Source organism: Eptesicus fuscus, chromosome 11 (genome assembly GCF_027574615.1).
Source record: "Eptesicus fuscus isolate TK198812 chromosome 11, DD_ASM_mEF_20220401, whole genome shotgun sequence".
Classification (NCBI taxonomy): Eukaryota; Metazoa; Chordata; class Mammalia; order Chiroptera; family Vespertilionidae; genus Eptesicus; species Eptesicus fuscus.
Genome location: NC_072483.1, coordinates 75,480,062 through 75,624,240, shown reverse-complemented (window position 1 = coordinate 75,624,240; position 144,179 = coordinate 75,480,062). Strand labels below are relative to the sequence as shown.

At 38.9% G+C, this 144,179-nt stretch overlaps 1 protein-coding gene across 1 annotated transcript; it reads right to left on the bottom strand.

The window, feature by feature from the left end:
• Positions 1-59,189: 59,189 nt before the first annotated feature.
• Positions 59,190-125,888, bottom strand: BARD1 (BRCA1 associated RING domain 1). Its single transcript, XM_028151075.2, has 11 exons — positions 125,640-125,888; positions 115,160-115,216; positions 111,877-112,025; positions 103,896-104,836; positions 96,508-96,588; positions 94,024-94,196; positions 79,675-79,783; positions 74,702-74,834; positions 74,086-74,178; positions 63,025-63,122; positions 59,190-61,725 (listed from the first exon to the last, which is right to left on the bottom strand). Exons 1-11 carry the CDS (start codon positions 125,780-125,782, stop codon positions 61,393-61,395), a joined length of 2,310 nt encoding a protein of 769 aa, XP_028006876.2. The 5' UTR covers positions 125,783-125,888; the 3' UTR covers positions 59,190-61,392.
• Between the last annotated feature and the right edge of the window lie 18,291 nt (positions 125,889-144,179).

The following is a 144,179-nucleotide window of genomic DNA, read 5'->3' as shown; positions in this document are numbered from 1 at the left end:
GCTATCATTCAGAATTGAAGGTCAGATAAAGAGCTTCACAGATAAGAAAAAGCTAAAGGAGTTCATCACCACCAAACCAGTATTATATGAAATGCTGAAAAATATTCTTTAAGAAGAGGAAGAAGAAGAAAAAGGTAAAGATAAAACTTATGAACAACAAATACATGTCTATCAACAAGTGAATCTAAAAATCAAGTGAATGAAAAATCTGAACAACAGAATAAACTGGTGAATATAATAGAATCAGGGGCATAGAGAGGGAGTGGACTGACAATTCTTGGGGGGAAATGGGTGTGGGAGGTGCGGGAAGAGACTGGACAAAAAGCGTACACCTATGGATGAGAACAGTGAGGGGGGGTGGGTAAGGGGAGAGGGTGGGGTGGGAACCGGGTGGAGGGGAGCTATGGGGGTAAAATGAGGAGCAATTGTAATAACCTGAACAATAAAGATTTATTAAATTTTAAAAAAAGAATCTACTTGGTATCAGGTACTGTGGTGTGGAGCATAGAATTAAGTGGAAAAAGGAAAAAGTAAAGAAACATTTGTCTAAGGGATTTTATCACAAAAGAACAAAGTAATGGCCAAAGGACATGGCTTATTTATTTTTATAATGTTTATATTTACTGACTGAGAAATGAATTGTGGTTTATTTCTTGCCTGTCCTTTTTCTATATGTAAATATGCATTTTCTTGTAAAACAGAATATATTTCCTGCTCTGTTCTGTAGTCTCCTGAGCAATCCCCATATCATTAACTATTATTTTAAAAAATAAATCTTACTAACTCTCTGGATGTAATTTTAATGGGCACATTTTCACATATGGTGGAGCTATAAAATATTTTAATTACTCCCCAATTGTTCAATGTTTATGCTGTTAACTTTTTTCTATTATAAAACAATATATTTAATAAACCTTAGGAAGGTCCTAGAGCAGAAATAAAATGATTCAACTTTTCAAGACAAGAGGATGAAATTTATTCAAGTGATTCTCTGATACTTAGAATCCCAAATTCATCTCCTAAATAGTGTTCTCTCTACTTTTTTTCCTTGTATGAACTGACAATTTTATTTTCTTCTTTAATCCCTTCTCTGATCAATGTATTGTTTTCTCCATTTCTTTCCTGTTTTCTTTTTTTCTTTTCTGTTTTCTTGGTTATTTTTTCTGTGTGAGGGTCACCTTTGACACCAATTAGAGAATATTTAAATTTCTGGGGAAAGCAACTCTTATTCTTTCTCATTATTTTACTGTCTCCTGTTTGCCCATAAACACAGGAAGGTTCATACAGCACCAATCTGTATCCAGTTGCCCAGTCTGAGAGTTCACCATTATCACTAAATGAACACTTGAGCTTTGGTTTAGAAAACTCAAGCACTTCTAGCTGAGGTCCAATTCATCTATGCGATATTAATGTCTTTGGTTGTGTTCTCTCCCTTACCCAAGGGAAATAGTTCAGTGGCTTAATTTTTTTTTTGCTTTCATGAATTTAAAAATAAGTGAATAAAATAACCCAAAGGCAATAAATTATTCATCATGATGTTTAGTCTTAATTCCCAGGTTACTTTTTTTCTATTATGTCCACATATATTCTTTCCTGTCCCATAATACTTCAGATACCAGTTAATAAATACATGCCCTTGCATGTTGATCACTGGGTTTAATCACATAAATGCTTATAAAATCCAAGGGACTAATTATTTTAAGCTTTCTACTGCATCGAGGAGCATTTTGCTGGGAGTTGAATATTAAAAATGCAAAAGATCTCTCTCTAATGTAAAATGTAAACTGTTTTATTCTCATGAGGAAAGATAGTATAAGCTAAAAGAAAATTGCCCCCCCCCAAAAAAAAACACCAAATATATTCTAATTGGCTTCCTTGAATCCATTTTGATTTTACTTCTTAATGAAGAGTTGGAGGAGAAGCCATTAAGTTTGCACAAAAGGACTAGAAACCAATCATCATACATGGTACTAAAAATGTCTCTATAATTCCATATACTAAATTTTGAGGTTAGTCATTATAGCTATAACCATTTTGGTAAAGAAGTGGTATCCAATGTTTAAATATTGAGGATGACCTCTTATATATTAAAATGCATCTCTCATGGGTCAGTTAATGCAGGACATCAGCCCCAAGGCTTTACCAATGTGAATACAAAACTAACAATAGGACAAATACTGGCTTTTATAGTTTTGTTAAATGCATCAGGTATCTAAAGGCTGCAAAATTGATTCAAAGAGGATGGATGAAAGCAGTCAGAAGTTGATGGAATATTTGTATTTAACATGGGACCATTTTTGAGAATACCTATATGCACTTTTGCTATTAGTACTGGGAATAGGTCTAGGAGACCATTTTGTCTGGTGATTTTTAAATTGTGTTTCACTGAGCCTTTGGAAACTTCCACAGAAGTTGAATCAATGGCATAGAGAAAGAAAGGAAGGCTAAGAAGATTTCCTCTACCTTTTAATCAAAGTTGCTCAGCCCTTATGTCTCACAAATTGGATAAAAAAACCTACAATTTCATTTTAAAAATGAGAACTAAAATTATTTGGTCCACTCCTTCATATTACAGGTGAAAAAACTGAATGCCAAATAGGTTCTTTACCCACTCTGCAATTACCTGGTGGTAAATCGGATGTACTATCCAACCCTTTTACATGACCCAGCAGCTTTTAAAAAAAATGGTACTACTTTCATATTCTCAAAAGTCTAGTGTGAATTGAAATTTCACATTATTTTTTAATACTGTAACCAAAGCCAAGGTTTAGCTGCCTGCCTCCACAAAAACCCAACTTGTTAGGCAGGTGCTAGTGAAAAAGGAAAGAGGTTTATTCAAGTGTCAGCCACCTGAGAAGATGGAGGACTCTTGTTGCAAAGCCCATCTCAAAATCTCAATGCAGGCAGAGGTTTTCATAAGGAGGGAGAGAAAAAGCAGAACAAAGAGATTAAGGGGAGAGAGTTGAAAAGTTCTCTATATTCAGGCCAGCACAGTCCATTTTGATAAGGATCTTGAAAATGGTCAATTGATGATCTGGTGTATGTCATCCTGGTTTTACGTTTGAATGTTAGCAATTCTCCCAGAACTGGGACGACTGAAGTTTTGAGTCTGTACCTTATGAAGTTAGTTCCTAGAATTGTTATACAAACGTGCTATTTATCTATAAGCTACATATTAGTCAGAATGAACATTTACAGAAACAATGTCAAAAGAATGGTGGGGTGGGTTACAATTCCCCCACTGTTACAATATGACTGTAAAGTTAAACTTGGAGAGAATTATCAAAAGGGAAAGATTTTATTTCTGTGACCTTTCCCTTTTGATGATCCAAGAATCTCTACTTGGTTTATAACTCTAAGTTATTAAGCTTTGTTTTGCCTTAATGTTTTCATTTTTTAAATGATTATAATGTCATAACATTAAACAGCAATGAGATGGCATTTCACATAAAAATCCAATGATATCAGGTGTTGAAAAAATGGGGAGCTTGCACTCCAGTACTGCTCATAAGAGTGGAATTCAGTTCAATCTTTGAATACAGTTTGGTAAACTCTAATAGAGTTGACAACATGATATTTTATAAGCCAGAGGTACTACTTCTAGTTTTATGTACCTAAGCATCATATAGGAGACCTACCGGAGGATGCTGATTCTTAAAATGGAAAATTGAAAACCAAAGTCCACCAACGGAGGACTAGGAAGGGTGGGTTTCCAGTTTCCCACCTGAGGAACATAGAAGGCACTATTGTATCCAAACAAGTAAAAAGCTGAACACACTGAAAAATCCACAACTTTTCCTGGATGCATAAGCGAGGGGAAGACCCAACAAACCGCAGCCCCCAGTAGGAGACGAACAGGCACCTATAGGGAGTTGCGGCTTTTCAGAGCAGAGGTGTTCAATGAGGGGAGCCGCCGGGGAGAGGAGGCAAGCTTCCAGAAGAAAACCTTGAACTGCAATTGATGAATTGCTGGAGGCTCAGTGCAGACAAGTCATGGGGAAACCCAATCATAGGGGGCCTCCCATAACATTGTGAGATCGACCTCAAGGAGTTTGAGCCAATTTTCACAGTGAAGATGCAGTAAATATGGGAGAAAAATCCCCTCAGCTTCCAGCAAGGGAAGAGGACTAGAAACTATTTTGAAATCCAGCTGAACATTGGGGTCTTCTCAATAAAACCTGCCCTCGGGAGAAGCTGGTTGACCAAAGCCTAACCTCCTAGAGTATTAATAGAGCTCCATTGACTTGGGGGAGGGAAATACCCAACTCCACCGTGGTGCCAGGGTACATGGTGCTAAATGTAAGCGAATTTCCTTTGTTTCCATGGAAAATATTTCATCTGCTTTACAATGAACTGTAATTTATGACAAATATTCAAACATTAGAAAATGTCAGTGATCATAGTATTGGGCAGGATTCAAATAATGCAATGGTTGCATCTCCTGGCAAGGTTAAAGCACAGACTCGAGTGCCAAAATTGCCAATTAAAGCACTGATTCTGCTTCCAAAACTTGTTATTTCTTGGAACACCACTCTTAAGATTTGTCTAAAGTATACTATGCATATAAAGTATACTATGCATATGTAAATATTTCTTTTACTTGAAGAATGACTCACCCTTAGCAGCAGACAGAACCAGGAGCACACACTTATAATATGACTACAGTCCCAAGAAAGACTCTGGTTAAACAGTGATCATGTCTCTCCTACACACTCCTTTCCCGGTTCCTCAGGGACCGATAGACGTAAACTTCAACTCCACCTGCCAGTGTTTTCTGCCTTCAACTTGATGTGAACTGATTCCTCCCAACCAGTAACATCACTGTTCTAATCACTAAAACTTTCATTCCTGCAAGATAACTCAATTCTCCCATTTTTCTGATTTTTTTCAAGATTTGTGATTTTAAAAAAATCTTTAAATTTTCCAAGAAATGCTAAGAAGAAATTCCCACATGGAAAATACAATCTACACGATAACACAGACTCCAGTAATATTCACCATATTCCTGACTGTGATTACAGCTAAGAAGGGACAGAGGATGGGTATAGAAAGAGATATAAAAGGAGCTTAAATTGTATCTGCAATGTGGTCTTTTATGAAAACTTCAAAACAAAAATGATAAAATTACGTCTGCTAGTTCTAACAGAGAGTATATATGTGTGTTTGGTAAATTACTTTTCTGGGTTTTTTAAATCTTACCAAAGAAATTGGTAATGCTGGCTCCTGGGTCTCACTGCCAGAGGTCCTAATTTTGTGGGTCTTGGGGGAAAACTAGGAATCTTCATTTTTGTTAATGCTGCAAAGGATGATGGGGGTAGAAGGCACTCATTAAACTTGGATGAGCGTTGGCCATACTCAGGGAAACCCAGATGCAAACAGGAGGTACCAGCAAAGAATCTTAAATCAATCGTGGCCAAGCAGGATTTGCAAATCACATCCAAAGAATAATCCCAGCAGCAGGAGGAGCCTGGTGCCTTTGCCCAGGGTGTGTGGTGGCAGGAAAGGCCCCTGATGCGCTTGCCATGGCATTGTGTCGATGCCTCTCACACCGCAGGTACACGTGCTGCTCCGACTGCTGGCTGCCACCCTGCCCACCGTTGTTCACTGGTTTCAATAACATGGCTGGTGGGGAGTGGAGGAGGCAACAAAGCTCTAGATTGAAGAAGTTCTTTAAGAGTTTCCAAAGTTCTTCCTTTATTAAAAGGAAAATTCCAAGCCACACCCATAGATTTGCCTTCTTTATGATGTACTTAAAAGGCACTGTCTGACCTCATTGTGTTACTTCTAAAGCCTTTTCACAGCAGTTTATGCTTTCTGATTGCTTTACAATCTTGAAGCTGTTAATGATTAAATTACTGGTTTCAAACCCTCATTATAAAGCAATAATGTCAAAACCCGTTTCTCTTGATTACTTGATTTAAAAAGTCTTAACTCAGTACCATTAGTTAGTCCATATGCTAATATTTGAGAAATATTTATGCCAAGAGAAATTATCTATGTTTTATGACACTAACGAGTGCAGCAAGAAGCAAGTTTTAGGGCTTATGATGATTAAGAGAAAGTAAATCCAGACTCCTGAATTCTAAAAGTAATGTGCATTTTTTTCTTCATTCTCTTTGGTGTAGAAAAATGGGGTTTTGTGGTGTGTGTTTTTTTTTTTATTTTTTAAGAAAAAAAGAGGCATCACTCCCAGGAGTTCTTTGATGAGTTCTCAGAAAAATCCCAATTTCTGCGTTAATCCTTTGACTTCCACCAGCAAAGCCACCGAAAGCCTGGTGAACTTGATCTGAGCTTCTGACTTCTGAGCGAACCTTTCTCCCTCTCCTCTATGTCTCCTTCTGGCTTTTGCTATCTGATGCCAAACTGAAAGGGAACTTCCCCTCCTAGATGCAACTGACAAGGCTCATTGTCATCCGATCAAAGCTACACCATGTGGAAATTATTTGGATATTTTTCCAAATGCCATGGAGTAAGTGGAATGCCATCTGTACAGGGAGTTTCACAGGCTGCTGCTCTGACTTTGGCTTTTAAACAGGACTCTGAGCTGCCATTGTGACATAATGGGCTACACCAGCTAATCCCCAAACTTTCAATCATAAAAAAAAATGAAAACTTTCTAATTGTCCTCCATAACGTCCAGTTGACAAAGACAGCTGCCTAGCAACACCTGAGATAGACTCTTCCCAATTTCCACTGAAACTCAGTGTTCACAGGTAACACTTACAATTAAGACTGTTGGATGGCCGTCTGCCAGGATCTGGGTGGTCCCTGCCCTAACTGAGGCGGATGGACTGAGATACCGATGACGATGTTGGACTGAGGGAAACCAATTCAAGCTTTGCCTCATGAAACTAAGGCAGTGTGAATTAAGGCAAAAAGGCATTGTCAATTTCCTTTGCTGTCTGTTCCCTGACCTTCGAGTCCTACAGTTGGTGATAACCAAAACCCTGAGCAACTAGCCTTCAACTGCATGGGCCTAACATTCTTCAATACAAATGAACCGCCTTGCTCATGAATCTGTCCTCACGCCCATCTTTTACTGACAGATAGATATTGCACAATGCAGCCAGACAGCGACAAATGTGATAGTAAAAGAGAAATGAGCAGAGCCATGGAAATAGCCTCTGCCCCTATTTACAAGGAAAGTGCTCTACGTAGAGATGGAGAAAGGAAGACCACTGCTAGCAATTCTTTTGAAAAATATTGTTTTTTTAACACATTGGTGAAGAGTATTTGAAAAATAGTGAGTTGTAGAAAAAGATAACTCCACATAAAACAGAATTAAATTCAATAAAAGCATTTTGCATATATAATTGCATTATGCTCATCACAGCCACATGAGTTGAACAGTGTGGGCAGGGAAAATTCATTCTCTTCTCTAGTACAGTAGGCTCCAGTCCCCAAACACTTCGGAATCCATTCATTAATGTGGCATGCATTTATGGCATGCCAACAAAGGCATGGCTCTGTAGCAAGTACCAAGTGTGATCAGAGACAGATGGTGTGCCTGTCACTCCATGCTGACTCCTGGAAATCACAAATAACCAAAACAAGACTGACAAAAATTTAAGTGACCAAAGCGTATGATTGATAAATTGTTAATTGTTACAAGCATGCAGAGGAAGGAAAAAGAGACAAACGGAAGGGAATTAAGAACACTGAGCTTCCTAGAAGTTGTGTGTGTGTGTGTGTGTGTGTGTGTGTGTGTGTGTGTGTGTATGTATGTGTGTGTGTGTTTTCACCACTCAAGTTCAGTCTCTTCCATCATCATTTATCCCCCCTTTATCCTCTTCTACCTCCTCCATTCCCCAGCCCCTTTGGTAATCACCATACTGTTGAAGAGTATGCCAAGCCAAGGCAATAACAAGAGCCAAGGTAGAGCAAGAAGGGAATAAAGACTAAGTTTGAAGAGGTAGAATGGGAACATAGACATGGGAAGTCTTGAAGATTCAGCTAAGGGGCTACAGATTTAAACCAAAATGGTGATTCTTGAACAATAGAGTTAAAACATTAGTGCTGTAGAGTCAATAGAACATAGATTGCAAATTGTATTGGAAGGGAGGGTTGAAGGAGAGTAGGGGAAAAAGTCTGTTGAAATGGTTTGAGTGAGATTTACAGAATGCCTGAAATAGTTTGTGTCAATTATGATATATTTTATAGATGAGGAAATGAAAACACCCAGAACTGAATGTGTTTAAAGTCACACGATTGACAGTGGCAGTCCTGATCCAAGCCTGGAATCCAGTTGCAGAGTCCATGCTCTTCACCATCTGCTGCTGAATGTCCTATCCCAATGCTGAGGGCACAGCCATGATATGACATTAATAAAGAAATACTTAAGGTATAAATAAAGAATAAAAATGTGAGCAATCTAAAATTTCTATAATACTCAATAATGCAGCCCGGCCAGTATGCTCAGCAGTTGAGCTTCCACACAGGAACCAAGAGGTCAAGGTTCGATTCCTGGTTAGGGGACATGCCCAGGTTTCAGGCTCCATACCCATTAGGGACATGCAGGAGGCAGCCAATCAATAATGTTTCTCTCTCATCAATGTTTCTATCTCTCTATCCCTCTCCCTTCCTTTCTCTTTAAAAATCAATAAAAAGCATATATTAAAAACTACAGGCATCAATTATGAAACATATATACCATGAGCATGAAAATAATGTTTGAAAGAGTATTTAATTGTATAGGAATAGTTCAATGATTTGCTAAGTGAAAAAAAAAATGAGATTATCATCCTATATCCACATCTATATGTGTGTAGAATAAACATGGGAAAGTTTTATACAAAAAATATTTATTTACAGTTTATATTTATCTTGAGGGGAGGATTTGGAGCAATTTTATTATCTTTGTTTTTCTACATTTTATGATTTTCCTGCTTGACTTCTGTAATAAAGCTGCATAATTTTCTAGTGCAAAATAGCCAATTTGCTCAGCATTGTCACCTCTCATACATATTTCTTATGTAGACAGAACCTCACAGCTTCATGTTTAGTTTCTTTCATGTATTTGAGCACTAAGCAGGTACCAGACCCTCTGCTAAGCACTGGAGTTGCAACTGTGAATAAGACAAATAGAACCATGAACCTTGCAGCCTAGTGGAGAACAAGATATTGAACAAATAAATTAAAATGTGATAGCTGTTTCCAGAGGGAAATTATGGGATGCTGTGAGAGTACCCACAAGTATAAAGAAGGACTGGCTAAGGAAGGAGGTAAAGATGAAAAGCAGACATGAAGGAAAGTGAGGGGTGAGAGTATTCCAGGATGAGCAAAGAGCATGCATGATGTCCTTAGGAGAGGAGATGTGGAAGAGAAGAAAAGGACAAGGATTCTGGAAAGACAATGGAGATCCCAGCTTATATGAAAGGTGAAGAGTCTTAGAGAGATGTAAATGTCCTTGACCTTTGTCCCAAAGGGAATGGAGAGCCTCTGTTGTCCTGTGTGGACTCATCTGGAGAAGAAAAAAAGACGTAGCAGGGAAACAAGTTTTTCTAGAAAGGATGGTAACTTGTGCCAGGAGAGTGGCAATTTTTAAGGACAAAAAGCAGATGAGTCAAGAGTATTTAAGAGGTAGAGTAGTAGGACTTGATTAGATGTGGTTGTTAGGGATAAGAAAACTGCCAGGCTCTCTGATGTCTGACTTGAATAGATGGATGTAACTTACTGAGCTAGAAGGCACTAGAGGTGAAGGAGGCTAGCAAAGAATGAAACAGAACCTTCACCTCTAAAATCCAAACTAGTCTAAGAAACTTCTTAAGTGATGTCTATACTTCCTCATGAAAAGTTAAACTGTCGGGGACTCTTCCCCCACCCCACGTGGGAGTCAGTTCTGTGGGACTCTTTTTCCCCTCCCCATGTGGGAGTCCATTCTGTGGCACCCTTCTCTCTCCCCATGTGGGAGTCTATACTTGTTCTTCAATAAATCTCCACCTTTGCTTTAAAAAAAAAAAAAAGAAAGAAAGAAAGAAAAGTTAAACTGTCAGAATAAGCAGCTAATCGCGATGTAATTCTCAGGGACCTGGGATTGAGGGATTAGCATTCGCTAAATCCTTATGAAGATAAATGGTCCTCCTGACAGCTGGAATTTGAAAAGAAATACAGAATTTCAACTACTTAAATAAGCAATGACTTAAGTAGAGCTTAGCATCATTTGTCATCCAGACAAACAGGCAGGTGCCTCTTTCTGCATGGGTTCTAACGAGAATCTGGAGGTCACATCTTAGCTCGATTACAGCCGAGTGGGAAGCCTCTTGCTTTCAGAGCTTGCCAACAGTGTTCCAGCTGCAAATGGAGTCTGCCTTGGTTTTATTAGTAAGGGGCTTTAAAGATGCTTATTGTTTTCAAATCCTTGTCTGATTCTTCTTTCAAAATAAACTCGTTTGTGATGACATTGCCTTAAGAGTTCTCAAGCAGGACCATACAGGGATGGCAATGATTAATTAGATATCTGGAATGCCATCTTATAATTAGCAAACAGGCAGTCAAGAAGACCATATGGATAAAAGCAGGGCTTGGAAAATTAAAATGTTTATAGGGGCAAAGCAAGCTATTTGAATAATTGTAATCCACTGTGTATGGAAAAGAATGCAAGCAATGTCAAGTGATAAACAACATATTGCCACAGAGTTGGTAACTCATTAGGGAATGGTGGAGACTGTAGCATTATGGAGTGTGCATGCCCTATCCAAAAGTGAAATAGCTACTCAGCTGTTTGGTGCCATGCAGGAATATGGGCCTTGTATTCCTAGCTCTGTTTCTTTTCTTTTATCTTAAACTAGAGGCCCGATGCACGAAGATTCATGCAAGAATGGGCCTTCCTTCCCCTGGATGCCAGAGCCGCCTTTCTGTCTTCCCACGCTGCCTAGAGGCCCGGAGTGGCTGGGGTGGTGCAGAAGTCTGCGTCATCGCCACCGTGACTACACAAGCGTACTGACCCACCCCCGGCCGCTCGGCGCCTGCATATGCAAATTAACCCTCCATCTTTGTTGGGTTAATTTGCATATTCATCCCTAATTGGCTGGTGGGCATCACGAAGGTACAGTCAATTTGCATCTTACTCTTTTATTAGTGTAGATTTGTCTCCTGATGTGTACATTTTGTCAGTTAATTCAACTTTTTTTATATAGTTAGAAATACATAGGAAATGTGCAAGATTTTTTTGAACAGTGTATTTAAAAATCTGCATAACTAAAGTGCTATTTCATATTTCTCAATGTGAAGACTCAACATTGTAAAGATGTTGACAAGTGGGTTCTCAATTACATATGAAAGAACAGCAAGTTCACTTAAAAAAAAAGAGAGAGAATAATAATGAGATTTGACTTACTAAAGCCAGAATATAATATAAAGGAATTTAAACAGCATATTTTGGTACAGGAATAGACAAACACATCAATAAAAAAAAAATAGAATGAAAAGTCAGATATACAAAAATGTAGTTATATAGTAAATGTGTCATCTCTATTAAAAGGGTTCAAGATTTCTCAGTAAATTGCATTTATGACAATTGGTTCTTCTTTTGGGGAAAAATAAATTTATTTTAAAAAAGATAAATATGACTTTTTTGAAAATTAATACAAACTGTGATGATAATGGTGATAATAATATAATTAAGTCAAATGACATCCCAATATTTTTACTATTTTCCTGTAAATTTAATATTTGAAGCAATTTTTATGAAATATGCACAAATTTCCCTTTTACTATCTCATGGTTTAATTTTTATTACTGGTTACCGCCATCCTATGTTTATATTCAGTTTTTCCATTGGTGGTTTGCTTGAACTATTTCCAGTTCTGCTTCTAACACTGTTTTAGAGCCAGGTAGCCTTTAGTTTCAGCCTCTTCCAACACATGTGGTCTTTACCTCAATTGCTTTTATCAAAGAGAAGATAACACTCAGCTATTAAGTTCAATTTCTTATCTAGTTCATAAAAAGAAGGGAACCCCATTTATGGCTTCCTACATACTGGCTAAACTTATGACTTCTTTCTTTATTTGTGTTACTCTTCATTTCTTTACTTGTGATATTTTTCATTTTCCTCAGCTTTACTGAAAGGTGTTCCAAAATGTTCACAACTTGGGTTTTTCTATATAAACTGCTTCTATTGAAGCTATTCTTTTAAAAAGCCTACCCTTTTGTATTCCAATCTAAAGTCTTAAAATATATTTTTACCTGACAGAAGAAAGTGCTTTCATGTAAAAAAATAAATAAATAAAAATAAATGTGGAAACCAAATAAAACAAGCTTATCTGATAGAAAAAAAGAAGCGACTTTGCCAATATTTCTCAGTAACACCTCAGTTGAAAGGGGTGATCCCTTCTGATTATGAATATTTTTAATATCTGGCATCCCATTTACAAAGTGTCATGAATTCTTTGCCCACATGCCCCTGATAGGAGGAGATGCCGGAAAATTTAACTCTTTGGAGCATCCTATCTTTGCAAGACACAAGGCTGAAACACACTTGTGTGGCATTGTCAGTCTTTGTAGATGAATCCTAACTAAGTGCATCTAATCCATTTTTTAATTATTTTTTCAGTGTTCGTTAGGCAATAGCATAAGACAAGACCAAGTGGAAAAGGTGGCCCCTGCCCAAGGGGCATGAAGTCCTCACAAGGAAAACAAAACAGCCCAGAAATAAAAACACCAGCTGGGGGAACGCCATAATTAATGAAATAGTGCCAACATGATTGTCGTGCTGCAATCACCAGGTGTTTCTGACACTTCAACGGAGACTGATGACTCGCGGAGAAGCGGACAGCCCAGGGACTCCCATACTCCGAGTTGTACACAGGACTGAAATGGAGTGTGAAGCGCTTATATGCTGCCGTGCCTCCCTCCTATCAACAATGCAGCAGACAAAACTCACTGGCTTGCAAAGCCCTGTAATAGTCCTTAGTGACAGTCATTCTAAGTTACACCACTGCCCTGACCTTTGCAGAAAATTAATAGCTTTTCATGGCCTTACCTCATCCACGTTCAACCCAATTTATTTTTTAGAGGGTATTGCTATTATTGACTGAGGTTTTTAAAGGTTTTGGTAAAACATTAGGAAAAGTAGGTGGGAAACATACACTGTAACCAATATAATATGATCCCAATTTTGTTTTTACAGAATGTATGTATGCAAAGAAAAAAAGACTACAAAGAAAGAAACCAGCATGCACTGGTTTCTGTGAGTGGTTGTTATCTCCAGTAATTGTTGTTGTAATAGCAAGCAGAAACCAACCATGCTTTTTTCAGTATTTCTTCCACAAATCCACTCTATGATTTTGCCCCTGGAATGAAATCTCACAGACTTCTCAAATTTTTTTCTGGTGACTCAAGTAATAAAGGGATAGCCTCTCCAGATAATAAAAAGTCCATTTTGGTCTAAGAATCATACATCTCCGGTCAGGTGTCATATTGAGACTCCAAATTCTTAGCCAATGTATATCTTTGCCCATATGAGCAGTAATGCTTGTTTAGACCAAGACTGCACAGTAGAAAAGGGATGACAGCTCAAATTCTCCCCTTGCATCCTCCACAACTTGCTAAGTGAAATAATTTAGCCTCTGTGGACTTGGCTGAAGGTGGAAGGTGATGAGAGGTAAAGGGGCAGGGAAGCTTTTTCTTGAATGACTCACCTGTAATCTGCTGTTAGTGCCCTCAGGAAATGGCCCTTGGGAAATGTCTTTGGAAATGACTGTTTCTCTCATGGGGATCTTTTGCAAAGTCCTCAGAGATCCTCCACTGGGCATCTCTGACTATAGTTTCCTCTCACACCCTCAATGCCTATCCTCTAACATACTTCTAACATTCATTCCCTCAGCCCCTGGACTGTCAACGCTCCACATCCAGGTTGGGATCATATTGTCCCTTCATATGATATTCTGACAAAGACCATTTTCATATAATCCCAGGCTGCTACTGTCAATGGGGTCAACATCTAGTCCATGAGAAACACTTTGCCCTCCCTGCATCCCTGGTCATTCTCTGACCTTAGGATTTCTCCTGGAAGGCATTCAACCTTAGTTCTGAGTTCACCAAACTCCAGGGGACAAATGGCAAGTCCTCTAAGTAGATCTTCTGATATCCCATGTCTCCCTTGGCCAAGGTGAAGAAGAAGCAACTCAATCCCCTTCTCCCTTCTCGTGGGAGCTCATCCTGGGTTAACACTGCTAACAGATTTACCCATCTCATGATGCATCCCGCTTAAGTGGACCATGTCTATGTAGACTGAGGGGTATATGAAACCTATTGCACCATTCTTAAGAGTTTCCAGTTTCTACTGAAACTTGGTGATAAGAGAAATAACACTAATATATTGCTGAATTTTCTTTTGTATGTTTTTCTCTTTATTTTCTGATTTTCTTACATTTACATGAATTCTTTGACTGTATATCCAGTGTTAATTTTGTGAAAGCAATTTGAAAGTAGTTGCATATATTTGTTCCATAAAAATTTAAAATATTGTTTTTCTAAAATAATCATAGGATAATTCCCTTAAAATTTGTAATTATAAAAATATTTACAAGTATATCTTAGAAATTTGCCACATGTATAACCACAGCAAACCACCTCTATACCATGTCACCATGCCCACATCAATGCTCTTCTCGCCTCTTTCATTAACATTTCCTATTGTAACTTTTTTTTAGGCTTTTAAAGTAACATTTATTTTTTTTAAGTTAACATGTGCATATATAGGAAACTGAAAAACACAAGCAAAGAACAAAGCCATCCATAATCACAAGCAGTTTACAGTTGGACCTGTCCTTCTAAGTCCTGTGTATCTATACAACTAAGCTTTCATTTGTATGTAATTAAGATGTATCATGTACAGTTATGTATCATGCTTTCTCACACATCCTATTATAATTTAAAGAGCCATGGTGATAAGATCAAAGGCTTATTAAGAAAAGACTAACAGGCTATGCAGAAAAGGTATTCAAGACAGTCCAACCCCAGAGGGAATGCAGGAGAGGGTGGGTGGGTAGGAAGAGATCAACCAAAGAACTTGTATGCCTATATGCATAACACATGGACACTAACAATAGGGAGGTAAAGGCCTGGGGCAGGGGGTAGGGGTGGGCTAGCACATCTCTGGTGAAGTCACCATTATCCAGAGACTTAATTATAGCTCTTCAGCCTATAAATTCAATTTGATTAGGGTCACCAGAATTTAACAGACTCGGGATAACAAAAAAAAAATCCTATCTAATAAAAGGGTAATATGCAAATTAACCATCACTCCGTCACAAATATGGCAGTGCCCATAGCCACATGATGGCAGCACCCAGTCCTCTCAGCCCTACCAGAGTCCCCCAGTCCCAAGGGGGCAGCCGCTGAGAGCGGGCAGGGTGAATGGCCTGGCAGAATGCTTGCTTCGTCGACACAGTGACGAGGCAAGTGTTCCGCGCCCAGCCGCAGATGGACTTCCGGGCCACGGAGAGCCTCTGGGCAGCAGAGAGCCTCTGGGCAGAGGGCGTGGAACAGCCAGGCCCCACAGAGAGCTACTGGCACATGGATTTGTGTGCAGGGCTACTAGTAATAATAATAATATTGTAAGAGTGAATATGTCACACAATATGTAATGGGTCCAAATCTCAGATTATAAACCTAACTTGAGTTCAAGAAATGTTACTTTCTATGTTTCCAATTTGAATTTTTCTTCTATTTTGAAACTTCATGCTGCTGAGTAAAGAAATTTAATATTAGTCATTTCATGGTCATCTTTGGGTTTTCTCCATGGACTCAGGGTATATATACAGGGTGCGGGTGAATGGCTTACATTACTTTGGGAGAGCAATCTGGTCTTCCACTAGTCGATAAAACACCTCTTCCTCAGGAAAAAAAAAAAAAAAATTATGCCTCCCCTGCCTTTTTTTTCACAAAGTTCCACCCAGCTCCTCAGGCATTCACAGTTGTAGTTAATAGAAGTTGGCAGCTACCTCAACGGGATCACTCTAAAAAATAGCCTAGAGCCAACTTCTATGAGAAAGAAAAGTCTAAACAAATAAATAAGAGGGACAAAAGACAAAGCAGAAAAAATGGGCCAAATGGGATAAGAAGTTTAAAATTTATCCATTGCCTGCAATTTCAAAAGCCATGATAAACTACTTTACCATTTTCTGGTTCCAGGGACATCCATGTGGATTTAGGGACTAGTCTCAAGAAAGAACTCACAATCTCCCCAAAAGACAGTGAAGAGTTAAATATGGGCAACTCATCATCAAGAAAATAACAGTCTGGTAGAGGACCAGTTAATAAATTGTAGCCCTTGTGCATTAAATCCTGTGGCCTGGAAAAGTTAATTTTCCCCCAAAAAAGCTCCATAGGCATCCACCATTCTAGCTACCCTGGTGGGATCTACCCCGGAAACAATGTTGGATCCAATTCTTCAATAATACATTTATTACAAGCCTACAATGGAAAACACCAAGGCGAATCAGAGACAGGGAGTGTTTATGGTTGGGCTCCAGAGAGCACACATAACCACACACACAGTGGAAGGTAGGAAGGGCCCAAGAGAAGAAACGATGGAGTGTTAGGTGAGCTGAGAGGAAGGCATAAGTTTTTCAGGGAAGGGAATTGGGACGGCTTTCTGGGGGTTTAAGCTGAGTCCCACATGACAAGGATACGGATGAGTGGAGGTGATGGAGAAGGGCAGGCCAAGGAACTGGCCTGAGTGGAGGTAAAGAGCAGGAAGGGAGGGACTGTGAAAGGAAGATAGAATAGGCTGGAAAGGTGGGTTGGGGCACAGACAAGCAAGGCCTTGAAAATCTACCTCAAGAATTTGGAAGATTTTTCAGTTTTTTTTTGTGTTTTTTTTCCCCCTAAACTAGGGATGAACTTGTGATTATTGAGCAAGAGAGTGCAAATCAGAGCTGTGCTTCAGAACACAATGGGGAGGAGATTGCAAAGTGGATTAGGGGCAGGGCTGGAGACAGTGAGAAACAAGAGTCTATTGAAATAGCAGAAAGCCTCATCTGGGCTGTCACCCTCTACCCACCACTACACGTGCAAAACAGGATGGGGTCAAATGATAGCTGAGTAAAGATGAGGGAGAGTGAATGCGTTAAGTTCTTCATCTAGTAAAAAATTGGAAAATATAACTTGAGTAAGACAAATGAGTTTTTAGAGAAGGATAACATTGATTTCTAAAGATAAATCTAAACCTAAGTGAGAAGGTTAAGGTCACCTGACACATGAGACCTTAAGGTCATGAATGACTGAAAGGATCTTGGACCTCTCTCACTAGCATTCTCTCTCTCTCTCTCTCTCTCTCTCTCTCTCTCTCTCTCTCTCTCTTCCTCTCTCTCTCTCTCTCTCTCTCTCTCTCTCTCTCTTCCTCTCTCTCTCTCTCTCTCTCTCTCTCTCTCTCTCTCTCTCAGGAAGAATAATTTAACAGGTATATTCTGTAGCCTTAGAATATATGCAACAATTTTCATTAAAACATAAATTAAATTTTTTTTTTTTTTTTTTTGCTAGATATAAATATATCACCTGCCCACTAAAGGTAAATAGTTTAATTTAATTGAAAAATTGGAAAATTCAGAAAATAACTTGTAATTCTATCCCCAGAGATAAGCACATTTAATTTGTCTAAACCTTTCTAAATATATGCAGATATGTGGACCATAAGACACCTGATTGGTAGATTTACAGGTAAGAGTAATATATATTGGTAGGTAAACTTTTTATTTGGAGCAGTCATATAACCTCTTCATTATGTGAACTAAATCCCTGTGCTCTTTTGTTATCTTAAAATTTTGTCATTGTTGCTTTTACATCTCACAGAGTCAACTCAAGATTAAAATCTACACCGAAATTAAAGAACCCCTGTTTAGCTATCTCTTGGAGCACATTACTGTCGTTACTTTAATTACTTATAATATGTATATAGAACATTTGCTGTGAGCGAGCTGGCAGGCCTCCTCAAACTCCAGAAAGTAAATAGCAACTACTTTTCATCTCGGTGCTCATATTCATAAAAGGAGAAATCCAGCAGTTCATAATGAGCTCAAGGTCACGTGGTCCTGGAAATCAAAGCCAGGATTCTGCTGACTAAAACGTTTACCTAAGATGGAAATGTCTTCAAAGCATGTTCAGGCCCGAAGCTCTGGACCTGAGAAAGAGTCTTTTCCAGCTCTTCTCTCTACCAAGAAGGAAGCAAAGGTGCTGAGAGGTTTGATAGCCTGCCTGGGTCATGTGAATGATTGATCTAGATTGTTCTTTTCATTGCTGTAAAGCCAGACAGTGTACAGAATTTGACTACTTTTGGAGAAAAGATATTAATTAAGAAAGTTGCTTTTCAATATTTAAAAAAAAGTTAATTAAAAACAGATCTTGAGTAGAAAATTAGAGTTCATGAAAAATGAAGATAAGATCTTGACTATTTTTGACTTGATGAAAGCGATTTAAAAGTTAATTTCAATTTTTTAAACTCAGTATCTGCTACTTCAATGAGTTTTTAAATTAAGTTATTAAGTCAATACATATTTTATGATTTTTAATTAACCTTACTCTTTAAACATTGCATAAAGTGCTGCTACACATTTAAAACAGATTTTGTCGATGTGTGATATAATCTATTCTTTTAATAAGGGGGGGCAGTGATTGGGTGTGTAGGTGTTGGAAATGTCATACATCAAAATATTAACATTGGATGGTGAGATAATTTTTATTTACTTTTTCTTATCTGTGCTTGCTTATTTCTCATTTCTTATTATATATACATATATATGTACATGTATATACTAGTATACATATGTACTAGTACATATATACACACACACATATGTAAAATTAATGATTTTCCAAGCCTTCATGGGAAAATAGCCATCGATTGTATTTGAAAAGTAACGTGCAATGGCTCCTTGTGGCAGATACTGTGTGTGGCTTGCCTGCTTGATATCTACTGTATTCCAGCCTCCTTCCAGGACATCTCTCTGTCCTGCAGTGTTTGGAAAACTGAGGATGATAAACTCCTTTGCAGCTAGGGTTTCAGATGAGACTTGTGTTCTGCCAATCAGAAACCCTCATGCCCAGCTAGAATTTGAAAGGAAGACAGGCTGTGGGGTGCAGATCATAGCAGCAGCCCTATGGTTCTGCCGTTCCCATTCCCCAGCTTACTGATTCTGCGGATTCTGGCAACATGGTGGCAACATCATGATCACAAAAGAGGCAGTGGATTCTGGGGCCAGGCATGGCTTATGGAAATTCTACCGACCACCTGCTTCTTCTGCTTTTCCGATGATATCATAAGCCATCTTCTTTTTTAAAAAAATTATCTTTATTGTTGAAGGTATTACAGAAGTCCCCTTTTTTCCTCCATTGACCCCCTCCTGCCCACTCCTGCCCCATCTCCAGGCCTTCCCTGCATGATGGTTTGTCCATGGGCTATGTATATATGCATACAAGTGCATTGGTTAATCTCTTCCCTCACCGCACCCCCATCCCTTCCTTCCCTCTGAAATACTTCAGTCTGTTACATGCTTCAATGTCTCTGGGTCTTTTTAGTTTATCAGTTTGTTTTGTTCATTAGATCCCACATATAAGTGAGATCATGTGATACTTGTCTTTTCTCTGACTGGCTTCATAAGCCATCTTACACATAGTAAAATCCCATTCTGCTTAAAACTAGCAATGCCAATTCTATTTCTTGTTCAAAATGTTCCTGTACACCCTTCCTCCAGTCCTTAAGCACTACCATTACCTTTTTTTCTTTTGTAGTTAAAACAATAATACCAGCCTATTGTAAAAAATAATAATAATAAAATTAGCCCATATAAAAGTTATACACTAAAAAATAAAAATCCGTCTTCATGGTCCCCACCCCTCATCCTATATTCCAAAGGAATCCACTGTTACTAGTTTGTTGTTTCATGTCCTCCAATATTTTTCATGCCTGTAGAAAGTATGAAAACACAGAGAAGGATTTTTTGCATTTTTACAAAAATTACATGACACTACATATATATAAATCTGGCAACTTGATTTTTTAAAATCTTTTTATATTTGTATGTTCTGAGATATCTTTTGAATTGCTGTATATTATTCAATACCCTGGAGAAACTAAAATATTCTCCTATGGATGGACATGTTTTAACATTTATAAACAATGTTGTAATAATCATCTTTTATCATAGATCTTTGTGTGTACATTTGAATATTTCTTGAGATAGATTCTAAAATCTAAATGCAAAAAAATGAAAGGTTAGCAGATTGTATTTAGCAGTGTTTCTAAAGGATAATGTCTGATTTGCTTATTACTGTATCACTGGTGCTCAGAACAGCATCTGCCGTGTAGAAGGCACTAAATAAATGTGTGTGATGTGAATGCCAAATGAATGATTGAAAATAGATTGGGAAATGCATTAATGCAATCCACCACATGAACGGATTAAAACAAGAAAAAAAATATAATATATATAAAAATATATATCCGTTATGATGGATGTCCCACACATCAGGTAAAACTCCACATTCATTCCTAATTTTTCAGAAACATTATTCACCAAGAAATAGAAGAAATACGATTAACCCGATAAGAGGACTTATCAGAGATCAACAGCAAAATATATTTCTAAATATTTATAAAAGAAATAACAATTACCTCCTTCAAGAACTCAGCAATGAATAAAAATAAACTCCTAGGCCTGAGATAGGAAAGAAGGCAAAAATATTAAAATAAGATATAAAATATTAAAGACCTAGACACTTCCACAAAGAAATGCAAAGCAGATCTAATCAGAAAGCAAAATCATGAGCCACAGAGATGCATTGAGTTTACTCTAAAGTTCACCATTTTGGGGGCAGGCTCAGTGGTCCCATTTTAATATCCGGAAAAGTGCTGGTCAGACAGGGATAGGTGCTCAGGGAGCAGTGACTGGGCGGCTGCTATTCTGTCCCTTCCCAGGACTCCAAGCCTCATCAACAGAAACAAAACCTATTCACCTCTTTTCCCTAATGTTCTGCTGTATCAGCTCTAACTGCTTCTTAGTCCCTAATTATGTTCATTTGCAGAATATAGACAGGCCAAGAACAAGGAATTTTTAATTTCAGGAAACTGTGCTATAAATTCAAATTACAGGAAACAATTAAGTATGCCACAATTTGGAATATTATGTAACTTCAAAAACATAGGCAGCTTTGTATGTTCTGATATGGGTGAAAAAACACCTTGAGATGTATTAAGTGAAAAAATAAGGTGGCAATATATATAGTGTAATCATATAGTCATCATTTTTGTTTCTACCTAATATTTTTGAGATGTCATTTACATAAGTTTACCTGCTTATAATTTTGTGATTTTAAGCATATTAGAGTTGTGCATCTATCAACAAAATCTTACTATAGAATATTTTCATTATCCCCCAAAATAATCTCTGTACCCATTAACAGCCACTTACCATTCTCCCTCCCCTGTCTCAGGTAACCACTAAAAAATTGTTTTTATGCAGTTACCTACTCTGAACATCTGGTATTAGTGGAGTCATACAATCGGTGGTCTTTCATAACTGGCTTCTTTCATTTAGCATGCTTTCGAGGTTTATCCATTTGTAACATATCAGTACTGCATTCCTTTTCATGGCCCAATGATATTCTGTTGTGTGGATATATCATTTTATTAATCTACTTGTCAGTAGATAGACATTTGAGCTGTTTCCACTTTTCAGCTATTATGAATAATGCTCTGAGCATCCGTGTAGAAGTTTTTGTGTAGACATACGTGTTTATTTACCTTGATTATATATTTAGGAATGGAATTGTTCTATGTTCAGCATTTTGAGGAACTATCAGACTATTTTCCAAAGTGGTTGCATTTTACATTCCCACCAGCCACACTTGAGAATTCCAATTTCTCCACATTCTCACCAATGTTTGTTATTGCCCATGTTTTTCATTATAGCCATCGTACTGGCTGTGAAGTGGCATCTCATTTTGGTTTTGATTTGCATTTTCAAAATGACTAATGATGTTGAGCATCTTTTCATGTGCTTATTAGCCATTCATAGATCTTCTTTGGAGATATCTCTATTCAGGTCTTTGTCCCATTTTTCAATTGGGTTATTTGTCTTTGACTATTGAGTTAAAAGAGCTATTCATATACTTTGAATACTAGTCTCTAATCAAATATATGATTTGCAAATATTCTTCCATTCTGTGAGTTGTCTTTTCACTATCTTATGATGTCATTCAAAGTAAAAACGTATTTAAATTTTGAAGAACAACTTATCCATATTCTCTTTAAGAACTTGTACTTTTGGTGTCATGTCTAAAAAATTTTAACCCCAAGTGTTACATACATTTTTTAAAGCACATGAAATTCTATGTAAGCATATGTGCTTTTTATTCTAAAGAGTCACAGAAATGTATATTAATAGTGGGTAACTTTGTGGGGAAGCACAGGGGAAGGAAAGAGAATTTTACATTTTATTTGATTCATAGGTATGTCTTGAATTTTTATCATCTATATGTATCATATCTATTTTAAAGATTTTTTTAAAACCATCTTTTTAAAAAATATATGTTTTTATTAATTTCAGAGAGGAATGGAGAGGGAGAGAGAGAAAGAAACATCAATGATGAGAGAGAATCATTGATCAACTGTCTCCTGCATGCCCCTTATTGGGATCAAGCCTGCAACATGGCCATGTGCCCTAACCAAAAATCGAACCCATGACCTCCTGATTCACAGGTCGGTGATCAACCATTGAGCCATGCTGGCTGGGCTAAAACTATCTTTGAATAGCAAGTAGCAATTGACTATTGTTGGCACTTTCGAAGGTCTGATAAGTGACAATTTTGTTTTCTGCCTGAATTCAAAGCCAATTGAGATATAGACACAGGAATCAGAGAGATGGAAGCCATATGCCTGATTTCTAATCCAGCCATGTTAAAGGAAATGGCGTGGAATAAGAACCAAATTGATCTGTTAAAAAACCTTGATCTCCCCTCCCCCACCTGATTTATATCTTGAAATGGTCCACCCAAGAAAACATTGGAGTCTAAGAGTGTCCACATTTCCTGAGAATCAGTGCGCGGCACTGTTCAGGGGGAAAGAGGTCAGCAATGAGAGACAATATCCTCCAGGCCTAAGAACTTTTACTATATTGGCTCCACCCAAGAGGAAGTTGTAAATCAATGCCTTTTACCCACCAACCAATTAGCTCGCTCTACCTCCATCACAAGAACTAATTGTGGAGATAAGAGGTTTAATACACTTTAAAATAAGCACCTCCCTCTGACAATTACCATGAAATTTTAAGCTATAGTAGATAGAAATGTGTACCTAGATCTTATATCTTGTCCCTGACCATATATTATAAAATTGGTTTGTACATGCTAGTGATTGGTAATTAAGTAGCAAATTGAGGACCTAAACTACCTTGGAAACTCCAAGGCATCTGGATAGGTATTACATTTCCTATGAAAGAAATATTGGGGGGAAAAGCTCAAGATTTTAGGGTAAAGTATTTACACTCAAAAAGCAAAACAAGAGTGTTTAGGTTCTAAAGTACATGAATGGAGCTGGGAAGTCTAAGTCTTTTCAACACAGAAAAAAATCAATACAATACAGTACTTACTGAACTGTTTCTTGCCTACCACTGTGACAGGCAATGGATGAGGCCAGAGCCTTCTAACCCACGTTACAGTACCTCATGTCCCAAGAGATTGATGCTATTAGCCCTCAGGAAAGATGGGCAGAGTCTGGAGTCATTAGGGCCCACAAGTTGGTCACCTCCAGCCAGATCAGCTTTTTTCATTTTCCTGGTGGGTCACTGAAGATTAATATTTTTCAGTGCCTGTCTTTATATGAATGACATTGGAAAGCACTGTGACATTAAGATATAGTGAAGACTAAGGTACGGTCATGGCTTTTAGAAACCTCCACTTCACTGAGGAAAACCGATAACTATACTTACTATAAAATTCCATGCACTAAGTGCTAAAATAGAAATGAGCACAGATGAGAACCTCAGTCAAGGTACCACTATAACAGTTTCTTTTTGTTGAGTAATTATTGTGTTGTGAAGCCTGCTGGTAAGCAGTTTACAAACATTATTTCCATTGTGCATTAGAACCCTCACAGGTGGGTTCTATTATAAATCCCTTTACCAGATGACAATATCAAGACACAGATGAGTTAGGTAGCTGAAGTTCACAGTGAATAAGCAGAGGAAAGGGGATTTGAATCTTGCTGTTTGAGCACTGACCATGGATAAGTTTTAACATCCAGTTGTGATCAAGTAGAAAGTATTTAAATATGGCACTGAATGATATCTCTCTAATGCTTTCTCATTTAGTTATTGAACATTGTTTTACATTTGTTCTTGTTTGGAATATACCAGATTGAATGAGTAACAAAGGTCAAAATAGCCAATAAAAATCTGAAAGCGTTGCATACATTTAAAGGTAAAGCTCTAAATGTGGTAGCAGCTGAGCACAGACTTACATCTTCATGAGGACAAAGCAGGTAGAATACCTTTTTCATCTTTGGGTCCTTAGCACAGTGTCGGTGAGAAACTCAACAATATTTGTTGGGTAATGAACAAATAAACAAATGGAAGAACAAAGTAAAAGAGCTGCTGGACACAAAAAATAACAACAGTCACAGAGGAGAAACAAGGACATCTCATTACGAAAACAAAATTAGTAGTGCCTTGAATATCTGCAATGATACAAAACAAAAGCTATATGAAGATCACAGTTCACAATCTTGACATTGGGCTTATTGCATTGTTTGAACTCTAGCATCTATAATAATAAAAGGGTAATATGCTAATTAGACCAGATGACCTTCAACCTTCCAGACGAAACCGTAGCTGCAAGGGAAGCCTGGGTCTGGGTGCTAGAGGGAAGTCGGTGCTGGCAGCTGTGGGAAGGAAGGCCTACTCTTGCACGAATTTCGTGCATCGGGCTTCTAGTATTACATAACAAGAGACATAGAAGATATCTACTCTGACTCAATTCTGAAAGTTTCTCTTGTGGTCTAACAAGATGTCATTAGGCTTCCATTTGAACATGTCCCACTATATAAAAAGCTCCTTGGGACCAGCTTAAATTTTTAGGTATACAGAAGTCTTTCTTATATTGACCCTATATCTGTTTTCTGATCTTCTACTGAAAACCACATCCAATCTTTCTAGCTCATGATGGCTCATTAAATATTTGAAGACATTTATCATATTTTTATGTTTGTATTCCCATATCTTTTCTGTTTTCCTAGAATAGTATTTCTTCCTACTGATTTCATATCACATATGCATATGTGTTTCAACGGGATGATGGCATAATTAATGGACAGGGGACATAATTGTGGTTAGAGGCTTGAGAAGTCCTTTAACAGGACATATTCAGGAATCCTTAGAGACAAAATCACGTGCTCTTCAAATGTGTTCTGCACGTTTCCAAAGTTCCCTATGGGAGTAACAAGTATAAATACTATCTACTCCTCTTCCCAGAGTGAGAATTCTCCTTGGCATATAAATCCACTTTTGTATTTTCTTGGGGCAATTTTTATATCCTCATGGCCTCTTCTCCTATCTGCCTAGTCTATAGTTTGTGTTTATGTACTCATCAGGTGCAAAGAAATAATGCAACATGGCCCTGACCCTAAGTGTTTACTGTGAGACTAACTTTGAAATGTCAAGTTTACAGGAGCATCCCTCAGCAAGCCTAGGAGTCTGGCCTGGCTAAGTTTCATTCCTATATTCCAGAGTTTTTCTGTTATCCTAATTTTCCTCCTCTACTCTTGCTTACCTTTTCCAATATCCAGTTCTCCATCTCAGGAGAATGAAGGATCCCACACACAGCAGGCTAAATCAGTATTGTTGCAGAAAAAAATCAATCCAGACTCAGAATATAAAAACAGGACTTTGCTAGTTATAGGAACTGCCCTGCAGGAAGTAAGGGGCACTGAAAGAAGGGACCACGGTATCCAGTCTCCTGACACATCTACCACACAGGCTTCAGTTGGTACATGAGCACCGCTCAAGACCCTCCCAGGTTTGCTTGTGGTCAGCAGGGCAGGTGGGTGATGTGACATTCATGGAAGGAAAATGAGATCTCATGACATTCAATTGAACAGAAAGGGTGGAATGTGTTCATACACCTTAGCACACTCCACAAAGGCTATATAAAAAGGGTGTTAATAACATACATCTGAAAGAGGTCACAGGATCGTACAAGAAGACCTTTACCAGTAGTATCTATAAAGGGTCACAGTGTTTGTCCAGGACGAGAGGACATGGTAGATTTATAAACATGTCTGACTATCTGCCCAGGAGGATAAACTATTAAGGACCTCTGATAGTTGAGAATTTTATCTCTTTTAAACTATGACACAGAGTTTTTGGCTTGTGAATCCTGTTTTCGTCCTCAGTACAGAATAGGCTGTGAGTCTCATCTCTAAAGGGCAAGTTGTCCCTTTGCTCTCCCTCGAGGAAAAGGCTTCCCATTGCTTACTATGCTGGGAGCTGTTCTGCTTACCGGGTGTCATGCTCCCCATCACCGTTCCACCACAGGGGACTTTTAATGTTTTAATGGGGGCAGAGAGGAGTTTCAAACTGTCATCACTGAACTAAAGCCCCATTTTAAAGGGAGAAAGTGTCTGCATATTTATCTGGCCCTCTACACTGAAATTATACTAAGGAATTACTTCTCATTTTTTAGAAGCCATTTTTTTTTTTTTTGCCATTTAGCAATGAAACGTAATTTACAAATCAATGTTAATTTATGACAATGAAACAATAAAATATTGATGAAATAAAAATCCCTAGGCTTCAGTAATGAGAGCAGGCATTTAAATTAATTCTTCACACTGGCACCAAAGCAATCTTCCCCAAACACTAACCAATTCGTATTTCTTGCTTACAACACTTCACTAGCTTCCCACCTTTTGTAAAATAAAGCCTAAACACATTAGTAAGATAAAATATTTCCTTTTGGGTTGGCTCTTGCTTATTGCTTATATGCCACCACATGGATCTGCTCTCTTGTTTTATGGTACAGCCATGCTAAGCTACTTCTAGTTCCCTAAATACATCATGCTGTTTTGTGCCTCATCATTCTAATGGAATTCCCTTTGCCAATGTTCACCCAGTAAGATCCCACTCATCTTTCAAAATCTAGCCCAGACTTCACCTACTCCAGGATATCTTCTTTGTACTAATGCTTCTCTACATGCATTTATCACTTTCCTTTTACTGCCACCTCCGTACCTTATCCATATTTCTATATTTCTACTGTTTCATTGAACTGCAATGTCTCTTAGGCTCTTTGAAAACAAATGAATTTCTGTGTCCCAGAACATAGAACACTCTATAAATGCAAACACTCTATACAAACTTTTCAATTACATGACACAGTGTAGATTATTTGATACACACTTTATATTTTATAGACTCTGAAAAAATGAATGCAGATACTAGTACTTTAATGTAATATAGCTCAGACATGATCCCACAGTAATCTTGCAAAGTGAGCAAGACAAATATTTCCATATCATTAATACACAAGTTAGTAAGTGGAAATGCTAGAATAAGAACATAAGACTTTGCCTCTTACCAGGGTTGTTGATAAACCTCCTGCAGTGCACATGACAGCCTTCTACAACAAAGAATTATCTGGTCTAAAATGTCAATATTGCTGAGGTTGAGAAACTCGGGTGCAGAAAACGTAAACTAATCTGTACTGACAGAAAGAAAATCAGTGGTTGTTTAGGAATGTGGGGAGCGGGGGGAGGGGACGATACCAAGGAGACCAAAAAAATGCAGCAAAAACTATGGTATGTCACTCCCAAGATTTATTTTATTTTGTTTTTTAATTTATTTCTTTAAAACATTTTTTAAATATAGTTTACATTCAGTATTATTTTTATTAATTTCGTGTTTACAGCATAGTGGTTGAGCAATCATATTCTCACTCCCTTCCTCTCTCTCTCTCTCTCTCTCTCTCTCTCTCTCTCTCTCTCTCTTTCTTCCTCTCTCTCTCTCCTACATATTCTGGATTAAGCCAACTACCATGTCATGGCCAGCCTTATGGAGAACCCCATGTGGTAAAGAACTGAGTCTGCTGACCAACAGCCATGTGTGTGAGAATCCTCCAGCTTCAGTCAATCCTTCAGATGACAATTTAACTACAACCCCACAAGAGATCTGGACAGAATCACTCAGCTAAGCCACTCCTGACCCTCAGAAACTGAGTGTGGTAATAATAAACACTAGTTGTTTTAAGCTGCTAAATTGTGGGATAACCTGTTATGCAGCAATAGGTAACTAATACACCCACCTACTCCTGAAATGTGGGAGTTAGACATAAGTCTACATTTGGTGTGTACATGGTCTTAGCATGCCCATGTCCCAACCTATTAGCTACTTCTAGGATGGCATCTCAGCACCTACAAATGATCCAATATGTTCTCAGATGATGGAACAAAAAAGCAATAAGGGAACAGATGTAACCCAATCTGGGCTCTCTGGTCTGGTAAAGGAGCTGGGTAAAGGAAGGACACCCCTGTGACTGCAAACAAATACCTGAAGCTGGATGGGAAGCACAGCATGGAGACCGTCACTGAGGACCTTCTTATGTTCCTGTTCCCAGAAAACAGGCCAGGCTGGAATGGGATTCACAAGCTACGTAGAGGTTTATTGCAAAATATTGCTCTTAAAATATGCACTCTTAGAGCCACAGTTTTTGATGGGGATAAGACATTATCTCCAGAAGAGCCCAATTAAAATGCACATGCCACCTGGGAGAAGAGCAGAAAACCTCTTTCACTGACACTTATAGAAGAGGGATTGGTTAAGAAGGTTGTTGTTTTTAAGGCACAAGAAGGAGAGGGAAAAAATGAAAATAGAGACCAAGTCTGTATCAAATGTGGTGCTATTAGGGGCAGTAGATTAAGAAATAAACAAACATTAACCATAACAACACCAACATACTGGTTCACAACCTTAGCTGGGTAGAATACTTAGGGGGCTTTCAAATGGCTGTGTTATTTTGTAAGGCTTCCTGGATAATTCCAATAGATAGCCAAGTTTGAGAACCACTAAGCTGTGGGATATGAGACATCTAAGAAGGAGGCTGAGAGAGCGAGGAGGAAAAAACAACAGAGCACTGAATTCAGCAAATGTGTTCTGTGTCTTTCACAAAGACCGCCGAAATGCTCTAGCTGCGCTGTTTACTGGACAACATAAACTCATCAAACTATCTTAGTATTGTATTCCTCATTTTTCACAGCACCAAGCATGCTATTGCCATCCTATAAATGTTAAATAGTAACAATGGTCTGCTGTCAGTTTTTTCTTTATAGTTGTCACTATTATAGAGCTGGCTATCAGGGAAGAGGTTTTGTTCAGCATTTTCCAAGTATTTGGACAGCAGTGCTAGTCAAATGAGTCTAACACAAACCCCAGGGCAATGAAAGTACAAGAGGAATGTCAAAAGCAGCAGTTCCTGGAGTGTTACCTTATTTTCCCCTAGCGATGTGGATCCGTTGGCTTTCCAGAAAATCTTGGTCTCCATCTCTCCTCTCTCATCTTGCAGCTCTGTATTCTTCTCCTTTGCTAGGATTTGCTGTGGGCTGAACACCGAATCCAGCAGATCCTCTCCCAGAGAACTGGCCCTCTGGCGCTTCTCCCTCTTAACAAGACATTTCTAAGATCACCTGGTGTCGATGTTCGGGGTAGTTGTTAGAAAAGGAAGACTGAAAAGCATGCAAGGTCTGGGAAACCCTCCAGGTGTTGATAAGCAACAATTAACGATCAAAGTCTTAAGAAAACTACATTTTCAATATCACACATAATGACCTTTCATTGTGAGTAGCTTAGAATTATTGCACGTCCAGGCTCTCATGTGTCTATCTAGAATCTTGACATTACAAAAATCAAGCTTCTGCTTTGTTTTAATAATGTCTTTAGGCTTCCACTGGGAATTTCCTCAATACAAGAAGATGCTAATTGGCGAACAAGAAAAGGATTTGAGAGAATTCATGACCTGCAATCATTCTTTGGTAGAGTTAGATATTTTTAAACATACTTCGACAAAGGAACCTCTCACGTATGTGGGGTCTCTGACTCTCCCCTTGTGCAGGGTTCCCATATATGTGTATGTATGGTTCTTTCTCTTACTAAACATAAATAAAATACTTCAGCAAGATAGTATGGTATATATTTGTATGTTCATTATTCTTAACTTATTCCTGTACCCTGGAGGCTAATTAATATTTGAAATGCCTTTAACAGGAATACAAACTTAAATAATAATTAGCATATTAAGCTGTTAATCAAAAGCCCACATTTCACAAACAATCTAAGATAATCATCTTATCAGTCTTGCTTTCTGATCAGTGGCAAAATTCATGTTAGTTTAAAAAAATAAATTTTATTGATTTATTCATGTATTTAGAAATATTTATGTAGCAACTATATAATAACAGGCATTTTTGACACTTGCCCTACATCAGTGAACAAAATAAAGATTCCTACTCTTGTAGGATCTAATATTTTTAAGATGTTTTTATTGATAAGATAAAACAGATTTGGCTTATGTTCAATAGATTAAATTGTACCTGATTTATCCCCCGCCCCCCCCCCAAAAAAAAACACAATTGGCAAACCAAACATAATATGAAACAAGCATTTACAAAGACTGAAAATTAGAGAGCAGCCCAGCCAGTGTGGCTCAGTGGTTGAGCATTGACCTATGAACCAGGTCACTGTTCAATCCCTGGTCAGACCTGGGTTGCGAGCTCAATTCCCAGTGGGAGGCATGTGGGAGGCATGCGGGAGGCATGCGGGAGGCAGCTGATCAATGATTCTCTCCCATAACTGATGTTTCTAAATAAAATAGTCATTTTTATCTCTAGTTTTCTATTTGGAATTTTGTATTATTTTTTTTTTCATAAGGAGCACTCTCAGAACTATTTAAGCTTTAGGCCATACAAGGGGCTGCCAGAGAGCCTGTGAGAACAAGGAGATGGCTCTCCATCAAGCTTTCAGAACAGGTGGTTTGACTGTTTTTGTGCCTGCTTACTATCAAAAGTTTTTATATGTGACAGAATTGGGTCTTAAGACTTGTTCCAATGTAATATACTGCCCAGTAAGGAGGTTGTCAGGGAGGAGACCAAAGCAGGGTAACTGTATAATGTATCATCTAACCAGGACACTTTAAAGAGAGCCAAACTGAACGGGACAGCAGGGTCACAGGTGCAAACAGATTCTGGTCCAAGCAAATGGAATCAATAGCCCCTCATCTCTCTCTAACTACTGGATGCTACAAATAGCTTCCAAAAAATAACTTTTGACAGACCAAATGGGCTTAGATCAGTCTGTAACAGTTTGAAAGTATATATGTATACATGCATACAAAACATACCTATGTATGCATGTGTACATATATCCCTGTATATACATATAAATGGGCATAAATATGTACCTATATGGGAACACATATATATTTTAATTTTTCAAAAGTAAAAACTAAATCTGCTGTCGAAATTTTTCTTAAAAATTAACTTGATAATCATTTCAAATATGTAGTGTTGTAGGAAATCATTTAAGAAGTGTTTTTAGCCCGGCCGGCATGGCTCAGTGGTTGAGCATCAACCTATGAACCAAGAGGTCGTGGTTCAATTCCCAGTCAGGGCACATGCCTGGGTTGTGGGCTCGATCCCCAGTATGGGGCATGGAGAAGGCAACCGATGAATGATTCTTTCTCATCATTGATGTATCTCTCTCTCCCTCTCTCTTCCTCTCTGAAATCAATAAAACTATATTTTTTTAAAAGATTTTTTTTTTAGTATCACTTTTTAGTCAAAAGACATGGATACTCAAGGACAAAGTGAGGAACTTTTTTAGGCAGAATAATTATATTATTGGTGTTATTTGTCTTCTTTATAAAACCCTGAACTCCCCTATTAGGCACAGTAAGAAAACTATGGACCTCAGTGCTTTCTCAGAATCCCATCAAGGCAGAGATGAGAGTGGGAGACAGGGAGGCATTTAAAGGGTTCTGAAAGCAGGAGCTACATTAAATGTTTCTGGGTGTCTTCTCTCTATGTATATGGTTCTCACTTTCCTCTTTATATGTAACTATCCTCAAATGGAATATCATTCAGAGACAGTATACAGTTTCCTTCATTATAATCCCATGATATCAGTGCATTTGACTAGAATTCTCACAATCTTCTATTTTGGCATGATTTCCTTAGACTCTAGAATCTGAAGTCAAACAATAGCCATCAAAAATTATCAGAATTTTAGCATGTAGTTTTAAAGTTTTTAAAACTGTCAAATATTAATGACAGATTCTGTGTTTATTTCCTATTTGGAAAGAAATCTAGCATCTCTTATTTCTCAAAATAGCTGCCAATGGGCTTTCATCAGAGGAGGTTTTGGACACACTTGTCAGTCAACACCCAAGTTTCCAAATGCAAGGTGATAGCAGAGTCATTAGGAGAAAATATAGACTTGGTGTGACTTCACACCTGAATGGCTTTCGATTTCCTGTTTGACAGTATGCTAAAGGCAGTGAAAAGTAAAGATGCGCAACACAGAGAAAACAAAATTGTTCAATCTTTAGTGTCCGTGATTAAATCAACATTTATGTTAAGGACAATTTTTACAAAATAGACTCTCCGTCAATGACTGCAATGAAAAAAGTAAAACCAGAAACATAGATCAATGGAAAAGAATAGAGAGCTCAGAAATAAACCTACAGCTATATGGTCAACTAATGTATAACAAAGAAAGCAAGAGTATAAAATGGGGTAAAGACAGTCTTCAGCAAACATTGTTGGGAAAACTGGACAGATACATGCAAAAAATGGATCACACTATATGCACAAATAAACTCAAAATGGATTAAAGACTTATATGCAAGACCATAAAATTCCTAGAAGAAAGGATAGGTAAACTCTTTGATATCACTCTTAGCAATATTTTTTTTTATACATCTCCCCCGGCAAGAAAAAGAAAAAAGAAACAAGTGGGACTGTATCTAACTAAAAATTTTTGCAGAGAAAAAGGAAACTGTTAACAAAATGAAAAGACAACCTACTGAATGGGAGAAGATATTTACCAATGAAGCATATGATAAGAGGTTAATATCCAAAATATATAAGTAACTCATACAACTTAAGACCAATAAAGCAATCTGGTTAAAAACTGGGCAGATGACCTGAAGAGACATTTCTCCAAAGACGGTATACAGATGGTCATTAGACATACGAAAAGATGCTTAACATTGCTAATCTTCAGAGATGCAAATTAAAACCTCGATGAGATATTACTTCAGAATGGCAAACAAGTGCTGGTGAGCAGGAGGAAAAAAAAGAGAACTCTTGTGCTGTTGGGGTTGTAAATTGGTGCAGCCACTGTGGAAAATGGCATGGAAGCTCCTCAAATAATTAAGAACGTATATGACCCAGCAATTCTACTACCATATAACCTAGAAATTCTACTTTGGAGTGCTTATCTGAAGAAACTCAAAATACTAATTAAAAGATATATGTATCCCTGTGTTCATTGCAGCATTATGTATAAGAGCCAAGATACAGAAGCAACCCAAGTGTCCATCAATAGGCAAATGAATAAAGAAGTGGTACATAGTATATACAATGGAACATTACTCAGCCATAAAAAATAAAATCTTACCATTTGCAACAACATGGATGAATCTACAGGATCATCATACTAAGGGAAATAAGTCAGACAGTGAAAGACAAATACTATATGATTTTACCTAAAAGTGGAATCTAACTAAGTAAATGAACAAACAAAACAGAAACCAATTCACATATGCAGAAACACACATGTAATTACCAGATAGGAGGGGGATTTGAGAGTTTACTATGATAGGAGGGGGGAAAAGGTAAAAGGGTTGAAGAAGTACAAATTGCCAGTTATCAAAATAATCATGGGCATGTAAAGTACAGCATAAGGAACATAGTCAAAAATCTAGTATTAACTATGTATAGTGTAAGATGGGTACTAGACTTATAGGGGTGATCACTTTGTAAGGTCTATAAATGTCAACTCACTATGTTGTACACCTGAAACTAATATAATATTGTATAGCAGCTGTACTTGGAACAAAAGGTAAAGACATATCCCTCAAATTTGTTCTTAACACATGTTTATGCTTATTCATGGACTTTTATTTTTCCATATAAATTTTAGAAGGCCAGTTTATCCAATTTCATAAAAGCATCCATAGAAATTCCAACTGGAATTGCATCGAATTTAAGATTAATTTGGGGAGAAATTAAGTCTTCACTATGTCACATGATCTCAGCCTAGAATAAACTGTATCTCTTGATGTAAATCTACTTTTACTAACTGAAATGGCTTTATAAGATATCTCTACTGAAAAATTTTGTGCGTTTCACTAGGTTTATTCCTGAAATTCTTATAGGGTTTTTTTTCTTGTTATGAAAGGTATTTTATTTTCTCATTTTGTTCTACTTAGTTTTATCTTTTGCAAAAGAACACCATTGACTTTTGAATGTGGAACTTATACCCACGATTATCTATTTAGCTATTTTCTCCCTTCTGTTAACTCTCTTTTCTCTTTCTGGGACTATATTTTAAAAATCTTGACATTTTCACCTCTAGTCTTTATATCTCTTTATTTTCCTTTCAAAAATTCCGTTTTTTGTTTTTTTTTTTACCCTTTTTTGATGCTTTCATAGAGAGTACCTCAATCTGATCTTCCAACTTACTATTTTTTACTTGTTTTATTTATTCTTCACTTCAAACCAACCATTAAATTATCTCACCTGCCCAAATATTAATTGAAGACCACCAAGTCACTCTAATTGACACCACATAATATAACAGATTCAGGTGAGTTGTGCCCAAACCCTTGACCCCAAAAATTGTGAGATAAAACATTTTTTCCCTTAAAGATGACACTAAGTTTGGCACAGTTTGGCATACAACAATAGATAACTAGGTCATCATGAAATGATAGTAAACAACACTGTTACTTTAAGAGACAGATGAATCTAACCATGGTCTAGATTTTGAAAAAATAAAAAGAACCTAAAACTGATTTAATCTAGACTTTACAAAGAAAATAAAAGCAGCCCAGACTGGTCCCAATGCAGGCAATCCTTTCCCAGCTCTTACCTCTCAATGATGTCATAGGAGTCATGGCATCTTAGAAATGTCAAGCCCCCAGGAGCCTTCCACATCACTGGATTCATCTGTGTGGACCATTTGGGAGACACTTCCGTTCTTAGTGCTGAGGCTTGTTTATTAACTGAAGTAGCTAGCCTCATTATGATTACATCAAAATGTGCTTGTGGTTGCTCTTTGGATTCTCTGAGTGATTTTTAAAACACCTTTTTGATAAGCTAAGAGCCTCTAATGAGGACAGAAACCATCAATTCAAACGAACATTAGGCTGCAAAAAGAACAGCTAACTACCTTTTTGGCTGTTGACAGTCCACACACAGGGGTCGAATAATAGATTTTCATTCATCAGCAGGTTTCACTAAAGAAAACGACCTACCACTGACCTTGAAGAAAACAAACATGCATTTGCCTTCAATTTGTCTCAATAATGTAACAGTCAAAAGCCTGTTGCCCAGGGGAGAGCATTGAGCCATGATGTAGGGGGAGAAGGGTATGAAGTTGTTAGATATGCTAAACCCAATGTCCACCTGTTAAGGGTAGAACGATCCTTAGGAAAGTTTAATTTTTTCCTACTTAGTCTCAGTTTCCTCATCCATAAAAAGAAAATAATAATACCCACTGTCAGGACCAATGTGAGAATTTATATCTAAATTGTCTAAGAAGCACTCAGTAAATGGTAGCTGTCACTTTTATCATTAATAAGGGAAGAATGAATCTCAGTAATTCAAAACAGGGTTCAAACCTGTGAAAATGTCACTCCAAAACCAGGGATGCTCTAGATTGACTCGAAAAACACCAAATATACCACGATTAAGCCATTATAATCCTCAACAGTAAATCTGTAGGTAGATGGCAACACAAATAAAATAGGAGGGAGAGATATTGTGATCAAGAACTCCTCTTGGAGAGAGCGCTCACTGAGTGGAAAGAATACTTTAACAAGGGGAGCAGACACTGTCACTGGTCAGTCAACATCTTCTTGGAGTCCTCTTCCTGTTTCTATATGTCTCTTCACTCCAGACTTAATGTGCATTTGCCTCCCAGGGCCCACAGGGGACCTTTTCTTTGAGGGACTGTGCTCAGGCTACCAGAGCCCTTAACCTGCATGTAATGAAGCCTCAAGCACAGTGGTCCCCACTTCTCTACGGTTTCATTTTCCATGATTTCAGTTAACCATGGTCAACCGAGGTCTGAAAATATTAAATAGAAAATTCCAGAAATAATTCATACGTTTTAAACTGTGCATCTTCTGAATAGCGTGATGATATCCCCTGCCACCTTGCTCCATCCCATCTGGGATATGAATTGTCCCTTTGATCAGCACATCTATGCTGCTTGTGCTATCTGCTCACTTGCCACATACTAGCTAGTTTGAATATCAGGCCATTAGCAGCCATGGTATCAGTGTCTGTGTTTGAGTAACATTTATGTAATAAAGGCCCCAAAGTGCAAGAGTAGTGATGCTGGCATTTTGGGGTCCAAGAGATGCCATAAAGTGCTTCTTTTAAGTGAAAAAGTATGTATGTATGGGAAAAAACATATAGAAATGTGGTGCTGTGCATGGTTTCAGGAGTCCACTGAGGGTCTTGGGAGGGATCCCTCATAGGTAAGGGGGTGGGGGGAAACTATTGTACCTGACAGTTTATTACCCTTCAGGTTGAACCTCGGCCAATGACCGATGGTGCCAGAGCATGGAAGGCCAGTCTTCTTGCCTCAAGTCACAAACTATGAGGTGTAATTTATTGACCATAAAATCTGGTCAAGTCCAGGACTTCACCTGTGAATACACCTTTGTTTGGCTTCTTCCCCTTCTGTGTTCTGCTTCCCTCACTCCTTTTCCAGTTTCTCCTGGGAGCACCTCACCTTAAAGAAAGCACCTGCCTTAAATTCTCATTTCACGGTTTGCTTCTGGAAACAATGAGCCACTGGGTGCTGGCTGTAACCTGGAAGGGATGCATAGGTAGCTGTTATTGGCCTTCTAAAATGGGTGAGTCCTATTAATCTGAGGCCCTCTGTTTCAGTGGGTTTGAGAATATAAATTCAGTAGTAGGTGCTGAGCTAGAGCTGGTGACTCGTGTGGTATAACCACACCCCAACCACTGCACGCACGCATACAGATCATCTCCTCCATGAGATCTCAAGTGATGTCTGTCACACTCTGATTTGTTTACACACAAGGGGATTCGTGTGCAGAAATGGACCATGTGCTGAGTTATTCATTGGGATAGGCAAGAAGTAAAAATAGAAATTGTTCTTGTTCAGCTACACCAGGCCAGAGAATTAGGGCGCATTTCCCTCTGGTTACACCCATAACAGACAAGATGTTTAAGTCGTGACCAATAAAATGGAATGGAAAAATAACCGTAATGCTATTAGCCTAATCCTTAATTTATTTGTCCTCCCTTTCCATTGACTCTTTAATTATATAAGATAATTAACCCATATGTGCCACACTTGACATCCTGTTATCAAAAGTCTAACATAACTGAAATATTGGCTTCCCTCCTTCCTCCAGTGATCAAACACGACTGTCTACCCAACTTCTGGTAGCTCTTTTCCCATCTTTCCCCTGTCTCTTTTTTTGTGTGTGTCCTCCCACCTTCCTTTAATTGAAGGCTGATGTCATCTTGAAAGAACATGCACTCTCTATTTTCAGAGGCTCTGTCATCACTGCAGCTGTCTGGCATCCCGTCATTGCCCATCTCTGTCAGTCACTACAGGAGCACAAACCTTCGGTGACATTATGCAAATGTGTAACCTTCCCGGGAGACTCTCTGACGAGATGAAAATGTCTAGGTTGCACTGAAATAATATTGTCCATTTAGATAGCTGTAACCTACTCTAATGTGTGGCAAAAACAAAACAAAAAATAAAATAAAGAAAAATTATCTTTATCTCATTTGCTAAGGGAATCTATAATTTCTACAGTGGAACAGCAGTCTAGATCAAAGATTCCACAGGAAAAATGTCTTTAAAATGCCATAGTCCATGTCATCTAGGAGGTGCCCTCAATAGAAGTAGAATTTGAAACTCATTGAGTAAAATTGCCTCTGCTGGTGCTCCAATAAGTAATGGGGGTTTTTCATGATCTGTACCCCACCCAACCTGAAGGACAGAGGAAATCCACTCTTCCCATTTTAATCAGGCTCCCCAATTCTCCCCTCTCTATGTTCCTCCCCTTTCAGTGAATCAGGCCAATGAAAGCTATCTAGATGCACTAACATCCCAAGATCAAAACATAAACTACTGCTATGACCTACAATTGCTCCTCATGGCCATTGTATCCCTTGTCTTCCCTCTTAGCCTACCTTGCTTGTTCTCAACAAATATTTAAGGACTATTAACTGTGTTCAAGCACTTAATATGTCCTGGAAAAAAACAACATGGAGTCACCAAGGGCCTGTTCTCAATGACCTTGCAACCTTATTGGGGAACCAAGACCCTTAAAATCAGTGCGAGATCATGCATTATTTTGATGACCTTTCAAGGAAAGGGTCAATCACATTAATAAGCAAAGATAGAGAAGGAGGTAATAGTAATTTTCTTTTTGCAGCTATAAAATATTACCACAAATTTAGTGGCTTAAAACAACACAGGTTGACCCTCTAGAGATCAGAAGTCTAATATGTTCCAGAGAAACAATATCAAGGCACCAGCAGCAGGCCTGGTTCCTTCTGGAGGCTCCAGGTCAGAATCCAGATCTTGTCTCTTGTAGCTGCTAAAGGCTAGCTTGGCAGTTCTAACTCTGAATGGCATCACTTCCATCTCTGCTTCTGTCTTATATCACTTGCTCTTAATTTGATCTCTTGTGTCCCTCCTATAAGGTTCTTTGTGATTATATCAGGCCCACCTGGGTAATAAAGAAGAATCTCTCCATCTCAAGATTTTTTTAAACATATTTTTATTAATTTCAGAGAGGAAGGGAGAGGGAGAGAGAGATAGAAACATCAATGATGAGAGAATCATTGATCGGCTGCCTCCTGCATACCCCACACTGGGGACCAAGCCTGCAACCCAGACATGTGCCCTTACCAGAATGGAACTGCGACCTTCTGGTTCTTAGGTCACTGCTCAACCACTGAGCCACACCAGCCGGGTTCAAGATTTTTAACTAAACCATGTCTGCTCAGTCTCCTTTTGCCCCATGAGGTAGCATATTCATAGGTCCCAGGGATTAGGACGTGGGCCTCTTTGGGGAAGAAGAGAAATTATTCAGCCTTCTACAGAGGTGTTCCAGGCCATTAAAATGTTCTGATAAAAGGCATGGAAGAAGGGGAGACAGTTATGGCCACTTGAGCAATGGTAAGGTGAAGGTTTATGTAATGGAGGTGGAAAATCTCCATGCACGTGGTAGGACAAAATAGCACTGAGGAGGCTGAAAACGATTTAAATATAACTAGAAACAATGAAAGTGTGGAGTAGAGAGTGTGTTTAATAATTAATATAACAGTGATGTGCAGAATGATTTGGGAGAGGCGTCTCCGATATAAATTTGTACCTTAAATGGGTGCAACGCTCTTAGTGTGAAGAGAGCCTGGTTCTGGGGGAACCGAGGAGTACAGGGAAGCACAGGCTCCCTTCCAGGGGGCCAGCTCTAGGAGCCCGAGCCAGCTGTTACCCCGAAGGATGTAGAGCCAGTTGCCTTATAGCATCAATTTTTCCAAAGAAGCGAAAAATCAGAATTTTCAATAAGATCTCTCAAATTTTAAATATTATTAATTGTTGAACACCTTTTCATAAACATTATATTATTGGAACGAAGCCTTCTGTGGGCCAGACAAGCCCCCAGCTGGCAGCTGGCAGCCTCTGGGTCCGAGCAAGGCGAGGCGTGTCAGGGGACCTCCCCACCCAGCGCTCAGGGCAGTTTTTGCTCTGCACATGAAAGAGAGACAGAGACTAGGAACGCGGTTCTGGACTTCATCCCTAAACTGTCCTTTCGCTGATCTTCAAATGCCAAAGTATTACACACCACTCCCATCTAGCTGGGCAACTAGAACACAGAATGAGAGGATAATTAACTGCAAAAGGTCAGATATGCTAAGTGTCAGTGAGTGTTATACCCACAGTTGCTACAGGAATCAAAAGGACACACTGATAGCTTGGCTTGACAGGAGGCCTTTTGGAGGGTATATTTCATCACATCTGATCTCAGTTGTTTGGCCATGGTTCTGATATGGACAATCAAATATCTTTATTCCTGCTTTAGACATGGTTGTGATCTATCCAAGAGCCCATCTCACCCTTCTTCTTGTTAACAGAAACGATTCTGTGGAAGAACCTATATTCTTGTGTTTTAGGGGAAGCTGGGTCCCTCCCCAACTCAGGGGGAAAGTCTTGTTTAGTATCAGCCAACCGTGGTAACTCCGTTCCCCTCCCAGGAACTGGTTTCAGAATTGGTCCAGCAATCCAGTTCTGACCATTGAGATGGGAAGACTATTCTTCTGGCTTAACTTAGAGGGGAGTTTCCTTTGCTCTTATAAAGGTATAGACGTTGTTCCAGAGATAGGGAGGGTGCTGTGTGATGTCTGGAGCTGCTGCAGCCACCTTATGCCCATGCCAGGGCCCCATGAAAACAAGGACCAGCATACTGAAAAGAACATGGACAAAAGATGGCATGAACCACCCTCATTGGGTGATATTGAAAGGAATATTTAGGGGTGAAATAGGCAGGTTTAGGAAATTTTAGGAATTAAGGGGTCCATGGAAAAAGCACAGGGCTACAGAACTGCAAAAGGTACATTTCCATAAGACAAGGGAGCTGAGAGTAGCAAAAGGTACACATTTACAGAATAAAGGGAAGGAAGCCCCTCATTCAAAGAGGGAGGAAGCAAAGCCCAGGGGGAATAGGAGAACAATAAGGGAGAAGAAGGAGGGAACCTCAAGTACTTCACCTCAGGAGTTGCTATAGTGACCAAATCAAAGGGGAATAGTGACCAATCAGAGGGGATATCAAGGCACAAAAAACTGCAGCCTTTATAAACCATGGAAAAAGGGACTCGGTGGGACTCTTCCCCCCTCCCCACGTGGGAGTCTGTACTTGTTTCTCAATAAATTTCCACCTTTGCTGTACCATCTTTCATCCGAGGTTTCATTCTTCGACTCCACCGGACAAAGAGCCCAGGAACCATCCTGCCCAGGGGAACAATGCACGTTCCAGTCCCAATTTCCCATATCGATATGGCAAACATGGAACATTGCAAAGGGTGACGTGTGGTTGGTTCAGGAACCAGAAGGAAGGAAATCCACCAGCTTTCAGAGCAATGGTAGCAGGAGTCAGGCCTCTCAGCGCCAGAGCCAGATTGGTGGGAAGAGCAACATGCGAAGCGAGAAGGCAGGGAACAGATGAGCACAGTGAAGTGTCAAGGGAACAGTTACGATCAGAACTGGCTGCAGAGCTTCCGTGTAGGAATAATCCAGGGGCAGAGATAGGAGCACAGCAGCACAGGGAAGGATAAGAGACAGCTACTTGGAGCCCTGAGGGCATTGCTAGGACCACGCCCGTCCAGGCAGCCCTAAATCTGGAGAGGGTTTAGTGAAAAGGGAATGATTTTGTTGTTGTTGTTAGAATAAGATACTTTATTTCATGTCTGGGTAGTACAAATGGTAGTAGCTTTATTATATTTCTTTAAAGTATACATAAGTTTTCATATGCTGTTTCACACACATTTTTTAAAAAAATATTTTATTGAATTTTTACAGAGAGGAAGGGAGAGGGATAGAGAGTCAGAAACATCAATGAGAGAGAAACATAGAAACATCGATCAGCTGCCTCCTGCACACTCCCCACTAGGGATGTGCCCGCAACCAAGGTACATGCCCTTGACCAGAATCAAACCTGGGACCCTTCAGTCCGCAGGCAGATGCTCTATCCACCGAGCCAAACGGGTTAGGGCTTCACACACACTTTTTAAAAACTTTCAGAAATGATTCATACACACACACACACACACACACACACCAAAATTTTTTTTTAAAGAAAAATTTCAAGAACTGCCTAGACAACCTCAAGTGGCATCACACTGAAACCCTGCGTGCCACACAGCAGCAAAATCTGGGGACACTTAGTGAATGGGCAGGTTACTTCCTACTCAGTTAGTAGCAAGCTAAATTCTATCAGCTCAAACTTAGAAATAACAGGTTGTAGGGGGACAGGATGCATGATGAGTTGTGATAAAGCAGTGGGGTAAAACAACAGGGTGTCTGAGAGAAAGCAAAGGGACAAAGACAGAAGCAGCAGAATATTCATCTTAGAAAAGAATAATGAAATTGTCATGCAATTTAAGTAGAATAATTCAATTAGAAAAAAAAAACTTTTAGCAACAAAACATGATTTAAATAAAACACTAGATAAACTATAAAAATTATAGTCCCATAAAGATAATAGGAAATACTCTATTAGAAACACAATTTGACTAGATTATTTTACATGATTCTCAATGAAAAAGGAAGAAGTATTCTCTGTCCCCGTTTATTGAAAAATGAATACATACATTATTTTTATTAGCCAATGTGTTACACCTGAGTAATATGTCAGAAAGTGCTTTATTATTTGACAGTCCAATACTGCTTTAAGAAGCTACATGTATTTTGGGGGGAAACTATCAGCAAACCATAACAGCAATTTTCCAATTTCAAAGATAAACTTATTACTATTAATACTTAATACGATTTCACAGGTTAAAATGCAATCTATTTAGTGACTATTTAACAAAAATGTTATTCTAATAAGGGCCAGTGAATTACATTCTTAGAGAATTTGACCAGTATAAGGTACAAGGTAGTTACGTGCCTAAATACCAAGGCTTCACGTATCTCAATAAATAGAGTCTTACACATGGGTCAGGGTTTTTTATAACACAAAATCAGCCTGGGCTAGCATTGCTCAGTGGTTAGAATGTCGACCTATGCACCTAAGGGTCACGGGTTCAATTTCCAGTCAAGGGCACATACCTTGGCTGAGGGTTCACTCCCCTGCCCCAGGTTAGGGTGCATGCAGGAGCCCTAACTCTCTCTCTCTCCCTAACTCTCTCTCTCTCTCTCTCTCTCTCTCTCTCTCTCTCTCTCTCTCTCTCCCCCATCAGTGTTTTTCTGTCTCTTTCTCCTTCCGTCTTGCCCTTGCACTATCTCTCTGAAAAGCAATGGAAAAAAATATTTGTATTCCCAGATATGTACTATCCGAATTACCTACATTAGTGGTTCTCAATATTTTTTCAGCTTTGACATATGTAATGGACACTATTCATGTGTTCTCATTCCCATGGTTATGTAGACTATCATGAAACAAAGAATAGCAGTACCTAAAGCAAACAGTCCCTCGGATATAATGTAGAATTAAATTTTCACTCACAGACTCTTTTCCCTTACTCTCTTCCTTATTATAAATTTAACCTTTTGGTAACAAATTTTTAAAAATAATTAGAATTGCAATTGACTAGGATTTAAGTGATTCATAATCGCTCACATATTATCAGTACATTAATAACAATTGAATTCCAATGACAAGGCTGTGAATTAGGTACAATTTCCACCCAGCTAATGAATAACAACTCAACCCTTTTTCTCCCATACCAGAAAGTAGGTGAGAGAGATAGCCTCGGGTCAACCTTAATTTTTAACAAAAGTTAGCTCATTTATAAACTTTAGTATTCATGTTAATAACAAATGACCTATGCCTGGGTTCACAAACCATTTTACCACAGATATATAAGCGTAGCTTGACATTTTGAGGATTGCTAGCCTGCTAAATGCAAACTAATGTGTGTTTGCAAAGAAAAAAATTCAATTTCATATGTTTGTTCCTTCAGTGGAAAATAAAAGTGTTCAGCATAGTAATTCTGGATCATTATAGAACACAAATTTGGAGAGCGGGGTCAGAGCATATTAATAATTTTTATTATTTTCTGTCTCCCAAAGTCACTGCATTCATTCTACCTATGAACCACAGTTTAATGAAAATATGAAATGTTATTATAAAAGAAACTGCCTAAGAAAACACATTCATCACACAGATCCTATGCAGATTTTAGAAATCTCATTATAATCTTAGTATGCAATTTCTATTGTTCTTTGTGCCTGGTGATACTCAGTGGTGGGGGAGGGGTAGCAGGTAAGATGTGACTTAAAGGATTTAGGACTTCAAGTTGATAGTAAAGCTTAGTGTAAGTCAGCTGTGGCAGGAGGCAATCAAAAAGTCTCCCACATTCATTATTAGAAATGTAATATTTGGAATGAGTTCTGTTCCATCACTCAGCCTCTCTCTGGATGGATGCAGGCTGTTTGGACCTGACCTTGAGTGGGACATGGACAAACAGGAGAGAATTCAGAGTGACTGTGATGGTGAGGGGGGTCTGATATCCTCTTGTAAAAACAAACAAACAAACAAACAAACAAACAAAAAAACTGCTTGGGACTTTATGCTAAGTGAGCTAAGCCAGACACAAAAAGACAAAAATTGTATGATTCCACTTAAAGGAGGTACTTAAAGAGTATCAACTTCATCAAGACAGAAAGTAGAGTTTGCCAGGGGCTTGTGGGAAGGGGAATGAGAAGGTGATGTTTAACTGGTACAGAGCTTCAGTGAAGAGTTTTGGAGATTGTACAGTAATGTGAATGGACTTAACATAAGTGAACTACCCACTTAAAATGATGAAGATGGTAACTTTTATGTGATGTGCATTTTACCATCATTACAAACTTAAAATGTGCTGGGGAAAAATAAGATCGTTTAATCAGAAAAAAAGAAAGATGCGTGGGCAGCATAGAGAAGGAGGGCACAGCTGTTAATGAAGAGTCACTACATGGAAAAGAAACTGATTTTTCTGACCCTAAGGAAAAACTAGCACCAACTAGTATTAGCTACTGGGCTACACATTTTAGCTCCACATAAATAAGAATAATTTAATAGTCAGAACGCAAGACACTCTGATGCTACTGTGGTCCATGATCATAGTTGCCCTGGATAATTCTTTTCTTTTTTTTTAATTTCTTTATTGATTAAGGTGTCACATATTTGTCCTCATCCCCCCATTCCCATCCCACACCCCTCCCCACAGATGCCCCAACCCCCTGTTGAACTTAACCATTGGATAGGCTCATATGCATGCACACAAGTCCTTTGATTGATCTCTCCCCCCTCACCCCACCCTCCCCTATCCTCCCTCTGAGGCCCGATAGTCCGATCGATGCCTCCTTGTTTCTGGTTCTGTTCTTGTTCATCAGTCTATGTTGTTCATCATTTCCCATAGATGAGCGAGATCATGTGTCACTAGAGATATACTTATAAGAACTGAATGTGAGACGAGCAATAATAGTTATGCTGACAGGCAAATGAATCAGTCTGTAGTGAGTTTCTTTCTGGACCAACAGTTCTTTTGAGACCCAATTTCAATGTCCACCAGTTCCTTATGTGTACATGTCAGCACTGACCCCTCAGCTCTGGATGGTGGACAAATGGTGGTAACGGAGGTCCGACTCCCTCTGGTTTGGTCTCGGCTGGACCCAGGGGCATGGCTTCACCCGGACTCAGGGGCACATGGTCTCACTCAGACCCAGGGGGCGCGTGGCCTCACCCAGGCCCAGGACCCAGCCTCACCCGGATCCAGGGGCACACGGCCTCACCCAGACCCAGGATCCGGCTTCACCCGTACCCAGGGGCGCAAGGCCTCACCCGGACCCAGGGGCACATGGCCTCTCCCAGACCCAGGGGCGCATGGCCTCACCTGGACCTAGGTGCGCGCGGCCTCACCCGGACCAGGTACCCAGCCTCACCCGGATCCAGGGGCACACGGCCTCACCCAGACCCAGGATCTAGCTTCACCCGGACCCAGGGTCGTGTGGCCTCACCCGGACCCAGAGGCGCGTGGCCTCTCTCAGACCCAGGGGTGCACGGCCTCACCCGGGCCCGGGACCCAGCCTCACCCAGATCCAGGGGCACACAGCCTCACCCTGACCCAGGGGCGTGTGTTGCCCTGGATAATTCATGCCCAGGAGCCAGGCGGTGGCAGGACAGGTGTGGCGTAGTGGGAGAGAGCATTGGGAAGGCAGCCAGAAGACCTAAGCGTAACCCACCAGTCACTTCTCAGATGAGTTACTATCTCTATTGTAGTCGTATTTGTAAATGAAGGGCTTGAACCTCAAAGGGAAGGAGGGGGAGGGAGGGTGGGTGGGAAGAGATCAAAGAACTCATATGCTTATATACATAACCAATGGAAGTGGTGAAGGCCTGGGGCAGGCAGTGGGGGTGGGCTAGAAGGGATCAATACTTGCAACACTAAAGATTTATTTATTTTTTTTTAAAAAAGGACTTCCAAGTTAAATAGCAACTGAGGTGTGTACTTAACTCCACACAGACTTCTATTCAAATAATCAAAAGAAGAAAAAATTGTATAACTATGTCAGAAACTAGAAAATATTTGGCAAATATACTACACATGGGTTAGAGGGAAAGCAGACACCAAGATGCTACCTGCTGTAGCTCTTACCAGCAAAAGAGCATCTCAAGCCGAGACCGGTTTGGCTCAGTGGATAGAGCGTCGGCCTGCGGACTCAAGGGTCCCGGGTTCGATTCCAGTCGAGGGCATGTACCTTGGTTGCGGGCACATCCCCGGTGGGGGGGGTGTAGGAGGCAGCTGGTCGATGTTTCTCTCTCATCGATGTTTCTGACTCTCTATCCCTCTCTCTTCCTCTCTGTAAAGAATCAATAAAATATATTAAAAAAAAAAAAAAGAGCATCTCAAGAATAAAAGGGGTCTCCGGAGCATCACATTATCAAGCTAATTAATCAATTTAATTTAGAGGAGTCAGCCAAGCTGATTTAGAGGCGTCAGACCTGAATATTCATGGCTAAGCCCAGGGAGGGATGGAAAACACCACTTGGAATCACTCTGATGCTGAAGTGTGCCAGATAGGCTTGTCCAAGCACGTGCCTTCTCTCTCTCTCTCTCTCTCTCTCTCTCTCTCTCTCTCTCTCTTAAACCCCATTCAAATGACAGTGCCACAAAGACTAGATGAAGGCCTGCAGCAGATAAGCTATTTCAACATACTAGTATTTCTAGAAGAGACAAATAGATGGAAGAGTGTCGGTAAATAAGATGAAAGTGTGGAAGCTGTAGTCTAGAGTTTAAACAAAGTAGGAGTCGGTGTAGTAGAGAGCTAGTCAAGTCTCCAGACTTAATACAAAGAGCAGGTCAGACAAAGGACATGAGGGAGAGGAGAGGCAGAAACTAGGATAACTGATCATAGGTCTGTGTATGCCACAGAAAAGGTGATTCGCTTCCCACTCTGCCCCCACATCCCCACCCTTTCATGTAGAGTCTAGGTAGCCAGCATTTATATCCAAGCAGAGATCATGTCTAGATTTCTATTTTTATATTTTTTTAGATCTTAGAATAGGACAGCTAGTCCGTGTGGTGTGCCCTTGAGTATATAGCCCTTCTGATTCTGACACCTGGCAATAATAGCTTGCTTCCTCAACACTCACTCTGGGGAAAAACAAACAAACCTGGTGTTACTAACTCTGCCCATGTCCATAGAGCTCCCACCCATCAGTCTCCCTTTTCAGAATGCGATTCAATATCAGAAGTCCCCAAAAGTTGGAAAAATCTATAACATTAGAGATAAAAATCAAGATAAACACCCTCAGATGAATCAAAAGCTATTTTGTGTCCTCAAAGATATTCAAGGGAATAGTGCATAGAAAACAAGAACAAAATTAGAATGAGTCTTTTAAGTATTAGCTTTTTAGTAATAAAACTGAAAGGAAATGTTTTATTAAAATTATAAAGTCAGAAACATTCTCAAGGGTTCCAAATTTATGTATTTTTCTCTCATCATTGGTTTAAAAATCCTACAATTTCTAATACTCATAGATCTAGATAAACCTATTTCCATGTTAATTTTAAGTAAATCTGATACCACTGTAGAAAACATCAAGAAAAAAACTAAGAACATATATTTATATTATATAGAAAACAAGAACACCTAAAATTTAATATGTTTTTGAAATAAAGTTTTCAATAGATAAGTTGGAAATGCAAGAAAATTTCCCAGAAGGCAGACTAAAAGGTATAAAAATTTTCAGGAAAACAAAAAATAAAGAAAGAAAGAATATACCCAGAAGTTCTAACTTGGACTGGTAGGCATATCAAGAAGAAGATAAAAAAGAGTACATGCGGGAAGCCACCACTTTCCCGATACTGGCATAAGAGTGCACCAAGGAACTCGGAAGGCCTTCTGATGGACCTTGGATGATTAGCAGGGCTAATACCATGCACCATTGTTATGTTGAGATAGGAGTGGCTCAAAGCAATTTCATGACCTAATAGCCTCAAAGTAAATGTTTACTGAACCTTACTGATCTTTATTGACCTTAGAGATGGTCTGTCTGCTACCTGTTTGCCATGCTTTACTGAGGGCAAGATATGTATCTAAAACTAAATAAAAAGTGGATAAGGCCAGGTTTCAGTGTGCCTCTCCTAGAGAGAGGTCTCCACCTGGCCTCCCTTGCCTTCTAAATTCATATTTCTTGTCTAGTGTTTTCATTTGTGTGTCTGCCCCTCCTTCAGATCCCGCCGTAAACGGTTGCAGCAAATACAGAAAATATATTTTGGCTGCTAGTTTTAAAAATACTTATCTGTATAACCTCATACTCAGAGATTCTGATTCAGAAGGTCAAGGATCAGACCCTGGTAACTATAATTCTATAATTGCCTCAGATCATTTTGACTTTAGTGTTATGTGCTAAAGAAAGCTATTACTATTTAGAATTATTGTCACTTGATAAACCGTAAAGGCTAATGAGTACTCTTCCCAAAAGCATTTCTCCCATCTTTATTCTTAAATGCTATGAAGTTATACCTATGGAGAAACATAAAAGCCTGTATTTCACCTCAAGGCTGAGCAGACATGGTCCAATATCTTGCAGTCTTTATGCTTAGTTTTTTCTAACAAAGATCTCCTTGCAAAAGAACAGGACTTCAGGAATACTTATTAGAGAAGATGCAAAGTTACAAGAAAAGGGAAAGACAGGAGAAAGTGGTCCCTCTTAGTGCTGTAAGACATATCCCTCCCATTACAAGTAACCCACATCTCTGAAGGACCATTGATTGTCTGCTTGACCTACAAGGAGGAATTAGGCCCTTTCAAGTTTACAAAATGCTTTCAAGACCAAAATTTAGCCCAGCCCATGTGGCTAAGTGGTTGAGTGTCGACCTATGAACCAGGTCAGGGTACATACCTGGGTTGTGGGCTTGATCCCCAGTGAGAGTAGTGCAGGAGGCAGTGTAAAAAATCTCAGTAAGACTTTTCTTCTGGAAATTATTTTGAGTACTTTAAGGAGAATGACACTTACTGATAAGATGCTTTCCTTCAATAATAAAAAAGAAAATCACTTAGCTTCTGGTAATGTCATTTTATTGTCCTATTGAATTGACCTTTGATTTCTAATACTTTTCAGAAAATATTTCCTGTAGCTTAGCAAGTTTATAAGTTCAGAGCCAAATTTCAATTTAACATATTTTTACTCCCTGTCAAGCTCAGACTACATATATTTTTTAGATTCCTCTCATGTGTTACTTTGTGAATTTAATAGTCTATGCCATTAAAGTCCCCCTTTCTAATTCTTGAAGGTGATACTGAATCTATGCATGACTGAGAATCTAATGTAAAGATTAATCTTGATTGCAATTTATGATTCTCCTACACTACTGAATGTAATTATGAGGAATAGCTCAGGAAAATATTTTTTATATACTATGAGCTTTAAAAAAATTAGAGGTCTTAGGAATAAAACGTTTTCATCTAAAATATCTTCTTAAAAATATAAATAAACTCTTTCAAGAAATAACTGGCTACCTTAAAGTAATATGAGGAAGGATGATAAATAATTCATATTATCCAAACTACATAATAGTTGTATGTTGGTGTACAATAAAGGAATTACATAATTTTAAGAGTGTAAGGTATTTTGTAATGATATCATTGATTTTACTTACCTTTGATTACATGGAATATAAAATATCTCAATTTTAAATTGGTTAATATTTTGACAATATTTCTATTGCAGATCTTTATCTTGGAACTAGAGAGGTCTGGGAGATGCTGCCCATTTAAAATATCAGAGCTATTTGATGTCAAAAACTCTTCCCGCCGAGACCGGTTTGGCTCAGTGGATAGAGTATCGGCCTGCGGACTTAAGGGTCCCAGGTTCGATTCCGGTCAAGGGCAGTACCTTGGTTGCGGGCACATCCCCAGTGGGGGGTGTGCAAGAGGCAGCTGATTGATGTTTCTCTCTCAATGTTTCTAACTCTCTATCCCTTTCTCTTCCTCTCTAAAAAATCAATAAAATATATAAAAACAAAAACAAACAAAAAAAACTCTTCCCATTTCTCTGACAGCCAATCACTTCATCTGCCTTGGTCAAGTACATATATTGGCTATTTTTTCCCCTTGATGGAATAAGCCCTGAGTTTAGAAAGGCGAGCTTGGTGTCCTAAGCCTCCTAAGGTATAACTCCTTGTATCAGTGGAGGACCTAACAATTTACACATCCCTTCTTACTTGATGCTCAAAGCAACCCCATGGGAAAGTCAAAGATTATTACTTTTTGATTCAGGCAAGAAAACGAGACCCTCACTGAAAGGCCTTGCCCAGGTTGGCAGTTGGTAAATGGTCCAGTGGAAGCCAAGCAAAGCAGAACTTCAACTCCTTGTCTCTTGGGCTTGCTACTACATCAGGCTGCTCCAGACCACGAAACCGGGTTTAACCTGAGGGATTTATTGAAGTACCTACAACCACTGACTTAACAGGGAAAGTGTAAATTTCTTTTATGTTGCGCTAGAAATTTCAGAATATTGTAAAGGACAGGGACATAAAGTATGGTTATTGTCCAAAAGAGCCTCTGCAAAACAGTATCAGAAGAACATATATTTCCTTCCTGATGTCCTCTGACTCCCATCTGCTTAGTTTACTCAGATAAAATAAATATTTTACTACCGCCTCTTCTGAAAATCCAATATTGCCACAGAAGAGCAAAATGCAAGCTACTCTGCCTCATGAATCAAAACTATTGCTAAATCCTGATTTCATAGTCGCCATTATTGGCAATAGTATACAAACCAAAGGAAACTTTATTTTTTAAAAAATAAATAAATAATGGTTTCTGCCCTGATCACTGTAGCTCAGTTGGTTGAGCGTCATCCCATGCACGTGGAGGTCATCAGTTCGATTCCTGGTCAAGGCACATTCTGGGGTTGCTAGCTCAACCCCCAGCAGGGGGCATGCAGGAGGTAGCCGATTGATGTTCCTCTCTCCCTCTCCTTTCCCCTCTCTCCCTCTCTAAGTCAATTAAAAAAAATAAATACAAGAAAAATAAATGGTTTCAATGCTATGTTCTTAATATATAAAACAAAATATCATTTGACAAAATGTTATATTTGAACCATTTCAGAAACCCTTGGATTTGTTCTGATAGAGATGAAAATGCTTGACATGTTAAGGCTTGGATATGAGTGGGTGCTCTGATCTAAGAGTTGCTTTGCAGTCACAGATCTTATTATCAGGAGATGGTGATTCAATTTAATCAAGCCTTGACTTTTATGTGGCAGAAATATGTAGCAAAGCTCCAAGAAATTGAGAAACCTTGTACTGGCCTAATCATGCCTAGCAGTGATTTGGAATTCGTTAGGTAAAGCAGAATCCTTCAAGCCACAGAGAGTACATCTACATAAATATCGGGCGCTCCGGTCCCATTGCATCAGCTCTTCTCATTACAAAAGCAAAACCCAGCGGCGGAAGCCAGCAAACTCCATCAAGGCCACGATGAATCCAGCCCCACTCCTAACTGTGGGACACAAATGCGCCTGTCTAAAAATTCTGCACTGTTGTTCTCAAAGACAGTTCAGCACTCAAATGCATCTCCAAAATTTTAATGTTCCTTTTGTGCTAGATGGGACCAATTTTGCCTCTTTTCTGCATTCTTTGGTTACTAGTCCATTTTACCTAAAAATGCAAGAATATTCTCTGAGGTGGCCTATTTTATGAAAGGGTAAAAATAAATTCTATCAGATCAAAGGCAAAGAAAAAATGCATATAGGCCACTCTCCTCTCTCAAATGTGGGCATATTAAAATTGCATTACCTTCATATTTTAAGGCAGATAGGAGAAAATCATAGTTATCTTCTTTAGCTGGGCCATTTTCCAGCATTATAAGAAATTCACCACGAGCAGTGAACTTAGACAGTATTCTTTGTGGGTTGTATTTCTATCTGTTTCGTCTATTTTGCATTGGAACTCTTGAAGATTCTTTTATTTTACTCATTAGCTACATGGCTGAAAAGAAGTATGGACCTACTTTGTATGGGGAGGTGGCAAAGTTATACTCAGAGGTTGATTTTGTCTCTGCCAGCCAGTTATTTAACACAGGTTTGCTGTGGGAATTATAATAATTTTAGAAGCCAATAGCATACAGGATAACATCTCTTAATAAGCTCAATTAAGAAGTAATGTACTCCAAACAAGTGACAGATTAATCACACCATTGTTGCAGGCCAGGGGAGATGAAAGAAATAAAGCCCAAATTTAATTGGAGGTATATCTTTTATGAGTTTGGTTTCTCTGGAGAGGTGGCTTAACCAACCGGGAGGTGACTTCCAGCTGCCAGCGCAAAAAATGAAAAGTCCCTGTTGTTTGAGGGCATTGGTGGGGACCAGAGGCACCTGTGCTGAAGGAGAGGCGAGGCTGCTCTGAGGGTCATCGCTCCAGGGACCAGAGCCCTTCTTAGCACCACTGCCGACCATCTCCTCGGCCACAGCAGGAGCGAGTGTCTCAGGATCTTTGGAGAACTATGTAGGTCAGCCAAGTGTGCCTGCCTCAGATGGAGTCTCTCGAAGAGTCCTCACAAACTCTCTGCACTCAGAGTCTAAATGTTCCTTGCCACTTTCTTCTCCACATGTTCTCATCAGAAGACCTGGCGGGGCCCCTCAGCAGCTGGGCTGCTGACTGCTTGTCAAGGAAGGATGGCTGCTACTTCATTTTTATCTCAAAACAGCTTTACTTCTAGAAACAGCGGTCTGTCATAAACAAGTGAATTTGAAATCCTGTTACACCAAGACACAAGTCCCTTTTGGTGGCCAGAATGCCCACACGCACCCTGTGCAGCTTATCACGGAGCTCTTGTCTTCAGGAGCAAAGACAATGCCATCAGCCCATTCTCTCTAAAGTGAATGTTTCATGGTTTTGGTTTGCATTTCCCCTGGGAGTGGGGACAGGGTGAGAAAAATTCACATTAATTACTGTCTGGACGACAATCATTTATGAGGTTGGCCAAGGACAGAGGATAAGGAAGCAGGTAATTAATCCTCATGGAGTTCAAGCCCAATATATAGAGGCTTTTTGTCATCACTCTACCTAGGCAATAAAGGTAACTTCTTAAGGCCTAAACAGGAATATATATATAAACATAGAGACATATGTGTTTGTGTGTGCATGTTTGTATATATTTGCATGTCATTCTTTTGCAAGCTCATTTTTCCTGTCTTAATGTATGTAGCAGGAACATCTCATTCTCTCCCAACTGAGTCCCTCCAGCCTCAGCAGCTGCCCTGCTGGTGTGCTGCTGGCCACAGCTGCTGCTCCAATTCCTCCCTAGTTTTGTGGCAGTTTGTCATTTCTGCTACTGCTTCTGGAACATACTACACACGTGTAATTACCATGTAGGAACCCACATGCACACACACATACAGAGTATGCTGGTTGGCCCCTGCTTCCTCACCAACAGCTCCATTTTTGTTGTGGTTAGAGTCAACACCATGCAGATGGACTGATCGTGTGACTTTCTGGCCAATGAGACATAAGCAGATTTGGGGTGTAGCTGAGAGATCTGGGCATTTGCACTCTTTCCTTCTTTCAATTTAAAATGCAGACATGTTGTCCAGAGCTGAAACACCTGTAACAATGCTGCAAGGTGGGGACTAGGACCTACTTGCCCTAGATTTCATGTTACATAAGACAAATATCATTAATTCCCTATCTGCACTGCTGTTCAGATCCATGTGGCTTATCTATTGCTCAGACTGGCCCTCTGTACTGATTACTCGATTATGCCAAACACATTATATTTCATTTTCATGACCCCTCAATACATTATTGTCCCCGTTTTACAGACAAGGAAAGTGGCAGACACAGTCATTCAAGTTAACTTTTATACCTTAAAGTTAGCCCATTACTCACCACTGTGGTCTGTGGCCTCTTTAACACTGCTTTTCAGAGTTCATTCTCTTTAGACTTGTTGCTTCAATCAGCTGGGGGGCTGGTTCCTCACGCCAAAGCCTTTTCTGGAGTCATGTCTGGGCTCAGAGATATTGTGGAGGCTGACGTTCAGGCTCTTGAATCAGACTGAGCTCCACTCTCAGCAGAACTAAAATGAAGTTTTGGTCAAGCCCCTTAAACACTCAGAACCCAGCACCGAGGACATGAAGGCCTGGAGAGAATCCAAGAACCCCGTGTAACATTTTTTTCCTCTTGGATGACAAGCTAGAAAACAACTGGAGAGCCTCTAAGCTCAGAACTTGAAACTGAATGCCACTGAACAGTGAACGAGGGGCAAACACACAGAGCAAAGCAGGAGAATGGTGACACCCAGGGGAATGGAGATTTAGCGGAAGTAAAAAATAAAGGTACACCAACGACAATGCAAGCAGGCTTCTGTTCAAGACTCAGGACAAAGATGAGGCAAAGGCCTCTCCTTAAGGAAAAATATTGACAACATCTGCTGACGGAACGGGTGAGAAGAAAACACCCAAGTATAAGTGGAGAAAATGGGGAAATCTAATCAGGAGGGGAAAGCTCTGAGCTCCAATTCTGCTGCCTTTCAGCTTATGTGTGATGTAACCTTTTTAAACAAGCAGTAAGCTGCTTTTAGTGATCCTGATGCTCACCTCCAAACGGAAATGATTTATGAAGGAATAAAGTTTTGGAAAAGGTTCAGAACAAGAGAAGGAAATGGCTCAGGCTCAAGTTTCTAATTCGCAATTTCCTGACACTCAGCTCATGCTGACAATTTTAGTAGGAAGGAGCCCATCAGGGGCATGTTCAGTTCTTAAATTCCTCTTTTTTATTCTATGAATTCATTTCCTTCCAAAGTTATTATGTAATATCTAACATATTCCCCAGCGGTAACCACCTGGATATATTTCTAGAGATTATTTGCTACCCGAAGCAAGCTCGGTGGTTTATTGCCCCCAACTCCCTCAATGCACAAAGAGAAAACTGGATGACTATTTTCTTATAGATGAAAAGCCACAAACCCTACAAACTCATCTTCTAGTGAAGAGGTTTGGCTTACCTACCAATTCTTAAGAAATTATAGTGTAACTTAAAAAGACATAAAGCAATTCTCACACACACTTCAGATGTACACACACTTCAAACGCACACTTCAATGTGCCGATTCTTTCTCCCCATTTCCGCAGCTGCAGGAAATTGACTGGCTTTCTACTGGATGTTCCACCCCCAAAATTCCCGACGGGTCACCATCCATTGTCCTTATCTTTTTGTGTCATCATATGATGGCTCCTTCCTCTTCTTCTTTTAATATATTTCTATTGATTTCTGAGGGAGAGGGAGAGATAGAAACATCAATGATGAAAGAGAATCATGGATCAGCTGCCTCCTGCATGCCCCCTACTAGAGACTGAGCCCGCAACCCAGGCATGTGCTCTGACCAGGAATCTAACAGGTGACCTCCTGGTTCATAGATTGATGTTCAACCACTGAGCCACGCCAGCCAGGCTGATGGCTCCTTCTTTAATGATGGCTTTTTAAAACCCTCATCACCTCCCTACACCTACGTGACTTTCTTCTGCATTTTAGGAGATCTCCTGTGAGTACTGCCTTTACTTTTAGGTTACACAGTTTCTTAATATCTATAGTGCTACCTAAAAAAAAAAAAAAAAGTGCCTTCCCAGAAAACACTAGAAAGGCTTCTTGCTAAAATAATTAACCACGAATGCACTCATATTATATTAAAAACAACCCTGACTTCTCATGACTACATCTGAATTTATAAAAAAAACAAACAAAAAAAACCACTTGAATATTTAAAAGATGCAGTAGATAAATCTGGATATCTTTACTGTTTAAATTGTCTTGAGATCAAATTTGCTAATTTAGCAAATCCAACACTGAGAACAAAAAACTCATTTCCTATTCATGGCTTAAGCAGGCTGCATTTCCTATTTCTGACTTGACTTCCTAATTAAAGAAAAAAACAACCTTCTAATAAACTATTGATGAATGTCATTCTTTTCTGCAAAACACTGAAATCATCACTCAAGGGGAATCAGAAAATGGTTAGTGAGAATAATGGGAAATAGTAATTCATCTGGTCCTAAGAATGAGTTGTAGATATCTTTTCAGAACTAACCTGATTAGGTCCAGAGCCAACACTAGCTGGGTCTTGTGCCCAGCGAGTCATGTGTGGCGAGGTAGCCTCCTCGAAGTGTGTCCTAACCAAGTTGCAGGGGCTGCCGTGCCAAGAACAACAGCTGTGCCACCACCGGCTTACCTGCGTGGCTCTCATACAGTGTCAGCCCCTCCAAGGCTGTAGCCGTCTTGCTCACCTTAGTTGCTCCAGGTGAACAACAAGGCAGGATATCCAGTGGTTTCCCAGTAAGTAGCTCATGAATCAATGTACAAATCAGTAAGTGAATCAGTACCAGTCTCTTGTTCAACCTCTTTTGAATATGTAAAGCTAGATACATATTTTTTAAAGGAAGAAGGTAAAATGCATGTCTAATTGCTAGTGAATCTTTGCATAGCCCTTTATAAATAAGAGGGTACATCCTAGAAAAGTCTACTGCCTTTTTCTTAAGAAGGCTTAGCAATTCTGTCACATACGTGGAAAAAAGAAAGGTCAATCGAAATCTCCAGACTTGGTTTACGTTTCAGAACGTCTGAATTCCTTTTTAAAATTAATTAAACGTTATATTCGTTAATCATAATTCCACAACCCAGAAAAATGATCTGAATTTACCGCCAGGTGTCTGGACTTCAGCAGATGACTTTAAGGCATATCAATCACCATATTCTATAGCAAATACCTTAGCTTTAGAAATGTGTGTCTTGGGCAATCAGACAGAAAACATACATAATACATGGTTACATTTAGTCAAACACGCACACACACTGCATTGCAATGGGCACCTAAATCAGAAATAAATGGTACCAGAGCAGTGACATACAACTGTGGGAAGTGCAGGCATAAAAATCACCTAGAGAACTTTTAAAAATTATATTCCTCCATCCTATTCTCGCTCCGTCTTTGTCTCCATCAAAAGGCTATGATTCCTTTATCCCTCTTTTTTCTGGTTAGTTTCAAACCCCTAAGAGCTGGAATGTTTTCAACCTTGTATGTAGTCTCATCAACTCATGAAAATCATAGCAATCAATTAAGGCTCATTTTATAATTTTTATATTTTAAGCATAACTATACATCTTAATCTAAATGTATATGGTGTGCACTGCATTTTGTAGAAATGGTAATGACAGAAGGTGACAGCATTACATTTAAAAAAAAATCTCCCACTCCCCCCAGGACCAAAATTTATTACTATAAACATACTAGAGGCCCGGTGCACAAAATTCATGTACTGGGGCAGGGGGGAGGGGTCCCTCTCACAGTCCAGGACCCCTTGGGGGATATCAGGCCAAAACTGGCAGTCAGACACCCCTCTCACAGTCCAGGATCCCTCTCACAGTCTGGGACCCCTTGCTCCTTACCACCTGCCCACTCGCTGCTCCTTACCTCTCGGCTTGCTGTTCCTTAGCGCTGCTGCAGAGGCAGGAGAGGCTCCTGCCACCGCCACCACCACTGCGCTCACCAGCCGTGAGCCCGGCTTCTGGCTGAGCGGTGCTCCCCCTGTAGTAGCACACTGACCACCAGGGGGCAGCTCCTGCATTGAGCGTCTGCCCCCTGCAGGTCAGTGCACATCATAGCGAATGGTTGTTCCGCCATTTGGTCCGTTTGCTTATTAGGGTTTTATTATATAGGAATATAAGTATGTTTATACAGCTTTATCTAGAATAGAAATAATCCAAATATTCAACAGCAGGGATTTGGTTAAATAAACTATAACATATGTTGTTGATAGATAGGATGCAACTATTAAAAATTATGGACAAGAATATTAATTACATGGGAAAATATGGAAAGTATATTCAAGGTTTATGCCTTAGTTATAAAAGCTGTGTGTGTATGCTTAAATAAAAAATAATAAAAAAAGATAAGAATGTTAATAGTTATTTTGGGCTGTGGGTTGACAATATTTCCAAGGCCCAAGTAAATAAATAAAATGGAAGGGACAGACAGTAAGGAGTAGTGGGGACTGCAGGAAACTGAAGCACTCGTGCCCTTTCAATAGCATTCAATGAAAAATTTTAACACTATGAAGGCCAAACAAAACAATTAGTCACTTTATGATTCCTGAATTTGGGAATTATTTTCTTCCTTGTGTTTCTGTACTTTGCAAATTTTCTACAGTAATTATGTAATACTTCTGTAAGCAGTTATTTAGAAACTTGAAGATAGCCACATTGGTACAATTCAGGAAAAGGCCTTTATATTTCATTGACGGCAAAGTATTTTAGTAATATTTTAGCCATGAAGCAAATAGGAATGATTTGGTAAATCTGTAGTATTAATAATGTACATGAGTCTCACAAACTATGGATTAAAGGTAGAAAAGACCAGCCTCCTTTTTTAAGAAATATGTCAAATAAGGTTATTCCAAGGTCATACAGCAGAGGGGCTGAGGTGACTGAGCCCACAACCCAGGCTTGTGACACAATGCTGATGGAAGTCTGGCCAGTCCTTTCTAAGGTGGGTTTCTAAGCAGTCTTGGTATCCAAAGTAAGTGCCTCCAAACAAAATCATAGCTGAATGGACAGGATAGCTACTGATGGGGAAACTTCACTCATAAGTGGGGAGAAAAATCAAAGGTGAATAGTGTAGTGCCTTTCCCACTTCTCTCACAGACCCATTCTTATAGAAACTTCCAGGTATCAATTAAAAAGCATTAGTGTTTCAAAAGATAAGTGTTTATTAGCTGAAAGATTTCCTCACAAGTCTTACTGAGTCTCCATCTCCAGGAGCAGAATAAAACACCCCTAAGAAGATACAGAAACACAAATAACTTTAATAATTTAAGGTAAATAAAAGGATGCTTGAATCTATGATTAGAAATAAAAATAATTACAAGTATATCTATGCAGAAAGTACAAGTTTCAAGAGTCTGACATCAATCCACTGCCATAAAAATAAGTATTTAAAGAAAGCAAAAATAAAACTCCTGAATAGTGGGGGAAAAAATACGACAAAGAGCGAGGAGGACAGACCAAGAAAAGGAATAAAGAAAAGTGAGCAACATCCCCAAAGGGGTTTTTACAAACAGGGATTCAGATCAGAGGAACAGACACACACCTGTCCAGGAATGCGACCAATGAGCTAATAGAAAATGATGAAAAGTCAGTTATAAATCAAAAATGACAACCCAAATCCCAGAGCATCTTAAATTCTTCCACCCAGACATTATCTAACCCTCAGCTTTGTTCGGTGCTGTGGTGTTCCTCATTCTCCATTAGAATGAAATGCAGGACAAACACATTACTGGTTGGAGTTTCAGAGCTAATTCACCCTTGAAGGTCAGGGTTAGCAGTACATTACTGTATTCACATAATATATTTCTTGATATCGAGAAGTAACATGTCTAAGAAGAAACTAAAGTAAAATTTATTTTGAATAATCTAGACTCTTCAACTTTAAAATAAATGAATCTTAAAATGTCCATTAACTTCAGGCTCTCAGTATTCCAGTCCAGAGGTCATCCAACTGTCCCCTTGGCCCAGGAGTGACCAAGCTGACAGGTGTCACAGTATCTTCCTTCCATGTCCTTAGAGTTTAAGAACATTTAATTTGTAGGAAGACTTCTTAAAACATGTCTTTAAATGACCTAATGTACCTTGCAGATCCACAAAGGAGAACACTCAGACTGGAGTAACCTCCCAGGTCTCCCCATTCTCAGGTGGCCTGCTGTCCACTACTCCGCAGCCTTGACTATTTTGCTATTGTGAGTAAGTTCTTCCCACTCCTACCTCTAGACTTACTGTTATGGCCTTTTGTGCCATCTGGATAAAATCTGTTCTAAATAAAGTAATCCCCAACTTCTGCCTCCACAGCAACCTAAAAATTTAAAAAGTAGTAGTAGTAGTAGTAGTAGTAGTCGTAGAAAAAGAAAAAGGAAGGAAGGAGGGAAGGAGGGAAAGAAGGAAGGAAGGAAGGAAGGAAGGAAGGAAGGAAGGAAGGAAGGAAGGAAGGAAGGAAGGAAGGAAGGAAGGAAGGAACAACAATAATAAAAAACCTTATGAAGGAAGAAATTAAGACCTTTAAAAATTATTTTAGCAATAGGTAGAAAGGTCTACCATTTGATTGACAATTTGCTAGTCTGGTGAGACATTCTAAGAAATATTGATACTAAAATATGTTGGAGAAAATGCTTGAATTATGTATTCATAGAGATAAATACAGCAGCAACAATAAGCAAGTGCATACAATAAAAATATGTGCCATGAGCCAATGCTGACTTTCATCACCAAAGAACAGTTAACGCTAAGGTTCAAATCATGATTTCCTGATAAAGAAGCAAGATAAAAATAAGGGATAAAAATGTAGCTACAGACATCCAAGAAAATTATAAGAAACTAAGTTATAAGAAACAATGTAAAATGAATACAACTGAAGAGAGGAGAAAAAGTTAACACCTACCAGGTACTGTATTTTCATAACAATAAATTATCTGACAATGTTTTGTTTACTAAAGAATGACAATTTCTGCTGGTGGCAGGCATAGATTATTTCATCAAAGAAACATTGAAAGACTGAGACATTACTGACACCACTTGTTATATCAACCAATAGTTCTGATACCCTCTCATTAATCTTTGATAGCTGACAATTTGAGTACAAAGACATGATGAATCAAAACATATATCAGGTTTAAAAAGATAATCCTTCAATGCAATCTCAGCATCTAAATGGTAAACACAGAATAAATTCCTAATCTGGCATAAGATTGTTTTTTAATTCAAGGGGAAAAAATATGAATCAGTCTACCTATTTAAAAAATGAGAATGATCAAAACAGTGAAAAGGCTGGGTCCTCACACTGTCTACATTCAATCTGAAGTGTGCCTGTGGCGTAGTACTCAGCTGTCAAGAGGGAGCAACTCAAAGGAGATCACACAATCTATAAACCAGCTGGAAGGAGCCATCCAGACTTTGCCCTGACGAACCCTCTCTGGGCGGTGACTGGACACATCCTCGTAGATGATGTACTGCGTGCAGAAGCGCTGGTCGGAATCGGGTTTGGCGTGGTAGGCGACTGTGTTGATGGTCTGAGTCACATCACTGTCGGGCTTGGGCTTTCGTCTGAGGATCTGGCCCCCAGCTGCAGTGACGAGCTTAATAAGGTTGTCCTTGGGATGGTGTTTGAAGATTCCCCCAAAGTAGAAGTAGCATCCATCAAACAGCTTTGGCAACTGAAATAACAAAAGAAAAAAGCTTGTACCCTAGCTGGTTTGGCTCAGTGGGTAGAGCACTGACCTATGGACTGAAGGGTCCTGGGTTGAATTCTGGTCAAGGGCACATGCCCAGATTGTGGGCTCCATCCCCAGTAGGGAGCATGCAAGATGCAGCTGATCAATGATTCTCTCTCATCATTAATGTTTCTATCTCTCTCTTCCTTCTTCTCCCTTCCTCTCTGAAATCAATTAAAAAAATATAAATTTAAAAGAAAAAAGCTTGTTAAAAGCAGATCAAAATATTTTAAAACACTGCATATAAATGAGGGAATTAAAAATACAGTCAGGAGCAGTTAAGCAGTTACTTAAGGAGGTGCTAAGATGTGGTGTATTTCAAGTGAACTCTCTGGGTCATAATAAAAGACTTACACATTTATAGGTTTCCTAGTTATACTTTTTCCCCTAAGACTCACTCACCATCTCAGGTACTTTTGACTCTCATCAGATTTTAGATGTGTTTTGTATAAAACAACGACACAAAAAAAAAAGGAAACAAAAACTGTTCATCAAATTTCTTTTATCAAAAAATTAATTCCTATTTGGTGGGACCTAAAAGCCCAAGGATTCCTGGGTATCTGAAATATGCTTCAGGGATACGGGCTCAAGTTAAATTATAAGGATACCATCTTTTCCATGGACTTTTATAATCCTGCCCATCTATATTCAGGTCCCTATATATTAACAGCCTAAGGCTCTAGGGCAGCTGCTCGGGAGTGCGGCTACAGGGTTTAGAGATGTATTGCATGGAGCACAATACATTATGAAGCCATGGCCAAGGATCCAATTAGCTATGAAACACACTTCTGTGTGCTTTATGAAAAAAAATAAATTTTTTTTTCAGAATTCCCTTGTATGAAAATTTTTCTTCTTCATCATTTCTAATATACATCAACAGGATAATGGAACATTATCCATTAAAACTGCAATATATGGCAATAAAGACATATGGTAACTAAATCCGAGCAGCAGCTGTAAGTCTTCTTTCAAGTTCCTTCCTGTATCTGCGACTTCACCTCAGATTCTGAAAGGTTTATGGCAACGTTCAAGATGCCAAAAACCCATTAACAGTGTGAAATTATTACCTTCTGGGTTTTACTGCTCTTCGTGATCATCTCTTAGAATCAAGTGCTTGAAATAAGTACAATTAAAATTTTAATCAGTCACCTGGACTTGTTGAAAGGGCAGGAGAAATTTTTCCTGATGTGATAATAATATTCAGATATAAGAACAATGAAAGTAGTAGCAAAAGGAAAATACCAGCTGTTCGCGGTTGAGCCTGCTTCTCTGTGGTCCTTGAGGAATCTCATATTTCTCTTCCTGTTCGCATTGTTTGCTTTGTAGACATGCCTTCACCCCTGACAAAAAACAAGAACAAGAAATAAATTATCAAGTGAGCATGGCTTCTTTCTCATTGAAAGTAAGCAATTTACCTAAGCGATTCTTCTTCTTCATGGTTAAGTATTATTTCAAAATAAAAATAGAAACTCTACTTATGCTAAAACAAGTGTAATAAAATGGGCTTTCCATATAAAGAAAATATAAATCTTTCCTTCAGAGGACTGAGCAATGAAGTCATACTGACACTAACAAATTTGTTTCCTTTCTGAAAAACCAAAATCGATACACTACTTCATACACAAATAAAACTCTAAGTTATCAAAATGAAGGTGAATAAAAAGTCCCCTTTAGTTCAGCCCACAGCAATCTGAACTTGAATGCTATCATCCGCAAGCTCATCCTCCCAATCATGTCTCCTCTCCTGTTGGACTATGAGCAAAAGTGCTCTGGTCCACAGCACCTGGCTCAGCTGGCCACACTACAGGGCTCCATCTCACAGTGCTCGTTACAATCAGCAATAGGCTTCTCCCAGTCACGTCTCATCTGATATTGGACTATGAGCAATCTGACAAGAAGGAAAGTGATCGGGTGGCCACACTACAGGGCTCCACAGTGCTTGATACAATCAACAACAAGCAGAGCCTGCAACATGTTTGGGATCCGACAGGTACACACTAAAGTCACCCTCTAGAGATGACTTGGTGAGCGACACTGCCTTAGAGCTGCTTCAATTGAGATGTCCCAAGATGCTGCTCAATACATAAAAGTCAGAAGACTGAACAACTCAATACTCTGTCTCTCCAAAAGCAGAGCTTTGTCAAGAGGCTAAATATTTTCTAGACTTGGGGCTATTCATGCATATTCAAATGCAACATTAAACCTTGGCCAATCTATAACCCCTATCTTGTGATTCTTAATTTGTTAGTTTTGCCTGTGCTTTGGTGTCACTTTCCCTCAATGTTTTTAATAAAAGAATCCTATTTAGCCATGTTTGCTACACTGAATGTCTAAATCTTATTCTTCTCACTAATTTCTCATAAATGTCATGGTTCTATAGAAATTGTTTTTGCATGTAGTAAAACTTATATTTTACAAATACAATTTTTAATAATCACTCAATGAGTAAAAATCTTTTTCTAATGAAGCTAATATTAAAATAGTAACTTGACTGTGTATTAAAAATGAGCCTCAAAATGTCCGACTAGGTCAAAGTATTATCCAAAGTATTATCCAAAGAATTATCCAAAGTATTATCCAAAGAAATATTGCCAGTGTGTTCACATTACATCATCTACTATTTCCATATTTAACACCAAACCCCCAAAACATTAGCAATCTAGCTATATCACTGACTTACATCACACTCATTATTTTACATGTAAACTATTACTTCAACTTTTTATCAAGCACAGAGCCCCATTTCTAAATCTCCTTTCTTAATGATATTTGCAGAGCATTCATAACAGAATCTTTAGATAAATGAATATACCAACCTATAAAGCCAAGGAGTTAACCCTGAATACTCCTATGTATCTAATGTAACAAGTGGATGGCTAATGTCTAATTACAGAAATAAATAAATGGGCCATGACTATACTTGTTGCTTATTCATTATGGTTTTATTTACTGTCAAAAAAGCATATTAAAATAGTATCTATCAATGCTGGTAATGTACTGACATTAGTCACTCAACAGAATGTAGCCTTAATAGATACTAGAATGAGATAAGCTGGCATCAAGAAAATGAGATGGCAGACACCATCAGGGAAGCACGGCACCTCCACAGGAAGATGCTAGTGCCTTAGAGTGTAAATATGCTTCAAGTCATAAACCTTTCAGCTTTATGGCAGTTGTTCAGTAAATTCCTGTAAAGTAAGGCAGAAAAATCCACATTTAATTACTGAGCTGAATGAATACATCCCTCTGATATTCTCTTATTCTAAGGAACAATGTGCCAACTCTCTAGGCTACCTAATGAAGCTCCAACTAAAGAAAAATGTAGTGTGTTTCCCCTGCTGAAAACTAAGAAACAACGTTTTGAATGGTGACAAAGTGCTCTGTTAGAACTGCTGTCATAGCATAAGAAACATCAAGAATTTCTTAAAAGCTGGGAGTGACATCTAGTCCAAGGGTTGTTAACTATAATGTCTACAAGGGCCAATCAGATTCCAAACAGCTGTGAGGAGCCTGGTGTTAATTAGCAGGAAGTTGTGGAGACAGCAGCGAATGGGAAAATACACATCATACACAAAGACACAAAAATTAAATGGGTGTGCTGGACACAACCACATAAATTGTATCTGCTTTGGCCTGATGCTGCATCGAATCAGTCTCTTCCTTTCATAGATAAGGAGACTTAAGTCCTAAGAGACGGAAGCAGCTTTCCCTGTGACACAACTAAGATGAGAACTCATATAGCCTCCAATTCCTAGATTAACTTAAAAATGTTTCTTCTTCTTTAATCTTTATTCTTTTTCTTTTAAAGCATCTTAGGAAATGCCAGGCATTCTCTACTCAGATTTACTATATTGTTCCTCTCTTATAAAACCAGTTATTAAATGACTAATAGGAGGATCCTTATTTGAAAGAGATTAGCCAAAGGGTATATGAAATGGCATAAACTGCTGACTACCTTGGGGAAGGAGGTGTGGGGGGAACAATGCATTTGGCTTTGTCTTCAATGGGTTTATTTAATCTACCTACTGCCAAAGTCGCCACTCTAATTTGTATCCTAGGAGTTTCAGAATGAAGATGTACTGCACAGTAGGCACGATAATTACACATTTATATCAACTTCCTAGTGAACCTGTTTTGAGATTAACTGTACTGAGTAACTAAACAAGTAGAAAAACAAGAATGAAAAACTTTAAAAGAAACTTTCAGCAATTTCAATGGTGATACATAACATCAATGAGGAAATGGAAGCATCTCCCAGCCAAAGCATTACCTAATGAACAAGCCTAAATACAGAAGATGTTTTAAGGTTTTGTTTACTCAATAAAAGTTAATTTCTAGCCCTAACCAGTTTGGCTCAGTGGATAGAGCGTCAGCCTGAAGGGTCCCAGGTTTGATTCCGATCAAGGGCATGTACCTTGGTTGCAGGCACATCCCCAGTAGGGGGTGTGCATAAGGCAGCTGATCAATGATTCTCTCTCATCGATGTTTCTAAATCTCTATCCCTCTCCCTTCCTCTCTGTAAAAAATCAATAAAATATATATTTTTTAAAAAGTTAATTTCCAACAGGAATTCTTAAGTCTACTTTCCATGTTTTCCATGTTAAGCAAAATAACAGAACTTTCCCAACATTCCTAGTCATAAACTCACTGAAAATATGATATATACTGTAACATACATCAAAATTTTAAAATAGGCCATTGTTCAGCAATTTAAAAATACTTTTGAAAATTTAATATTGTCTTTTTCCAAAAAAGAAGCTTATACTATACAGAAAGATATTCCTTTATTCTAAATCTCTAGTAGCCATTCTTACCTCCTACTTCATAAAAGTATATGCATCTATAGGTGTTTATTTTTATTTTAGCTGTGTGAACCAGTAGTGATACCAATGAATCTATATTAAGCTTAGTCATTTCATCATTTTAGAAGAAAAAAAGAATCATACAAATGGCAAGGGGTAGGAAACGGGGTTCCTGAATGCACTGCTACACACCCATGATTACAGATATAATGAAGACAGAATAATGCTTCAATATGAAGATCTGCTAAATGTCCAAAGGGGGAAAATACCCCTCTATGGAAGGCCCCAGAATTTGCCCAGTCTCTTCAAAAGCTAGAGCTATAAATAAATTCATATTTTAAAGAATTGTTCTGGAGCTACTGTAAAAGTAAAATGAAAAGTAAATGCTCTACACATGCCATCATAAACATCTAAATTTGTAACTGAAATACTAGTAGCATTGAAACTCAGAATTATGTATCACTCTTAGTTAACACCAAATGTCCTAAAAACAATTAAAATACAGAATCAAACATCACTCTGTCAAAAGCAAAAGTCCTAATAAATACGTCATTAGAGCCCAGCCAGTGTCACTCAGTGGTTGAGTATCAACCTATGAACCAGGAGGCCACGGTTCCATTCCCAGTCAAGGCGCATGTCTGGGGCTGGGGCGTGTAGGAGGCAGTCAATCAATGATTCTCTCACATCATTGATGTTTTTATCTCTCTCCCTCTCCCTTCCTCTCTAAAATCAATTAAAATTAAAAAATATATATGGTCATTAGGTCTAAAATAGGCACTTAACGTAACTCAAGACAAAAGCATATTAATGCATTTTTTGAAGAATTTCCCTTCTGATTCTATTAGAAAAATAACACATTGTAAAAACAAAATAATTCATTTTTAAATGCTTTTCTATTAGTCCTTTTAGTAAACTAGGCTATGATATCACTAAACTTGATAAAAAGAAATTCACAAGAGGAAACTTTAAACCAATGACAAAAAATGGAAAAGCAACAACATACATACAGCAATTTTTAAAAAACTGGGTGACAAGAAAAAGAAAATATAAGGCCAATATTATTAAAATCCACAGTAAAGAGCAAAAGAACAATTAAATAAAGGTTAAAAAAAGTAAAATAAAAGCTAAGTACTCCACCTGTGCCAGCATAAACCTCTAGATTTGGAATATCACAGAAAATACTGTCACCAATCATTAGATTTTTGTGATTCCAGATAAATACTCTTTAACAGCTAGTTATTTCTGGATACATTTAAGCCAGTTATCTAATTATAAACATATTTACATATATAAACATATTTCCTCATATGATAGCATGCTATATTTATTTTACTTAATGCATATTAAGAAAACAGGTCAAATTCCATCATAACATATTACTGCATTATAAAATTTTCATAGGCAAAATTTTAAATAGTAACTTTAAAACTTTGAGTAATAATATCAAAAGAATTCTCTTTATAGATGTGGTTAAATGACCAAGTGGGAGTCAAATGTCCAAAATTTTTCTTAATTAAATAAATTTAAAAATTTATAGTTGGTGTTTTTCAGCTATATATTTAAAGTTCAAATATTTATGTAAGAATATCTGTTTCCTTTCAGGGGAGGGTGAGGGTGGAGGTAAGAGATCAACCGAAGGACTTGTATGCACGCATATAAGCATAACCAATGGATGCAAGACACTGTGGGGAGGGAGGGTGGGCATGTGCCAAGGGGGTAGGGGAGGCCGGGGGAAGGTCAATGAGGAAAAAAAGGAGACATATGTACTACTATTTGTAACACTTTAAACAATAAAATAACATTTTAAAAAAGAATACCTGTTTTGATTAGAACAATCACGATATGAAATTGTATTTGCTAGGTCTGCCTAACAGGTATAAAAGATCTGGTGGATCAGAGCGGAGAAGTGCACACACACAGGTTATAATTTCCCTGACTGAGACTGAAGCCCTTACCTATCCAATTACTCTTTGGAAAAACTGTAAAGAAGATACTATTATTGCAACTTGAGAAGTAGAATTCCTTTCCAGAGAACTTGAATTCTGCTGAACAGACACACTGTTTTTAAAATGGTTATAAACAAACAGGTACCTACCTACTAATCTACTACTGTTTTCTTTTGATTATTTCTTTGCTGTATGCATTCACACATTTATATATTGTTGAAAGTAGAGATATTAATTGTCCTATACATTTTAAAACTGAAACAATCCTGTTTTTCATACTTCAGTGTTAATAATCATATAAAAATATAATTCTTCTCAGAGAATGTTGCTAAGACTTCCAGAATTTTCTTATTTCATATTTAGGTTATTCCCCCAACTCCTTGCTATCTATAATAATAAAAGCGTAATATGCTAATTAGACTGAACAGCCAAATGACCTTCTGGAAGTCATTCTGGACGAAGCCTCATAGCGGGGGCTGAGGCAGAGGCAGTTAGGGGCAATCAGGTAGGCAGGCAGAGTGGTTAGGGGCAATCAGGCAGGCAGGCAGAGGAGGTTAGGGGCGATTAGGCAGGCAGGTGAGCAGTTAGGGGCGATCAGGCAGGCAGGCGAATGGTTAGGAGCGATCAGGCAGGCAAGCGAGTAGTTAGGGGTGATCAGGCAGGCAGAGCGGTTAGGGGCGATCAGGCAAGCAGGTGAGTGGTTAGAGGCAATCAGGCAGTCAGGCAGAGGTGGTTGTGGGCGATCAGGCAGGCAGGCAGAGGTGGTTGTGGGCGATCAGGCAGGTAGGAGAGCAAGTTAGGAGCAATCAGGCAAACAGGAGAATGGTTAGGGGTGATCAGGCAGGCAGGCTGGTGAGCCATTAGGAGCCAGCAATCCTGAATGGCGAGAGAGTGCAGGCCAGGCTGAGGGACACCCTCCTCCCCCCTCGCCATGCATGAATTTCGTGCACCGGGCCTCTAGTTAGAAATAATAACACAAATAGTTTTGTTTTTTGTTCTTTTATCTTCATTACTTGATTAGGGTAAATTCTCAGAAGGGAAATTATTAGACCAAAGGATGTTTGCTTATTTTTATTTTTAGAGAATTTTGGTAAAGAATTTCTGTAAGCATGAAGTTGCCTAATCAATCTTAGTTGATATAAATGCTTTGGTATATTCATTTTTTGATAATTAGCAAAGTTTGAATAAAAAAATAATTACATTTATTTTTAAAATTCCACAGCATTCTCAATATTCATTTGAAGAAACAAATTTCAATAGAAAAGTAAAAACATATTAATCTGATTACGAGGTTTGTAATAAAATGACATAATGATTGTCTTTTAGGTTCCATCTTCCTCAACTTAAAACAAAAAGGAAAAACCACCCTATTTGGCCCTTCCGAACATCACAGATGCAAGTCCAATGTCAACTGTTTGGCACATTCCCACAGCAATTCCCTTAGGTGCTGAGGACTTTCAAAACTTCTACAGCAGCAATTATATTTAAACTTAAATGAGAGTGGGGAAGAGGGAGAGATTATTAAAGAAAAGATGACAGCCATCTGTTCTCCCCTTCACAATGATGAAAAATGAAGAGGCAGAATTAAAAAAAAAAAATTTTTTTAAAGGTTAAGACTAGAGGAAATTTTGAAAGCAGTGTACTAAAAGGGCAGGTCAAAAGATATTTTCTCACTGACAGCTCATTTACATCTTTAGGATGCAGTTCTACCTTATTTATACTCTAAGGGATAAATGAAATGACATTTATATATTTTCCATTGTTTCATTCTAGTCACCTCCCTACCAAAACTCACCCTTACACAGAGCTGGTTATAAGTTGCCTATGAGGAGGTTAGTACTAAAACTAGGACTAAAATAGAATCTCAGCCAAAAATTTAATCTTGAAGAAGGAACTTTTCCGGTCTCTAGCTCCTATTTCTATAAAATATCTGAAAAATACATATGATGAGACAGAATGGTGCAATAGCAAAATTATGGCTGATTTTCCGAACCTCATGCTAAATCCATTAAGTGAAACATTCTAATACACTCTCCATATACAACGTAGAAAAATAAAGGTTATTAACCAACAAAGACAAAACATGTTTAAACAGAAAACTTCCAATAAATTGAACAGTTTTTCTTTTTGTTAATTTGTTTAATTTATTAAATAAGTCAATTATCTACAGAGAACATTTAGTTTCCCCTTGAATCTCCATAGTTTATGGAAAATCCCATTAAAATAGATTATATTAAAGTTTCTACATAGTTAAGCCAGTAAAGATTTTGTCTCCAACAAACTAATGAATAACCTCAAATGCAATATCTAGTTGTAATGAGTTACAAAACTTTACAATTAACTTTGAAAGCTCTGCTCCATATTTTCTTCGTTTAATATACATGGTTTTCAGATAGTTTTGAATAGTCCTGAACTTTTTTTTTAATCAAACTGGATGCCTAAGACTAAGAATATAGAAACTGCAAGAAATATATATTAGGAAAAAAGAGGTATTTTGAGCATTCTTACCTATTTTTTTACAAACCCAGTGACTATTTAAAGTAATTGTCTCAAGCCCTAAAGCTATTTCTCTTTGGACTTTGTATTAGAAAGTATAGGGTTATGGACGTCAATAAGAGATTCCATCCATCCTTTACACTGAATCACTGATATTAGTATATGTTATTCACTACTGTGAGAATCACCAAATAGCACCCTATTAAGTCAGCTAGAGTACATCAGTGATTCTATAAAAATGACACTGACAAGCCATTCAATTGACAAAAACTTCCATTTCTTAAAGAAGGCAGATTTTATGGACATGAATCATGTAGCCTGTATATGTAATCAAATGCAAGTTCAGCATATTCACAAGAACCATATACTCAAGTTAAGTGGTAAATGCCATAACATTCAAAATTTCACATGGCTTCTTTATTACTGACACCTTATTATTATGAAAATCTATTCCTTCCTGTAACCACTGGCAAGATTTCTGACACAGATTCAGTACAAAAGCATCTAGAATCATGGAACCATTTTAAATCAATTTTTTAAACATTGAGGCCCAGTAAGACTTGCCATGAATTTGAAAGGGAAAAGAAGTTTCAAAAAAAATAGGAATGAGACAAAAAGGAAAACTTTTTTTTTTTCCTATGTAAATGGTTAGTCCAATTTCTTACCATATTTTTTAAATTGGTCATGATTGGGAGAGACTAATAACAGAATGATGAGGACAGAGGGGGTGCCATTGCCAGTCACATCCACTTAGCTGGACAGGAACATATCAGTGGAGACCAGCATCACAAGATAAATGGTAGCTGCATTTAAAAAGGACATTAACACCGCCCTGACCAGGTAACTCAGTTGGTTAGAGATTTGTCTTAATAGGCCAAGATTGCTGGTTCAATCCCTGGTCAGGGCACAGACAAGAATCAACCAATCTACACTAATAAAAGAGTAAGATGCAAATGGACTGTACCTTCACGACACCCACCAGCCAATCAGGAGTGGGTCTGCAAATTAACCCAACAAAGATGGTGGGTTAATTTGCATATGCAGGCACAGAGCGGGCGGGGGCGGGGTGGGACACTTGCGCCATCGCCATGGCGACGACGAAGGCCTTCTGCACGGCCCCAGCTGCTCCGGGCCTCTGGGCAGCATGGGAAGGCAGAAAGGTGGCTCGGGTCGGAGTGAAGGTGTGCCGGCAGCCAGGGGAAGGAAGGCCCATTCTTGCACGAATCTTTGTGCATCGGGCCTCTAGTAAATGAATAAATAAGTGGCACAACAAATCCATCTCTCTCTTTCTCTCTTCCTTTCTCTAAAAATCAATAAATAAAAAGCTTTCTTTAAAAGTACATGAATACAAAATGCTAAAAGGAAACAGTTTTATAAACCAAATCAACTTCAAACTATAAATTAAATTAATAATAAAATTAAGATCTTAATAAATCAAGCATTTCTACCATAAATGCACCCTATTAAGTCAGCTAGAGTACATCAGTGATTCTATAAAAATGACACTGACAAGCCATTCAATTGACAAAAACTTCCATTTCTTAAAGAAGGCAGATTTTATGGACATGAATCATGTAGCCTGTATATGTAATCAAATGCAAGTTCAGCATATTCACAAGAACCATATACTCAAGTTAAGTGGTAAATGCCATAACATTCAAAATTTCACATGGCTTCAAAGCACAAAGCCATAAAACAAAGTTTTTAAAAACTAATTCTGACCTATTATTTGCTTCTTAAAAAAAAAGTTTCATAAAAATATATATGTTATTCTTTGTTTCTTTAAATGTTTAATGTGAAATAATTAGATTCATAGGAAGTCCCATGCAGTTTCCTCCAGGGATCTATGTTAACATCTTACACAACTATAGCACAATATCCAGTCATAAATTGACATTGATGCAATCCATAGCTTAGTCAGATCTCATCAGTTACACAGGCACTTATGTGTGTGTGGTATGTGTGTGTCTATAATTTAATTACCTATGTGGCCTTTGAAAGGGAACCCCCACTAGGATAAAAATACTCAACTGTATCATCACAAGACTCCTCCTTAACCCCTTTACCACCACTATTCTTTTCTACAAAAAAGGTCAATCTATTGTCCTATTTTAGCCACTGTAACCAAAGTAGATAATTTTGCTATTCAGGAGTAGAAAATAACCTTGTGTGAGTTTTCTTTTTATTTGTCTGTAAGTCCTAAGTGAATCCAAGGTTAAGAAAAGCAAACAAGTCAAGAGTAGGGAAGGTGAAAGGCAGCTCTGATGTTATCTGACTACCAACAAGAAGCGGGTAATGGGGATACATTTGCAGCAAGGTCTAGATAATAGTTGATATAATTGCCCCAAATCAGGTGTTACACAAGGTAGTTTAAATTTCCCAGCAGCTTCCTAAAATATACCAGATTAGCTGAGAAAGGCAAAAGAGTGTTTACATATAAGTTTTTAGAAATCATAGAGGAAAAGCAATAAAGTACTTTTATTTCCTAACAGTATATTTAAAACATGCATTTATTAAGTTAAATTGATCACTTAATAGTAATATGGATTGCTTTGGCTTAAAAAGTCTACTATACAGCCCTAGCCGGTTTGGCTAAGTGGATAAAGCATAGGCCTGCGGACTGAAGGGTCCCAAGTTCTATTCCAGTCAAGGGTACATGCCCGGATTATGGGCTCGATCCCCAGTAGGGGGGCGTGCAGGAGGTAGCTGATCAATGATTCTCTCTCATCGTTGATGTTTCTATCTCTCTCCCCCTCTCACTTCAGCTCCGAAATCAATAAAGATAAATTTTTTAAAAAGTCTACTATACAATCCATTTACGCATTATTAAAATAGTTGGTATTGTAGAAAAAAATACTTTGAAACCAGAATATATCTATGGGCATTTACCAAGAACATCAAAATACCATAAATATGACAAGCTTTTGTAAAATGCAATACTAACCAGAGGTAAGAAAATTAGTCTAAGTTCCTTAAATAATTATTGGCAACAGTAAACTATGAAAAATGAAATTAGTGTACTTAATTCACTTTGTAATTCTCTCAAATCTAACACTTACATTCAAATTTCAGGATCCAGCATCCATTGAGAATCCCAAGCATACATTTCAGGGTACTTTGAACTGTATCACCAGAAATAATGACATGAGTCACTAGAATACAAAAAGAAGCAAAAAGAGAAACAGATACATAAACCAAAATAATTATTTAACCAGTCTGCATTTTATAACTAGTCTGCACCTTATAAACTTCTATCTGAATTTTCTTCAAAACAATTTTTAAATTTAGAAGCCTTCGTTGGTTATTATTCTGTAGTTGTGCTACCAACATGAAAAATCATTTCATAAAGCAAATATCTTAAAGTCACACTAGCATGTACCATATTTTTTCCTTTATTTTCAAGTCAAAACTGAGGATTTAAAGCATTACATGCACTACAATTTATTTATCATTAGCAAACTCAAAAGTTTGCTTTTCTGGTATATTGTTCTGTACTAAACTAAGAGCAAACTTTACATTTCCTAACCAAATTAAGCCTGTAATTAGTTTATAACTATAGGAAGATTTTAGATTTATTACAACATGAAAAGTATATAGTGATAACCCAATGGAGTTCTACAAAGGAATCACCTATTTAAAATTTTTTTCTACCAAAAATGAATAAAGAATCCTCACCTGTACTGTCAAACTCAGCACATTTTTTAGCCTTAAGAATTGCTGCAAGCTCACTGAGCATTTTCTGTTGTTCTGAAGAAAGCCCACTGCCTATGAGTACAAGAGGTCCATCCCTACGCTGAGCAGCATGCACCTGTGAATAAAAAAGGAGATGCCACAGTGTTAAAAACATTTAAGGACTAGAGAAAGATAATAAGCTGACCTTCACTTGATGTAAGCTTGAATTTCATTACTTAGCTTACTCTGTCTACTAATTCCCAATATTTCCATTCATTCATCACTCAAAACCTTAATGCTCAATTCATTTAAATAACCGCCCTCCTCGCCTCCCCATTTAACATGTTACCTGGGATAGCTCTTTTCACTCAGGGCACCTTGTTTCCTTGATTCTAAATTGCATCTCTTTAGGGTTTTACAACTTCATTCTGTCACCAATAAGCTTTTTTTTTTTTTTTAAGTAACCCCAAATACCCATTTTAAATGATCAATTCCCTGTCTCTGCTCCACTAACTTATTCTAATAGAGTTGAACTCAAACTTGGTCTATTTAGTTTAAAATAAATTATGTGCAAATAAAATATAAAAACACTAAGACATCTAGAACAGCAGTAATCTCAAAGATAGAAACATATTTTTATCACTGGAACAGTTACTTTTCAAAACCAAGAAAATGAAAATAGATAAGAGAATACAAAAGTTAGACCAGATTCGCCTTAGTAGTAAGCCAATGCAGCTCATGGAAAGGAAAGAAGTGCTATAGAAAGACTTAGAACTGTATTACTGGAGATTAAAAAAGACAAAAATAAAGAGAAGTCACCAATGGATGGCATTAGGGAATAGAAGTGAAAGCTTCAAAAAAAAAGTAATGGGACAGATAGTGTATTCAACAGTAGCCAACAGATATTTAATAAATGGAATTGGAATCAGAATTAGCTGAAAGCTATCTGATTTAAAAAAAGCAATGACTGAGCAATGAAGAAAACAAAAGGTAAACCAACACATATGTATTAAAGAATAAAGCAAAACAACAATAGTGCAATTTTCAAATATAAGACCTAGGGTTTTCCTCTGTGTGAGTCTCTATGTGTACTGGATATCTGGTATCTCAAAGCTCCAAAGAACGTGAGTGAATCACTGACAGTATGATCACCAACACAATTCAGCAACTAGATTAGAGAAAGCTGGTATTTATACATGCACTTCACCTATCATAGAGATCATTCATCCAGTCTGATGCCCTACAATACTACATCTACATTGTTGGCTATATCTATAAATAGACCTCAATAATTCATTTTTTAAAATATATTTTTATTTATGCCAGAGAGGAAGGGAGAGGGACACAGTGAGAAACATCAATGATGAGAGAGAATCATTGATAGATTGCCTCCTGCATGCCCCCTCCTGGGGATCCAGCCTGAAACTGGGGCATGAGCCCTGACCCGGAATCAAACAGTGACTTCCCTGGTTCATGGGTTGAACCTCAACCACTGAACCACACCAGCTGAGTGCAAAGGTACTTTTACTGGACATGCTATGTACATCATACACACATTTACATCACATTCCTGCCCATGTATCTTTCCTACTCACTAAACTATAACACAGGGGTCCTCAAACTTTTTAAACAGGGGGCCAGTTCACTGTCTCTCAGACCGTTGGAGGGCCAGACTACAGTTAAAAAAAAAACAACTATGAACAAATTCCTATGCACACTGCACATATCTTATTTTGAAGTAAAAAAACAAAACGGCAAAAACACCCCCATGTGGCCCGCGGGCTGTAGTTTGAGGACGCCTGCATAACATGTTGTAACCATGTCTACTCTAAATACTGCAAACACTCCATAACATGAAAATAGTTCAGAGTACTCTATGGATTGTTCAATTACTATTCCATGGTAATATTAAAAAAAAAGTTTTTCAATAATTCTTGTCAGTTATACAAATAGGTGCCATAGGATAGCTCTAAATGAAACATTTCACTATCCAATTTATATAACTTCATTTCAGCTAAATTAATTCTCTACACAAGAGTGAAAAGTTACAACTCCAAATACAGGACATGCAAGTATTTCTACCAACCCAAGGAAAGCACCAACATGGATCAAGCCTTTTCCTATCACAGTTTTTAAATTTGAATATTTTTAAAAAAGAAACTGGCCATAATTTCTTATAGTTAAGAAATTCTATTAAAAACAAAACATAAAGCAAACAGCTGCTGAAGCCACATGCCTATATGAGACAGTGGTGAAGGGAGAGGGTAGGAGACATTTGGTTTGAATAAGCAGAGGTCTGAGAACCATGAGGTTCAAAAGACATTCAAAAAACACCCCACGCCCAGCTGGCGTGGCTCAGTGGTTAAGCGTTGACCTATGAACCAGGAGGTCAGGGTTCGATTCTCAGTCAGGGCACATGCCCAGGTTGTGGGCTCAATCCCCAGTGTGGGACGTGCAGGAGGCAGCCAATTAATGATTCTCTCTCATCACTGATGTTTCCCTCTCTCTCTCCCTCTCTCTTCCTCTCTGAAGTCAATAAAAATATATTTTAAAAAAAACAACACACCCCAAGGGGTTCAATACCCTGATTTTATAACGATTAGATACCATGTACACTGTCATTAAACTCTTATTTAAAGGATAACTGGATATGGAATGTCTTCTTAGATAAATCACTTATTCTTAATTAATGAGTTTATAAAAAACATGGTTTAAAAACTATGAAAAGAAGGAAAAGGACAAAGATGTTGCTCAAAGGGAGCATGGGCAGAGACTTCACAATATGAACCTGGAAAGCAGCTTTTTAAGTCTTTACGCTTAAAGACTGTTTCTCAAATTTAAACATGCTTTCCAACAGCCATTAACCTTTACTTGAGACTAATAAAACTTCTAAATGGGAAGGAGAGAAACTCAACCCCCACCCACTCATCACCCCTTCTTCTTCATGAAGCTCCTGAATCAGCTCGCAGAGTTTAGAAATCACTGATTTGAAGGATTTCAGACTCAACAATGAAGCACTTGTGCTTGTTTCAGGAGCAAGTGTGTGTGTGTGTATGTATATATATATATATATATCATGAACAACCAGCCCTCCAGAAGTCATTCATGCAGGCAACACAAACTTAGAGAGCCGCTATCTGCCAGACACTGTTCTAAGTAAACTAAAGAGCAAGTGCCTGCCCTCACACAGTTTATACTCTAGCTGGGAGGGCTGGGGGGTGAGGGGGGGAAGCAACAAAATAATAAATAATGTCAGGTCAGGGATAAGAAGCACGGCAGGGTGCTAGTTCATATACTGTAATGCGGAACTCTCTTTGGTGAGACTACAGTGAAGTCCAATCTGAAGAGTAAGGAGCCATTTGGACTTCTGGTCCCACGTTTGTTCCTGGCAGAGATAAGAGCTAGTGCTAAGGACCTAAAATGGGGCATGTTTGGTGGATTCAAAAAACTGCAAGACAGCCCATGTGGCTGGAAGAGAATGAGTGAAGGGAGTCTGGTATGACTGGAGAAAGGCAGATCCCAGAGCTTAGCTTTTAAGATTGCACATAAAGAAAAATCCCTTTCAACTTAGAACTTATCATTGGTTACGGTATCTACCATTACTATCAAGTATCTACCATTAAGATAGTAAATAATGATATTCACTGGTTATGTCCATGTGACACGCAGAAAGTATAGGTTTCCTAGATTTAAGAAAAAACACAATAGTAATAGGATAGTTGAACTGAGAGGAGGATAATCACGTTGCTTTTTTCTGAAGGGCATTAATATCCTCAGACTCAAAGAATTTCATAAAGATATCTTTATTTTTGACACATTTAAAATAATATTTCTCTGGCTTTTACATAAAAGGAACATTGGCAAATGACAACTTAGTTATGCTATGTCCTGCCAGAAGAGTTCAAGTTCAAATGAGTAAAATAAGCACCAATTTATAGTTGTTAAGTATGCTGAGACTGAATGAGCACTGACCTAATAATTTGTGTTCTAACGGATCCATTCAAAAAAAATTTTTCAGCTGATTAACTCAGGGCAAATCACAACCTTTCTAGGTCTCAACTTTCTCATTCCTAAAATGAGGAAATTAACCTGATTTCTAGGTTCTCTTCCAGTTCATTACCACTGCCCTTACTAGACAAGAAGTCTTCTCTAATGGTCCTAGATGTCAACATAGCCCTTTTTCTTATCTCCCCTATCTGAGCAGTTGCTAAATATAGGGAGTCCACCATCCATCTCTCTAAAAGGCTCTTCTCCTCCCCATCCCACCTCACTACCGCCACCTGCAGTTCGTCCTGACCACTGCACACCTGGGCTCCACCACAACAGCTTCCTCACCTTCTCCAGTCTTACCCCACTCCGGCCCACCCTCTGCAGTCCCACTCGATTAAAAGCACACTGAAGGTGCCCCACTAACCAGGGAAATAAAAGTCAAAACTCCTCCACAGGGAATTCAAGGCTTTTCACAATCTGATCGCAACCTAGCTCTTCACTGTCAATTCCTCTTTTATATACCTTATGTCCTCTCACACTAAACTCTAATTTCTCAGATTTCCAAGGTCTGTATGCTTCCTTGCCTCTGAGCAGCGGTTCCTTTTATTGGGACTGCCACACTCATTTTGTATAGCTGATTGCAGTGGGCAATGTTGGTGGATTATTTTATTTAGACTATTTTATTTAGATTAGCTTACACAGTTACAATGTTTCCTATCTCCCACTAAAATGTAAGCTCCTTGAGAATAAGAGTTCTATCAGTCATGTTCACTACGGATAAATATAGAGGGGGGTTTCAACAAATATTTGTTGATACATTTATTCCAATTATGTCTTCAGATTCACAAGAGCTAATACACAGGAAGTGCTCAATAATTGTTTCATGAATGAAAGCAATTTGCTAGCTGGAAATTTTTTAATTATGCTTCTTTCATAACCAATTTCAGTAAAAGATATAAATTTCCCAAAGCTAAATCCACACTTACTACTGAGCAATGGCGAGTGGATGATGATTCATTCTTCTCTGGCGGCAGCAATAGCGATTTCATAGTCTCCCTGTCTGCATAATCCACAGGTCGCAGACCAAATATGTTACTGGTAAAAAAGGTACAAATGGGTTAAGTACATAAAATATGTGATTTGATTCTTAACTAAAGAAACAGCAAAATAATTTTTTCAACTTCCTTAATACATTATTTTTACTAAAGAAATGACTCAGAATTCACATAAAGCATAAGGATCAAGTATACACAAGCAGCTGAATTCAACGGAAAAAAAGAGGTGAAACTTCAATTTGACACCAGGCAATCACAGGGGGTATTTTTAGTTGAACAAATTGTTACTTACACATGCATTTTTTTCACAACTCTGTATTCTTGTGTTCATATTAATATTTTAAATCATTAATCACTATGTGTGAGATGTTTCCAAATGCAAATAAAAATAATTTACTGTAGCAATTATAGGCTCTATCATCTATATAAATAAACACAGAAAACAGAAATCAAATAAATTCACAGGATAGGTAGTTGGGTCCACTAGAAGGAAAACCAATGCCATATGACAAACAACTTAAAGTAGTGACTTTTAAAGTTAACTTTAATAGGTATGTACACTACTCTCTGTAATAACCACACCATCACAGAACACACTGGAATGGTTCAGAGAACAAGCAGACTTCTCAACATGTGCTACCTAATTCACAGGTCACAGAATATCACACTGGAGGAGACCTTATACACACAGAACCAGTACAACTGCTGTTTGAAAGATGAGGAAACAGACAGAAAGGTTCAATGACTTGGCTTAAGGTCATGTTTTTCTTGTTCATCAACAGTAATATTCATTATTGCCCATCATTAGTCTTTCATTTATTAGTAAATTCTAAAAATTATACAACTCTTGTCTACTATCCCACTTCCTTACATACGATTTCAAAATTATTTTAATATACTACACCATGGCAGAAGTTTTCTAAATGAGCATTTCTCTTGTTATCTTTTATAGTTTTTTTAAAAATATTTTTATTGATTTTTAGAGAGAGATCAAGGGAGGGAGAGAGAAACATTGATGTCAGAGAGGAACATTGATCAGCTGCCTTCTGCACGCCCCTATTGGGGATGAAGCCCACAACCCAGGCATGTGCCCTGACCAGGAATCAAACCTGCAACCTTTCGGTGTATGGGACGACAACAATGAGCCATACTGGCCAGGGCATATTTTATGGTTTTTAAGATTATCATATATCCATGTAACAGCCACTAAAGTTCACATGAAAATGCAATATGTTATACAGGATATAAAATGATAAACCCGGTATAATACCAGATTTTACAACTGTATTGAATGTGTAGAAAAAGACCCGGAAGGAAACAGTGAAACATTAGGGGGAGAGGGAGGAGGTGGGGGTCACCTCTGATATTGAATGGAGGGCACTTGGATGAGAGACACACAGATAAGAGACAGAAGCATCTATTGGGTTCAGGGACAAGTCATTAAAGACCTTAGAGAAAGTTGTTTTGATGGCACAGAAGGGGGGAAAAAAGAAAATGAATTAAGAAAAAAGTGTTTCTCTAATGACTGCTATCCATGACTATTGGGTTTAGTCACTATTCCTTATTGGGACAGTGCCAGGTAAACACTGATAGATTTGTATTTTCAGAGTCCCCTTTGTGCCCAAGGTTTAGGTATGTGTGACCTCTCTCTGTCAACAGTCTTCTTCCAGATGAGGTATACTACTATTAATTGCACTTCAGCTTTCTGATTTACAACAAAGTGACACACATCTCTGTCCTGGAATTTGGGTCTTCACAAATTCCCATGTAGTTAGAGCAGACAATCTCAGCTTATTTCAAAAGTAGCTGATCTCATCACTACACTTGATACTTCTCAATTGCATTCCCTAAATTATTATGCCCACATGTCAACTATCACTTCACAGACATACGCTGTAAGTATGATAATCAAAAAATAGAAATCAGAGTTCAAAAACCAACATTCCAGGTCTTAAATCACCAAGTGCAAAAATGAATAAAAACAAAAAAAGTCACAGTATATGCCATCAAAAAACATCACTGCACACATAAAGACTTTTTAACAAAGACAAATGTAGAATTTGACTTCAAAGAAATAAAATGTAAGAGCCAATCACGTGCACTTGAATGCATAACTGCAGCATACTTACTTTACATGAATACAAATCAAGTCCACAGTAACAACATGAAAAAAATGTTAATGAAAGTACTTCCCAAAGTACCTGACCATCAGCTAATGAGTACTTTAAACCAAATACTAACAAATAAAACAATGGTCTCATAAGATGCTTTTACTGTCTGAAGAACTGCTTCATTAATGACTAGCAGGAGTCTAATTTATATTTACACTCCTTTACACAAAGCTTACTATCTCATCTGGTCTTTAAACACTGTGGTTACTCTACTTAGATTGTGATTGGTTTCTACTTATACACAATTCACTAGCCCCTTAGCCTTCCTGTATTGTTAGTGAACTAGAGAATGGCACATTACAAATGCCAGTTTGAGAGATACCAGGTGTACCGGTTAATAATGCGGATTTTTTCAATAGATGGAGTTACACATATGTTGATATATATGCAATTTGATATGTATGCTATTTTGTTGTATTGACAGCAAGCTTCAAAACTTCACATGTCAAATTTTCTGAAGGTGTTAACATCATAGATATTTTTACGCTTAAAAATGTCACATTTCGTGCCATAAAAAGAGCATTTGTGGGAAGTTTTAATTCATTACTTTATTTTGAAGAAAAAGCTATTGTATACTTTGGGAAGCTTTTGGTGAACATGCTCCATCTCAAGATACCTGTGAACACTGGTTTAAACACTTTAAAAGTGATGATTTCTATGTGAAAGACAAAGAACATCCAGGTCAACCGAAAAAGTTTGAAGACCAACAATTACAAGCATTATTGAAGATGCCTGTCAAACTCAAAAACAACTTGCAGAAAGATTAAACGTTGCTCAGCAAACAATTTCCAATTATTTACAAGCAATGGGAAAGATTTTAAAGGAAGGAAAATGGGTGCCACATCAACTGAACGAAAGACAAATGGAAAACTGAAAAGTCATCAGTAAAATGTTGCTTCAACGGCACGAAAGAAAGTCTTTTTTGCATTGAATTGTGACTGGTGATGAAAAGTGGATTTATTTTGAGAATCCCAAATACACAAAATCATGGGTTGATCCAGGTCAACCATCAATATCGACTGCAAGGCCAAATCACTTCGGAAAGAAGACAATGCTCTGTGTTTGGTGGGATCAGGAAGGTGTGGTGTATTATGAGCCTCTAAAAAAAGGTGAAACCGTTAATACTGATTGCTACCAACAACAAATAATCAATTTGAACCATGCTTTGATTGTGAAATGACCAGAATGTGCCAGAAGACATCTCAAAGTAATTTTGCTTCATGATGACGCACCATCACACACTTCAAAACCAGTTAAAGACACATTAAAAGATCTTGCCTGGTATTAACCCACCCGCCATATTCACCAGACCTTGCTCCTTCAGATTATCACTTGTTCCGATCAATGGCACACGCACTTTCTAAGCAGCACTTCAAAACATACGAAGAAGTGGAAAATTGGGTCTCTGGTTTGCCTCAAAACAAGAAAAGTTCTATTGGGATGGTATCCACAAATTACCTGAAAGATGGGGGAAATGTGTAGCTAGCAATGGATATTACTTTGAATAAAGCACTTTGATGTTTCTCTTGAAATTATCGTGTTTTCTTTGATTACAAAATCCGCATTATTAACCGGTACACCTGTAATCGGTTAAACCTCTGCATCATGGGAGATGGAGCCTATTAAATCCTCATGTTTCTGTGATGTTGTGGACCACTGTAACTTGGAATTAGACACAAGATTTTAAATGGCAACTTCATAAACTAGAGCAAGAGAAGGCAGAACATATGCACAATTTCTCCTTTTTATTATAGGGGCACAAAAAAGTCATAAAACCTTTTTTCTTCCATATTGATATATTTGAATGAGCTAACACTTTGCTTACTTTGATTTGAGTGAAAAATCAGTTTAAAATGTTCATAATTAAATTTATTCTTTTTAAAAAAATAGCTAACACAAGGAGGAAAAGTCACATGTCACACAGGGACTACCAATGTGATTGTTTTTTAATTGAAGACCGTGATAAATCTGTTATTCTCCATTACTACATAGGGAAGATATATTTTTTTTTAGATCTGCCACAACACCATGGACTCAGGCTAAACATCAATAATTTCATTAGAATGAGTTCCTAAGGGAGCTTTCAGACTGAATTTTTTCGAAATGTTCTTAAATATAACATATTTTCTATTTTCTAACATACTTTAACCTAAAACCTAACATGTAAACTAGGTATTTTGGAGAGATATGTAAAACTTAAAAAAATATTGTCCTTGCCTGTAATCTTAAAGGAGATATATTCATTCAACAGATAAGTATACAACTGACAAAGTATAAACCAAAGCACAAGTAATGAGGTGAAATATGAAATGTGTTCCAAAAAAGGTAAAGAACACACATTAGCAAATTAAATGGCCTTAAACCCAGGACTAGAAACTGGAATTTAGTGGATGAATGTGAAGGGCATGTGGAGGGAATAAGCAACATGACTGCTGAAATGAATGGAATTAATGGAAGAAAGCCTTCCATCAAGGCTGAAGAGTCTAATCACTGCACGCTCATGTGTAGGAGCCAAATACGATATGGAAAATTGATGAAATAATCAGGCATGAAGCAATGGACATTAGAGACAAAGACAGCATGTAGCTGTGAAAATGGAAAGGCACAGGCGTCGACTAGTTAAGGTCTATGGGCCAATGTAACACCAGTATAATGAAGGCTGTGCTCAGAATGTGGAAAAACGTCAGCATCTTCACTGTTGATTTTACATGTAGTGCATGATAGTCTATTAACACCTGTCATATGCACCACTTCTGACAGTTCAGTTCTCTTAATGCCCTTTCAGAGGAAGCCTCTCAGAATTCAGTGAATTCCAAATGATTAAAATGATTACACAGATAATATGCTTTATCTATATTAAACCCTAAAAATGTATTTTTCTGGTTATTGAAACATTACAGAATCACTAACCAAGAAGATACCACTTTGATTCTGATTTTTTTTCTGTTCCTTCACAACACAGTACATTGGAAAATTTTACCAGTTTTTTTCCTCTAATGTCTTCTTGCTCTATTCCTTTAGCTGTTATTTCCCATCATAATCTTGAAAATATATTTCATATAAAGCTTTTAGTGATTGAAGATTTTAAACTTACTTCAAAGTCTTCGCAGAAATCTAAGTGTTCCTAAGTTATTGCTTTTTGCCATCGAAAGCTACTAAGAAATATTGGAGAATCATTGCTACTGATATAAGTTAATAGATTCAATGTAAAAATGGCTATATATTGAATATACATACACATAACATACATCTACCAGAACTAGCAATAATCATTTAATCATTATTTACTTAATACACACAGAATGAGCACATGTATATAAACATGGGGGTTATGAATATCATTTGGTAATCAGCTTGGCAAATACTCATTCAATGAGAAACTCTAAGAACTCTTTCAGTCACTAAAGAACCAGTGAGCTTCTGTCCTCACAGAGCTCGGTGGGACAAAGCAGAGGGAAGCAAATAGGAAGGACTTAAAACTGGTAAAACTTCCTAGACGTGAAAGAAGGAAAAGAAGGGGATAGAGAAGTAGAATACCAGTATTCCAGGAGAGAGGAAAGTGTGTGCAAAGGCACTGAAGAGAGCTAGTGCGGCAAATTAGAACAACAAAAAAAGAAAGAGAAGAGCAAGAAGACAGAAAAAGAAAAGGGATAGAGAGTAAGTAAGGCACACAAAGCGAGACAGAGATAAAGAGAATGCACATGAGAAAGGGGTGCTCTGGAAATGTAAGCTGTGGCCAGATTAAGTGAGAACAAAAGGGTGGTATTAGAGTTGGACTTTATCCTAAGGACACCAAGAAACCGTGAATAGCCAGCTCTCTTAATGGTTGTAAGCAGAAGAGATGGCATCAATAGAGTATGGTAGATAGAGCTGGGGTCGCAGAATCAGATGGCCTGAATTTAGATTCTAGCTTTGCCACTCAACAGTTGTGTGACTTTAGAAGAATTACTTAACCTTATTGTGCCCATTTCCTCATCTGTAAAATGGGAACAATAATACAACCTACCACTTTATAGGATTGTTGTGAAGACCAAATGAATCCATACACCAAAAGCACACAAAACAGTGCCTAGCAGATAGTAAAAGCTCAATGATTGCTAGCTATTAAGATGATTAGATTTGCCTTTTTGGAAGACAGATACAGAATGAAGACAGGACCCTTATCTTCATTTTCCCCAACTTTATAATGCACTTCATATGTGCTTTGTACTGATATGTTGGAGGTTTACCAAGGAAAAGTAGAGTAGCCTGTTTTCTTAATAACATGAATATCGGAATAGATATTCATTTTCCTGTGCAAATCTAAAGACACACAGTATGTACTAGTTTACCCTGAAAATACTTTTTCTCTACTAGTATTCTATTTTATCACTAAGACTGATGAAAAAGAAATACTTATCCAATGGTTAAACCACAATGTTTAAAGGTTTACCCCAAAAGAGGTTTTCAGAACATAGTATAACCCTGTAATACCCTTTCCCCTCAAGAATGATATATTAGGCACCTGCCTACAACTGTACCTGTGATGAGCTACACCACTATTAAAAGGGGGGAGGGAGATTTGGGCACATTTAAACTTACACTTGGCACATACAGGTCACTCAATCATAAACACACATAAGCAAAAAGGCATTTTTACTGATGCTAAACCTATCACAACTGACAGGAGATAGTCCACGAATAAAATCGTTATGAAAAACCAGGAAATTGCAAGCACATAGGTTCTAATTTTTCAAGTCACTTGACTTGCTATGAAGCAGGGAAAAAGCATAGAAATTCAAAAGAGCAACATGTTGTTGTTTTAAGCTATAAAACATAAATTATCTGTTGTAGGAAATTAATTTTTAAAAAATTCGGTAGGGCAATTGAAAGGAGCAATGGTCCATATAATATTTTCTAATTAAGAATTCTACACCCTTCCAAAGAAAACTCTGCTAATGGCAGATCAAGTTCCAAATCCTAAACTACATTTCTGTAAAAAAGCATCTGCTATTCTCCATGCACTCAGAATGGTTCTGATGTGACTGACGAGCTCTTGTCTTAGGCTCCCACCAGGGACACAGTGTAAAGAAGGCAGTGGGGAGGAAGGACCGTCAATGAAGTTCTGAACAGTTACCAACAGAAATATTCTCAGGCAACAAAGTACAGAAGATATGAACCCTTTTCTCATTATCTGAGGTTAAAATAGAATTCATCTTCCCTCTTGAAAAATGGACTCTTATTTTAGCGCACTAGAGGTAAATCTGTCATGAAAATAAAAGTTCAGAATTAAAGGAATTAAAACTAAATTCAAATTTAAGATGCACTTAAAAATATGCCAAAGTTTGCACAGCAAAAGTTCAAAGCACATAATAAAGTACTCTAAGTAAAATGGAACTTTAAGAAAAATCAGTAAGGTGTTAGAATATTAAAATTAAAGCAAAAGGTAAAGTCTCAAGTAGATATATGGCCTTCTACTATATACATATTTCCTCCATAATCATAATGATTTAAGGCCCCAAAACCTTGCAGTAGGAAAATTCATTGTTGAAGATCATAGCCTCTATGGGAAAAATACAGTTGGCGAACCTATGGAAGTCCCAGATCTTTTCAATTAAATCATGAAGTTGGCAAATAAAGTGTCAGTATTTTAAATTAACACTGTATATGGTTAATTCCTAGATATCATGACTTGCCTTATAAGGTTTCAAGATTTCCCTCCACTGGTATTCAATAAGATGCTTTCCACTTCACTTGGCTTTGCAGTAGAGAATGTTCCATTCTTCCTTTCCCTAGGCCTGGCCTTCCATAACCATTCAATGCCTAACTATATTACTGAGTTGACTCTCCCCACTTCCTGGGCCACAAAAAGGCTCTCAGTAATCTTTATGTTTTATAAATTACTACTGAGAAGATAGTTCTTGAGCTTTCCTCCAATATTTAAAGTCATGTGATATTAGCATCATGCATGCAATTTAACAACAAAACATAACAGATACAGAACTTTCTAACGTAGGCCCTTTAGCCCTTTCTCTCTTCTAAACACATTAAAGAAAAACTCTAAGATTGGATTTTGTCTTGGTGTTCTTTTCTCACACAAGGCTAAGCTACAAAAATCTTTACACCTCTCTATAAGTTTGCTTATCCCCAATTAAAATAATTCTAATAAAATTCTACAGTAACAGAAAAGGTGTAAAATCAATCAAAAATATACCCAACGTTGAGTAAGAAGAATGAATCCACAGCTGGTGTGAGGACATAGGTCTTTTATCAAACATGCTCTCACAGGAAATCCATCAACCATCACTTCCTTGTGTCTATAGTGCAGTGAGAATCAATGGACATAATGCTGGCCCAGAGGCCTACTTTAGCTCATAGGGCCCTGAAATATGTAGAAACGAAGTTCTTTTTAGCATTCAGTACACAGAAACTATCACAACATTTGCCTAAAAAATATATACAGGAAGGCTTGAAGCTTTATGGGTTTGAATACTGATATACCTATGGGAAATAGACTAGGGACAGTGCTTCCTCGCAAACCCTGTCTCACTGGTGTGCCCTCTGCTAAGCATCAGTGAAAGGAAACTCCTGGGCATCCTCCTGAAAAACACAGCCTCGGGTTAAACTGCAAAAATGGGTAAATTTTGTTTTTATAGTCTACAAGGACCATTTAAGGAAAAATTTAAAGAATAACAAAAAATCCACCTGGTCTTTAAGTATCTGTAGTCTACTATTAATATATTAGCAGTTCACAATGATAATAACCACTAGTAACAAAATTAGAGCACTCCCCAAATCTATAATAATAAAAGGGTAATATGCTAATTAGACCGGGCATCCATCTGGACAAAGCCGGGGCCGGAGGGAAGCCAGCCCGGGGTCCTGGGTGCCAGAGGGAAGCCAGTGCCAGCAGCCAGGGGAAGGAAGGCCTACTTTGCACAAATTTTGTGCATCAGGCCTCTAGTATTATATAATATGCAAGTTATCAAGATAGGTAAATGATGTACCAGGTGGGGGGGTAGGAGTTTATTTCTGTAAGATACTCCATTTATCTTCTACCAGAGAAGGTGGAAAGCATCCTAATATCTTAAAAAAGCTATGAGCATAAATTTCATATCAAAATATGAAGGCAAAAAATTAAAGATAAAACCACAAATCATTCTATCTCTAATTACAGATGCAAAAGTCTAAATAAAACCCTAACAAACTAATGTAAAGTGCTGGTTCAAAGAATAACACAGCACAGCAAATCAAGTTTATCCCAGGAGTGCAACATGGTTTAATATTTAAAATTTTATCAATGAAATCAAAAGAAAAAAAATGTTAAGATCATCTCAATATAAGCTGAGAATCTACCTAATAAAACAGTAACATGCTAATTGACCATACCATCACGACGCCCACCAGCCAATCAGGAGTGAGTATGCAAATTAACCCAACAAAGATGGTGGATTAATTTGTATATGCAGGTGCCGAGCGGCCGGGCGGGACACTTGCACTGTCGCCATGGTGACGACGCAGGTGTTCCCCACAACCCGAGCTGCTCTGGGCCTCTGGGCAGCGTGGGAAGGCAGAAAGGGCTCCAGGCCAGAGCAGAAAGGCGGCTCCAGGCCGGAGCAGAAAGGCTGCTCTGGCCAGAGTGAAGGCAGTGCTGGCAGCCAGGGGAAGGAAGGCCCATTCTTGCACAAATCTTCGTGCACCGGGCCTCTAGTTATTTAATAAAATAAAATACAGTCTCCTTATAAAATAATAATATAATTGGAAGAAAGATCTTTATTTTAATACTAGATGCCCGATGCACGAAATTTGTGCAAGAGTAGGCCTTCCTTCCCCTGGCTGCCGGCAACAGCTTCCCTCTGGCACCCAGGACCAGGGCTTCCCTCACTGCCCCGGCTTCTTCCGGAAGGTCGTCCAGTCTAATTAGCATATTATGCTTTTATTATTATAGATTGATTTTAATAGTAACAGTAGGTTTACAGTCAATAAGAATAATGAGCCAAGACCAGTTTGGCTCAGTGGATAGAGCATCGGTCTGCGGACTGAAAGGTCCCAGGTTCGATTCCGGTCAAGAGCATGTACATTGGTTGCGGGCACATCCCCAGTAGAGGGTGTGCGGGAGGCAGCTGGTCGATGTTTCTCTCTCATCGATGTTTCTAGCTCTCTATCCCTCTCCCTTCCTCTCTGTAAAAAATCAATAAGATATATATATTTTTAAAAAGAATAATGAGAATAAAGCAAGCCATGTCAAGAGTCTATTCCTGGTTATTGAGAAAAGAGTTCCATCAAGAGTAATAAGCAGAGGGAAAACATGTTTGTCAAATCAGATTCCAGATTCCAAGATATTAATGGCTTAAAAGAAATAAAAGCTTTAGGCAAAAAAAAGAGTAGTAAGGACTCCATATACTCCCCATGCCCCCCACTTCCTATGCTCCCCTTTAGAAAAGGAAGAAAGTACAGGAATAAATTTCATCTACCCTAGCTGGTCAGTACTTTACTCAGGAAAGACAATATAAAGAACAATGGTAGAAAGGTAGACCTTAAAGGTGTCAAGACTATAGGAATTACCTTGGGTAGCCATGATCCCACTAGAGGTAACACACTATGAAAGCCCAACTGGGCGAGAGACTAAGATTCTACCAGTGAACACACATCACTTACCCTAACTTCTACCAGGAGCCAGTTCTACCACCTTAGCAAAGGTGCTGCCAATGGAAACTTGGTTTTAGACATTCTCTTCACATTTACAGTGAAACTGGGAGAAGAAAAAGACAAATCCTATCTTACCCTTTATAAAAGACAGTTCAAAATATACCATCTTTTTATGCATTCACACACATACTAATTCACTCCACAAATACATGTGGGTACAGACTACGTTAGGCAATTGTCAGGGCCTGGGACAGCAGGCATGATACCTCAGACAGAGGCTGTACAAACAAATCTCTCTCTCTCTCTCTCTCTCTCTCTCTCTCTCTCTCTCTCTCTCTATATATATATATATATATATATATATATAAAAGCATAATATGCAAATCGACCCGATGGCAGAACGACTGGTCACTATGACATGCACTGACCACCAGGGGGCAGACGCTCAACACAGAAGGTGACCAACCTCTCAGTCCCTCCCTCGGGCCAGCAGGCTCCGATCACCTGAAGGAGAACGAGGAACTGGGGGGTGGGTGGCAGCAGACGCGGGTGGCACCAGGCCAAGGTGGGTGCAAGCAAGCAGGGCTCCAATTGCCCCACACACAGAGGGCGACTGGCGGTGGGGGGCGGGGTCATGGGGCAGGGCCATGGGGCGGGGCCAGTGAGTGGGCTGGAACAGCCAACCCCTTGGTCCCTCCCCTGAGCCAGCAGGCTCCGATCACCCAATGGGGAATGGAGAGCCAAGGGTGGGTGGCAGAGGACACAGGCGGCAGCCGGGGAAGACCAGCCCTGATCGCAGGCCAGGCCTAGGGACCCTACCTGTTCACAAATTTCGTGTGCCGGGCCTCTAGTAAGAAGATAATATCAAGCAAAGATACTACTACTTAAGTTCTATGACTGGAAGGAAATGCCATATATAGACAAAGGAATCAAGAGAGGCAGGCAAAAGGAAATGCTAACTGAGATGAGAAATTAGCCACCAAAAATGAGTATTCTAGACAAAGGGAAAGTCAATTTAAAGGCTAGAAGACAAAACAGTCTAGCACATTTTAAGGAAATAAAAAGTTTTAAAAGGTCACTGCAAAAAAAAATGTGTGAAGGAGGAAGAGTAGAAAGACAAGGCTGAAGAGGTAAGTAGTGTCAGACCGTCCAGGGACTTGGAAACCATGTTGTGAAGTTTGACTTTTATTTTAAAAACATTAAGAAGTGCCAGTGAAGTGTTTTAAGCAAATAAGTAATTTGGCGGCCAAGCTTTTATTTTTTGAAAGCTCTTGGGCTGTAAAACAAAAAGCAATCTGAAAAGAAAAAGACCAGAAAATAGTGAAGCCAAATAGGTGAACAACAACTACTATGAAATAAAACAGAAAGAAGAAAATACTTAAGTGTGATGACTAACAGTCTGGAACAGAAGGAACAACAACGTTTAGAAACAGCTACCACATTATTAAACCCTAGACCCGTGGTCGGCAAACTGCGGCTCGCGAGCCACATGCGGCTCTTTGGCCCCTTTGTGCCTCTTCCACAAAATACCAAGGCATGGGCAAGTCTATTTTGAAGAAGTGGCATTAAAAGAAGTTTAAGTTTAAAAAAATTGGCTCTCAAAAGAAATTTCAATCATTGTACTGTTGATATTTGGCTTTGTTGACTAATGAGTTTGCCGGTCACTGCCCTAGACTAAATCAACCCCTGCATTTGCCCTATAATTGTCTTACTACCCTTTATCCAACATCATTCCCAACCTCTCCTACCAAATAAACCCTCCTTCCCCACCATCCGAACCGTATCAACCAACGTCCAACACGGTGGCCAGTTGGCACATATGACTATTTAAATTAATTAAAATAAAATTCATGTTAAAAGTTAGTTCCACAGTAGCAATAACTACATTTCAAATGTTCAATAGCAACAGATGGCTAGTGGCTACTGAGTACCCTGCACAGCTATAGAGCATTTCCCGCACTGCAAAACGGTCTGTTGACAGTGCTGGGCTTTAGATATACCTAAATCTGCCACTTTACCAGGTAAATGTCGACCTGAGAAGGCACCTGTGAAGACAGATTCATTCACTGTCTCATGCCCAAACCTTGGATATTAATAAGCTTCACAGTGCAGTGAAGACTCGTGGTGTATGAGCCACAACACAGGCTCTGTGCTTGGGCTCATTAATCCTCACTTTGCTCTGAAGACATAGAAAAGTAACAGGCATCACCCATGTTTTATAGGTGAGGACACAAGGCACAGAAATTAACCTGCCTGAGGCTATAAAGTCAATAATGGAGTCACAAACAGAACCTGGATTCCCTAACGCCCCGACCAGTGCCCCATTCATTAAAGTAGTCATGGCTGATTTAAGAAGCCAAGGATAGAAACTATTCTATTTCACCTGACCCAAGCAACTATTTGCTTTATTAAGTGGCTTGTTACATCCACAGGAGGGTCATATCTATTAGGTCCATATCTCATATCTATATACAGACCTAACGTAAAGTGTGTATGTATGTGTGTGTGTAAAGAAAAAAATAAGAAAGAATATTCATCCCCTGAGTTTGCCCCAAGTATTTTATCACATACTATGGGAAAGAAAGGATATTAGACACATTTACTGAAACTAAAAGCACCAAAGTACTCTTGTATTAGTAATCTGTGTCATTTGGTTACCTATAAAAATTATAACCTATTAGCTCTGCATTTTGTAATTCTTATTTGCCTCTGTAACCTGAGTAAGTCTGACCTTTGTGTGTTCCTTCCAAACCTACCGAAGAAATAGGGACACAGAGAAACATTTCCATTTCAACTACCTCATTAACTGAAAAGAGTAAAAGAATATATATGGAGACATGAACCAAGTTATAGATTAAAGATATAAAATCCACACACAGCATTTGCTTGACAGTCTTTACAATGACAATTGTAAATGTAGCGGCCAGCACTCACTAAGGCATCTCTGCCCTGATCCTGCAAAACAATTTACCCAGAGCTTCAACTGAATGATGTGAAAAATCTTAGAAATAGTGTGACAGCCCTTGCCTAACATCTGAATTCTTAACTGTTGTTATATTAAATATACAGAAAGGAAAAAAAAAAACACAAAAGAACAGGAAAGGAATAGAATATTTAAAACAATTTGAAAATACTGGTAAGCATATAATAGTTATTTCTATGCTTCTAATTCTTTTCCTAATAATAAGTATTAATCAATCCAAAGAATATAAAAACCAATTGAATTTGTACAGGAAGTCACAGCTTCCAAAATAAATTGGACAACTATTTCTGAATTAAAAGAGCATATATCCCTCAAGTATGTCTCATAAAGAAAAAGGGCATGAATGATGATTTTAAATCCAGAATTTAATGGTCATATCTAACTCTAATTGTGAAAGAGAAGAGAGCCATCAACTGGATTAAAAAAGTCTGCTTCCTGATAGACCGTGATTTAGGAATACAAGTCAATGAAAAAAAGTCTGCACGTTGAACTACTTACACAGCGTTCCTGGAAGCTCCATGGGACAGTAACAGCTTAACTATATCCATGTGCCCATTCTTGGCCGCATCGTGGAGTGGTGAGTCGTTCTGATACCCAGGGGTGTTCACCAAAGCCTTGTGCTGGAGTAACAATTCCACTACATTCAGGTGCCCATGACTGCAGGCTTCATGCTGATTTTGAAAAAAGAAAAGGAAAAGAGTGATGAGGAAGAGCAATACCATAATAAAACCACACTTTAGAAAAATAAATATGAACCTCAGTCAGCAAACTGGTTCTTACCTAAACACTCATACAACAGGCCATAATTTGTTGACAGAGTAAAAGCCACTACTCATAATCTTTGTGATAAGATACATGGTGATCAAGATCTGTGCAATTCATGAAAGAAGCCTGAGGTCAAGTGCTCTCATTTTAAAAGAAAATGTAGCTTTAAACCAATTATAGCTCCTAAATTATTCTACAATAAGAAATTTAAAACAAGAAAAAAAAAAAAACTTAGAAAGTATTTAACAACCAAATCATGCATAAAATTTGAAATTCTCTAAGGCTGAACAGAATTCATTAAATTAGATGCTTAGCCATAAGCTAAGTGGTGTACCCACACATATACACTGAGTGGCCAGATTATTATTATCACTGAATGCATAATAATCTGGCCACTGTGTGTGAGTGTGTGTGGTGTGTGTGTGTGTGTGTGTGTGTGTGTGTGTGTGTATGTTGGAAGCTGCCCATTGCCTTCACTAGAAGAAAGGGGTGGACAAGGAGTCCAGAAGGCTGGTCAACCTTGAGGCTCAGGCAAGGGTCAAAACCATACACCCACTGTCTGGTGGAGACAAAAGGACTTCCACCTTTTAGTCTCATGTAAATCCTTACTAATAAGATAGTTTGCCTGTTACTGGAAATTGCCTGCCTAAGGGCTATAGGTGGATCCCAAACCTGAATAAAAGGAATCGCAAGACCAGAGCAAAGCAGAGTCCTCTCTTGGGCTTCCGCCTGGCCCCCAGTTCCCAAATTAATATTTTCTTGTCTTGTCTCTTTCATTTGTGTGCGGCCTCCTCCAGAACCCGAACCCTGAACCTGAACCCTTAACCACGCGGGACGTGGGTGGACATTCTCATATATATATTTTAGAGGCCCGGTGCATGAATTCGTGCATGGGTGGGGTCCGGCCAACCTGGCCAGGGGAGGGGACATGGGCGGTTGGCCAGCTTTCCTGCTGGTCGAACTCCTGGTCAAGGGGACAATTTGCATATTAGCCTTTTATTATATAGGATATACACTGAGTGGCCAGATTATTATGCATTCAGAGATCATAATAATCTGGCCACTCAGTGTATATAACAACCCAATAAAGTGAATGAGTATAAGACAAGCTTCTCTTACTTGCTGAAGCTACAGATGACTGTACATCTAGTATCAATGATAACAGAAATGACATGGAGTAGATGCTTAAAAAGAGCTTACTAAATGAATGACATAACTGGTAACAATGGAATGTTCAAAGGTATCTCACATGCAAATATTTCCTTATGTCTCATGAACTCTAACAATGCCACTCTGTTGTAATCTAATAAATTTCTGGCATAGTGTGCTATTCAATTCCTAATAGGTAGTACATACTAAACATCTGTAGGTTTAGTTTATTTCTAGGATAAAGGAATCCAAATTAAGCATCAGGTCATCTAAAAATCACTCACCAACTTTTACTACAAACCCACAGAGTGAAACAATAAGCACTCTGATCCTAACTAAACCTTCCCACCTTAAATTTGGCAAAGAGAAGCCATTATAACATTCTAACTTAATAAGAATTTCCCAATTTTTGTAACTCTCCAGTTCCCAAAATAAGGCCATCCACCTCATCTGTTGACACAGCTATGGCTATATTCAAATCACATACTTACTGTCCTAATATAATTAACCCATATAGCACTTGTTCCATGTATTTGTGCCATTCTTTTCCCAGACTACTCTTCACACTACATTTTAACAGTAGTTAGCAGAGACTTTAACAATGGTAATGAAGCAAAGTTTTACTGCCTCTATATATTTAGAATTGGGTAGGGGTATATACGTGAGGCTGAGATAGATCCTCAGTAAGAATCACTGCTGGTGATACCTTCCTAAAGCACCCATTTCCTCTGGTCTCTCTTTGCTCCACAAAATGCTTCCAATTGCATGCAGAGCTGCAGAATGGAACCTGATGTTGGCTCTCCACACATTTGCTGCTAAGTTCAGCAATACGGTATAACTGGTTTTTTAAATGTAAAGGTAGTCAGTCAAAAGGTAGCTCATTTAGTGCCTATCACAACTGAAGAGCTAGATGTCAAATAATCATTTTCTCTTGTTGAAAATATGTCTTCTGATTTAAAAAGGGTGTACATATGGCAGAGAATGATATAGAAACAACTAGATAACTATAAACTATTAATAACTAGGAAAAACAAACAGAATGGGAATGAAAAACAAACAGGAAACTACCAATGGTGTCCAGCCAGCGTGGTCTTTAACATTCGGGTCGCTTCCGTTTTGTAAGAGGTATGCAACAGAAGGTATGTCGCCCTAGTATAAGACAAAGAAAACAAAAAGAAATTAAAATTCATCAAGGAAAAAAATAAGATATTGAGTTTTGTTGTTTTTAAAGATTCTGCGTCTTTAAAGATAAAATGAAACAAATATTTTCCCTTATGCATACTGCTCACAAGTTAACAAATAATAAGGTTTGTATGTATTCTGAACTATTTGAGGTACCAAGTCCTGGAATTCATATGGTACGTACATCCTTAAATACAGAGTACAAAATCTCTGCTATAAGCAACCCATATTGAAATTCATTTCAAAAATACCAAATAAAGGACACTAGCCACAGATCATTTATCTGATCATAACAAAGTTTTTAAAGTCATTTCATTTGCGAAAAACATTCTTTTGAGCACACATAAAAATGGTCTCTGAGTATTGTTTAAAACAAAATTAAAGCCAGGAAGACTGCTCAGTAAAACCAATGTTAAGACTGCCAAAAACTGTCTTATGGGCTGTCACTCTATCCTTAATACATTAACTTAGCTTATATTCTTCACCTTATTTAGATATTTTTCTAGGCCAGGCGTCCTCAAACTACGGCCCGCGGGCCACATGCGGGTGTTTTTGCCGTTTTGTTTTTTTACTTCAAAATAAGATATGTGCAGTGTGCATAGGAATTTGTTCATAGTTGTTTTTTTTTAAACTATAGTCTGGCCCTCCAACGGTCTGAGGGACAGTGAACCGGCCCCTGTTTAAAAAGTTTGAGGACCCCTGTTCTAGGCAGAAGCAAGGCTTATTTTTTCCAAAATTAACTAACAGAGCTCTCTCTGAAAAATAAATTTAAAAATTACATTTGACAAGTTACTTATGACACTGCTGTGTTTTGTGAAGCTCCTCTTTAGGGAGAACAAATCTGTCTCCACCCACTCCCAGCCCCTATACTCTTCTGAAATAACTTGTCAGCCTCTGTAGGTTGATAACGTAGAAGTCATTAAGACCCGTTAATACAGTAACATTTGCTTTTATTTTATTGTTTTGGGCCACCATTCAAATGCAGCATATCTTAAGATGGTAACTTACTTAGTTTTCTGAAAAGCAAATCCACATGCAACATATATATTTTTATGTTCCTAAATTAACAAAATGACCTTAATATTCAACGTACCTAAAAAATAAGCATGCTATGTGTTTCAAATCAAATGCTCCAGTTCAAATAGAAAACATTTTTCCATAGTTCCTGAGGGGTATACATTCTATATCTCTAATGCAAGGTAACATGTATTTAGCAAATGTTGCTCTATATTCAAGTCAGTTCCAAATGAGTTCAGGAAAATCTGACAAAATACAAATAGGAATTTTCTAAAATAATTTGTGGCAGATGAACTGCCACAACCACACCCATTCCCAACCTTCAACATGAAAGTAAACACAAGAAGTAGACGAAAAACTTTCTCAAAAATTTCCTCATTCTAACTCTGCATGGTAATCACAAAACCCTATTCACCTAAAGAAGCCCGTAAAATAACATACGCACAAGTGTGGAATGGAGGAGTCACATGGGAATAGTCACGTAGGAATGGAGTGACAATTTAGAGACTAAAGTCAGAATCTCCTGTAAGGCTGTTGGACAGTGGTGTTTTTCTTTCATGTCACCTCTTCATATCATCAAAGACGTCTTCTGTTACAATTGCACCCCTAGACTTCCCTGAACTGTATAGCTGATTTACAAACTGCTTATTTTTGTTCCTTTATTTTATTTTTTCCATCACCATTTATTCCCCTATACCCTCTTTCACCTCCGCCCACCCCTCATCCCCACAATCACCACACTGTTGGCAAACTGCCTGCTTTTAATACCCAACCTGCTTTCTCTCCCTAAGTACTTAAAAGTTTGACATATTTTCATCCTTCTCCTTTATGTAAATTTAATGTAATGCACATAAATAAAATTATGATAATTAGATAGGATCTATAGTAACTGGGTAAGCTTGAACCAATATGAAGTTTCCAAGAAATAAATTAATTTCTGCTTCTGATTTCTTTAAATTGCTTTCTTCTGTAATAGAATATTTTCTGAGTAATAAGCACTCACTTTTAGATTCCTCACAACTTACAAAAATAATTGAGACTTTTTTTTATTAACCACAGCAAGAAAAAAAAATCATCTGAGGAAAGTATTTACCAAGGCTTATAAGAAATTTTAAATGGATTTGATATTTTGAAGTAATACCTTAAAGGCTGAAAATAAGGAAGCATGCATGCCATACTGAATTTTCTTATTGCTAACCTTTCATTTAAAGGACTCTTCACACATTCATGCATACTTTAATAATATAAATTAACTTTCCAAAAACAAACACACAAACAAACAGAAATTTTTCCTTGATATACAGGTTTACACTTCCAAGATACTATTAATAAACATCTTTATAAAAATAGTACAGGACATTACGATTAAGTGCAATAATCACAAGTTACCCCAAAAGGTTAAGCTTTTAACTGACCAAGTACCTAAAGTTTCTTTTAGCAACCAGATGTCATTAAAAAAAAAAAAAATCTAACCATCTGGAATGGAGCTCTCAAAAATATTAAACATTTCCCTGGCCGCTGAGCCAGAGTTTACTATTTGAATAAAATAATTTCACAGATGATTCTGACAATCTAGTCAGATGTTGCTGGTATTACAAAGGTGGTAGGTGACAGACAGAGGGAAAATGAACACGGACTCCAAGAGGGGTTCTAGAAATTAAAACCTTAAAATGTCACAGACGCCAGTGTGCTTTTGAGTCCTTTGCTACTTTCTCGAGAAGCTAGTAAGAAGGATCGTGTAATAATGTGACTCTACACACAGTATAACATGAATTACAAAGTCAAAGCCTGAAGGAGGCTTCTCACCAGGGATTTTCTCTCTTCCCCAGAAATCCTCATCACCTTTTTTTTATGTTAAGCACATCATGCCTTGTAAGTTGCCTTCAAAATAGTATCTATTATGTTTGTATGACAAATATATCATATGACATGCCAACTTCAAGCCATTCTTGTATTTCACAACCCATTCACTGCTGTGGCATGAATTATGAGTAATCATTACCATTTTAAAGATCGGTACTAGAGAACTTTGGGGAGGTTTTTCCCAGCACCTCCAGGTTTTTCCCAGCACCTCTGACATAATAGAGTAACAAATCAAAATCTTCTCTATGTCTAGAAAAATGTCAAATACTAAGGTGTTGTTTTTTTTTACATTAACTTAGAAGAATAAACAACGTAAGTGTTTACCTTATAATAATAGGAAGAAAGACAAACAAGCTAAGGGTATGGCCAAAACTGCTATTTTAGACAAGTTAGGAAAAGTCTCTCTGAAGAGGTGGCATTTGAGCAGAAGCCTGAAGAAGGGATCGCACAGGGCTATGTAGGCATGGAAGACTTTGGATTTTGTTTTAAGTGGGCCAGGAAGTTATTGGTAGGGGAGCAGAGAAATGACAAGTTCTGACTTAGGTCAGATTATGATGGCTGACATACAGAGAACTGAATGCAGAAAAGCAGAGCAAGAAATGAGACGCTACTTCATGGTGTGTTTGGAATAATGACCCCCCAAAAACTGTCTGTGTCCCAATCTCCAGAACTTGTATGTTACCTTACATGACAAAAAGGACTTGGTAATGTGATTAAGGGTACAGATCTAGATGGGAAGATTATCCTGCACTCTCAGGGTGGCCCTGGGTGTAGCCAGGTGAGCCTCTAAAACAGTGGTTCTCAACCTTCCTAATGCCGTGACCCTTTAATACAGTTCCTCATGTTGTGGTGACCCCCAACCACAAAATTATTTTCGATGCTACTTCATAACTGTAATTTTGCTACTGTTAATGAATCGTAATGTAAATATCTGTTTTTTCCGATGATCTTAGGCGACCCTGCTAGCTGGGAACCGCTGCTGTAGAGCCTAAGACCATCGGAAAACACAGATATTTACATTACGATTTTAGCCTGGTGAGAGCCACATGAGACTTCTGACCTAAGAAAAGAAATCTGCCTTGTGTTTAGTCACTAAAATTGTAGGAATTTGCAGTGACAGCAACAGGAAACTAACACAAGTGGAAAGGGCAACAAGAAAAGACAAGTAGCTTCCACTAGGGTGGTAGCTATAAAAAGTTATGGTCAACAGAGATGCCCAGGGGAAGGTCTGGAGCAGGATCCTACCTAATAAAATGGTAATATGTAAATTACCATCACTCCGCTATGCCCACGATTGGGCCAGAGGGAGGTGCAGGGGGCGGGACTCGGGGTGGCCGGGGTAGCTGATTGGGCCAGTGGGACGCTGAGCTCGCATAGCCAGCGGCAGCGCCATGGCTGTGCTGCGGAACAGAAGGGGCCTCTGGGGCAGCGAGCTCACATCCTGCCGCGGACCATCAAAAGCAGGGGAGCTGGGTGCCTGTCTGCTCCGGCACCAGGCCTTTCAGAAGCCTCCGCTGAGCCGGAAGCTTCTGAAAGGCCTGGTGCACCAGCGGACAGGCACCCAGCTCCCTCCACGATCGAAAGCGAAAGCGTGTGGGGGACCCTACACATGCATGATTCAATCATGCACTGGGCCTCTAGTATTAAAGAATTTTGTTAATAATGTTACCAAATTCAGAGGTCATTCTGTAAAGCCATCATCACTGCAGCAAGGGAAGCTAGTCAGCTGAGAACATTCAAACTACCAGGGTCCTCTGCCCTCAGTGCATACACCAAGCATGCATCACACAACCACAGCTCATCGAACCTGAGGGGCAATGGAAACATGGGAAATGCACGTCTACCAAGACACTTTATGGAAAAATAACAACTACAATGACGACGACTAAAATCCATCTTTTGACACATAAAACCTGGTACTTCCCCTTATTTGCTCTGGCTGTCTGAAAGGTCATCAAATCTATATTCATTATTCAGCAGCAGAAAGCCTTGTCCTCTTTTCTGTGCCTTGTTCATTTTATAGTAGTTTTAACTTTGGAGCCCCCGCTAATCCTTTCTCAAGGAGGTGGATACAAAGCACAAGTTAAGACAGCAGAATTGCAATATTTGGTTTTCTAGTACACACAGATTATTTTGTTTTCAGCTGCAAATGAAAAAAATTAGGGTAAAAACCTAAAATAAATATTATTTATAATACACAGATGCACACACACAAACAAATCCACTAAGTTTCTTTCAAGTATTTGTTCTATTAGAATCAAGCTGGGTAGGGGTTAATTTTAATAACATTTTTAAAGAGACACTATTGTTAAATAGTGATTTAAAAAACAATAGAAATCAATTAGCTTTTCACAAGTGTACTGCATCAGAACCTGCCAACTAATAACAATATTTGATAAGTTCAAAAGAATCTAAGTGGTAACTCTAATGCTGGAAAGACTCTCCGTAAAATGACAATCTCACAGAACGAGTGTGAAACAATCTTCAATGGAAAAAAGTCACAAGGCAGCTCATGCCACCATGTTTTCCTGTCTGAAGATTCTACTGTGGCTTTTTCCCATGGCCTACCAAGTGTTGGCATACTATGGCCTGTGGGCCAGATACCTATCTGCTTGTGCATGTGAAGGTTTACTGGCTTACATATTGTCTATGGCGGCTTTTGCACTACCAAGACAGAGTTGAATAGTTGTTATAGAAACTATTTGATGTGCAAAGCTAAAATTATTTACTCTAACTGCCCTTTAAAAAAGCATTTACCAAACCATGTCCTAGATTCCAGGTCTTAGAGATCCTCATTAATCAAGATAAATAATTTTTCTTCTTAAAAAGAAAAATTATCACCCTAGCCAGTTTAGCTCAGTGGATAGAACGTTGGCCTGCGGACTGAAGGATCCTAGGTTCGATTCTGGCCAAGGGCACATGCCCTGGGTTGCGGGCTCGATCCCCAGTGTGGGGCGTGCAGGAAGCAGCCAATCAATGATTCTCTCTCATCATTGACGTTTCTATCTCTCTCCCTCTCCCTTCATCTCTGAAATCAATAAAAACATATTTTTTAAAAAAAAAAAGAAAAAGAAAAATTATCTACCAATATAGGTGGATGCTTACCTAGTGGTCTGAAAATAATTCCCAGAAAGCAAAATGTAGACACTAAAGTAGCCACATTTTTATGTACTATTCAGAAAAGTGAACAAAAAATAATTATTATGTTAGCTACTTATGTCTACGAAGCATTAATAGTATGTTAAGATTTATAATAGCTTTATGTGTATATGTATATACATTATTTATAACAAGGAAGACAAAAAATAGTCTGGTTTTTAAAATTATGCTTTGCAAAAATCAAACTAGAGCTAATTCTGAAAATTCAAGTTGTTCAAAGGATATGTAACCCTGAGTATGTAGTAATATTGCAGGTTCTCCCTCCCAATCTGCATCAGATATAGGAAGATAAAGCTAGGAAAAAATAAAACACTAAAATTGGAAAAGACTCATTTTTGTGCTTTTCCCTTTCTCCACACAAAAAATACAGAGGTCCCTGGACTCAATGTCTACCCCATGTTCTTCCCCAGATGTTTTATGTCACCAACCTCACGAAGGGGTTCCTTCCAGACCTCCCAAAGTTCTCTATCCATACAAAGGACCCAAGGACTTCCCAGAGAATTTATTGGAATACCCTAAAACCTATCTTCATTTAGTATTAAGCTCTCCCATGTCATATTTTCCATTTCAAAGATTAACCACCTCATGCTCCATAAACCAGCCAGGTTCCAACACAGACATTGTCACACCCCAGGTGTTGAGGCAATAAATAAAGAGAATTAACTTCAACGAACAGGCTAGTGAAAGGAATGGCTGGCAGGAGGGCACAGAACAGCTCCTCTGTGGAGAACCACGGGAGCCACTCTCACAGTAGAATTTCCTGATCTTTGGAGAAACATACAGATCACATCTTCAACCTTCCAAATTCTAGCTGTGCCCTCTAGGAGCTTGCCACCTCTCACAGTGCCCCTAGCTCTATTGCTTAGAAAGACATGTTGCCAGCAGTCACTTGGCAATTACCTTTATTCATAAAGCATGAGAAGAATGGGTAAACAAAATGGTGAAAATGGAACAAACTATTATGGAATAGACAAAAACAAAAGCACCTGCCCAAAGAGAAGCTAAAATATTGAAACCTTGATTTTTTCCTAAAGATCATGTTCCTCAGGCCTGGGGACCCAACTGAGATGGGCTTTAGTCCCTATGAAGTCTATTTCTCTGGTTCAACCTTTAAGTATCACATCTGTGGGAGTTCAATCATTCTAGTCATTTTTCCTCATTTCTCACAAACTCCAAAGAAACTGTTCTATAGTTGGTCTCATCCTGAAATTGTGATTTCAAAGTAAGTTTCGTACCTTAATTGAAGCAATATGGAGCAAAGTCTCGCCCTTATGATTTCTTTTCACAGTCGTAAGGTTACCGGGTGTCAGTTTCATGGCTGAGGGGCTGGACAGCATTCGCCCGTAATTTGTACTATTCAGTGTGGAAGGTGGTGTACCTGGTGAGGAGCTCATGGATTCATCCAATATAGTTCTGGTTTTCCTCCTTCCTCTGTCTCCAACTTTAAGTTTGCTTGAAGGCTGCAAAGAAGAGCCAGGCAATGGGATGTTTTCCGAGAGCCCTGTTTGCTTAACAACATTCTCACTGGTGCTGGGAATGCTGCTTCTGCATCTCTTAGCAATGGGATTGGAAAGTCTCCTGTGACGCCCACGTTTTCCGTTCTTAGATGAAAGATCATTTTCACAGAGATTCTTCTCAGGAGTCAGGACTTCATTCCTGCTCTCGATTTCTGGAGACTCTATTTGCTCAGCCAATGGTAAAGAGACTTCGGTTAAGTTTCCAAAACATTCATCTTCTGCCACAGAGCCACTTGCTAATAAGTCTATTTCACCGTTTCTCTGAGGACTAGCATTAACAGATGGTTGGACAGAGAAAGATACCAGCTTTTCCTTAAATTTCTCTTTGGAGTCAAGTTGACCATCTTTTTTGTCTGCCTCTAAATTCCACATTTGGTTGATTTTAGTTAAAGTTTTCTTTTTCTGTTTTTTCCCAGATCTTGTAGAAGCCTTTTTAGCTCTCGCAGAAGAGTCTACTGGAGGACTCATAGAAACATATTCATACGTCGAGGCCTGCTGAGCATTTTCATCATTTATCACTTGAGGCTGAGTTTGTACTGAAACTTTACTTACAACGTATCTGACCTTCTTACTTCGAGGACTAAACCACATTTTTATTGAATTCTTCTTACTTTCTGCATGATTAAATAAACTTTTCCTGGATGTTTCTTCTTTTAAATCTGATAGAAAAAAGGAAAAGAAATCTGTCACATCAACTTAATCTCTCCCAGCTTGAGCTCCCACAGAATTTTGTTTATGGTTTTCCTAAAGTGTATCACCTTTAATTTATGTACCCCTTTCTCCTGTCCTAGACTATGAACTCCGTAAGCAGAGATATTTGGACATTCAAACAAATGTTCACAGAATCCTACCTTAGTCCTAACAGTGTTCTAGGGACTGGAGAAGAAAACAGGGAACTTATATTCCACTGAGGATGACCAGAAAATATGAACAAATAAGTAGTGCATACAGTATGCTGGTGGTTATAAGAGCCATATATTAAGTATATAATTGATATATTAAATAAATAAATAATCTAAAGAGAGGAAAGCCAATGATATCTTACTACTAAGGACTGGTAACATCCACTGTACAGGAAATAAACATGTCATATTACTAAAGTATTACATAAAATTGTCAAGTGTGCTTATTCTTGATTTCTTTTCAACTTTCTCATGTCTTAAAATATTAGTGAGAAAAAGGAAATTATAAAATATTTTAATTCCTTTTAGACATTTTTTCTTCACACAGAACACTTACTAATCAGTTCAAAATTAATAATACATTATAAAATTATTAAACTAAAATCTAAAGTTCAAAATTAATTCTTCTATTTATTACCTCATGTTTCTTGAGTATAAAACTACTATCTTTACAAACAGATCTGCCAAAAACAAGTTTATAAAAAAGAAAGAAAAAAGGTGGATTATGAAAAACAAATAGTGTATATCTCAGTTAGAAATTACAGACATGATCCCTGCCTAGCAAAGGGATTCTATCAAACTCTACTCCACTCCAAAGAAGCCATCCCTTCCTCCTGGTGGAAAAATGGCAGAACTACACTGGAAAGACTAACTGTTAAACCCAGCTGAAGCAAGAGTGTGTCTGTGAGTAAGGGCAGACCCTCTGACATCCTTATAATGTCCTAGCCGAACAGCACCTGGTCCACCAAGGGTTATTAGGACAGGACTTTGGAAATCAAAACAGAAGAATGAAACATCCATTCACACAGAGACTGAATTTCTAAATTCAACAAGGTCTTTCCTCTGCAGTGATAAGTAGATTTCAAACTAAGTCACTTCTGATACAATCTCACGTCTAGAGGAAAGGTCAAAAGGAAATGTTACTGGGATTACTTTTTAAGAAAGACTCAGGATTACAAAGACTAAATAGAGGTGAACCCACTGGTAGTCTGTAATAACTTGTATTTAATTTTTTAAAATTTATTTTAAACATACATAATGACATTTTCAACTAAAAAGTCAAATCCTGAAGTCTCAATGCTCATAAAACTTACTGTAGAATTAGACATTTAATAAAAAATTAAGGCTTGTAAGTAGTAGCAACATACCCAACTGACTAAAAAATTCTAAATCTAAAAAGACAACAAATTTCACTCAGGTATACATATTTCTTATCTTATAAAGCAATAAGTGAAAACAGCATGTATTCACGTAATTTATAGGCACACAATTTCACTAGTCATCCAGTAGTACTACATTTACTCAGAATTATTTTAATTGTGTATCTTGTCCTACCTAAGCAAGGACCACAACAACAAGTATGTTGTAAATTCTGGGCTTTACACAGCATATCACAGTTAAAACGATAAAAAGCATAACCCCCACCACTCCTAGAACATCAACCACACTATTGACAGCTGCAACAGTTCATATGGGTTAATGCTTCTAAGCATAAAAAATTATTATATTCATTTCATGAAGAAAAACACATAGTCCTTCCTCTACATAGTAAACCTCATAATGATGGCATTTAAAAGAATTCTATTCTCTGAATTTAAACATTTCTGAGTACTCCTAACTATCCAGGAACAGAGGTGCACATGTGGCCAAGGAGCTGCTCAGCCAAGTTTATTCTTAAAATTTAATAATAAACTATAGGAAAGGCAAGCAATTAGCGAATGTGATTCAGCGATCATTAATCTACATCAAAGGATTATAATGATGAACACTGTGTGGCTTTCAAATGATCCTATTGTAGGTTTCGCAACAGAAGTTGAGAAATCTCGTTGACAAACTAGCCCCTTATTAAAAATCAAAGGAAAGTACTTCGCTACCATCTGTGCAACATTAACGCCTTCACTGAAAGATGATTATTTTGTAAGTTAAGAAGTATTCAGTTCTACCTAAAAAATAAAACACAGCTATTCAAATGCTCATCTTCATCTATTATAAAAAAGTCACAGCATATATGAAACACTATGTAATTTGCCACAGAGAGACCAGCCTCTCTCCTGAAACCAGAAAATAAAGTTGTGATCCTATTGAAAGCATAATCACAATTTTTTTTAATGTCACCAACACCAACATATATTTCACAGAACCTGACCAGCACCTGCAAGGTCTGATTTAATATGACGGGGCCAAGAGAAAATAAAAACTTTTAAACTTAACTCCATTAGTAGAAAGCAGATTATGTTATAAAGAATAAGATAAAATTATCCATAAATGCTTGTCAGAAAAATTTATGACAGACAGTCTCTTCACTTTGAAATACATTGAACCGAGAAAAATTTATTCAACTATTTAGAAGCTGATTTTAGAGAGTATTCCTGTAAATCAGGCTGCTTTATCTCCAGTGTATACCATATACTATGTCCCTGACTTGACAGGTTCTTCCTAATTATCCACCTTAATTACAGTGATTATATATTTTATAGTAAGTGCAAATAACAAGGTTCATTTGAAAGATAAATTGTGAACTACAGGTTAAAAAAAAATAGAGAAAATGTGGAAGGAGTCCAACCATTCCACCTAATTCACCTTCAACACTAGACCAGTTATCCATATGATTTTGGAGCTAGACCTCAGGAATCATTTAATCTAATACCCTTATTTTATGAGGAGATCATTTCCAATATCCTCATTATTTGATCCAACTATTATTGATCTCTACCTACTCACCTCACTCACCTTCCACCACTTTAAGCACTTGCTAGATAAACTAACATAAAGGTACTACATAAAATATATTGAATAGATAAACTATAAATAAACACTCTCAAATGCCCTTTCAGCCTAGTTTGTTTTAAGGGACATCGAGAGGAAAGGTTGATGACAATTTAATTTACAATAAGTAGAAAAAGCTTCATCATGGAAATGAGAACTGGATTAGAAATTTATATTTCAGATAGCATTTATATTTCAGAGAGAATTTATATTTATCATCTTCTATAAAACTAGCAAAGAAGAATGTTAGCACTATAAATTGAATTGTTGAAAGCACAACCTAAGAATTTGTTTTAAACTTGTTTTGTTTTGATTAAGTTTAGTGTCTGGGATATGAGTGAAGTCTTAATACTGCCAATTTTTCTCCAACACAATTCAACAAACATAATGAACACCTATACTTCTAACAAAAGCAATGTGCTAAAGGACAAAACAAACAGCAAGAAACTTACAATCTGACTGCCTGGCTTAACGTAGGTCCTTAATTTCCTTATCTGCAGAATAAAGGGATTAAAGATAACCTTCTAGCTCCTAAAATTCTGCTTATATATTACGCAAAATGTGAAATTTCAATTCATCATAAAGTAAGTAACGCTAAAGCTAGCACTACTAAAGTCTGGTAAGAACTGAAGTAATTATCCTATCTAATAAAAGAGTAATATGCAAATTGACCATACCTCTGCCATGCCCACAAGCCAATCAGGAGCGAGTATGCAAATAAACCCAACCAAGATGGCTGCGGCCACAGAGAGCAGGAGGGAGGCTTGGGTTTCCCCGGTGATGGAGGAAGCCAAGCTTTCCGCACACCCTGGCTGGCCGAGGCCTCCACTCCAGGCTACAAAGTTTCAATTATAGAATATAAATAAATCCAAACAGAAATGGCGGCAGCCACGGAGCTGGAAAGAGCAGGAGGCTAGGGTTGCCCTCAGCAATGGAGGAAGCCAAGCTTCTGAAGCCCTGGCCTGCCTTGGCCTCCGCTCCAGGCTACAAAGTTTCAATTATAGAAGATACATAAATCCCAACAGAAATGGCTGCCGCTACGGAGCAAGCAGGAGGCTTGGCTCCACTCCAGGCTACAAAGTTTCAATTGTAGAAGATAAATAAATCCCAGCTACCAGGAACTCCGCTTGGGTCGCCGGGGGGCGTGGCCAGCCTGCAAATCACCACAGGCCCCTCACCCAGGCCACTCCACACCCCAAGGGAATCCCCACCCTGATCCAGGACACCATTCAGGGCAAACCAGCTGGCCCCCACCCATGCACGAGGCCTCTATCCTATCTAATAAAAGAGTAATATGCAGATTGACCATCACTCCAATCACAAGATGGCTGCCCCCATGTGGTCAAAGATCCTGCCCCCATGTGGACACAAGATGGCCAGCAGGGGAGGGAAGTTGGGAGGGACCAGGCCTGCAAGGGAGGGCAGTTGGGGGCGATCAAGCCTGCAGGGGAGCGCAGTTAGGGGTGACCAGGCCAGCAGAGGAGGGAAGTTGGGGGTGACTGGGCCTGCAGGAGAGGGCAGTTAGGGGTGACCAGGCCTGCAGGGGACAGCAGTTAGGGGCAAACAGGCTGGCAGGGGAGCAGTTAGGCATCAATCAGACTGGCAGGGGAGTGGTTAGGGGGTGATAAGGCTGGCAGGCAGAAGTGGTTAGGGGCAATCAGGAAGGCAGGCAGGCGAGCAGTTGGGAGCCAGCAGTCCTGGATAGTGAGAGGGATGTCCCAGATTGGAGAGGGTGCAGGCTGGGCTGAGGGACACCCCCCTCCTCCGTTCACGAATTTTGTGCACCGGACCTCTAGTTCATTATATAATAAGGAAAACAAACGAAAAATGGCCTTCAGAAAACTAATCACCCTAATTTTTCCCCAAGTTCAAACCTCTACTCTCAGATGAGAAAGATGGCATTCTGAATGGCCTCAGATCCCACACAAAAACTTGTTTCTAAACTCAATAATTTTCCTAAATATATTTTTAAATGATGAAATATTTTTCACAATCATGGTCCACAAAAGATGAAAGCCAGACTGATAATTCAAACATCACTAACCAAGGTAAAATTTCTGAAGAAGTCCTCTTACTTTTCTTTGCACCCATGGTACCCCAGGCTCCATAATTTACCACTCCTCAAGGGTTACTCTGTCACCATTAAAAATGTCACATTGCTGTTATGGGTTAAATTGTGTCCCTCCTAAAATTCATATAAAGAAATCCGACCCACAGCTCCTCCGGATGTGACCTTATTTGGAAACAGGGTCATTACAGATGTAATTAGCGGTAATGCACAGGATGGGACTCGAAGGCAGTATGACTGGTGTCCTTTTTAAAAGGGGAAACCTGACCCAAACTTGTGAGAAAAACATGTGAATATGAAGACCACCATCTGCAAACCAAGGAGAAAGGCCTGGAACACATCCTACCCTCACAGACACTGTAGGAACCAATCTTACCTACATCTTGATTTTGGACTAGCCTGCAAACCGGGGAGATAAGGACTTCCTGTCGTTTCAAACCTCCCCCACATGTGCAGTGTGCTCCTTCCTTATGGCAGCCCCAGCAAGCTAGTATCACTATAGTAGCACTAATAATCACTACACAGCAACTGGAGAAGAATCAAAGCAAATCATCATGACAGACACAAATCTCGCAGCAGCACCCCAAACTTCCATCTTGGCCAATATTCCTAACAGACCACACATCTTTAAGAATCTCATGAAAACCACTTTCACAGAGACATGAACATTTTCCACACTGTATAATTAACTCAAGAGGCTCACTAATCCTTCCCCTCCACCCCCATCACTGCCAAAGATGCACAGACTCTTGATTAAGGACTCCTGCTTTAATCAATGTTGGGGAGGGGGGTACCAGATCAAACACTAATCTCTCTAATCAGAAAATAAACACTATTAGCACTGTCTCTGAATAAGAAGGAAAAGAATACAGATGAACTTAATAATAAAACTTTTCCTCATTATGCTCTTAAGAGATTTATAACACAGCATTTTTTCAAAAAGGTAGTACTTTTAAAAATGTGTATATGTATAATTACATCTGAAAGTCAATAAAATGTTATCACTATAGCACATTTTATCATAAAAGAATAGAGAGTAATAATCAGATAACTAGATGAAGAAAACCTTTTGTAGGTAACTATGATTTTAATTCTTAAAAATATGGACCGAGTCAATAAGACTCAGTATTTATTTATTTTGCCAAATCACTTCACCATTAATAGTTGGCAGTGACACATCATGTCAGAAAATGAAGATCAAAAGATTTTAAAATAGAAATCCAGCCCTTTCATATGTGCATTATCAATCGTGGCATTCTGCCAGCCAAGAATAGGTTCTCCTATAAAGGAACACACGCTAAAAGGAAGTGATCTGGTCATTAAAAAGACAATTCCCATATCTAACTATGAAGACTCAAAACACTACTTTCTTTCCACAGCTAATTAGTTCTCAGCAGAAAGCACAATGGGAAGATACATTGTTAATACACAGAGTCTAAGAACAATTTGAAAAACATTAACCCCCATTTACATAGAAAAAAAAGTGAGTATTAGATTTTTGCTCTTCAAAAATGTGCTCATTTAATTCAGTCTAGAAAAGTGATCCATGGAAGGAGGTTGTATTCTATCTTATAAAAGTGTATTTAAGTGCGTTTAAGGATAAAATCACTACTCTCCACTTATTACGCAGACATGATCGTAACTGAAAAAGCAGGCAGTGGAAGTAGTAAAAGAAAGTCTGGACTGACAATCAGAAGAAATGGACTGTTCCTCCTGCTTTTGGTACAACTACATGTGTGACTTTAGACAAGATCATTTAACCTCTGTGGCCCTTGGTTTTTCATCGATAAAAAAGGAGTGAGACTTAATTACCTCTAAGGTATCTGTCACTCAAAATAATTCCAAACACTATAAATCTTAAAATCTGAAACACACCATTCAGAGTTCCTGATAGCTTTTACACACTTCATGTGATCAACAGTTCATCGGTGACCTGAATAAGGGAGACAGTGCCAATGCTCACCTGAAAGCTCATTCTCATGCAGCAAATTCCGGAGCTTACTACAGAGCTGGATCATGCTGTCCAACTGCCTGTTTATCTTCACATCTTGTATCCAGGCTGGGGTATTACACACTGGACATTCGGTTCCAAGGCAGTCACTTACACAGTTACTGAAAAAGAATTTTAAAAATATATGTAATTATCAACGCACTCAGCAGAATCTGAATTCCAATAAATAATGGCTGTTTATATTTTTTAATTTGACAATCTAAGGGAAAAGTGGTCAGTGCCCCTAAAAGTCAGGTATTGCATGTTTTAAAATTCTTGCATTACATTGGTTAAAAGTCGCTGGGATATATCCAAACCATCTTTTATTTATTTGTTATTTTTATTTTTTTTAATTTATCTTTATTGTTGTAAGTATTACAGATGTCCCTTTTGTTTTGTTTTTGTTTTTTTCCCATTGACCCCTCCACTCCGCACCCATTACTCCCAGGCCTTCACCCCTCTATTGTCTGTGTATCAAAACCTTCTTTTAAAAGTGCATGGTATTTGTGGCATTGCTCAGCACTTACACAACTCCAAATCTGCAAAGAATGGAACAGCTACCCTAATTCTGGGCACCATAGAATCCAAATGAACCCAAACTGTTCTGAACTGTTTCTTTCCTATGTTTATGTCATTTAAAGATGACATTTTCTTTTAAGATGTTCTCATGCCTCTCTTAATCTTTCATTGGCCATTTTAAGTCACAGATCCCTTTAGAATCCAATTAAATGTACGTGTGGCTCTCTCCTTCTCTCTCTCTCACACACACACTCACTCACACACACACACACACACACACGCACGCACGCACACACTCACACACATGCATATATGCACGTTACATATAATTTCATGGAGTCTGTTATGTTTCAGCAGTTTGTCACTAATCTATTATGCACCGTGAGACAAAGTAAATCTGCTTGCTAGAGTAGAAACAGGGAGTGGGCATCGTTTCATAAGAGGATCATGGGAGGCCTTTTGGAGGAGGTGACATTTGAGCTGAAGTGTAACTGATGAAGTTACCTCACACATATTTGGCAAAAATATGTTCCAGATGAAAGAACTATCATGTACAAAAGCCCTGGGCCAGGAGTGAGATTGATGCTTCATGAACTGAGAGGAGGTGGCTGGAACTCGGTGAGCCAAAGGGAAGTGTGGTCCAAGAGGGGAGCAGAAACTAGGTCCCATCCATGGTCTGTAGACCTTAGTGCAAAGTTTGGGTTTCATTCTGATTGTAACCGGAAGCCACTGAAAGATTTATGGCAGGTAGCAGTATGGATGTGGTTTACACTTTAAGCGCACTGACAAGCATGAGGAAAGTGAGGGAAGGGACCACTTATGAACTTTGTGGAGAGATAATAGGATGATGGCTTGGACTAAAGTGTAAACAGTAGTAAATACAGAAAAAAGTGAAAAAATTCAAGATTCAGGGCACATTTTGAGATGACACTGACAGAACTTAATGATAAGGAAGAAAAAGAGCAATCAGGTATGACTTATGGTTTCCACCTTGAGCAACTTTGCAGTCAGTAGTATCACTTATTCCTATGAAGATCACCAAGGCAGGAACAGGTTGAAGGGGATGATGGTCTACAGACCTGCTCTGAAAATATCAAATCTGAAATCCCTTTCATCCTCCAAATGGAGATATCAGGTAGGTGATAGGTACCACTTCCTATCCCATCTCCTGCCAGAAACACCCCACATAACAGATCCATGTTTCTAGCAACAAAATCGGGACCCCAGGCACAGCTGCTTCCCACACATCCCCAGCCCACTGAAGTCACAAAGCAAATTATCTTCCTACTAATAGCCAGTTTGCACGAAGATTCGTGCAATAAACCTTCATTCACCTGGCTGCCTGCACCAGTTTTCTGCCGGCACCAGGGACCCAGGCCTTGGCTGTGGCCACCGCCTTCCGCCTTCTTTCAGGGTCGGGGCTTGGCCCCGGGCGGTGGCCTTGGGCTCGGCCGCACCCAACATCCCTGCTACGGATCGTAGAAGCCGACCCCCTGGTCGTTGCCTTCGATCCGTGCAGGTTCCCCGCTGGTGCCCAAGGCTCCGCCACACCCCAACGTCCCTGCAACGGTTTCCTGGTGGGCGTGGTTGGTGGGTGTGGCTTGGTTTGGTGGGCGTGGCTTGGGCGTAGCGAAGGTGCGGTCAATTTGCATATTTGTCTATTATAAGGTAAGATGTGCTTAAACTTCACATTGCAGTTTTCTCAGACCAGATAGTTCCATAGTCATAACTTGAAGTAATTAAAAGATTGACTCAAAGGAGGCTATATAAACCCTGCTCAAAGACAATTAAACAAAGACATTTAGTCCTTAAATTGATTTCTTCTAAATAAGAAACAGGATGAGATGAAAATCTAGTATTGTATAAGCCAGAGCTTTCATATTATAACATGGATATAATTTCACAATAACTATTACAGCTTGAATTGTGTCCCCCAAAAAGTTTTACCTCCAGTACATCTTATTTTAAAATAGGGTCTTTGCAGATAATCATGTTAAGATGAGATCACTAGGGTGAGCCCTAATACAATGACAGGTATACTTATAAAAAGGAGATATTTGGACACAAGAGACAAACATGCCCACCATGTAAACATGAAAGCTAAGACCAGAGTGATGTATCCACAAGCCAAGGACTGCCAAGGACTGCCAGACGCTGACGTTTCTCCACCAGAATGCAGGAAAGAAGGTGGGACAGAGTCTCCCTCACAGCCCTCCGAAGAACCAGCCCTGCTGACACCTAGCTCTTGGACTTCTGGCCTCCAGAAGGGAGAGACAATACATTTCCAATGTTCTAAGCCACCCAGTTTTGGTGCTTTGATATGGCAGCCCTAGGAAACTAACACAATTACTATAAGAACTAGACTTTTATAGTTTAGAAAGTCTAGATTCGAAACTAACTGGAAGAAAAAAAAAAGACATATTTGAATTATATAATAGATATTAATTTTCCCCAAAATTTAGCAAAGCTGCTTATTAAACTTTATAACTTTGATCAAGTCATCCTCTTAGAGCTTTGATTTCTTTCTTGTAAATTAAGATATTTATAAGGGTCAAAATGAGATAATATAGAAGTAAGTTGCCTTGCAGTATAAGACAGCTACACAAGCATAAAAAAATATTATCATCAATATGAATACATGACTATTACTAGTAAAAAGCATAGTTGCTACATAGGTATGTATTAATTATATATCTGATACATACAATATATAATATATCAAGCCATAACTACTTACCTACAGAATATGTGTTCACATCTTCCTAAACACACAGGCTCCTTCAGAATATTAGTGCTGTTTGAAGAAAGGAAAACAATCAAGACTTAGTCACTTATAGATAAATGATTTATACCCAACATTTCATAAATCCAAAGCCCAACACTATTATATTTCTTTCTTTTCTCAAAGCAGAAGATGTTAAGGATGTGGTCATCCTGATTAAATATTTTATCATAACACTAGAGGCCCGATGCACAACATTCATGCACTTTGTGGGGCGGGGGTCCCCTCAGCCCGGTCTGCACCCTCTCCCACTCTGGACCCCTTGGGGGATGTCCAACTGCTGGCTTAGGCCCGCTCCCTGGCTCGCTGCTCCTTAGCAATGTCTTGGGGGCAGCTCCTGCGTTCAGCATCTGCCCCCTGGTGGTCAGTGCACTTCATAGCGACCGGTCATTCCCCCATTAGGTCGATTTGCATATTAGGGTTTTATTGTATAGGATACCTGCTGAATTCAAATAACAACTACCAAATTCGGTACAAATTGTAACATTTTTTTATAACATATTCCGGGAAGTCATAGAAAGGAGTAACTTTGTTCAGGCATCTCTAAACACTCTTAGACACTCAGGCATACAAATCTATAACGCCAGATAGGCCCGAAAGCCCACTGCTTCCTCGCCAGCTCTCAGGCTATGAGTAACCATCATAAAAAGACAGAATGACACACAAATATATCTCTATAAATTTATGTGGTAGCTTCTTTGTCTTTGTGCCGCTACCAAAATGATGTATTAGATGTTGGGAGTAAACAAACAAATAATACCCATGCTCCTCAATCCCATTAACCTTACTGCAGCCAAATGCTGTGAGCTTTTCACTACCTACTCATTCCTACCTCTTCACCTACAAGCTAACCCTCCCCTTCCACACACCGATAAAAATATCTCCTTCAGTCATTTTCCTTCTTAACATGTGCTACCATATTAGTCCCTAGATCCCGCATTATCTCTGGCTCCTAAAGTATTCTATTCTCATCATTAACATCACCTTCTCCCATCGCATATAAACATGCACAGATCATCTCTCCTTCAACCTAAAAAAAGAAGAAAAAAAAAAATGCTTCCTTTAGATTGTGCCTCCCACTCTACTTTTTGACCAGCTCTCCCTTTCCCAAGTTATTTAAAGGGCTCTATCCAGCTTAATCCATCTCCTTACCTTGCTAGCTCTAACTTCCCACTGCTGAAACTGCTCTCCAAAGCATTTTTGGTCCTCATTCTCTGTGACCTCTCTGTGAAATAACATTTACATCACCCTCTTTCCTGAAACCTTTCCTGCCATTGAGCTTTATTTTTTTTTTATTTATCTGCCTATTTCAGCACTTCTTAACCTGCTGCTTCTCCTATCTATCAATGTAGGCCTACCCCGACAATGCAGTCCACAGCATTCTAGCTTTCTCTGACAATATTTGACTTGATGACTTAATTCTTCTGTTTCTAACCTTAAATTTCCTTTCTAAGATGACTGTGAACCCTTCACCGATATATTATTGTCATAATTAGCTAGTTTATTAATATTAATAATAGAAAGAGAACAAAGGGGAGGCCAGACACTGTAAGCATGGTCATCTGGGCAGCTTCACCAGGAAGCCACAACTCCACGCTCTCCAGGGCATCCCCAGTCCATTCCCTGCAGGTCACTGTGGGAAGGAATTGCACCAAGAGGGAGATCGATACATGCACCGTGAAGTCGGTGTGACAAAGGAGAGGTGCTTGTGTGTCAATCCAGCCTGGGAAAAAGATCATTGTCTAGATGGGTGAAGCCACACTGCAAGAGAGCAAAATCTTGGAAGGTTAAAAATCCTCCAAGAGTTTCCTCTCCCTCGCTTTCTGCTTCTCCCTTACCCTCACTTGCTCCTTGCTTGACCCGCACTTGCTGGCCATGTGGCCTTAAACAGCCACATGACCCAGGGATATGTGGACCCTGTACGCAAAGGGCTGTGGCTGGGAACACAAGCTAAGCTAGCCAGATGCTGGACTGGTCTACACTTTAATACAGAACAAAAACTCTGGGCAGGGGCCTTAATCCTGGCACAAGAAGTCATTTTTCTTCCCCCTTCTAAGCTCTTCTAGCTAATAATCAAACTAACATGAGACAGATTAACAGGAGAAAATGCCCCAAGTTTATTACAGATGTACATGCAGGGGTGCCACTGACATAAGACCCGGAAAAAAAGACACTGAGCAGCTGAGGGTTATGTGCCATTTTGGACAAAGGAGAAAGGGATAGGGGTCTAGGACTTCCAAGGGGAAGTAGGCAATTCCCGAGTCCTGTGTTTCTTAATAACCAGTCTTGAATCAATATCCCGAAGGACAGATTTAAGGGTGGCAAAACTCTGGTCCCCAGCACAACCTTTTCTATCTCTGCTCACCAAAGACTCCGTGCTCTCCTGAGGCCAGTCTCTGTACCATTTCTCAAATACCCTGGGCCCAACTCCAAGCCCACAACTGCTCAGACTGTTCTCCCCCACCTAGAATACCCGTCCTCCGCCCCCAAATCTATTCAGGCCCTTCGCGTCACCCAAATACTGCCCAGGATGATAAAAATGTCACTAAACAAAGCAGCTCAAGAATTCTGGGGTGTTCGTTTCCATGCCATCACTTACGCTACACCTGTACCCTGCATCAGAAATGTAAAGCACACGTAAACAAAAATCTTAACTTCCACAGCTGAAAAGGCTCTTTAAAAGAAAGGGTTTATTAGGCCATTGCTAGCAAAAAAGCAGAAAGACAGGTCTTAGGGCATGGAGACAGATTTGTCCACCGGCTAGAGTTTCACAAGTGTTTTTTATACATTAAGTGGGCAAGAGAAAGAATTTACTGTAGCTTTAGACGTGAGAAGGTGAAGCAGGGCTAGTGCTGGGATAGGCCAGCAGAGTCCTAGCTATTCTCTTTTTGGATAATCTTGGATATAGCCACCTGGAAATTAATTAGATGATTCCAACGTATGTGGGAACCCCTTTCACGTCCTGCCTGGTTCAGGGTTCCAGTTCGGGGTTCGGGTTCTGGAGAAGGCTGCACACAAATGAAAAAAGACTAGAAAAGTATTAACTTGGGAATATTGGGGGCCAGGCGGCAGCCCACCTCTAGGGGGAGGATTAAGCCTTGCTCTGGCCTTGCCATCCCTTTTATTCAGGTTTGGGATACACCCATTGCCTTTAGGCAGGCAATTCCAGTAACAGGCAGACTATCTTACCAGTAAGGATTTACATGATTATTTGGTGGGGAAGTTGCCTCAGTTACCATTGTCTTAATTAGATAGGGAGTGGTTGGCTCTGACCTTTCAGAGCTTCAAGGTTGACCAGCCTTCCAGGTTCCTTGTCCACATCTTTCTATTAGTGAGACAATGAAGGGTTTCCAGCATCCATACACCAAGGAGTGTGAACCCCTTTTTGTCTCTTCCTTCTACTCTCGGACCTGTTATAGTTTAACTTAAGACATCTCAGGATTTTCTCCTTGTGGGCTTACAAAGTTGAATGCGTTACACTCTTTCCTAAGGGACTTAGAATCAAGCTGGGTAGTTTTATAAGCCAAGTTACTATATATATGACTTACGAGAATTACAAAATGTTCGGAAGTTCCAGAGAGATGGTATCTAGCTGAAAACAAAATATTTTGTGTTTTATCTGCCTGATTCTGTTTTTTGTTTGTTCGTTTTTCTTGTTTGTTTCAAAACAGACTGTAGCCCTACAGACAAGAGATCTTGACTTTCATTTTTTTTCTGAGCTTCCCCAGCACACTATTACCTACCAACGTGGTGCTATATGAACAGCAGGATTCCAATAAATCCGTCGTGAAAGAACCAAATGGAAGACTCGACAGAAAAATGCATGCATAGTGACTAAGCAAAGGCATCTGCAGGGTAACAGGGCTTCTGTGCATTGAAAATTCTCCCTGCAGTAGCACTTTTGTTACTTTACCTGTACTGGGTTTGGAAAGGTCAGTGCAGTCAGAGGATCATAACTTAGGGAAGAACTAACTAGTACGAACCAACCATTTTTATTTTTTTTAAAAAGGTCCTATTGATATAAAATTTTCTTTGCAAAGGAAAAAATGGGTAGTAAATTCAGTTGAGATTATCAGGCAGACCTATTTCTTAACTGAATGGCTCCCAAAGCTTCCATAATATATCAACTGCTATTTAATATTAGACAAGATAGCTACCACAGTACTCTTACATTTTAGAAAATCTGCAAGTTATTTTTAAATGTGGAACAACATATTTAACACCAAAATGCACAGGCCTCCAAGCCAATTAAACAATTTGCTGTATTCATCTTTACAAGAATAAACAAATCTGTTAACAAATAAGAAATATGGATAATGGCATGGAAGCATCATATTTTGTCATTATTTTATATGCCACATTCAAGCAAATCGCATGGGAAAAATAAGAAATCATATCTAATTGTTTAGTGTCAATAACTACTGAATAAATCAATGAGTCAAATATCCCAGAAGTCAAATGGACAATAGAATTCTATTATTAATGACTAATTATAATAGAACCTACCATGTGAGATGAGACAGACAAGCCACAGAGATTATACATACCCAATTGAAATAATTTTGGTTATTCTCTCTTCAATTCCCTTTTCTCCAAAGCAAAGCAGTAGCTAAGTAACTGCTGGTCTTCACCCCTACCACCTGATGTTCAAATGTTGAGTTTCAAGGCTCAGGCCTAGGCAATCATCTTTATACTCTCTTCCCTGCTCACTTCCAAAAGAATGCCTTCAATTACCATCTCTATGCAGATCTGTACTTCCAGCCTAAAAGCTCTCCTCTGAGCTTCAGATCTGCTGACCAATAACTTCATCTGTAAGACCAGACCATCCGCTATGCTATGGGGGACAGTATTAAAGGGTGCTCAGTGTGTCTGGTAGTTTCCCTGGTCGTCACAAGCCCTATGTAACACCAGGTATGTGTAGGACTGACTGTAATAGGACTGTTCATGTTGTGGTTCTAGCTCGCAATCCCAGGGGGAAAGACCTGTACCTTCTCTACCTGCCCTGCCCTTAGTCGTGTTTACTATGAGTAATTAACCCCAGGAACTTAGGGGAGCATTCATGGTGAGTCAAGTGAATTAACCAGGTCCTTCTAGTATTTCCAATTTCAAAGCTTTCATGCATTAATTTAATAAGCACTAAGAAACTATGTGTCTAGCACTGTGGCTGCAAATCTGAACCTGTCCTTATGAAATGTGTAGTATAACTGAAGACAGGCATCAATCAAAGAATTAAAATACAACATCCTATCTAATAAAGAGGATATATGCAAATTGACTGTCACTCCATCACAAAGATGGTGGCACCCATAGCCACAAGATGGCAGCGCCCAGTCCTCTCAGCCCCGCCAGAGTCCCCCAGTCCCGGGGGGGCGGCTGCTGAGAGCGGGCAGCGTGAGTGGCCTGGTGAAATGCTTGCTTCGTCGCTGTGGCGACGAGGCAAGTGTTCCACCCTGGCCACGGAGGGCCTCTGGGCAGCGGGCATGGAGTGGCTGGGGGGCGGGGGAGAGAACGCATGCATTGTCGCCCCGGCGATGAGGCAAGCGTTCTGCGCCCAGCCACAGATGGGCCTCTGGCCACGCCCTACTGCAGTTGGGCCTCTGGCCGGGGAGGGCAGTTGGGGGCCATAAGGCCAGCTGGGGAGGGCAGTTGGGAGTCATAAGGCCGGCCGGGGAGGGCAGTTGGGGGCCATGAGGCCGGCCGGGGAGGGCAGTTGGGGGCCATGAGGCTGGCAGGGGAGGGCATTTGGGGGCGATCAGGCCAGTGGGGCAGCAGTTGGGGGCAAGCAGGCCAGCGGGGGAGGGGCAGATGGGGGCGAGCAGGCTGGCAGGCAGAGTGGTTAGGGGTGACTGGGCAGGCAGGCAGGTGAGCGGTTAGGAGCCAGTGGTCCCGGATTACAAGAGGAATGTCCAACTGCTAAATTAGGCCTGATCTCACAGGGACTTCCCCCAGCAGTTGGTCATCCCCTGAGGGGTCCCAGATTGGAGAGGGTGCAGGCCAGGCTGAGGGACACCCCCCCCCACCCTCGTGCACGAATTTCGTGCACCGGGCCACTAGTAAGTAAATAAAATCCACAATATGGAGGGCTATATGATACACACTGAACACCAATGACCTTTTCTGTATGTATGTTAAACTTCAATAAAAAGTTTTAAATAGCATTCAATGGACACTAATAATTATGGAATCTGCAAAGTGGAGGGAGCCTTAAATATCAATTGGTCCACTTTCCTCATTTTATCGATGAGGACACTAGTCTCAGGAAAGCTACACGAATTGCTCTCCTTGGAAGTAACTGTAAGCATGTCTCAGAGATATTGTAGGTTTGGTTCCAGACCACTGCAATAAACCGAGTGTCACAATAAATCAAGCCCTAAGCTTTTGCTGGTGAGGGATCTTGCCTTTAATTTGTAAAAAAAAAAAAAAAAGAGCATCTGTGAAGCACAATAAAGCCAGGTATGCCTCCATCTGAACCAATTGAATAGTCGGTTAGGCTACTAATCACTCTATGATTTGACCCTGCCTTAATTCTCTGCCAACCTGACTCACTCTACCTTTATTCTACAATAATTTTTAGCATATTATTTGCTAATGATCCCCCACCTGGCTCCATTTATAAAAATCTACTCAAGGCCTAGTTCAAAAGCTTCATGGGCTTTCCTCTACTGGCTCCACCAAAGTACTCCTCTCGGCATCCCCTTGGCCTTCATCATAATTATCATAGTTTACCCTGAATGTGTACACATTTCATCCCGTAGAATTAAGCATATGCTCCTTAAGGGTAGAAAATGTCTCACCATATCCCCACCAACACAGTGCCTCAGGGATTGCTTGTTGCCCTAATGAATGACCCTGCTTGTTGCCCTAAGGAATAACCAGCGCCAGAGCCAACCAAAAGGAGTGATCATCTCAATTAAGGGTCATGGGCCTCCGTGAATGCCCCTGAACATTGGAAACTCCCAAAGAAAGGCAAGAGCTGACTGCTGGAGTCAGGAAATCCATCCTGTACTTTACAAACACTCATGTAGCCCTTAGAACCTAACCGGCCCTGTTCTAAGTAGCTCAGAAATATTAACTCATTTAATTCCCACAACAACCTTATACAGTACAAACTACTACTAATTCATTTTACAATGAAAAAAATGAAGCAAACGAAGATGAATTAATTGGCCCCAAATCACTGAGTAAGGATTTGAAGCCAGGGTCCAAAATCCATGCCCTTAACCACTGAGCACACTGCCTCCAAACCTGATCGCCTGTTAGATGACAAGAGATAATTCAGAAAAATAAAAGCGCCTATTCTGAAAACTGCAAAATTACTTTTTGACTTGTTTCCTAAAAGTTGATTTAAAAGGTGCTAGAACTCCAAGTTACAATTCTCATGGACACCAACTCCCCTCCCCTCGCCCCCCCCAATAAAATGTCGAGGAACCTAACTGTTTTAACTCACAAAATAGTATCATCTGATACCTGGGCTTCACACTGCGGCACCTATGACCATTTCCTGCTTCCTTTAGGAGCACATGACTATGCTTTCTGCCAGCCTCTCAAATGATATGGTCTTCCTATCTCATATTTCCAAATCTTTAAATAGCTTCTATCTGGTTGTGAGGCTTGGACCTAACACAAAGGTCACATCTGGCCTCTTGAACAATTTCATCAGTTCACCTTGCAGCCATACTTTTGCTAAAGGTCAAGAAAAGGAGGCCCTATAATGTAGCCAATCTGTCCCCACCTGCAAGTAATGCTTGCTGCAAAATAGACCCAGTGCACGCTGAATGTGAGGGTAATGGGGCAATCACTAGCCCTCTGGGTAGAGCTTTGACACTCTGTAAAAGGACATACATACCGACACACAATTTCTAATAACATGACATCGCTTTGAATGGTAGGTAGCAAAAGCAAGAAGCAGACCATCCTGAGTTGCTCCTTTTGAGCAATGATGCCAGGCAGCTACTAGGCAAAGGCAGAGGTGAAAAGGTTTTGCCCAAATATGGGTGAGGAGCACCTGGCCATGCTGTCTTCACTAAGGGCAGTGCCAAACATGCAAAATCATTTCTTAATACTAAACCCGTGTGATATAAAACTTTACATCAAAAAGGGATTTTTAAACTTAAGACATTTTAACTGTTAAAACCGAGCTTGGCAAACCATTGCCTACGTGCCAAATCAAGCCAGAAGGCTGTTTTTGGATAGCCCTTGAGCTACAAATGTTGCTTTTTAGGTTCTGAGTTGTAAAAGCACAAAAATAATGAGACTGTGGCCAGCAAAGCCCAGCATATTTTACTGTTTGACCTTTACAGAAAAAGTTTGCAGAGCCCTATGTTAAAATACACAAAGAAACAGTTGAGATTTAGTTACTAATCTAACAGTGGCTCACATAGTACTTTTTTATTTATTTTTTAATCATTGGAGTTCAACATCATTCTCCAGTCAAGGAGGAGTTGTACTAAAAGTCCAGACCTCGCTACTTGATGTCTACTTGATGCGGCTCTTACTGTCTGCTCAGTTAGAAACTGGGAAAGTATTTGCTAAGGGATAAAAAAACGAAACTGGCTTTATTAAATTTCAGGACAACCTAGAGATTATTCATATAAATCACCTATTTTGTTTCTTTCTCCCAAACCATTCAGTAAGCAGACTACGCTTTTCTATACTTTTACAAGACACCTATTATCACGTATTCTATGACAACTACCATACTTGGCACTTTCTTTACATGTGTAATTTCATTTAGTCTCTTCACTCCCATAGAATTTTACCTTCATAAGGGGTGGAGTTTTTTTCCTCACTTTGTTCATTAATGAATCCCAAATGCCTAGAACAGTGTCTGACAGTTTGTAGGTGCTCAGTAATTTTTTTAATTATTATTAATGCACTATCATCACTTAGATGGAGAAACTGAGGCACGGGGAGGTTGAATGACTTGGGCAACTCAATAGTGTCAAAGCTGGAACCTGAAATCAGGCAGCCTGACTGTGCAGTCCGAGTGAAGCCCTATGTCCCTTCTGAACATCTTACTTTCCTTGAACTGACTATCCGGGCATGTCTACAACTGCTCCTATCATAGCAACTAGCAGAGCCGGTTCTAAATCTGATTCTCAGATGGATGGCCCCTGTGCTATGAGAAAGCACACACAACGCACTCAGAAGGTCTTCAGGCACTCATTCCAGCGAAAGTGCCACTTTTTAAGTTTCAAAGTTTTTGTGAACAACATTTAAGTGCAAAACCTGTGACAATTAAGTCCTTTTCATTCTTAAAGGAAGAGCTGCTATATGACTTATACTTTATGTGTAACTAAAGTTGCAAGTTGGAAATGAGAGGCAAAAAAAAATCAAAACAGTCCAAAAAGGAAATATGGCCGGGACAACTACAAAGAGAGAAAACCTGACAGAGTGAGAGTGATGCAGAAATCCTAAGCTGTGCACAGAACAGGAGCTCCAAAATGCTTGAGAAGAAATGAGAAGTGAGACAAGCCCTTCCTGGGTTGTACAAGCCATCTTGGTTTCCATACTAGGAAGAGCTAACAGAAAAGAAGCAAGGAGTACAAGTCATAAAAATGATGCCTTTGGATGGGACGAAAACTTCAGACGCAGGGGACTCACGTGGTGTAACAACAGGAAGGAAAATAAGCAGCGATCTAGGTCAGGGCACCTGCGGGGGTTGTGGGGGCGTGCAGGTGGCAGCTGATCAATGATTCTCATCATTGATGTTCCTCTCTCTCTCTCTCCCTCTCCCTGAAATCAATAAAATATATTTAAAATAAAAAACAAACAAACAAACAAAAAAAGAACACACACACACACAAAGTAGCATCTCTAAAGAGGCAACCCCAATCCCGTTTCCTTGACCTAACCAAAGAAACCTCCCAAACTCTCTCCTTCCCCCCAAAAAGTTTGCTACGGAGAAAAGGTCAGAGACCAGCTCAGCGAGGAGTGACAGCTGCTTCAAACTTGGCGTAGGGTTTTGGAATTAGCTTGTCACAAGGATCCAGGGCCCCACAAAATGTGCCCCTTGCCTTAAGGGCCCCACAAAGAGTGCCCCTGCCTTAGCCCCACCCAGCCCCACAGATTCACACTCTGGAGGCGGGGCCGGGACCCGCATTCATTTTAACCACACCTTCGGGCGACTCTCACGCCCGCTCAAGTTCCAGAACTACCACCAGAGTTGGATTTGCTGGGAAAAAAAAAAAAAATATTTTAAAAAAAAGCTAGAAAGCCACCCAGCAATGGGAATGGGGCCAGGGAGGGGAGGACTCACACCAGATCCCTGGGCAGGTCCTAACTCCGCCAGCTGCGGGATCGGCATGGGAGGAGGGCTCCGGAGGTTGGAAAAGACCCCCGGCCCCCGAGACTGGGCGACCCTCGCCCCCGCCGTGGCCCCCGCGGCACGGCCCCCGTCCCGCCCCCCCTCCCCCCCCCGAGCGATCGTCTTTACCAGCGCGAGCAGCGCAGCAGCGTCTCCAGCCGGTTGAGCGCGGCGCGGCTGTGGGCCCAGGCGCCGCCAGCCGCCGGCTCCATGGCGGGCGCGGGGCGCGGCTGGTTCCCGGAGCGGACCCTCAGGTCCCGGTTCCCGGGCATCGCCCCGGCTTCGCGGAAAAGGCTCCTCGGAGAGCGAGGGGCGGGGAGGACCCGGACACCGACTCGGACGCCGCTGGCCTGCGAGCCGACCCCTGCCCCGGCGATCCCCGGGTCTGCGGCGGCGGGACGCCTGGGGGGGCGGGGCAGGCAGTGAAACCCGCCAAAACCCCGGCGCGCGGGGCCAGGGGGCGGGGCCGCGAATGCGCGCCGGAGGTTCCGTGGGCGGGGTCTCTGCGCGGAAGGGGGCGGGGATCGAGAACGCTCCGCCCCTTCTGGGGGCGGGGGGAGTTAAGGTAAAAAAACACAGAACAACGTGCAGAATGAAGAAAGTCCTTGCTCTCCTGGAACAGGGATGGCACCCTCCTCTGAACTTAACCCGTGAAAAATCACACACCGAGAAGCGATTAGTTGTGTGTTACCTACATGTAAGGAGTGATGTTTCCATGACTGTTGAGCTTGGAAAAGCTTTGCTCATGACACTGAAAGTGCCACTCCCTTTATTCCGAAGAAATAACTTTTTTCTTGTCTGTTAAAGAGTGTGTCTATCCTCAGGAGGATTTTTCATTGATCGCCATAATGTATAGATAAATCTATTGCGCTCTTCTTATGCTTCTGCATCCAATCCACTACCAAAAATCCTTGCATTATTTCCCCTTAACTTACTCTCAGATCTACCCACTTCTCTCCATCTTCACTCTACAACAGGCCCAATTGTATTATGCTCGCCTGGATTGTTCCCATAGCCTCCTAGCTAGTATCCCTGTGTCCACCCAAATTCCCTTCAAGCTTCAGGCTGCACTGTAGCCATCTAAAACATTTCCAAGTAAGCACTTGGTTCGTACAAGAAGAATGAATCAAACTAAATAAAATTGTATAGGGTATTTTGATTGACCTATGATAGCACCGAAAACTAATCATTTTTTTTTAACTCAGATGTAGCCAAGAAGTTAATCTTTTATTATGAACCCTGTTAAGCCATTGTTTTGCAGAGCCTCAGAGATATCAAACTCTATAAAACTTAAAATGTTAAATAAACTTGGAGAGAGGCTATGGAGTGTAATGGAGTAAACTGGCGACTTCAGGAGCCAGAGAGTCCCGCTTGTAATCCCATTTCCTCCACTAAATAATTGTGTGATTTAAGGGTTGATGCTTGGCTTTAATGGAGATGGTATATGTGTTTTTGAATTACCTTCTCCTCTCAGCCCTGAATCCTGAATTTGAAAAGCCTTGTCATTCTCCTATATCCCTACATGTGTGCAGGTAAAATATGGGCAACCTATCCAGGATGAGGCACACCAATTATGTATAAAGTCCTAGAACTCTGGTCCCAGAGAAAAACTTCCCCAGGGAGATCCAGTCCAGCTATGGGGTCTTGATAAAGCCTTGGCCTAGGGCAGTGCGCGGCTCACGAGCCACATGCGACTCTTTGGCCCCTTGAGTGTGGCTCTTCCACAAAATACCACGTGCGGACGCGCACATACAGTGCGATTGAAACTTCGTGGCCCATGCGCAGATGTCGGTTTTCGGCCTGAGCGAGTCTATTTTGAAGAAGTGGCGTTAGAACACTCAAGGGGCCAAAGAGCCGCATGTGGCTCGTGAGCCGCAGTTTGCCGACCACTGGCCTAGGGCATTAACAATATCCTCTCTTCACTTTAAGGAGGGCTTGCCCTAGCTGGTTTGGCTCAGTGGATAGAGCATCAACCTGCAGACAGAAGGGTCCCGGGTTCGATTCTGGTCAAGGGCACATGCCCAGGTTGCAGGCTCCATCCTTAGTAGGGGATAGGCAGGTGATAGCCAATCAATGATTCCCTCTCATCATTAACGTTTCTATCTCCTTGTACCTCTCCCTTCCTCTATGAAATCAATAAAAATATATATAAAAATAAAATAAAAGGAGTGTAATGGTATCTTATTTGCCTTTTCCTTTCCCTGTAAGGACCTCCTGAGTTCATCAAAGTTTAACTTTGTTGCTCCATTTCACTCCTAGTCTATTCTCCTCCTTCTTCCAATTAAGCGTATTCCCCTGTACTTTAGACTCTTTCAACATTATTCATTCCACCCCAGTGTAACACTCCAGACCCATGGGGATTTTGAAGCAGACAAATTGGCTTGCATTAGCCTGTTTACAAAGCCTTCTCTCTCCATGCCCTCTACCTCATGCTTTGATTACAATACTCCAAAGACATCTCTGGCCTGGATCTCTTTCCTGATCTTCAGGCTCAATGTAATGGTTTGTTGAAAACAGTCTAAATGCTAATTTTTTTGTCTTCTGTTGTGAAGTGTTGCATAAAGTAGTAAATCTTCTTCATATTTACTAGGATAAACATATAAAACAAGCAAAACGGGACACAGAATACTCAGACTTTCTTTCCTTCCATGGAAGGTGAAGCTCTCTCACAAATTCAACATGTACACTGATTCTTCTCTGGCATTTAATTATGGTGTGATATAGTAGGATTGACCGCTTTGACTCTTGAGCACATTCTCATTGTCAGATATTAATTTTGTTTGCAAGGATCTCTTTCAAGAACCCTAGAGTTTTGCTTGGCCAGCATGACTCAGTGGATGAGTGTCAACCTATGAACCAGGCGGTCACAGTTCAATTCCCGGGCAGGGCACATGCCCAGGTTGTGGACTCCATCCCTAGTAGGGGACGTGCAGGAGGCAGCCAATCAATGATTCTCATCATTTATGTTTCTCTCTCTCTCTCTTTGACTCTCTCCCTTATTCTTCCTCTCTGAAATCAATAAAAAAATTTTTTTAAAAAGAAAGAAACCTAAAGTTTCCCCCTCCACCCATGACAAACAAAAAATTTAAAAATTCAGCTTGAGAATAAGTGACAGAGAGCAATCAAATGTGATAACCGATTGAGTGGAACAAACCTCACAGTGTCTAGGAGTGTGGTGTCTGCTCTCCACGTTGACCGAGCTAGCCATCCTATTTGAGAAGGCCATTAACCAAAGTTAACGTCATAAGCTCTGTGCTATGACTTTTTCCTGGAGTCCAGAGTAGAGTCATGATTACTTGCATAGAGCTCTGGGGTCAGGCAGAACTGGGTTACAAACCAAGCCTTGCGATTTCCTAGGACTGTGTCATAGGTCCATTGTTTAACCTGTCTTGGAACTTAGTTTCTTCTTCTGTAAATTTAGGGTTAATGTAAACCGACCTCATACTTGTAGGGTTGCTGTGAAAGCAATTGCAAATTATGAAACTGTCCTAAACCAAGTCATGCAGCACAGCCGATGGGAAGCCCATCACAATGGACTGTAGCAAACTTGAATCCATGTATTAAAAGCTTAACTCACAATAAATACCCAATACCCTTTCCATCTTTAGTATTGGTTTTAGCACTGAGGTGCACTAAGCAAGCCAGTTATATTTGCTTTAAAATTCTTGTATGAAAGAGCACATACTCTGAGCAAGAAGGAGCCACTTGTTCTGTGACTATTGGAGGCAGAGATACTTGCTGCATAGATTCCTTTGCAAACATGACACAGTAACTGAAGGGAAGCTTGAATTCTGTTTAATGACCGCAATCTGTTTTAGTATCATCTGAAATAAAGTATCCACTGGGTCTCTAACACCATTTCTGGCACAATATTAAGACCTGATAATGGAAGTATTTATAGTTCTTATTTAATTAACTTGGGGAGTTTTTATTTACATTTTGTTCCTCCTTTAAGAGCAAATAAATAAATAACCTCAGCAATTAAAAACAGTAATTTTGTTCTGTCTGCCAGAGACAGTTTATATGAAGCAAACAAAACAGTAGAACCAAAACTAATTAGTACCCAGTACTCATGGATGCCATGATTACTATGGATCTCTCCTTGATGGGCACAGTTGTGCAAATATGTATTGATCAAGTTATTGGCTGCAATGGACTGTGCTGGAATGTTTTGACAGACTGCAATCTCTTTGACTTGCACATATAAGCATACTCTCAATGCCATGTAGACCTAGGCATTTACTGAAAAATTACCTAGGTTCTAGAAGCATCTAGATATTTTGAGAAGGTTTTTGTAAGGACGTTAACTCCATTCTTGTGGGTACCTGCCAAATTTCTGTCACAGGACCAAAAGTAGCCAGTCTAAGGATATAGTTGCATTACTATGTCCCTACAACAGTGATTTTAAAGGTTTTGGTATCTTCTGTATTTCCTGATCATTCATCAAATTCAGTATGACACAGAGATTTCACTGGTCATTGTTTTTGTTCAGTAGAATCCAGAGTTCAGCCCATTCTGCTGCCTTTTATTGCTTGCTATTTTTAAGGAGGCACCTCAGTAGAAATCCCCTTTTTCTGTACAGTGTAATTACTGAAGCACATAAAGTGGTTATAGCAGGAATTTATCACTTTCAGGTGGAAATACTCCCAGCCAAATAAAAGATAGAGTAGGAATGCCAGAAGCAATTTATAACAGGCTCGCTGACATTTTATGTTGAGAAGCTCTACCACTGAATAAGCATCAAGTCATAAATCTCTGTAAACGTGATTAAAGCAAGCGAGTTATTCTTTGAGGGGACACTGCAATAAAAGAATGCTGTGATGCAAAGCAGGAAAATTCTGTTGACAAAAATCACCAAAAACAGCTGTCAGTAAAATCCACAAACAGCTTGTTTTAAATTCTGTTGAATTCCAGCAGCTGTTTGTTTGCACATAAAATGTTCATTTAGGAAATGAGCATTGGCCCTAGTTTGAGATCCATTGTGTTTCAAAATTCTGTAATCATTTTAATCAAAATCCATACAATAATTTAAATTTCTTTTAAAGAACAAGTGAAAGGTAACCAGTCTACAGTCATGTGCTCCACAGTGACAATTCAGTCAAGCATGGACCATATACTAGTATATGAAGGTGGTCCCATCCTATATAATAAAAGGATAATATGTAAATTGACCGAACGGTAGAATGACTGGTTGCTATGATGCACACTGACCACCAGGAGGCAGACGCTCAATACAGGAGCTGCCCCCTGATGGTCAGTGCGTTCCTACACTACTGTCAGTCAAACATCCCCTGAGGGCTCCCGGACTGGGAAAAGGGCGCAGGCCAGGATGAGGGCCCTCTCCCCCCGCCCCCTTCACCCCCCCCCCCCCCCCCGCGAGTGCACGAATATCATGCACTGGGCCTTTAGTAAGATTATAATGGAGCTGAAACATTCCTATCGCCCAGTGATGCTGGAGCTGTTGTAAAATCATAGTGCAATGCATTACTAGCACATTGGTGGTGATGGTGGTGCTAAACCTATTGCTCTGCCAGTCATATAAAAGTGTGTCTCATACGATTATGTACGGCACATCAGACTTGATAATGACAATAAACAACCATGTTACTGGTTTATGTATTTACTCTACTATACTTTTTATCATTATTTTAGAGTGTCCTTTCCTATAGATAAAAAAAAATTGTGCTGTAAAACAGTATGCTGTGTTCCACTGGCAACAGCCTCATACATCTTGTGTTTACTGTGTCTCTTGATTGCATCTCTTGTGCGTGATTTAAGTTCACATTGTTTTATAAATGTAGTGTAGCCTGTATGTGCAGTGTTTATGAAGGCTGCAGGAGTGCACAGGAATGTCGTAGGCCTTCACATTTACTCACCACTCACTCACTGAGTTACCCAGAGCGATGTCCAGTCCTGCGAGCTCCATTCATGGTAATTGCCCTCTACATGTGTATCATTTCTTATCTTTTAGACCATATTTTTACTGTACCTTTTCTATACTTACTAGTACACATAGTTAGATATACAAATATTTGCCTACAGTATCGAGTAGATTAACATACTGTGTAGATTTGTAGCCTAGGAGCAATAGGCTATACTATACAGCCTCCGTGTATAGTAGGCTATACCATCTAGGTTTGTGTAAGGGACACTGTATGTTCATGCTAGGACAAAATTGCCGAACAATGCACTTCTCAGGACGTGTTCCCATTGTGAAGCAGTTCATGACTGAATTTAAGTATGCCTTACATACCATATGTATCAATAGGGGAATCAATGAAAAAACATATTCCATTGGTTTTAAATTTCCAGAAAACAGTCTATAAACCCAGATTTGTCAAACAATCTTAATAAAAAATGATACAGAATCATTTGTCTCTCCATTTGACAGAAGAGGAAAACGGACGTTATATTGTTCAATAACTATCCCAAGGACACACAGCTTATAAGAGCAGAACAAAGAAATAGATCCAGTTCTGTCTGACTTCAAAGGGCAAGTTTTAAGCACCTACATAAACCAGTTTTAAGTCAGTGTAACTTCGAAGGACATCGTTTAAGGCCAAATCAGTTGCAATACCAGAGAGTACACCAATTTTCAGCACAATTATGAATTGTAAGATTACAGAAAAAATGTAAGTTAAGGTCTCTCCCCTCAGAGAATTTATCTGTCTGGTGACAGATAAGACTAATGCAAGAAACAATACAAATAATATAAGGCAAATTATAATCAAGTATTCAATTGTGTGATGCATATATAACTATCACAAAGGCCAGAGGAGAGAATGCTTAAAAATGCGTAATGAAAAATAGAGTGATCAAGGATATCTCTGTGGGAGAGGTGAAAGTGGGAGTTAAGTCTTGGAAGATAAAGAGGTTTGAAGGGGGTAGGAAGACTACTTCAGATGGGCAAAATTCATTCTGACTAGATCAAAGACACTGAACTGAAGGTACTAGATATTAGACTGAAATCACTGCTTTTGTAGGTCAAACGTGGCCAGATAATAGCAACTTCATCTGACTCAACCTGATACATATTAGATAGTAGTGATTAAGATAAGTACAGAGCTGAAAGCAATAAGAAACTCCTAGAATTTGGGGAGGAATCAGTGAAAAGTCACTTTCTGAGAGGGAAGCTAGCAGAAATGGCTGAAATGATCATCTGCTCATTTACAAACCCTAAAGGAGATTTGGAAATAAGTTGCTTAAATATTCAAAGAAAAGCCCCAGAGCAATCAAATTGAGTAAAATTAAAAAACTGAATTTTTTTTTAACTTGCCCTTTGCAGGGAAATTTGAGCCTGAGCATAAAAACTAAGTCACATTATTAATAGTAACAACACATTTATATAGCTCTGGCATCTTCCAGTGATGTGTTGCACATGGCACTGGACAAGCCATCTACTGCAAGAGCCAATATTAAATTTGTAGGAATTTTATTAGCTGTTTATTAAATGTAGCCATTATTAGAAACCATATTATTTAAACTTAGAATTAGATAAATTATTTATTAAAGCAAAGGTAATTAATATTCAAAACTCATAACTTCCTAAATATTTTACTACATTTTCTTATCTATCCTCTTCATGTGGTTTACTTATTCTTTTTTTTTTTTAATTTTTATGTGGTGGAAATACTATAGTTTATAATGATGTACTCTTGAACATTTCTTTCCAAACCATGTTCAGTAACATCACCTAGATAGCTTGAAATCAGCCAGTAAGAGTTTACACAATGGATATTGGCCAAAGCTACAAGTAAGGGCTTGATAGATTGTTTTGTTGTGGTTGTTGTTTTTGTTTTTTTTTCCAGACTTAGATATTAATAACATAGTTAAATATGCCCTGTCTTTAGCTCTTGTATTGTGAATAAGTACAAAAAGGTTGATGATTTATTCTTCCAGTATTCAAAACTAATTCAGCAGACAATTCATTCATGTCATTGATAGACAAGTTTCACTTTTGTTTTACTCATTAAGGTGAATATCAGTCAACATATATTGGAATTACACTCAGAAAGCCAGTTGCTCAACATTTATCAGCCCATCACTGCATCTACTCATTGTGTCAGATCAGTTGTCTCCGCTGCCCTGCCCCCTGGTGGAAATCTTCAGGCTGTATTTCACGTTTACTCACAAACTCAGTACTATTGGTGCAACATGGCATCTGAATTTTCCCTCTTCTCAGGCTCTGATTTTGAGCCCCTCGGTGTTTCCTACAGGCTAGGCTCAGAAGCCAGCATACCCCACACTCGAAGTCTGCACTGCTTCTGGGCCCCACAACTTCTCCCATCCAAAGTTGCGTATAGCTGCTACCATTAGAAGGTACTCCATATCAATACTGCTCCACTCAAACAGGAAGAACGCCTTTTCCCCAAATTTGTACCTAATCAACTAGTAATTGAGTGCCTTCAGTACCTCACAGAAATGTTGTATGAAATTGACTCTTCTGGTTTTGTTGTGATTTTTACATTCACATCACAAGTCCATGAGGGACTGGTTTAGAGAAACTCTACGTATCCTACTTTACCTTCTTTATGTTTTTCTATCAGATATCACTGGCTGACACATTATGTATTTAACTTTTTATCGGACTTATTAGATATATTTATAGGATGCATGCTTCAAGAGAGCAAAGATTTTTGTCTGTTCTTTGCTATGTCCCCAGCACCTAGAATAGCACAAGGGTGTGGTAGACATTCACATGAATGAGTGAATGGATGAAAACAAAGTGACAGGCATTATACTATATAGTCAGAATCATGTTGGCTCTTTGATGCTGGGAACATTATTTCTGGACGTGACTTGCTCTACATTCTCCTTACTTAGAATAAGTTACTTTCCTGGATATTTGTAAATCATTTACACCTTACAAGTCTTCTATGACTAAATTCTTTTCCTGGGTGGGTACTGCTTAGATTCCCCTCCTCACACCATCCCCCAAAGCTATGTAACTGAGTGTAAAGGTGATGCTCTTTCATGTCTGAACAGTTAGGTCTCTTTTGTGCAAGTGAAGCAGCTGCACACATTATTGTTTATTGATCTGGGCCAGAGTACATCATTATGTGGTCAAAAAAATAGGGTAAGGTGGGGCTGCCAGTCCAGGACCTTAAATGATTAGGAACATATGAAACTGTTAGCAAAGAGGGTAAGAGCCCAGATTGGGGAAAGTCTGCCTTGAAATCTAATCTTTTGTTGGACCTCAGTAGGGCCGGGTAAGAAAAGCTTCTGGTTTTGTTTTGTTTTAATAGTAAGTATTTTCTATCCCCAAGGAGAAACATTTTTGCTACCAGACGAGATGGGCAAAGGCTGTGGCGTTAGAAGGTACGGCAGGTTTCTATTGTCTCACTCTCAAACTGTACAAACAGCCCGGGAAACACAGGCTTATCCTCCCAGAGGCAAGAAATGACAGTCCTTGTGGGTGAAATATCTCACCTGAAATGTTTACTGATCAGATTATCTTCTCAATAGAGTTCTATTTCCACACTCAGTGACTTGATGTGAAAGATTTTCACATCTTTCTGGCTTATTGCTTTAGGTGAACGTGGATGCTGGGATAGCAGTAATTACTACAACCGAGAAAGGACAGGGAAAAGAAAAATAGCTTTTGTTTTCCAGCTATTTTTAACGGGTAAGAGTATTTAAACCTAAAAGGAGAAATATATTTTATTTCTTTTGTATTGAATTTATTGGTGTGGCATTGATTTAAATTATATAGGTTTCAGAGGCACAATTCTATAATACACCATCTGTATATTGTATTGTGTGTTCACCACCCAAGTCAGGTTTCTTTTCATCACCATTTATGAGAAATATACTTTCTATGTATACATATTTTAAAAAGAATTCATTAGCATCTATTTTTTTGAAGGGATCATGGAGGAGGGAAATAGGAAGATGGACTAACTACTAATAATTAATAAGCAAAAATAACAAACAAACCAAAAGAAAGGACGGCAGTATTCTTGGAGCTGTAAGATATATGTTCAAACCTTGGACCTCCCATTTGCTAGTTTTTTTTTTACCCTAGTTAAGCCATTTAATGCATCCTTCTTGTTATTCTCATGGTTCAAATAGTTTTTGAGAGCTTATTATATACCAGTCACTATCTTAGGTGCTGGAAATACAGGGGTGAATGAGGCCAACTGACCCCTTCCTCAGAGAGTTTACAATCTGTGCTTATCTCTTATTACCTCTAAAATGAGGAATATAATAATTGCCTTCCATAGTATTTCTGTGAGGATCAAGTGAAAATATCTTAAGTGAAAGTAATTTGTAAACCATATATGTGAGAGTATTATTATACTTCTCTTTGCCCAAACTCAAAATAAGAGGAACTCAGCCAACCTCACATTTGTTAAAAGTAAAACAAAATTATTAACTTGAACTGCTATTGCACAATTGCCTCTGTAGAAGAAAATATCTCCTTTAAAATAACCTATAAAGGTTGTGTGCACCTCCCATTATGATAAATAGACAATGTGGTTTGTTTTGAAATTTCTCCTCTGCATTTTATTTCCAAGTAGGAATTAAATTTCCTTCCTTAAATTATAGGGTGTCAGAATAAAGGTTTGATGCATTGGGCAAGAATCACAAAATCTAATTTATTCTCTTCAAGTACCTGAACCACAGACAAAAAAACCCCACAACAACTCTGTAATTTAGGTAGAGATATCCTCAGACTTAAGGTGTTTTTTTTTTATTATACAACACAATAAAAAAAAATCCATTCCTAAAGATAATTTTTTAAAATATTGAATTCAAATAACTAATTTGCTCACTCGGAGAATAAATTTAATATCAAATCAAATAGAATCATAGCCCTCTATTTCCTCTTATTCTCATTTGTACATTGTACCTCTTTAAATAAAATTACAGAACCAACATGTTCACAGTTCAAGCCATCTTGACAAGTTCAGCTCTGCTAAATGTTTTATAATTACTCAAAAATTGTTAAGTATTACTTGAAGTGAGTACTTCTTGTATGGCAAGTATTACTTGTTGACAAGTTTATTATTTTTTTAAACAGTGGTAATACCAATTTTCAACAGTTTTTTTTTCCAATTGGTCTTCTAATAAAATTGCCATTAACCTTTGAAAACAATGGGTACCAATATAGACCTCATAAGACAATAAAATAGAAAAATACAGCATCTTCTTTTCTATAAACTGAAATATGTGTGCAGTCTTCATCCATAAATCAGTATGAGTATGGATTTCTCTGTTGTGCTTTACTTAAATCTACAGCCAAGTGAGCATAAATGAACTACTATATATTACAATTAAGATAAAATGTATATGAGTGTAATAGTATACACATACAAATATATTATTGTATTAGGATATAGGAGTAAACTGACTTATTCTTAAACTCACAAGGTTAAAGAGTTACAGATTCTAGAAATATAAGATAGAGTTTTTCTGCAGTAAATTACCACAGACAATTGGACATTCTGAGGTGCAAACAACTTGGTTCATGCAAGCGTGAAGAATGAACAGATCACTAAATTTGGTCTCTGCAGTGGTTAAGCACAGGCAATGCCATTGTTGCCTTTATAAGGCAAATGTATTTTAAAATCAATTTGTAATGTGACAGAAAGCCAGTAAAATGGTTTTAGCAGTGGTATGATATACTGTGATAGTTTAGTTCTAAGCAAACATGAATCAAGACTTCCATATCCCGTCAAGGCAACAAAGTCTCCAACTTTGCTAAGAGAATAATATGAATTCCAGACAATGCACTTCTTAAAAGAAAAACTTTAGTGAAAAATGGCACCATGCTTTTTCAAAGAGAGGTACAATTATATCCCATGGAGATCATACTGCAGCCTCTATATCTTATACTAGCCTCCCATGTTATCCTCTTCTTCATGTACTACTTAGTACAAAAGGTTTATTTATTAAAATGCCTAGAAGAAATTTTGAATAAAAATATAGAACTCTATTTTACAAGGTTTGGTACGGTTTTTAGTATAGTAAAAGTTAAAAATGTTCATGTTTGTGAAAATCAATATTTTAACTCACTAAATTAAGTACAGGAAGAACAAGTTTAAAATTATGAATTTGTTTTTAAAACAACAAACCTTTTTGATTGCTTTCCAACATGATTTTAGAGGGATAATAGCTCCTTTTGACAATATATTACTAATATTCTGCATAAGCAAAGGATATCATGAAACAAGTTATGAGTTTATAATCCCATCCATGAAGCACCTTTTACTTAATAACTATTTAAATGAAGTATAATAAAATTCTGTATAAAGCATATTTTTGTAGGAAATAATCACTTCACATTTTTAAATCCTTACCTGAGGATATGTTTTTATTGGTTTTAGGGAGAGAGGAAGGAATAGAGAAACATAGATCGGTTGCCTACATATAACCCCTCACGAGGGATTGAACCCTCAACCCAGGTATGTGCCTTGATCCAGAATCAAATCCACAATCTTTAGGTGTACAGGACAATGCTCCAACTAACTGAGCCACCTGGCCAGGCCATCATTTTACATATTATATTTGTAGCTACATCACCGGCTAAAATGTCTTTAGAATAATCTATTAAGGTCAATTGTAGTGTATCTGCAAAAGATAATTTGCAAATACATATAGCCCCTAATCAAACTCAACCTAAAATTTATGCCTAATACTCACTTCTATTATACATTTATAGTAGAATTAAGGGTGATCAAAAGATCAAGTTCAAATTACCTATAGTTAATTAGGATGTACCGGGAGGGTAGGTACCAGTATTTCTTTTCCTTTCTTTTTTTTTTTTAATTTTTTTTTATTGATTTCAGAGAGGAAGAGATAGAAACATTAATGATGAGAGAGAATCATTGATGGCTGCCTCCTGCACACCCCACACTGGGGATTGAGCCTGAAACCCAGGCATGTGGCCTGACCGGGAATTGAACCATGACCTCCTGGTTCATAGGTCAACCCTCAACCACTGAGCCATGCCGCAAGGCCGATCATTTCTTAATTCTCACTTGCACACATGGTCATGGCTGAATCATAATGAACAAGGCAATTCAGTCATATCCCTTTTTCAAAACTATGCAAGCTGGGAAGAGATTGAAATTTTATTTTTTGGTGATATTCTCTGATACTTGGAATTAACAAAAAATACATTGAATAGGGAGAGAATGGAAGTGAAGAATCCAGACTAAAAGGGAAGATTATGAATGAGATATTTCCACACACTGCATAATAGTAATATAAGAATGACCTCCTTTTGAGATTTCACATTTTGCACCTGTTGATTTGTGAAAACTTGATTTTCATGTTAAAAAAAATTCTGTGGAGGTCAGAAAAGTACTTAGAAAGGTCTTTAAAATGTACCCATTTACCAGGTGATAAGTAAAGCAATTCAAAAACATGATCCCTGATTTCCAAGACCTTCAAAGAGAAAGTATGGAGGAAGAGGGAAAAGTATCTGAAGAATGGGAACATTTAGGAGGCAAGAGAAGCAAGAAGCTTAACGGGAGGGGGGGTTGGCATAGCGAGGATATTACTTAAACTTGAAAAACCTTATTTTGAAGAAGAGTTTGGGATTCTAAATGAATAAGGTGGGTACAGGGAGGAAGAGATGGAAAAATGATGAACAACATAGACTGATGAACAAGAACAGAACCAGAAACAAGGAGGCATCGATCGGACTATCGGGCCTCAGAGGGAGGATAGGGGAGGGTGGGGGGAGGGGGGAGAGATCAACCAAAGGACTTGTGTGCATGCATATGAGCCTAACCAATGGTTAAGTTCAACAGGGGGTTGGGGCATCCGTGGGGAGGGTTGTGGGATGGGAATGGGGGGATGAGGACAAATATGTGACACTTAATCAATAAAGAAATTAAAAAAAAAAAAGAAAAACGTCACACTCTTCTTTTTAATACTCCTCCTATGCTAGGAGATCTTGGTCAAGGGTCGAGAACTGGGGGAAAGCCATAGAATTTTAATATATCATCCCCCAAAGAGGATGGCATTTCAGAACAGGCGTTATTACCTCTGTCCCAAAGGTGGCTGTTCTTTCATCTTTTGCAGAATATTGAGTCTGAAATGGCTCAAGCTCATTCCTTTTTTAGTTGATCCCCACAAGGTTCTGCATGATCTGACACTATTTGGTCCTGGGAAGAGTCCACTTAAAGTGGATCCTCTTAACCCTGGGGCCCAAATGTCATAATATTTACTGAAGAAAGAGAATGAAAATAAAAGAGAAGAGGAGTAGAAGGAAGAAGAAAACGATGAAAGATATTTGATGGGTATTTAACTTGAAAATTGAAATTAAATTGTGAAAATAAATGATCATACTTAACATTTAGGTTATAATTATGTGTTCATTTTTAGAATGAACAGAAGATTGTTACTGAACCCCAATATTTGAGTCTGTCTTCCTGTGCACACTGGTCAAAAGAAATGCATGAGCTCTGGCTTGCAGCCTAGAAGGGAAGTTTACTGGAATAGGATGATTCGGAATTGGCCAATCAGGAGTGTGGGCAAGCTCATGTTCTAAAGACCCCCCTCCCCAGTGGTGTGTAGACTACAGATTATATAGGGCAAAGTCACAAGACATCATTGGTTAAGGGTTCGGGTTCGTGTTGGGAGCTGGTTGGTTGGAGGTGAAGTAAGGGTAGTACGTCATTTCATCAGATCTTTGGGACAGTTCTGAAGTATGCTCTAGCATCCCTCTGTCTTGTTTCATGGAAAAGGAGTCAGGGGGTTGTTCTACTTTTGGGCTCAGGAGCTGAAACATAACTTTGATCAAGATATTATCCTTAGCCTTCCAGATGTTCAGACCATTTGGCATTAGTCAGATCCAGGCTATTGCCTTCTGCTGCTTGGTATTTGCTAAGAGAAAAAGGTGTAGAGAGTGAGAGAGAGATACTTTCTAGAGGTAGGATTCAAAGCTAAATTTAATCAAAGTCATAAGGACCCTCAGTTTCAAAATGAGCCAAAAATATATTGGTTGGCAGAATAACATGGGAAAGAAATGCTTTTGACAGTAAGACTTGATATTCCTGATCCACATCTTCCTGAGGGCCTCTCTTCTTTGATATTCAAATAATTCTCTCTTGAAGCTTCAATCTTGTCATCATGCCTGTTGCTTTTCTTTTTGCCAGTGGTTGAATGGTTTAATTCTCATTTGCCTGTCATCCTAGCAGTTCTCCATGATCATATACAGTAACTTTAAGAAAGTTTGCATCTTGTGCAATATTTGCATTTTCACTTGAAATTTGATTTGTGCTTCATATCATTACTAGTAGCGCATCACGCGATATCGCGTGCAGTAGGCTGCTTGCCACTTCCACAGGAGCCTGCAGGAACCGCAGCATGACACTGGGAGCCGTGTGGCTTCTGCGGGAGCCAGGAGGAACCCACGCCAATTCCGTGGGAGGCGAGTCCACTGTCTCCTCTCCCGGCTTGTGCTCAGCTGCGGAGGATGCGGGTCGGCCTCCCTGTCCCCCAGAGGCCCTCCGCAGCCTAGGGCGTCACCGTGGTGATAAAGCAAGCGTCCTGACCTGGCCACTCTGCGCTCGCTGCCCAGAGGCCCTCTATCACCTCAGTGATGAAGCAAGCATTCTGCCAGGCTGCTCACACTGCCCGCTCTCAGTGGCAGCCCCCCAGGACTAAGGGACTCCTGCGAGGCTGAGAGGACTGGGAACTGCCATCTTGTGGCTATGGGCGCTGTCATCTTTGTGATGGAGTGACAGTTAATTTGCATATTACCCTTTTATTAGATAGGATTGTCCAGATACTTTAAGAATGGGGAGTATAGAGGCTAGCATTAGGCATAGAGAATTCTGCAATATTTGAGTGGAGACTAATTTTATGAATGGCGAGTTTAGTATTATGTATCTGTAAATGTTTTGTATTTTGCTTTCCTATACAATCTTCTATAAATCTATTATTTGATTATGAAAACTCAGAAAAAAGACCTCTCTGATCTTTGAATAATCAAGAATGGCTTGTCTTTCTAAACATCCTAGAAGTGACTAGAATTTTATGAAAAGGAAATATAAAAGAAGAATGCTCTTATTTTACCCTCAGAAATCTTGTCTTGCTTTTCTCTGACATAATAATGTATTTTGGGACTATATGCCTAGTCTTTAGCAAGTTAGTTGTTCATTTCAAAATTGAACTACAAAAAGTAAAGCAGAAAAATAACAATTGCTTTTTCATTATGTAAGTATGGCTGGTGAGCTGTCAACAAAGAAAATATTCTCAATTTTAATTGCTTTTCTCCATATAGTTCAAATTGGTAAAAATTATTTAGTCAATTTGACTTATCTTTATTGTTTGTATATGTAGGAATGATAACTATAAATTATGAAAATTTGAAATGCAAGATAATCTTATGATACAATGCATATTCATAGTCAGAAAAACATAGCATTGGTATGAGACTTGCTATGAAATGAAGCTATCTCTACTAATTAGTATTTCTGGCAATTTTCTGTTAAAGGAATGTCTTGATTCATTTTGAAAGTTTCCCTGGATTAATTTGAATTTTCAAATAATGTTGCTATAATAAATTAAGTTGATAAAAATGGTAAATCAAACTTCAGTCTATCCAATGCTTTTCAGAAAATAATTAAGAATGGGCAATATGCTCTGTCGGAGTGGCTCAGTGGTTGAGTGTGAACCTAAGAACCAAGAGGTCCCTGGATCGATTCCCAGTCAGGGCACATGCCTGGGTTTCAGGCTCAATCCCCACTAGGGGGCATGCAGGAGGCGGCCAATCAATGATTCTCTCTCATCATTGATGATTCTCTCTCTCTCTCTCTCTCTCTCTCTCTCTCTCTCTCACTCTCTCTTCTCTCTCTCCCCGCTTCCTCTCTGAAATCAATAAAGATATAATTTTTTTAAAAAGAATGGGCAATCTAAATAAAGCCCATTTATAATTTTAAATCTTCACATTCTATATTTACTATTGGTGTAGAAAAAAATCATTATAATGTATCATGAAATTCATTTGTTTGGCTTTACAAAAATATATTTGCTTTTGGAAGAAGCATCTTTATTGCCCAAATTGCTTTGCATTTGGTTGGATTATATCAACCACTAATCAGTAAGTGAACAGATGTGTTTCCCTTCTGCCATCTTTAGTGCTTTTCTATTTTAGTCATTTGGTCCATCATGGCCTTTTGAAAACAATATTCGTTTTTAGTCATTTCCTTATTTGTAATTCTGTGGACCTTCTCATTGCTTTGAACAATGGGGATGACTTCTGAGAATGAGCTTGTTGATTTCATTTTCTCCTTATTCAGCTACAAACATGCTCTAAAAATTATTAGAAGGGGCTAACCAAATTCCCTAGGACAATGGCTGTAATATATATATATATATTTAGGTCTTGGTTTATGGCAGGGGCAAAGTACTCTATGTCTCACAAACTCTATTCCTCTCACTTTTCAACTATATATATATAGAGAGAAAAAGAAGTGTCATTGTATATGGATAGGTTATGGAAATAACATAAGCAATAATGTTGTCTTAAGATGATTCTCAATTATTGTTAGTCTTGCTTTGAATTAAATTGCTCAATAAACTGAATTACACAGCAATTTTAATTTATGCATATCAAAATATAACACATCCCTAGAATTTAGTAGCACATAAAAATTACCTAAAGATTTAAAATTTCCCAAGGAGGTTTAAAAATTATATATTACTATGAGAGATGCACACAAAAGAATTAGGAAGATGCTGGACCACTGAGACTGTTGTCTTTCAAACAATTCCTATGGAAACTGCAAATACCATCTGTTATTCTACTCTACCTCTCTGATGCTTCCAAATTCGGGACAATATAAATCACAGACACCAAATTATGGTAGAAGAATTCTGAATGATAAGTCTGGATGCTGAGGTTTTTAACTAGGCTTCCATTCACTGGAGCAGTCAACATACTCATTCATTTAAGTTTCTGTCACATCTCTTCATCTGCTTTGCTTCAATTTAATTTGTCTGCTTTAGTCAGACAAATTGCAGCTTGGTCTTTGCTGGGTGGATCTCTCACTTTTACTTGCTTTTGCATTCGTTTCTAGACCCAAAGTATTTTTTTTCCTTCCTTTTTTGTAAAGTACCTTTCTTCATGCAAGAAAATTAATAAAGATTTATTAACAACTCATGGATAGTTTTCTCAAGTTCAACCCCTTTTCCTCTTCACCTCAAGCGCTTAGCAATCCTTTTAGTCTGTATACAGCAGTAACTGATAATGAAAAAAAATATGCATTTGGATATTCTCCCTTGAATTTATCACACCTCCTCAATTGTAGTTATTCAGAGGCCCTTATTATTCCAGAGGCTCATAAAATCATGGAATTCTTTCTCCATTTTGTTTTCTAAAGAAATGATGCAATTAAACTCTTTACAATGACTTCACCAACCGAGTTAAGCATAGTTTTCAGAATACCTACAACATACCCACTCTGGTAAGAACTCTTGAAGTTTGAATATGCAAAATTTCAGTTAGGAAGATATTGGTCCTTAGATGACAGTTTACACAATATTAAGTTAGTAAGTAAGAAATAATGGACAGTTAATAGATGGTGGTGATAAATGTCAGTAATGTAAACTTCTTAATCTTACCCACCTCTGAAAACTCAGCTTCTCTTTCATTCCCTCCAGGAAAGTTTTATACCTCTTCCCCCACCAGGAGTCACTAGTGGGCATGGT

Excerpts from the sequence above, each read along its gene's own strand:
- BARD1 (XM_028151075.2), bottom strand. The coding sequence starts at position 125,782 with ATGCCCGGGAACCGGGACCTGAGGGTCCGCTCCGGGAACCAGCCGCGC. Across the intron at positions 94,197-96,507 it reads ACGCTGGCTGGACACCATTG|CATGAAGCCTGCAGTCATGG; the intron begins GTAGTTTCCTGT and ends TTTCAAAATCAG. Across the intron at positions 74,835-79,674 it reads CCACTCGCCATTGCTCAGTA|GTGCATGCTGCTCAGCGTAG; the intron begins GTAAGTGTGGAT and ends TTTTATTCACAG.